The sequence below is a fragment of the Brachionichthys hirsutus genome, chromosome 10, assembly GCF_040956055.1.
Source record: "Brachionichthys hirsutus isolate HB-005 chromosome 10, CSIRO-AGI_Bhir_v1, whole genome shotgun sequence".
NCBI classification, from domain to species: Eukaryota; Metazoa; Chordata; class Actinopteri; order Lophiiformes; family Brachionichthyidae; genus Brachionichthys; species Brachionichthys hirsutus.
In genome coordinates this window covers 5,022,773-5,159,704 of record NC_090906.1, presented here as the reverse complement: position 1 = coordinate 5,159,704, position 136,932 = coordinate 5,022,773, and the positions used below count along the sequence as shown (strand labels likewise).

Here is a 136,932-nt window from a genome sequence, read left to right as displayed (position 1 = left end):
TGTATTACGTTATTATATTGTATCTGTATCAATATGCAGATTGATGTGGACACATTTCAAACTCCTGCTTTATTTTGTGTTCATCTCTGGGTAACTACTTAATTCAAATGATTCGTGTTCCAGAAGGCAACTTAGTGATTTTGCCCTGTGCTAAAAAATGAAGTCATAATAAGGTAAATATTGTGAGACTGACGTGAAGCTCATAAATATGGATGACGGACGGAGACATAAACATTTTATTTGTGGGCTGTTGTCTGAAACGTGTGTGTGTGTGTGTTTGCTCGAAGGAGGCGGAGGAATTGTGTCGAACCTTTTCACACACTCGGAGCTTGTTGCCAAAAAAAGCATGAAGTTGTGTCAGAAGAAATCCAACCTGAAGAGTGAATGTGTGGCTCGTCGACAGGCTGAATGTCAGAACACCTGAAACAAGTGAATCTTTGTAACCATGCCAAATTACAGCATCTGAATTTATTAAGTCCAAGAAAGGATTGGACAGAAAAGTACCGAAAGATAAATAAGAAGCAGATGAAGAACAGGCAAAATGAGAAGCACCCCCTGCCCCCCCCCCTCAGCATTGTGCTGCCAGTCTCTAACTAGTGACAGACACAGCCTTCATAATAAAGATTCATATATCCTAAAAGATGTCCATCCGTGGTGCCAACCTCCTTCTGAACAAGATGAACGTTATCCACAAACCCTTGCGTGTTTTATTCCAGCTGCGAGAGACGCACCAGTTGGCATCCCTGGAACCAATCAGTGTTTTTATTTTGACCGGTGGTATTTTTGGGGGGTTTTCTCCATGTTTGGGCCGGCTGGTTCTGTCCCAGCTCCTGAGGGTCGACGTTGGAGTCTGGCAAGATCCTGAAACATTTTTTTTTGTCTGGAGGTAATGGGCCAGGAAGCAGATGAAGTAAGTGGGCTACAGTAATGACACCTAAACACAGAGGTTGGGGAGAAACGCTTCTCTTCTGCTGCAGAGTGCATTACTTATTCTTTGGCAGAGGAATGGAGTTCCACAGTTGATAAGTGGATGTATGACTAATGTTGCTCACCGCTGGGAGGAATTGCAAGACTTGATTCTTCATTTGTTGACCTGCATTGCCCCGTGACTCTGAGGCTCACGAGTACCTACGCAAGAGAAACCTGCAGCAAATAAAAGTGATGCCACCGAGAAGCCCGTTTGCAATGCAGCTTTAAGTCTAGCATCAAAGGATGAATGGTTTTAGAGTCCAGAGTGATTTGCAGCAGGCTGGAATGTACCGAATGTTTCTGTGATGCAATCACGTAGGAAACCCTCAGCTCCAGTAGTATGTATGTTTTTATCTGTGCATGAATGTGCACTCACATGTGTGTGTGTGTGTGTGTGTGTGTGTGTGTGTGTGTGTGTTAGGCACAGACAGGGGCAGTCCTACCTGAGCGCCCATAATTGGTCTCAAAGTGGTGTAAAGCTCGGTTTTCAGACTGGATATGCTTTGTGTTCAGTTTTGATGGAGCTGCATAGCTATGCAGTGACATAATACTTTGCTTGGAGTCATATATATTCTCCAGTCTTGGTGTCATTGATACAGATGTGAAGTGGAGCGCAAACAAACCAGGTGAATTGTTAGCCACAGGGGGGGGATGTAATTCTGGGCAATTTGGATTTATGATCAACCCAAATTTATACTCGTGCCATTAACGCTCTTGTTATTATAGATAGGCTAAATGTCATCGTTGAGATATTATTGCCATAAATATGACACGAATCCCCTCCAGGCAACTTGCATAGATTGTGATTTTTCTGCTTCTTCTCCCTTGTGCCATTTCAGTCTGGCTCTCAGCTGTCGGAATAGTTAAAGGAAGAAAACGATTTCGCATCATTTCCTAAACCTGTAAAAATTAAAGCTACAATGGAAGTAGTCAGAGGCATGAGTTGCAAAGTTAGTTTGTCCAGGCAGAAAACGAGATGTGTTTATTTATTCTGAGTGTGCGTTTCCTCCACAATAATACCCGTAACGGTGACATAATTGCACCCACACTTGCACATGAGAACGCAGAGCGAAACATTAACAAACATTTGCATGCTTTCCCGGTGTTCACATGGATTTATTTTCAAAGTTCAGCAACATATGTCTGTTAAAATTCTGAAAATAAAACGCAAATGTGTAAACTAACCGTGTGTCCTCCCTCAAGCCGTGATTGCACGAAGAGAAGGAGACTGCACCTGACTTTCTGGAAGAACTAATACTTGCCATTTTAGAGGATTCTGTCTCTTCCAGATTAGTATGGAAGGAATGCTATTACATACTATTTTACCCTCTTTTGTTGTACTGTACTGTACTTACGAGCAGTGATGACATCATGTTGTCTGTGGGTAAAGTAAGATTCAAATACACTTAAACAGTCGCACAGTCTCTGCCATGCACCTGCTGCCTGTTTCCCACTTCCACACACGCAGACTGCGGCGCCGTGACCCTTCACGTTCCCCAGCTCAGAGGCAGATTGGTGTTACACATAAAGAAACTGACTGAGCGGTGCCTGTTTTGGGTTTATCTAACGTCTACCTCGCGTTTACCTAACGTCTGCTGCCTATATATGGGTGTGTGTGTGTGTAGCGAAGGACTGCTCACCCCCACCAGACCGGTAATTTTACCCCTCTTGGTGAGGGCCGCAGAAAAAGAAAACGATCAAGAGGAAAAAGGAGGTAAAAGAGGCAGTGGAAGAGGAGAGAGGGTGATGGAAAAACGCACGACCCAGACAGAGAGAGTTTTTTTTTTTTAACTTTGACATTTTTTATTACATATACACAACAACAGAACAAGACAGAGAGAGTTGATGGATATCAAGCTAGAAGTTTGGAAAGGAACAGCTTTTCAATTACATTTGCAAATTCCGAGGCTGTAAGTCAACCGAAACACGCAACTCTAAAAAACACGTTTCCGTGTAAATCGTTCATCCCTAACTTTAGTGGTGTGATGCATTCAGGTGCACCTAGCTGGCAGTCATTCCTCTCCTTGCAAAACTGTTGCATCTACAATCTGATCTGGAGCTCCCTAAAAAATCTACGGTAATCGCCTGCCCCCATTTCAAGAATCGCCTCTGTAAAATGTCATGGAAATCCATCAGAGTGTACAAACAGACAAGCAGAGAGCGGTGAAAACATCGTTCTTAGAAGAAGGACTGCAGACTGTCAGACTGACAAAGATGTCATATCCAATATCTGCATTGAGGAGCAAAAGAGGAATTACGCGTGAAGGAAATGTGAGGCATGTCCCAGATAGTAGTGGTGTAGAACACTGAAAATAAACTGAAGCCTTTACTAAAGTGGCCTCATCAAGTCATTGAAGTAGAATGTCACAATGGTAGGATGGGAACGATTACAAATCTCCAGAGGTAGTTTCTCCTCTCGTTTTCACAGAGGAAGGCAGAAAAGGGGGGAATTTATTCATCCATTTGTTAAACTGCTTACTTCTTATGCTTGTTTTTGGAAGGTGGGACAGTGGAGAACAGCCATGCTGACATGGGGAGAGCATGCATCCTACACACAGGTCTGGATTCAAACCCACAAGCTCACGACTGTGAGGGGACAGCTGTAACTACTGCACCGCGGCAGACAGGTAGATAATTAACTGTGTAGATTGTGCGTCTCAAAATGAAGTTTGTGGATGTGAGTTTTAATCCGCCACCAGCAGGCCTCTTCCCAGGACTCATGGACAGCCTCGTTGTGGAGTAGACCCAAATACTCGAGGGATGCACGGCAGAGATGGGTTAGGGCTCGGGTGAATGCAGGCCATGTGTTTTTGTGCATGTGGTACTTTGTCTATCAGCTCCACTCCTCTGAAATTCAGAGAATGCTAACATTCATCAAATAATATAAATCTCTACCAATTTGTCAAATACAGGCAATGCCTTCATGCAAAAGAGATCTACAATCATTTGTGCTCTAATTTAGATTTTTAAATGACAAAAAAAGATCTAAACCATTTCGGCAAGAAGTGGGAATCTACTGTAGGTAAGAAGCCAACAGGAAGTGACAGAAGACTCTTCTGGTTTATGGAAAATGCACTCTGAAGCACAAACACTCTACCACAGGACAGGAAGGAGACACACTGCAGGATTTGTTTTGTGAGTTTTGTGCAGACTTCCTGTTTGTGGCAGAGGAGAGCAATGAAGTCACCAGTGGAACCAGTCGCATCTCAAAGACTGACGCCCATAAACATCTGAATGCTGAATGTTAATTAAAATCTGGTACAATATACCTGACAGTCATACCTTCAGTAAATGTATTACTCCATCTTGAAAATGTTGTCAATAATGTTGATGCAGCTGAGTAACTGAATAAAATGTAATGCCAGACCTCTCTGCATCAGGAACCGACATCATTCAATGTGAGGTCACCCAGCTCCTCATCACGAGACCATCGCCCAACCGACAACCCCAGTGGATGAGTCTATCTCCATCATCGTCATAACAACGGGCTTGATGCCGCCAGATGGAGGCAGTTTGGTGGAGGAAATCATCTCGTTCACCTCCGGACGTCCTGAGGTGTTGTCATTACACTGCAAGCATTGTGTTAGCATATAGCGTGTTTAGGTTTGCATTAGTTTCTCTCTTGGCTCTCTGTCAATTTTTCACAGCAGCTGAAAATGTAGCTCCTGGTTCATCTCCAAGTGAAATGGATTTCATGAGCAGCGTGATCATAAATGCAATCGGCCCCGTTTTATAACCACGAAGAGGCAGATGCTTGACATCGGCTATTTCTCATTCTGGAAAGTTGAGAGGACTGATCCATGATGCTCATATACAACATGTTTTTACAAGATATAAACGTAGACGAGGGAAAATTATCATGACGTGGTCGTTCTGCAAGATGATGACTGGTCATTAGTGTTTTGGACAATGAGACTGCAAACTGCACACGGGGTTACACGTCGGGGAGCAGAGAAAACAAAGTGAGGCAAGGAAATGATCTCAGGTCCCTGCAGGAATGGCCTGATGTTGTTTCATTAGCAGAAAGACACGGATGGATGCTGGCAAGCCTGACGGAGAGTCGCTCTGAGCTGTCACTGCCTGCAGCATGAATGATGACTGCTTGTAGTAGGACGAAAGAACACACACACACACACCTGGCTGGGGTTCAGGTAAGAGCGGCAGAATCTAAAGACATAGTGGAGATTATATATTTGTTATGTTTTTTTAAATAATTGGGCCCATATGAAGCGAGAGGAGATGTTTTAACAGGAATTTATTGAAGAATGGATTAAACATGAATCCACATATGTAAATAGTGACCGTTTAACCTGGCAGAAAGCAGCCCGACTGTCTCTGACAGATGACCAACTCGCAGACAGCAGACTGATTACCTAGTTAAGATGAGCGTTGAGTGGATCTGGAGCACAAGAGACAAACGGTCAGGAACATGCAGATCAAAAAAGAAGGAGAATACAAATCCTGATGAGAGGCCGGAGCTGAAATACTGCAGGTAAGTCAGGACGGTAATTCCAGGCAATCAGCAGGTGTGTGGTGATGATGATGATGATGTTGATGACATCATCCCTGCAAAACATTGTCCAACAAATACATCAGAATATGACCGCTTACATTCTTTATTGAACTCGGAGCGCTTAATATTGGCTTCAATTTATACTACGGAGAAAATGAGCAAACTTTGAAGTCACTTCGAAACATCTTTCCATTGAAAACTCAAAATATAGGATTTGACTGATAATCCAAATATTAAGTTACTGTAAGCTAAAGCTACTTAGTATGGTTGAAGCTGGAATATGTAGTTTGTCACTGACAACAATACGGCATATGTGCTAAAGTTCAAACCAACAAAAGCCACAACAATGACAACATTTTGCATTAGTATCACCATCTCCTTGGTAACCAAATCCCACTGTCCAGAGGCCTACATTACACAGTGGCCCCCACCAGTGTCAGTTCTTTATCACCATGATTAATGTTATCTGTGCAGCAGACAGGTGGCACGGTTTGTGGGTCTGTTGTGCGACATTGCACAGGCTCACGGTCTCCCACCGTATCACAAGACCCAACACATTACTCACTAAACGGCGCACGCATCACTCATGAGCGACAACCTGCCATTTTGTTTGGCATTCCTGTTGGGAAAAAATGCAAGAAGACGTTAGCTTGGATAGCAACGCGTTAAAGAAAGACCGACATGGCTGAAGAGAGGAACTCTTGGTGGAAGCTGAACGCTCACATGGACAACTGTGAGCAATTTAATCCTGGGAGATTAAAATAAATATGTGGTTACAGAAATGGTAATGTAAAAATAATATGTAATCTATTATCTGTTTATTATGGCAAACCCCCCCAGTGGTAAACACGTGATTCCAAATAGCACGAGTAGATAGAGGGTTGAGCGGTGATGGACATTTTAAAAATGTCAACGGCAGTGATGGAGGTTTAAACTCTGAGCGGTGTCTAATTATGTACGAGCAAGGCAGCATGCAAGATGACGCAAACATTGAAGGAGTCATTGAGCGTGTCTTGACTTGACTGATGATGTCTGGCGAGTCAATCTTGAAATTAATGATGCAGAACGCACATCATCATCATCATCATCATCATCTCATAATATGGGAATATTGTGAAAGGACCACGTTTACATCATGAGCTGGACGAGCTCCCGTGATGGAGCCTGAACAGCTGCCAGCACATACTGCATCGCTGGATTGTGTGAACTCCTATAGAAGCTGGAAAAAAGAACGGCATCAGACCCTTTAATTCTCAAATATTTCTACACATTCAACAAGCTAATGTCAGAATGGATTCTCTGAGATGTTTGTTTCCACCTGGTTGGGTTTGCTCTTCATCTGCTGACTATGTGAAGGGAAAGGAAAAGGAGAGAAATCTAATTATATAAAAGAAACAAACACAAGTGAGTTTGAAGTAAATGAAGAACAATATTTTAATATGGACTCTTTTACAGAGAAGAAACTAATAAAACATACAGGAAGCAAAGAGGTCGGAATTTCAACATGAATTTGCTGCAAGGAAAAGAAACTCTTTAGGTTTAGTTTAAACGTGGAAATGTCTCACGGAAATGTGGATCAATAAGAACAGTTGCTTAGTTACTTTGTGTAAATATAATCAAATGAAAAACACAAACAGAAGTTGCAGTTATTATTCTGTTTATACATCATCTTAGTCTTAGACATTCTTCATCGATTCCAAGATGGGAATCTATTATTAAACAGCAAATTGAACATGTACATATATATACCGACACACACAAAAATACAAATAAATACTTGAAGTGTAAGTACAAAATCTTATAATTGTATAATTATCATCGTCAAGTGTTACAAAACACTTCATATTACTGTTTTTTTTTTATTATTATTCATGAATATACTGCTGTGTCCCTCAATGACATGTCAATAAAGGTCCATGTTATTGTATATTATCTTATGGTCGAGGAACAGACGCAGTGATGTAATTAATGATGCATTAAACTCATGGTTGCCGGACAAAAGTCAAAGCTTGTCGATGAAATGACCAGAAAACACATTGTCTTCCATACGTAGTTGTGAGTTCTGCAGTGTGTTAAATGTGTATGTGTTAGTGCACGCTACAGCCATGGCTGTGAATTATCACATCCAATCGCACCGACAGAAAGAAGGAACGCGGGAGAGAACGTGAAGAGAAAGTAGTGAGAAAGACACGAGACGTTTGGACTGAGCTGCCACTCAAGCCTTTGGCAACCAAAGTTAGGATTTCTGCTTGTGGCACATACCTGCAGCAGGTCCTCTCCACCTGACCATACATAGAATCAGGCACAATCAGGCAGCCAGCAAATACATATTGGATTGAGACACCTTTGGCAGCAGAAACTGTGACCTAAAGGCTGGAACTATGAGCAGTGCTGATGGCTGTTAGAGGCAAGAGAGAAAACAAAGCCAATGAAGTTACTGCAATCTTTTTATAGTCTATCTGAGCAGTCTGGTTAGCTATGCCGTTAATCACAGAGGGTGTCACGGTGCCTTCACTGGCTGGAAACACAGCCATGATGCACAATATTACAAGTACACATGGTTCTAATGGCCAATGGTGGCCAAGCAGATGTTCTGCTATTATTTGGATTTATCGTTCGGTTTCCTAGAAACACTTGACTAGAATTCTTGGATGGATTCAATAATAAGCTCCAATGATCTGTTCAGAATTTGTGAAGACATCTCAGCTGCAAACATCACGGATGAGAAAAGAGAGATTTACGAACAGCAACAGTCACAGTTCAAACATGCCAAACCAGAAAGAGTAAGGAGCTTTGCCTCAAAGGCAATCCCAGTCCCCGAGTTAGTCTGAGGTTCATTTACTATATCTTACTTATTTATGTTGTCTTACCTAATCTCGCTTTATCTGGAGCATGCAACTAGAATTAATGCACTCTAATAAACAGCACTCGCAATAAATCCCATCTTTACGGATACGTTCCATTTGGTTCAGAATCTTATAAAGAAGTGTTGACTCAGCTTAATGGTCCGTTTTGGCTAGAGGATCTAGTTTCCGGTGCTGTGGAGTTCCGTCCCATATTATTCTGTTGTTATCGGTATGAATGCGTTGGATGATTTATTCCCAAAAGCAATACTTCCAAGAAGTTATGAAAACATGAACAAAATGTCTGAAAGTGATTCAAAAGCAGCTCTAGGAACATCAACCATTTAGTGGAAACACAAGTTGTTTTAGGGTTTCAAAAAAAACCTGGTGTTCTCTGAAGGTTTTTATGTGAGCTTGCGGAGGATGTCCGATGAAGAAACTCAATTCAGTTTATTGGCATGACTTTGCTTTATGGTGCAATATGTCAGACTTTACTGATTAGATGGGATCCACTCATGATATTATGCACAGCATGGAATAAGTTAGTTCTTACTTAATATCAAATATCAAAACATAATCAAGCTCCAAAGCGCTTGATGATCATCCTTTAGCTTTTCCCCGTGATTCTTCTCTTTACTGTCGTCACAGTAAAATACATTTACGGTACTATTTGTTGTTTTGTTTAATATTGATTAAAAATGGTTTAAACTTGATGTTCCTGCGTGATTACGCTAGTTTACTGCTGCTAGTACACATCTGTGTATCCACTCCTGCTGCTGCTGATGTGTCTGTACTTGTATGTTTTTTGTATTTTGTCATTACTGTTACATGTAGCACGACTTCACCGAGAAACATTCCTAGTCTGTGAACCCTCACTGACAATGGCGATAAACTACTTCTGATTCTGATTCTGATTCTGATTCTGATTAGAGTCTGACTATCTTCATGATCTGGTTAGAGGGATTCAAAAGCGTTTGAGTCCACATCGCCTCGTGTTACATCATCAGATATTTGAGTATTTTGAGATTCTGGCCAAAAGATTCTTCACCAAAAAAAAAAAATTCAATCATTAATTAACAACATTCAAACTTCGGTTCAGCCTGAATGGTAGATTGATATAAAACCATAGTATGGAAACTCCTACACAACTCCATACATCGCATCTGTTGGCACTCTATTAAAATGCTTAAAGTTCTGAAGGGCAATCATTTCTCTTTGAGCGTAACGGGCTGACTGTTTGCTCCCTGAGTGCTGGCAGGAGTTTCCAACAGACAACCAGTGGAGACTGGAAGTTTTCATCATATGTTCAGAGATAGAGCTCAATTATCGGGGGGGTTGTCAGACTTGAGCCAAAAGCCTGACTCCATTGCACTGTGGGAAAAGTCCATGATGCTCTACCTTCAGCCTTGTTTAATTCAATTAAGTTTTCTCTGTTGCTGTAATGATAACAATTCAAATGAATGTTCTGGGATTCCCAGTGACTGTTAAAGGAGCACTCCTCTGAAAAGAAGTAAAATGTTTGGAGAAATATGCAACGTGTTTCTGCCACAGATATGTGTCCCAGTATGAAACCTCGATGGGGCAACTGTTTAATATTCCATTTAGAAGGAGTATTTGCTTACAGCATGCTCTGTACAAGGTCAAGGGTCTGTCAGCGGAGACGGGGAAAGAGATGATGTCACTGCCCAGGGAATATCTCTGAATCCCGTCTAACTTGGATATTTAATTTACAGCACATTCGTCAAAGTGATACCATATTGTTACTTATGACCTCCTTAAATGTTTAATATATGATTGTGGTGAACATTTGGCTCAGCATGACTCCAGTTCCTCGACATGCAGGGTGACATTCCTTGCTGCCTGGGTTAAACACATTCTACTAATGTTTGTTAGCTTTGTCGATGTACTTCACACGAAACATGTAATTACCTCGGCCAATGAGGTTATGTTTTGGATGGCAATTGACTGTCTGTCTGTCTGTCTGTCTTTTTGTTTTTTTAGCAGGATTACAAAAAAAAAAACTGCTGCATGAATCTTGATTTTAAAAAAACTGGATTTTCCCATTTACTTATAATGGAGGCTTTTTCAAAAAAGCATATCTTGTAAAACATGCATTTAGTTCACTCACCAAGAATCACAGTCATAAAGGGGTCCGATATGAACTATGATGAAAAATGTCTTCTGGATCTGATCCAGAATGACGTTCGGAAATGTTAACATTGAAAACTCCATTCATGCATTCAACTATCAGTTAAAAACCCACAAACTCTGATTCACTTTTACTTTTCATGGTTGGTGTATAAAGATACCAAGAACAATTTAGAACCTTTTGGTGATGATCCAGATCACCATGTGGACGGTGTAAATCTAATTAGGAGGGGTTACTTGTAATTGGATTGGAGAGGGACTTGTGTATTATTTTCTAGTCTGACTTACTATTCAAAACGCTCCCCAGCTGGAGGGCTGGGGATCGAACTATCAACCATCTGACAAGCAGACGACCACTCTACAGTTGAGAACTGCAGCTAGCTGGCGGACAGAGCGACTGCAGCATTAGTCGTGTCGGTATATGTGATCCAGTAAAGCTGGAAATGTTTTTGGCAGGTACAATGATTTATGCCCCTCTCCCTGAGGATCCAGAGCGCCCTGCTGATGTAATGGCTTTACGTCTGATGGAGCACAGAGAGAGGCCTATGCACACCGGCATGAACACATAACAGTGACACATTTATTCACCTGCATGAGGAGGGTGTGGCGTGAAAGCCAAGGAAAAGACAGGATGCGTGTTGTGACAGTGAGGGAGAGTAAAAACCTCCCCAACAACTCAACCAAATATTGAATACATTATGAGTCAACACAAAATAAAAGCAGGACACTGTGCAAGCACCATTTTCATTAAAACATTTCATGCTGTAAAGAATATAAGGGAATATTTGGTATAGTTTATAGAAATTAACTCTTTAATATGTAAATACATTCCCAGTGTATCCAAATAACCATTTCAGAAGCCACTGTAGGGTCTGGTTTCAAATAGCGTGCCACTATGTGAACAAAAGCAGCATGCTATAAGCCTAACCCTTCGCCTTCACTGTTGTGTGCCCTTCACTCTTTCATTTTGCAGACCAGATCTTTTCAGATCAAAATGACTCAATCATTTGAGGCGATTTACGAAATATTACGTGATTTCATGCAACAAGCAAAAACAGACTCAAACATCTTGGTGCATCCTGGATGCAATATTCTTTCTTACGCTTTGTTCTTGTTGGTTTTGTCGATCGGATTAAAAAAAAACATGACTTTCTGTCATTAGTCTATGAAAATCTGCTTTGAGCAGTTTAAGAGCACATTAGTCATAGAAACAGTTTACACAACTCTAATTGAGAGTGCAGCAATATTCAATACATCATGGTTCAGCCATGACCTCAGACGTTTGCGTAAACCTACAACAATAACAACGACCAGGAAAATAACTTCCAGCGATGCCGAGAGCAAGGCGTTAAAGTCACGAGCATCTCCTCAGACCGTTCTGTCTTCGCTCTTGGTGGTGTTCTAGTTTGTCTTTTGCAGCAGGCAGACTAACAATTTAGAACCTTTTGGTGATGATCCAGATCACCATGCGGACGGTTTAAATCCAATTAGGAGGGGAATGAGCTGCTTGGCGGAGGTCTGCGCTCTCCGGTTTCCAGCTTTTCTAGTTTCCGCTGTTATCAAAGAGTTTCAAGCAATGCCAAGCCTCAAATGCTACTTGAGTTTTCAGTGAGCTGTGATGGTCATAGAAATGTTTATGAGACCCCACTAGGACTTGTTGATTGAGGCCGTTTTGAAACTCCTCTAAATGGAGCTCATCACATATATTAAATACAGCTACAGGCCCATCGGTAGGAGATCAGATTATTCCTGAATCCAGACCAGTTGCCCTTGTGAATTGTGATTTATCGTTACAGTAGCTCACTATAATGCTTTATCATTTGCACATTTGTTTATCAGAAAGTCCAAATCAGTCATTTACAAAACATACCTTGACAATTTTGAGAAATGCAACTCCTACACGTAACTCATGTTGGATGACATAGAGAGCACAAAGGGTTCAGAGCAACACGCTCAATCCGGAACCACGAGCTCGGCGTCCACGCCACACTGCGTCACTCTGGCACCACTTGTTGTCTCCGAGATGAAGCATCAGTAGCTGAGGTTAAGCTAACACTTAAACTAAAGATGAGAGAAGTGCACAGATACTCAGAGACAGACATGGTCTTGAGGATGAGGGTTCCGTCTAGTCATAACCAGCTCTGTTTCAAAGGGGGGGGCATGTTCATCAACCCTACAGTCACTCCGCCGTGAAACCCCCCCCCCAAAAAAAATAAACCTCTCGTAAACAGTCTAATCTATTGAAAAATGTCTGAAGGCTAGTACACAGGATAGATAATAGGCCAACATTACTCTAGCATGTCAAATTGAAAATAAAAACTTGCTGATTAAGGGGTCGCGATGTTATCATAGAAAACATACATGTGTAATCGCACGGCCAACGTGCTATCAGGCCTGTGTTATGTCCCCACAGCAGTCGTGCATGCTTTCTCATGCTTCAGAGCTGATAGCCAAATATTCCAGCTCTCTCATAAACAAAAGCATTATTAATTAGATCTGTCTGTGGCAATCTTAAGGTAAATATTGCGATGTGGCCGTTGACACCCATGTAATAAGACAGACGTTTTAGTGGAGCTGTGATATTTAATTACACGTGTGCAATGAAATTTTGTTTACGTGTTTTATCTTCTTAACTGCAATCCTGATTCAATAAAATATGGGAAATGACTGCATAAAAAAAAAACATAACAGTCTGGGAATGTTTTGCATTTTGCACACCTGTTCAGAACACTTCACTGGGGAACCGGTTCTTTTGTTCTTCTTAACAGGATCATGATTGCATGGCTTAAAATCTTTTCCGTTTTTAGTGATATTTTAGAGAGTTTTTAGGAGTTGGGTTGTACGTCCGTGTGAAATGATTATGCGGTGCATGGTGGCAGCCGGTGTGTGCGGCAACAGCATGTTCAGCATCAGTCTAGCATTCCATTATTTGTACGACAACACTTTGAAAGCGGTTGGTATATGTGAATTGTCTCAGTGTTGTTGTATGGAGACAAAAGCTGGCCAATGTTGTAACTCTGGCAGAGGTATGCAAATGCTGCACTGCCTTAAATGGGAAACAGAGACCCAGGACTGCTTTACTACAACATGGCTCTGATTAAGACCAGATTGGTCTGCCTGTGGTTGCTTCTGAGCCACGGCCAAATCCCGATCAAGGACAAGACTGTTAACGCTGTGGTATGAATGAGTAAATCTCTCCTGCCTTTCAGCCACATATATCTGCTTTAGAGGAGATGGCGAGGAGCGCCCACCGCTTCCAAATGGTGTAATAGAATATGCATAACTTGTGATCATTTAACAGAAGTTTGTTTAAAGGAAATCCCTGTTAAAGGACAAATAACTGTTAAATCAATGATACCGTATGGATGTCAAGATGCAATTTTTCCATTCTGTTATATATTTTTCAAGACAACAAGATGATTGTCTTCTGAGTACTTGGATCTCCAGAGAAAGACATGATAATGCACTTCAGTGATCCGACTAACACATCTGTCTCAACTGCAGCTTTGGGTCGAGCTGCTGTGGACAAGAACAAGATGGAACGCTAGCGAGATACATTATGATGGTGAATAGCAGGTTGGCTCAGTCCAGGACTGGGGGGCCAGGGGGAGGCCGGTTCAAGAACCGCTCCAGACCAGGGCGTGACCAGTGGCCTGTCCATGACGATGGCCGGAGAGGTGCTAGTTCACCTCCTGAGTGTCGCTGCCGAGATGCCCTTGAGCAAGGCACTGCCACCAAAGGTTGCTACCTGGCCGCTACTCACTCTACCTCTATCTTCTCTCTCTCTCTCCTAAATTGCATTCTACAGGCCCTCTGTGTGTGTGTGTGCTTTATTATTCTTATTATAACAAGAAAATGTATCCATGACCTCAAGATAACAGGACTCACAATGTATTGCACCCTGGGCAGTTTCCTCTATTCTCCCATCCTCCCTTTGTTTATTTAAAAGCAGGGCCAGTGATAATAAATACTGATACGACTATGTCTTTAGACTCTTGGCCTTTCCTTTATTAACAAAGCGCATGAAAGTCTCCCATCTGTCCAGTTTTTGTTCCTGGCGTCAGTGCGGATGAGAGGTTTGGGTGTCGGTTTTAATTTGTAAGTGACGCGTCTCTGCTGCCATCTCCTGGCCACAAAGAAAACTTCCTTTATGAGAAAAGGCAAAAACTTGTCAAATCGACCTTATCAGCAGAATAAAGCAGATGTTAGAATAAACTACAATGCCTGACTTTGCTCATGAATGGTGAGCGAGGTTACGACTAAGCTAAACTAGTTTGTCATTATCTTGCATGATTTCTTATCATGCCCTGTCTGTCATGCCCTTCTGCTCTGCTTACATGTCTTGTAATAAAACTCCCTGCAGGGACATCGAAGCTCATCGTAATTCAACTGCAATGCTTGCAGATAGACTGATTATTTGTATCCACATTTTTTTTTACTTAAAACGTTTTTCCCAGCAGGTGTACTGGTAATTAAAGTGATCATATGAATCTTTAGATAGACACTTATCAGGCTATAATGTTTTGTGTTCCTGTAAAAATGCTACATAGTGACCAAACAAATACTTGAAAACTATAGTTGGGGATGTGTTTTGGCTAAAACTATAGAGAAACATTCTGACAATAGTTTACAAGCAGCACATTAATTTAATGGAATACACAGATCTAAGTATAGTCACATGTGCACTTGCCCTGATAGTATATAATATAATCCTTCTGTCTGCATTCGGCAGCAGCAACTCTGCTGCATTCATGCTGGATTATGCGTCGAACTTCTCTACGTTTGTCTCGAAATAAAGTTTGCTATTTAATTCTGATTATTAAACGGATAATAATTCGGAAGAACCTGGATTGGAACCTGGATTTGATCTGAAGATCAATGAACATACATGCGCAAAAAGGCACGCTGTGCAGATTTTGTCCCTTTTTCTTATCCGTAGTTTGCGTGACGTCATCAAAACAAGCCGACAAAAGCAGCATGGAGGCGCCTTCACGCGGGGGAGTATTTTGACCTTCTGTAGTCATTCCTTTCAAATAGCATTGGTGAGTTGTTTCTTTCAAAAAAAAAATATTGATAATGTAACAATCAATACTTCAAGCTATGCTAACTTAGACTACTACTTACTAATTTAGATGTCGTTATTAAATCGTGAAAGGTGGTTTGCTGCAGAAGAACTCTGCATGTTTCCTCTCTCATCTGCACGACAGGTTTTTGATCCAGTTTTCCAGAATGTCGGGAACGCGTGTATCAGTCCATGCGCAATGGGTCGTCGGCAGTGTGATCGGGACCAAGATGCGCAAAACTGCCAAAGTGCGGGTCACGAGGCTGGTTTTGGATCCTTACCTGCTCAAGGTGGTGATGTTTTTGCTCTTTCATTGTTAGTCTGTGCAGAAAAAAAAGTTACATAAGCCATTTGTTTTGCGACTGCCCAATAGTAAAACAGTCATTGTCCTTTAGGGAAAATAATTGCTGAACATCAGCAACCAGGTTATTGTAACACATGCACTAAATATTTTTGATATAAAAATATTTAGTGCATGTGTTACAATTAATTTATATATATATATAGTAATAAATACATTTGTCTTAATTTCAGACACATACTGAATATCTCGAGAAACAGTATAAATATATAGCATGTTTATTATTATCTGTATCTAGTTTCATGCTGCCACCTCTATACCTCCAGCTAATATCACTGTTAGTAAAACCACTGCTGCTCTTCATTTCATAGTTCTCTGTTCTACATACAAATGTACTTATTTTTGACAGAAAAGCACTGTCTGTTTCAATGATAACTTTATACTAATCAGAAGATGCCCTGTATACATTGCTAATGTGGTAAAACGACTATTCTAGCTGCAAATATCTGGTTTTTGGTGCAATATCTGCATCGGTGTATAGAGGCCCCTTTCCAGCAACTATCACTCCAGTGTTCTATTGGTACAATGTGTTTGCTAGATAATATTTTATGCATAATAATTACTCACAAAAATCAGTATCACCATTCAAAAAAGGCCAAAAGCAGTTTAACTGCCTACTTAACTTCATGCTTTTTAAAGTACAAGTATTATTTTCATACTAGTAACCACATATGTGTTGTCGAATGTTACACATATTGATGAATGATTGCTGTACTATGGATGTATGTTCAAGTAAAACTAATACTGGCATTTCTCCCCCCATAGTACTATAACAAGAGAAAGACGTATTTCGCCCATGATGCTTTGCGTCAGTGCACCGTCGGAGATATTGTCCTTCTCAAGGCTCTGCCTCTGGCAAGGTCCAAACATGTGAAGCATGAACTATCTGAGATCGTGCATAAAGTCGGCCGGGTGGTCGACCCGCTCACAGGAATGAGAGTTGCAGGAAGTGAGTTTGTGGATCCTGTTACGGACCTTGCGCTCAACGTGGAGGAGGATGCATCGTTATCTGAAAAACTGCAGAAGCTCAACATCTCTGCTGCACCTTGTGGATCTGATACTCCGCTGACATCAAGTCCCACTTCATAACAGAAGACTGCATCTTTTCATCTACCGATGATGCTCTCCATTCTGAAATTATGATTCTGACCAGATGTTTCGGTGTGAACGTAAATATTAAAATCACAATCAATATATAATTCCACAGTCCTTTGCTATTTGCTCAAGATTTGAATTGAAGGCATACATGTCTGTGAAATTTGAAATAAAATGACGAGAACAGTTTTTGCAGTTTGAATATTGACGCAGGCTCTTTAGTGTTTCATATGCAAAATTAGTCTGAAGCATTGCTCTTCTTTCTGGTACTGATGTAAGAGAACATATTAGAGTAATATTCATTGTGTTGTGCTATATGCTATTTGACAGTCTTCTGACTTGTTAAATCCATTCATGTAAACGACAGACAGCGTTCGTTTAGGCAGCCGGTCTGAGGATCGCGGAAGTTGTAGGGAATTAAAAAAGTTGGGAATATGTTTGAAGTGAAGCCTCAATATCAGCTTCTGCATATTTTTACACGGTAACTGTGAAGACAATAATTATCACAATGCACAGGTTAAAGGTCATCGCTGGGTCATGTTATTTATAAGTAACGTAAGAACCACGAGTAACGAGCCGGACTTGCGCGTGCCCCGAGACAACACGGGGAAAAGATGGCGGCCCGAGTCCTTCAGAGAGGGGGTAAAGGCCTGAAACAGGCCGCCGAGGGGCTTCGGAGGAGCGGACAGGTCACGTCCGCCTTAAGGTTAGAGTCATTTTGATAGAATTCCGCGGTGCGTGTGGAGTAAAGCCGCACACGGAGCGTGTCGCTACATCGAAGGTCAAAGAGGAAGTCTGGTGTGCTATGTGGCTAAGCTAAAGCTAAAGTTCAGGCTAACGTAACTAGCATTATTCCTCTGGCAACGAACTCGCCAAAGTTACCGCTAATGCTAATTGCTAATATTCCAAACAACGCAACTTGTTGACGGTGTCATTTATACGTGAGATTACTTTATGGCAGAAACCGTGTTTGCAGTGTTCTTAAATACTACAAATATCCAACGTGACTCCGCTGCCAGTCCTAAACTATTTAACTCCAAGGTCAAAATGCTTTAGCCTCGCCGTTCGCCCCGTGTCTCTCCGCGGGGGTGTAACGGAGGAAAAGCGCTTCTTGCTGCGGCGACGTGTCTCTCAAACCAAACAAAGAAACCGGGAATCGCAAATGAAAAGCTGCAGGTTAAACTCTGCGTAAAGTTTGATTTTAAATGTAACCGCTAAAATAATACTTACGAACACTTCCGATTAATAAACTGGAGCTCTCGCTGACATTTTTATTATTATTTTTATTTACTATGATTATTTTACGCGTACCTTTGTGTTATATAAGAGTACAAGACGAGGGTATTTTATTTACATTGCACATTAAATCACAAATAGTTTCCGTGTCTTACGGTAAAGCCTCTCCTGTGATATGTGAGTATAGCCTGCCCAACACTGAGATGAAAACCATCTTTTTACCGCACAGGAGTCTGTCAGCTTTCCGAGAAGACAGCTGGTTCAAGTCGGTGTTTGTGAGGAAGGTCGACCCCAGAAAGGATGCCCACTCTCATCTGCTCGCCAAGAAAGAAGATAGCAATCTGTACAAAATCCAATGTATGTGTTTGTCTTACTGTGGGTGTTGTGGTTGTACGATAAATAAGAGTCGGCTTTTATTTGTTTAAAGTCAATTTTAAAAGCTTTCTGTCCAGAAATAATCTAAAGAAATATGTTCTATGGAAATGTAACGTCTTGTTGTTTCCTTGCAGTTCATAACGTCAAGCCAGAGTGCCTCGATTCTTACAATGGGCTTTGGTAAGAAGTGTCTGTTCCTTCCTGTCAATGTGCTGGTGCTGCTTTTTAGTTTACTTTTTACTTTTTAAAACGCAACAGATTTGTTTCTATTTAAATAATTGTGTGTTTATTCTGCAGTGAGGATGTGTTGCCTTCCATTCATGCTGACCCTGAATACCCCTGTGAGCTCGTGGGCACCTGGAACACGTGGTACGGAGAGCAGGATCAAGCGGGTACGAGGATCGCCCACACCTGACATTAACCGTACACTGATTTGTTTTTGAGGTTTTTATCACACACGTGCTTCTACCAATTTAAGCGTGTGGCAGCATAAATTATTCCATTTTCTAAATGATATCATAGTCAGATTATTAGATTTTTATATTTGGTCATGGACTGGATCTCATTGTGTAAAATATCTAGTGAGATAAACCATCTTGTGAAGGAGAGACATGCTAAATACGTATTTTAGAGTAGCATTATTTTTGGCTCTTGTGCTCCTTCTATTCTAGTTCACCTGTGGAGATATCGGGGAGGATACCCAGCTCTCACTGAAGTCATGAACAAACTCAGGAAGAATAAGGTGGCGCATTATTTATTTTGATAATTAATGTTATTCTTATACACACACACACACACACATGCATATATATATATATATATATATGCATGGGACGGATTAAATTGTTTTCAGCTATTTCATATGGGAAAAATGTATTTGAGTTACGAGCTCGGTCCAGGAACGAATAATACTCGTATGTGAAGGTATTACTGTGTGTGTGTGTGTGTGTGTCAGATTATTTGACCGATGCATTGCTATTGTTTGTCATTGCTGTAGACCTTCATGGATTACAGGAATGAGAGGGGGAAGATGCTGCTGTCTCGTAGGAACCAGCTGCTGCTGGAGTTCAGCTTCTGGAATGAGCCTGTTCCTCGTCCGGGGCCCAACATCTATGAGCTCCGATCATACCAACTCAGAGTAACTCTTGCGTTGCAAATTCACTGGCTTCCTTTTACTAAGCAGAAGTCTGTTTTGTTCTATATTATTGAATGAGCAATCAAACAACTTGTTTATACATCTCCTTCCTCTTCACATTCTTATTCCAGCCAGGGACGATGATCGAGTGGGGAAACTATTGGTAACGCATAAGACTTTTCTCCTTTTATTTTTATTTTAAAGACGGTGATATTGAAAGTTATGAAATTCTATTATTTGTTGTATTCTGATTTACTGTGACTCTGCAGTGTTTCATAGTTTTCGAGTCAGCTGTGCATTTTGGCTGCACATCCATGAATGACTCCAAAGCATGACAACACTTATGACACGTAATCAGTAGACAAATGTGTCTTGTATTACACTGAAAAAATATATATCAAAATAACATGATAATAGAATGTGCTTGTTGATGTAATCCAACCTGCTGGGAGAGTTGCAGTACGTTACAGGACTGTAACATCAAAATGTCAAATATCATCATCGAATATTTGTTGAACTTAAAGGTCTACGGGTTTATGCTTGTGGTGCATTGATACAAGTCTTCAGAAAGGTGTCGTCGGGTTTTTTAATGCAATGCATCTCTTTGATGCTCTGCAGGGCGCGTGCGATTGATATTCGCCAGCAGAACCATGAGGCGGTGGGAGGCTTTTTCTCACAGATTGGGAGCCTCTACACTGTTCACCATCTATGGGGTGAGCAGTTTAAGGAACTGTGCAGCGTTGTGGTTTTTTTGGATAAAGTTAAATGTGCATCCATATTTAAATAGGAAGGACAATAACTATTCATCACTGGTGTTGTTAATATTCTTCTCCCACTATTAGTGTCACTATTCAGTAATGGTTTGTAATGTTAATAGATTTGTCCAACTATAACCACGTGTTTTCTTATTTAGTGACATTTCTAAGATTGATTATTTGTGGTATTTATTATGGTTGAATTTAAAGGAAAACAATGTCATAATCTTTTTCCCTCAGCTTATAAAGACCTTCAGTCCAGAGAAGACACCAGGAATGCAGCCTGGCAGCGTGATGGATGGGACGAAATCGTCTATTACACGGGTGTGTTTTTATAACGTCCGCAACTCTTAGTGCAATATTATCATGATGATCTTAATGTGTTAACATTTAATGACTCCAAGAAAACTGGAATCAAAACCTAACTTTACACAGTTTCTAGTCATAAAAATATAGCACGAGTATATCCACGGTCTTGTCCAGAAGAACATTCTTAACTTTATTGTTTGTGTGCATACTGCATGGCACATTAGCCAAGGCCTGATGTTTCTTTCTAAACCCACAGTTCCTCTTATTCAGCACATGGAATCTCGAATAATGATTCCCATGAAGACGTCACCCCTGAAGTAAACGCAGGCGTTGTGGCATCATCTCAAAGCCCCATCCTCTGAGCTGTAGCGTGCAGGAACCTGCAGGATACCTGCAAAGAAATCAAGATGATTTGTTCTTTTTTCCTTTGTTTTTTTGTTTGTTTATTTACTCCCGTTTTCTATGTCTGTCTGGAATCTCTCATTTCTATGAAGAGAATTTAAGGCCACGTGAAAAATGTTTTGGAATTTAATGTAATGTGAGAAGTTGACCTAATCATTCACAACTCTTACTTAAAAAGTGCGCACTACTATTTATTCACATATGGTCAATAATAGTACACATATTGAGTACCTTGTGTAATAGAACAGATTTCTGATTCAGCATCTGAATTCTTTCTAGGGATTAAGAATTGAGTGCTATTCCTCGTTATATACAGTATAACTGCAAAATATTTGTTATCATCTGCCCCTAATCCTCCTGTGTATGTTGCAGATGAGGTTAAACTGATCAACACCAAACTGTGTCTGTTACAGCAGCTACATCATTGTTTGTGTATGGGAACACCAGAAAGAAATGTCATTCAAATAATTTACTAATTATGTTTCTGGTCACGGGCTGAAAATGTAATGTTTTCCTGTTATAAGAGAAACTTCGTTTGACTCCGAAGCTCCGCTGAACCAACAAATCAACACAGTATGTGTCTCACTGTTCACTGACAGTATGAGAAAGGCTTCCTTAAATTTTACAGATTGGTTTTCGGTTTTGCTCAAGACAACATGCCGTTTAAAAGTTTCTGTATAATTAAAAGTGAAACTAGGTCACCGCCAAGGTCAGATTGTAGCTTCATGTTCAATACTTAACCTTGCATACACTCCATCAGAAAATCTGACTTCAAATTTCCCTGGTTCCTAGGAGCTCATCTGATGGTCTGTTTCAGAGATTTGTTCATATCAGATTGTTAGATTGGTTGGTTTTTTGTTTGATTGATTTATATTCCTGGCCACTCAGTTGAAAGTGGCATCCATTTATCTTGGTGAAAGTTTGCAGAACCCTCTGAAGAAGTCTCCCTGTGCATTTATCCCCTGATGACTTGAACCTTTTTATTAACGGTAACATCTCAACTCTTCTTTCTTTTCTAGCAGTGTCGAGGGAGAGAAGCTTATTCAAATAATTATGTGTTATTTTCGATGATTTTGGCCCAACTTTTCAGTATCTGCACACTGCTGTACGCTGACTGGTTTGGCCTATCCTGTACCATGAAATGAATGCCAATTAGGTGAATGTGTGTTCTGAGATTGTTTTAAAATTTAAATGATCAGATTGTGGGTATAGCAGGCTTATTGTCCAAGCCATAGATATGACTAATCCTGTTTCTGTAAATGAGTAGAGATGTTCTGATCTCATGTTGATGATCAAGTGGATGGGAGAAGAGTTCATCTCAGTGTGGTAAAATGTAAATTGCACTGCTTTAATAAATCTATTTGCAAATTCTGCATTGAATTTCCAATACAATTCTGGTCGACATTTTATTCGAACCAGGAAATGATGGGATTGAGGATTTGTCTCTTTTTGTAATTATTACACGTCAACCCTTAATGTTATTTTGAATTTGCAGTAAAACATTTTTTTAAGTGGAATCTGAAAGGATCTTTTCTGAACAGCACGTTCTAACTTCACCAAACTGGTCAGATATTACATAGTACTTTTTGAGGCTGCAGAAGCTCAGTCCACAAGGACTTGGTTTGTGCCTCTTGATATTGGGAATTTTAGAGCCATTTTATTTTGAGTGGCTGACTAGTTTTCCTTTAGTCCATGGGGATTTTCCCAAATTAAACCCATAGGACATTTATAACTATAAAGATTTACACGCTCAAGGCAGCACGTGACCAGCCCGTGCGTCGTTTTGGGTGTGACTTATGCTGCGTTCTTATTCCTGGAATTTTCAGCATCCTTAAATGCACATGAATGACATAATATGTTTATCAATTCAGAAATGATTCATTCTAATCCAACGATGAATCACGAAAGAAGACAACTGCTTGCGTGCTTGAACGTCAAAGTATTTGAAAACAAATCCCGATGTTGAAATTGTGATTTTAGAATGTCCGAGCCTCGACTAGTTACGTAAATGCAACACGAGAACACGTGTTGGAGCCTTCTCGAAACGACTTTCCTTTCTCGCCCGACCGCCGCTACGGATTCCCTGCCGGCTCTACTTTATACTTTAACTTCGCCGGTTGCGTCGCCTCGCCATGTCTGCAGTGAAAGCGTTGAACCCGAAAGCAGAGGTCGCCAGGGCCCAGGCTGCTCTGGCGGTTAACATCAGTGCCGCCCGGGGGCTCCAGGATGTGCTGAGAAGTAACCTGGGACCGAAGGGAACCATGAAAATGTGAGCGCAGACAACGCTTTGTGCAGCACGCGTGCTAAGCTAGCCATGCTAAGCTAGCCATGCTAACTAGCTATGCTAACTAGCTAACGATAGCTGCAATTCACCGGTAAAAGCCTCGCGGTGGAAGTACTCAGAGATACTCAGCCTCCACAGTATTTTACGTGTATTCGAAGACGGGAAGTCATTATCTAGTCGTGAGAAGTCAAGAGCACGAATTCAGTGTTTTATTTATTTGCTAAACGCGTAACGCACTTCGCTTAGCTCACGTTGTCCTGTCCAGTCATCGTCACAGTTTTGACAACAGCCTAGCTAACGTTAGCATGTTAGCATCAGGCGGCTAGCGGATTACACCCGATGGTAGAACCTTCCAACGAGTCTGTTAAGATTTACTATCACGAAGTTATGATAAATGTAGCTTTATCGTGAACTAGTGGAAGCAAGAAAAGGATGTGTATGTTATTAAATAGAAACGTTAACATAAGTTACAGTTTATTTGGATTACTTTCCGAAGTTAAAGCAGATTTCTATTTTTTTTTTTTTACTGTAGTCCCTTTCAACAAACCGGTAGTAGAGAACTAGCCTTTGATTAGTCAGCGATAACCCGTCTCCTGCTGTGAATCTGCAGGCTGGTGTCTGGTGCAGGAGACATAAAGCTGACCAAAGATGGGAATGTCTTGTTACATGAGATGGTAAGGAGGCGCCTTACTTTTTATTGTTCTCAAATAGCGACGGAATCTAGATTATGTGGATTCGTTTCGATTCACGTCCAGTCGCGTGTTCCTGAAAACATGTGCCACATGTATTACACGATGAGTCGTAATTTAGGAATGAAATTTATTGAAGGACAGAATATTGTAAGTATTGGGAACTGGCATTGAATACCTGAACAGAATGATAGTTTTCCTTTGATATTCATGTGTATAAATTTTTTCGTTATTGTAGCAAATTCAGCACCCGACGGCATCGCTCATTGCCAAGGTTGCCACGGCGCAGGATGACATCACAGGAGACGGAACCACGTCCAATGTCCTCATCATCGGAGAGCTGCTGAAGCAGGCTGACCTTTATGTGTCGGAGGTGAATCTCCTCAGGATGTATCAGAACCCGGTGTCTGGAGCCGGGCGAGCTAGCCGTCATTAACCCTTTGATTCTTGGTGCAGGGTCTTCATCCAAGAATCATTGCCGAGGGCTTCGAGGCGGCTAAAGTGAAAGCCCTGGCCGCTCTTGATGAGGTGAACGTGACTCGGGAAATGGACAGAGAGACCCTCATTAATGTGGCGCGTACCTCCCTCAGGACCAAGGTCCACAAAGAGCTCGCTGACCTGCTGACGGAGGTGAGACGGGAGGGAACCGAGTTTAGATGTCGCACAGCTGAGGCTCTGTTTTGTGACCGACGGCAAATGATTTTCTTTTTTAGTGTTTATCCTTGTTAACCCAGTTTTTTAGTTGGAGATGTAAACTGTCCTTCATGAGCCACCTTAGCCCAAAGTAATGTTGGTTAGCCAGTCGGCTAGCCACGGCTAATGCATGCTTTGCATGTGTGAATATGTTGCCAGTTTAAATACTCATTTCCTGCTCTGGTGAGACGTTTCAACACTGGAATTATTATTTCTATAAAGTGGCAGTCGATTTGACTCCCTGTGTTTCCCTATGAGGATGCTAGCCGGCTGTTGGGACTGCTCGCAAGTGGCCGTATATTTATCAGTGAGAGAATGTCACCGGCGTTTCTTTCTATGCTTAATGTGACACGCTTGTCTGCAGGCCGTCGTAGACGCCGTGTTAACCATCGCTAAACCCAACGAGCCCATTGACCTGTACATGGTGGAGATCATGGAGATGAGGCACAAGACCGACTGCGATACACAGTGAGTCCTCAGGCTCATTCTGACCGGGAGTATTTAGCGTAGCTGCATCCCAATTCTTGTTGATTCCGTTCAGCGTTTTGGTTCTTTAATGATTCTCCTGTCAATCTTCATTTGGGATGTGGGGGGGGGGGGCTTACCTGCCTCTGTGAAAGGAGATGCTAGTGGTAGATCGGAGCGAGTAGTACTGCCGTGCATAAGTTGGCGTTACTGCTGCTGCCTAGTCGCCATGACACCTGCTGGCTGCCTGAGTGAAGTCGCTACAAACTTTACGTAACTTATGAAAGGTGCGTAGCGATGGCATTTGCGCCCCCACTGCAATCGATGAGGGAAATGTTTGCAAAAAATGGCTTCCAAGGAAATTGAAACATTGAGGAACCGGCTTTTGATTCCCATCCCCCTCAATGTGCTGATAGTAACTGGAGGGAACCGGGGACCTGGAACTCTCTAAAAAAACCAAATTTTTCTCCTCAGGCTGATCAAAGGTTTGGTATTGGACCACGGTGCCCGACACCCGGACATGAAGAAGAGGGTGGAGGACGCCTACGTGCTGACGTGCAACGTTTCTTTGGAGTACGAAAAGACCGAGGTCAACTCCGGCTTCTTCTACAAGAGTGCCGACGAGAGGGAGAAGCTGGTGGCGGCAGAGAGGAAGTTCATCGAGGACCGTGTGCAGAAGATCATCGCTCTGAAGAACAACGTCTGTCCCAACGGGGAGAAGGGTTTTGTCGTCATTAACCAGAAGGTATGGCCGTCGAGGAGTAATGAGCCGTTGGTGCTCGGGCTCATCGTAACTCAGCTGGGAGTCGGCCATTTTAACGTCGGTTTAAACATAATTTAATTCAGTGTTTGTATAAAACCTGAGTGTGAAGTAGGTTTGCCGCCACTTGAATCCTGTCAGTCGATGCTACTGGTCATTGTCCGATCACGTTAACCCTCGAGTGCGCAGTGAACACCCAGGGATGCTAACGTAGCTGCCCCCGGCCTCCTGAATCTGTGCGACAGTAAATCTGATCAGTACCTCTGCATTAGGAGAGCACTTCCCTCATGCATTCAGCTCATCAGAATAAGTGTTCTAGTCCTAATTCCGAGCGGTGGATTATTGCTTTGCTTCATGATGATAAATATGTCTTTCTCTGTGCCGTGCAGGGCATTGACCCATTCTCCCTGGATGCCCTCGCTAAGGCAGGCATTGTGGCCCTGCGGAGAGCAAAGAGGAGGAACATGGAGAGGTGGGAACAAGCATTGTTTAGTTTTGTGTCTGGGAACAAGCATCCGGGTTAAATCAGAGGGCTTTAGGGTTCGATATCTAATCTGAACACTTTTAGATATTAAAATATACAACATTATATCGTTCGTACGCATCGCAGCGCTCCCGCTTCATGGATCCACTCACTGAAACTTGTTTATCCTTTTCATGTCATTTCTTTTAGTACTTGTTGAGGTTGTGAGCAGTGTTTCCCATTTGCACAGCGAACACCCAGGGACGCTAGCGTGGCTCTCCCTGGTCTCTCACGTCTGTGCTACAGTGAATCTGGTCTTTTCCTCTGCATTACGAGAGTTTCGGTCTCTCCTACATGCATTCAGCTGATCAGAACAAACTCCCCGGTGTGGGTTCATTAGTGCTGATCTTTAATTCTGTACGTGTGTTTGTAGCCTTAACGGGTTGAGACGTGCTCTTACTTCCTTTATGTTAGTCATTTTTGTATTACATTTCTTTTTTTGTACCGGACATCCATTTATTTATTGACAAGTTTGTTTAAACACTAAGCTAAAACACGGTGCGATGTCATAGTACTTTTTACTTATAAGTAATCCCTCAGGGAAATTTGAATGTTTGCTGTGATATTTTCTAATCTGTTTGTAGACGGTGTTCCATCACATTCCCTGAATGGGATGTAGGATTCATTATTATGATCAGTAGTTTGACGTAAAATATTTTTTTATCCTCTGATGATGATAAAATTGCTGTGGTGTGGAAGTTTTGTCAGTTCTTTTGTCTGCATTCTGACCTGGGATACATTTACCCATTTGAGGATTTTTATCCTTTGAAATGCAAAATAAAAATGAAATGTTTAGTTGGTTAGTGATGTAGAAGAGGAAGCGATTCATATTTCCAGGGCGCCGGTGAATCCCGTCCGAGCAGACGGCTGCATGTCGTATCGCAATGTTCATGAATCCCATTTAAAAACTAAACTCTACACGTTGCTCCCCTCTGCAGGCTCGGCCTCGCCTGTGGTGGCATCGCCATGAATTCAGTCGATGACCTCACTCCGGATTGCTTGGGAAATGCTGGGCTCGTTTATGAGCACACACTGGTGAGGATTTATTCATGCCATTTCTTGATGTAAGAAATTATGATAACTTCAATCTCTTACAGGCCTTGAGTCTGTCTGTATTTATGTTTAAAAGGCAGATGTAGAGTCGTTGATCTGTCGCGACCCCTCTTGCAGGGAGAGGAGAAGTACACTTTCATCGAGAAGTGTGGAAACCCTCGTTCAGTCACCCTGCTTGTGAAGGGACCCAACAAACACACCCTCACGCAGATCAAAGATGCTGTCAGGGATGGCTTGCGTGCTGTCAAGAACGCCATAGAAGATGGTAAGAACGTGACAATGATAACCACCCCAGTTGTGTTTATTGTGTAACTTTGGTTTATTGAAACAAGTTTGGTTCAGTTTTTCCACATGTGTGCAGATTGATATTTTGATTGCGGCATTCCTAATTGATATTCAGGAATTACATTTGTCTTCTATTAAGTATTAATTTGTTGTGCTTAAATTCATCTTGTGATTCATCGCACATTCACTGCAACAGTTAACATTTTCAGGACCCTACACATAATTCAGCAAACATCCCAGATTTTGAGGGGAAACTTATTTTGTTTTAAACATACTTTTCTTTTTAAACAGAGAGAATTCTCTTTTCAGAGCGTGTTCACCTTTGTCTCCTCAGGAAGCGTTGTGCCTGGTGCAGGGGCATGTGAGGTAGCCATGGCAGATGCTCTGGTGAACCACAAGCCCAACGTGAAAGGCCGATCTCAGTTGGGAGTCCAAGCGTTCGCAGACGCACTCCTCATCATTCCCAAGGTGAGGGCTTCACGGCCTTAAGTCGTTTTCACACCGGACCAAGCGGACTCCGGTTCGATTGTGGAGCTGAAAGTCTTTGCGTTTATTGCTTGTTTTGTTTCTGCTTTCACACTGTTTTCTAAAGTGAACCGAACTTTCTGAGCAGCATCACGGAGTGGAAAGGGCTGCTTGTTGTTTGGCCAAAGTAGGAGGGGAAATCCCTCCCTCTCCCATGTTTGTTTTGGTTTGGAGTGCGCGCTGTTCTTCCTCTATCCTAGATGCACTGCGTATAGCGTTACTATGTACATCTGGTCCTGCGTTTGGTCCGGTGAGCTTTCACACTGCATGTGAAACGAGACCCACGTTTTCAACTGGACAAGAGTTCGCTTGTGTGGTCCAGACCAGAGTTTGGATGAGCTTTCACACCTGCCCTAACGAAGCGGACTATCCGAGGAAACGAACTCTGGTCCGTTTAAAGCGGACCACACGGCTCTGGTGTGAAAGCGACTTTAATCTCCGTTGCTGTAGAAAAGCCCGTCTTAGTGCTTTTTATAATAGGTGTGGTCCTGTCGTTCAAATTCGTCTTTGGGGACTGGGAAACCTGTTGGTTTTAATCATACATCCTCCTTTGTAGGTTTTGGCCCAGAACTCGGGATATGACCCACAGGAGACGCTGTTGAAGCTGCAGACGGAGTACAGGGAGTCGGGTCAGCTCGTCGGAGTGGACCTCAGCACCGGTCAGGACCTCTGTTATGGTCCCTGTTAATAGGCACTGGTGTTATAAGTAACATAGTTCGACTAAAAGATGTCACAATGTTCACAAATCTTTAATTGATTTAATTTTAAAGAGAATTGAAGCACTTCTTCTAAAATCCTGTAGTACATGTTTGCTGTGCTACACGCCATGCAGTGACAAACTGGTGAAACACGGATCGGTCAGAACATTTGCAGAAGAAAATAGTTCATAGAAAAGAACTGACCTTTTTAAAATGAATTTGTTCCACCTAGTTGTGTTGGTGTTTTTGTTTCTTCTGTCTGAATCGGGTTGAGTTTGTTTTAACTTGCGTCGTTTGTATTTTTCAGGGGAACCTATGGTGGCAGGAGAAGCAGGTGTGTGGGATAACTACAGCGTTAAAAAGCAGCTCCTCCATTCATGGTGAGAACACATGTTCAAAATGAACCAGGCCAATTCAACAATGAAATGATCCTCATGCATTGCTTCTGGTGTGGCTTTTCGTTCCCCTGCAGCACGGTCATCGCCTGCAACATCTTGCTGGTGGATGAGATCATGCGAGCTGGAATGTCTTCTCTCAAAGGTTAAAGTTTAAATGAAGAATTGGAATCACAGGGATGGATTTAACGGTTCCTGCATTTGGTTCTCTAAAGCCCCCTGGTCTGGTGGGCAGCTCCATGTAAACGCCGCAGCATCCATCACAGCGTCTCGGATACCGTTGTCATACCGATTTTTCATTCTCTGATTGGTTTATTTATGAGGTTTTGTTCAAAGCGCTCACGTTTGCCATTCAACTTCATTTCTACCCATTAAAGTTTTCTTGCCATTGAAAAGTCTGGTTTGTTTTTGTTCTTTAGTTTTATACTTGATTCCAGAAATGTTGATCTCATTATGAAAGCTCCTAAAATATGCTGTTATTTATTCCTTCATGATTGCACCAATACTCAACGCTAGGATGGAAGCTTATGGCAGCTATGAAAAGACTTTTCTAATCGTGTGACTGTACAGGATTTGATGGTTAATTAAATTAATGTATAAGAATCATGGCAAAGAACAAATCAGGAAGAGAGCGTGATCGCTGGTTTTAAAATGAGAATAAGCGTGGCTGCTGTCGGTGGAGCAAATGTGTTTAGATGTGGGAATAAAGAAGATTGGGCATCGCTGAAAGGCTTCCAGCCCCCTCGGCACAGTGTGTGGTACTATTATAACCTCAGTTGGAAAATTGTGATCAACACACTCGAAACATGATGTCATTGTGATCTGGGCCTAGGATCAAAATTCTGTAATATTTGTAATTTCTGTTTTTAAAATTTAACAATTATTGTATGGCAAATTGTTCTCATGTCTTCTAGTCAGAGGGATGAAGGTGTGGAATGGAGGAACCGAACATTTGAAATAGATTGTCAAATTTGAGCATTTTTTAGTGCATTTTAAATCCAACGGGGGGCGGTAAATGCAACATTTAGGATGCAAAGAGGCTTTAAACACCAACGAAGAAGAAAGCAACCCGTCGACGCGGAAGCTGATCGTGTCTAAGAGAAACTTCCAAAATGTCAGCGTTAGATTTTAATTTGGCTTGTTTGGCCGCTAGAGAATTTTTAAACGAGTCTTTGTACAATTAAAAATTAGCAGAATATCACATTAAGTTTGGTAAAGTTATTATAAATAAACAAAAAAAAACATGAACGTCCAAGTAGCGTCCTGGATATCTGCTCTGTGTTTACTGGCAGCAGCGGGTAAGAAATATTGTCTTTTAATCTCTGAACATATCAAATCCAAATAAAATCTAACTTGTATCAATATATGATCAATGCATATTTCTTTCAGCGGCGGATGAGATGGTGAATATTCCAGGAGGGAAGATGTTAATGGGAACCAGTGCCCCTGATGGGAAAGATGGGGAGTCTCCCATTAAGGAGGTTAAGTTGCAACCTTTTAGAATAGACAAATATCCGGTCACAAATGCTGCTTTCAGGTGAGAAAATAAAAAGATCCTGATCTTTATTATCAATAGTCAGTTAAATTTAGTGATGCAACTGAGTCTGAGTTGCCCTTTGTTCATTTCAGAGAATATGTGAGAGCGCAGAAGTACAAGACCGAGGCTGAGACGTTTGGTTGGAGCTTCGTGTTCCAAGACTTTGTGTCAGAAGAGCTTAAGAGCAAAGTCACTCAGAGGATCGAGGTACTGGGATCTGAGTTTTGATAGTGAAAAAAATCAATATAGCCAATCACTTTTTACTGTGAGTATTTCTCTGTAATAGAATGATCACCAGGCAAAGAATAAAAGTAAATAAACCCATTTGTGGCTTTTTAATTGTCAGGATTTGCTGCTGTTCTTTTTGACTCTGTGGTGGAATATAATTCATTAAGCCTTGCAGTTCTGTCCAGATATCTTTATATATAATTTCTCCAGTACTAGTTACTCTGCTTTGTGCATAAAAGATTATAAAAAAACAAACAAATCTTTTCAGCTAAAGAAAACATTGCATGCATAATTACTTTTGCTTAAGTTAATGATCACTGGTTGTAAATCCTGATTACTTTCTTGGATTTTCACTCTCTTGAGTGGACGTAGTTTATTAATGGATAGTAGTTGCCATTTGTGCGTCTGTGTTGTGGATAACTTTTAATCTAAACCAATCTTTCCCCTTTAGTCCGCTCCGTGGTGGTTGCCTGTAGAACGAGTGTTTTGGAGACAGGTGAGGTCTTGTTCAGCGTTTCTTGCATATCTTCTGCCTTCATTTAGCCTGTTTTAGAGACGTCTTTTACCCTCCACTGCTCAGCCTGCAGGACCTGGATCTGGCATTCAGGAGCGCCTTGACTTTCCGGTGGTTCAGGTTAGCTGGAATGACGCTCAGGCTTTCTGCCGATGGAAAGGCAAAAGACTTCCTTCTGAGGAGGAGTGGGAGTTGGCTGCACGGGGGGGAGCCCAAGGTACACAGTTAGTGCAGTGAAAGCAGAGAACATATTCTTTAATGTGCTGCCATTACAGTGAAACCTTAAACCTTTTTGACTTTTATTTTTTACCCTCGACTGAAAATCGTTATTCATTTAAGGTTCCAACTGCTCATTTATTTTTGTCGATACTTCTGATCAGCCAGATTAACACTTCAGAATTGTATTTGTGTTCAGAGAAAGGTTGAGATTGCCTTGAGCTTCTTTTAGGTTATTTCAGACACACAAGTAAAACATGAAAGAGCATTAAATTGTTATTGCCATGATTGATTGAATTATTTGTTCTCGTCTTATCTTTGCCTGTTGTTTTCCAGGTCGGTCTTATCCCTGGGGAAACAAATTCCAAGTCAGCAGGAGTAACCTGTGGCAGGTCTGCGTACTACAATAAAGTATTGTAGAAACGATGGCGCAGCATATTGTTTGCTGTCCAAATCATTAACTATCAAGATATTATGTGAACATATACTTTGCTACCCTTCATATGAAAGCATTTGAATTGGTGAAAACCCACACGGTACTTCATTACTTGTACTTTATGTCTTAGGGATCGTTTCCAGATGCAGACTCCGCCGAGGACGGATACCATGGCGTCTCTCCTGTCAAAGCGTTTCCTCCACAGAATAGTTATGGTAGCCTGTCCCTTGTTACATTTAAAACTGCACAAAAGTAATAGACAGAAATGGATGCTACAGAAATCAATAAAACCAATCTGAGGTCATTTCCTGTGATGGTTTAGTCCTCATTAGACCAAAGCTGAACTGTGTGTGAAATACTACAGACTGATCCTTACTGTGCTTTGTTTGTAATACAACAACAACAATGATTCTTTCCATAGGACTCTATGACATGATGGGAAACGCATGGGAATGGACATCCACACTCTTTCCAGCAAAACAACCCATGTACGTCCTGCGCGGCGGGTCCTGGATCGACACGGTGGACGGTTCAGCCAATCATAAGGCACGAATCACAACCAGGTGAGTTATTTACAAACAAGATAAAGAAGAGAGAGCAGGTTATTGCAGCTCTAAAGTTCTGACTCGCGTTTCTGACTCTGTCTCCTGCAGGATGGGAAACACTCCTGACTCTGCATCCGATAACCTGGGATTCAGGTGTGCTGCTGACAGCGGGAAGAATAAAGGCAAAAATGAACTGTAGCAACAAAGTCAAAGGGATTAGATGGACACTCCATTTGAGCCAATCATGATCCAGGGATTAATAATAGATCTCATGTCTTTTAAGATTACAAAGCACAAGAAAAAAAGGGACCAAATTAATTAAATGTTCAAGAGAAGTAATGGATATCAATACCTGGGTGGATAAGGAAAGGTGTGTAACGAGACACAAACAGTTTCTCCTGTGGAGAATCTCATTTTTGCTCTTTATACCGAATTTGACAAGGATACATATCTTAACAACTAACATTCAAGAAATAAATGTATAATTTTTTTAAAAGAAGTTACTGTTCCATAATATGGACGTTGCCACCCTGAAACAACGATAACATCAAAGAGTTATTTTGCTGAGTCTCTGTTTAATAAACAGAAACAATGGAACAATGTATTTGCCATCGTCTTCATTTGAACTGATCGACATCGGTTAACAAGCCTTGCTTCTTTGTTTCTCTATTTTTCACTTTACCACAAGTGCTATATAACAAAAGGGTTTTAAGTATTTGAAATAGGAACTGGTTCTCTCTATATATATATATATATATATGTGTGTGTGTGTGTGTTACTTTAGTGTTCCCTTTATTTTTTGAGCAGCATATATAAACAATTTGGCTGAAGTAATAACTAATGTTTACTCATTAGTCTACATTAGTTTACTCTACAGCTGCGGGTCTCCGGTGTTGCTAGCGCGAGAGCCTATCCCAGCTTGCTACAGGCGAGAGATGGGGGTACACCCTGACTGTGTCGCCAGCGCAGAGACAGACAATCACTCACACACACCAAGTATGAGTCACTGACTGACTGATTTCTTTGTGTAGGTTTGTCATCAAAAAGCCTTAGTTTAACTATCAGGGAATTATTATTACAAAGTGTTGTGTTCCCCCCTCAAAAGCAGAAATAAATTGATGACCAGATAAATCCCTGCATGTGGATCTGACTCACTGAACCTTTTTGACCAAATACAGAAAGAGAAGTTCAAGTATATCGCTGACAGAGACGGAATGTAGTTACAAAAATAGAACCTTAATATACCTGATTATTTGTAACTTGTTCTTTCCGTAGCTCTTTTCTTGGGAAAGTACACGAGTGAATATCCATCTACCGTATATACCACTTGCTATACATTTATGCGCCGTTGTTATATTCTCTGTCACCACTGTGGATTCATCTGCCTTTAACGCTGTATTGCTTCTTATTTCATCTGCGATAAAAAGAGCAGTTTTGATCAGGCATCGCGTGACAAGTCGGAGTAATCTCATTGGGTCAAAGGCTTATGAAGCCCTCCCTTTGTTGCCAAGCAGCCGTGGTATGTTTGCACGTCACATGTTTTCGTAACGCCTGGAAAGGAGGAAGACAACGCAATGGGCCACATGAAGCCACAGCCTTCGATGACATCACAGCATGTCGTGTTCAGGAAAAACGAGTCTTGTAACATTCTGCCCCTCCTCGTTTTGTCTGTCTTTTAACACTAACATACAGCCTCTGAGAGTCTCTTCGGTTGGCTTGTTTGAGTGATTCTACTCCTGCCTGCGACTTCCACCGGCCTGAAAATGGACTTCTCTCAGTCCTTCTCGGTCCTCAATGAGAGGCTGAGACCTCGAGTCACCAGCAGTGACAAGCTCTACTGCTCTCTCAACAGGATGGAAAGGAGACCGTGGTACACGATCAGGACTTTCCCATCGTCTTACCGACCTACAATTCTACCAGCAAATCCAGAGCCAAAATTCTCTGCGACAGAAGGACTAGAAGATCCAAAGGAACTGGAATGTGCTGCAAAGCAGGCAGATTTGATTTCAGACGACCCCCGAGAAGAAGGCTGTGCTGATCCGCAGCCCTTTGACATCTCCTGTCTCGCCGAGTTGAGTTTAAAGGATGAAGGTGACGAAGACGAGGCTGATGAAGAGAGCAGAACCTCATCTTCAGAGGAGAAAGACATTGCCGGTGAGCTGACCTCGGAGAGAACAGGCAGTTCCACACCGCCGGCTGCCGGCGAAGGGGACGGCCCGTTTCAGAGGAGCTACATGGATGGGACTTTACCAGACCTGATCAAGAGCGGGAGGCCCCTGAGCAGACGGCGGACATTGGGACACGTCTCAGAGACGGTAGGACATCAGTCTTTGTGTTTGGAGTGAGAGCGATTGTTGCTAAAGCGGGCTTGTCAAACAATACATCCTGGTGTACCCGGGGGAGGGGGGGTGATTTGCTGCCCATAAATAAGTTAGTTTGAGTATGTCTGCAGAGACTTATGTCTTCTCAGATGGAGCAACTGGGCTTCTATTCCACAGTTTCGATCAGCGATCTAGATCAGCAGTTTCTATTTACACTGCGCGGCAATGCCACGAGGTTGCACTTTGTGTGAGCGGACCGACTGTGGCCGGCACAGCACAAATCAGCTCTGCTTTACAGCTTAAAGAAGTGCGCAGAGAGGTGGAGCTCTCCCGGAGACGGAGCATCAAACTGAAGGCCCAGGTGGACAAACTGCAGGAGAGCAGGGAGGGTCCGGGATGGAGCCAGCACAGAGAGACGGTAACGCCACCAGGACGCCGTTTACGGCTTCGAAGCTCTGCAGCATTATTCAGATGTATTTTCCAACCCAGGTCACAGAGGAGGTTCTTTCCATCCTGAGGCTGCTGCACCCTCTGACGGAGCCGGAGTGCGTCCTGCCCAAACCCCTTCCGGGGGGGAACCAGCTGGACGCGGCCCTGGCGCAGCTACAGAATGTGGCTCGCAATCTGGCGTTCAGCCACACCGCACAGGTGACGGCAACGCCTGCACTGTAATAACGCTTCTTGCCCTTATCGTATTCCTGCAATCTCCAGGTTAGTGTATTTTAGTGGGCATGTTTCCTTGAGGAACATTTGCTTTGCACACACACAGTGGGAAAAAAAGAGGAATGGTTGTTTACACATAGAAATAATTATTTCTATATAGAATTCCACTGTATCGACTAAATTCAAAGGATCTGCCTTCATCTCCAAACGGTAACAGACCCAATATATTTTATCTGATGCAGTAAGGAATTCATTTTTGTCACAAAGGTACTTGAAAACTACCCTTTGGCCTGTAACGTAGATGAACTGGCCCTCATCACGAATCATATCTCATCATATTGTGTCCCAGGCCAGTGGTTGGCTGTTGGAGCTCAGCTATGCAGCCTGACAAGTTAACGTTCTGCTGCGTCAGTGATCCGAGTCTTTTTGGTGTTTACTGTATGCTGGAGAAATGTACAAGTCGTGTGACTGTCTGGGACTAGAAGAGAATCACAGATAAGAGAGAGACTCAACAGTTGTGATAAAAACAAACAAAGTTAACCTGCCTCTCATTCTCTTCTGTCTTCTTTCAAAAGTCAAAATCTGGAAAAACAGCAGAGGACAATGCTGTTCTCCAGCAGGCGCTGTGCGACAGAGACGATGCCATGGAGAAGTGAGTACAGACCGATGACGTGAAAATCAAAAGTGACTCAAGATTTAATGGGAGGAAGGGAAGTCGAAAGATGTTGCTCCATTTCCAGGCATCGCTGATTCATGTCTCTGCTGTACAGGAAGAAGGCGATGGAGGCCGAGCTGCTGCGCAGTAAAACCGAGATGATGCTGCTGAACAACCAGCTGCTGGAGGCCGTGCAGAAACGTCTGGAAATGTCTCTGGAGCTTGAGGCCTGGAAGGTAAACGGGGACGGGAGACATTCCGAGTTACTGAAACGATGGGGGGGGAAAGTGTAGCCACAGAAAATTAGGACTCATATTGAGCAAAACGGAGCCACTGCTCAAAATCTAAATAGACTGGACAAACCAAAAACAAGCACACGTGATTTCATGCAATCTCAGGGCATCTGTCAGTGCGTCAGGACACTCAAAGAATGTTCTGGTATCCTGCCAGAACTCTCAACTACCTGCAGCTGGAATCTGTGTGTCTGTCTGAAACATTCCAAAACATAAGAAATCTAACTACATCCTGCACTGAAATGTTAAAAACCGGATTCATTTTGTTGAGATTTGTGTGCATTTAATGTTTGTTTTTTTAACAGTGTAACTTATCACCATCACTAACTGGAACGTTTGACGAGGTAACATTCAGTAATAAATTAGAAAATACATTTTAAAGATCTATAATAACTAGAAGTCTGGACCTGGACTTTAGTAAAGGTAAACTTTTTAATATTTCTTTGCAACCAAATCTGAAAGAAATACTGAGATTGATTATTGAGACTGCTGATAAATAACATTTAAACAACTTTAAATCATATTTGTTCACAATTTATTAAGCTCCATGACCTTCTAATTACTGAATATCGATCTTATTAGCTAGTTGAGTGAAAACATTAAGCTTGACACTGCTTTAAACAAATCCCCATCTACAGTATTTCTACATTTATTTCACAGTATATAGTTGAAAGATGCATTTGGGTAGAGTGAAAAGTAAGTGAATCCCTTCCTAATAACAAGCGTTCCGCTCTTATCCAGCTTTTACGCTCAAGGTATGAAAACAAATATATAAAGGATAATTGAGACTCACGTTTGTCTTTCATTTGTAGAACTTTCAAACGAGCATTTCTTGCTTCTGACTTACTTGTATTACTTGGTCTGGCCTCAGGAGGATCTTCAGCAGATCATCCAACAGCAGGTGCAGAGCCAGCAGCAGACCGAGCAGAAGAAGTCCTCCCGCCTGGGCCTCCTGAGGAGACAGAACAAGGCGCCGATACAGCGACCGTCCGCCATGTCTCCACCCACAGCAGCCGCTCCGACAGTCAACTCAAACCAAATCTTCATAAACAAATCTGCAGTTTCGACGGCTCCGACTCCAGGCACTCCTCCTCCAAACATCAATCGCACCTGGAGGGACCGGATGAAGAAGGGCAGGACCGGTCGCCAAGGCAACCAGCTAGCAGTGGAGCAGGCGTCAAGGTGGGGCAAGGATGAGAACGGCTTCCAGGTTGTGTGTCTTGATTGAAAACGCGATGACGAGAACAATCATTCTAATGAACAAAGGCTTAAAATTACTTTGATATCACTTGGATGTTTTACTTTAGCTGGGCAGGATGATTTTCTTTTCACAGAATTTGACACCAACAGCAGTTTTTAAGTTTATCTTTTCTGAGACAGCAGGTTTTGAACATACTGTCGCTCCTCTCATTGGATTAGCAGTTTCACTGAAATTAAAGATTGGTCGAGTGTCAGGAATTTTCAGTGAGGTTTTTTCAAAACGTTTTTTTATTTTTATGCTTAAAGATGAATCAAGACACTTTTAAAAAGTCACGACTGAGGGTATCCATGAATTATCATGGCTGAAATGTTTAACTTGAGGAAAAACTACTATAGATCAGACATGATTCCAAGTAGAGCAGCATCACGTCTTAAAACGTGTCTGAAATATAACTGATGACAACTGAGCCATGTGTTCAATTCTGTAAAGCCTTCACTGATTGTTACTTTGCATGTTGTAAATAAATAGTGTCATGCATTACTGGGTCAAACTGCAGTCTATTTTGAGATGAGGTCACTCCATGGTTTAAACCTTTCATTGATTTGCGAGATTCAAAAGAGAAAAAAACACAAACAGATTGTTTTTAATATTTTATTGGTTAATATTAGTTTGTACATTTCCAATAATATATAACTCACTTATGCATCTGGCACACATTTATAATTTATATATGGCATTAAATAGAATTAGTGTCACCACTGATGCATACAGCACAGCGAAGTTACTCCCGCCTCCAAGAGAAAAGACATGCTCATAGTGAAACATACAATCCTGAACAGATGATTACAATCATACATACAAGCCATTTCAACAGGGTCGAATAAATAGAACTTTCTATAGACTTTCTTTAATACAACCGGAGCTAAAGGAGAGCCTGCATTTAAATGGCAGCAATGCCCAACTCCCAAAAATATATTCGCATTGTGCAACAATATCAATCTGACCTTTGATCGCGGGGTGCTTCTCTGCCAACGTACAGAATAACATCCACGTCACTCGGCTGAATTCTTATACATTAAAGCCTTTCAAACAAGACAAAAAAAAAAAAAAAAAAGATTTTAGTAAACATCTAGCGCCAAGAAAGCAATACACTCATCTGCCGAGCTTCTTTGTGAGAAAATCCACGCAGAACTGGCGACCCAGCTGCCAATCCAAAGCCTGCTAGTTGTTACTTTAGAATAAAACCTTTGAACCAAGTCGTACAGAATTTGAAAAGGAGCTCTTAACGAAAGAGGCACATGTAAATTCACAACACCCTGCATATTTATGGAGATGGCAGTTTCACTATGGTGGACCGCCCTGTTCAAAACCATCACAACCGATGATACTACTGCTGTTAAAACTACATGTATAGCTGCAGCAGTTATTTGTGAGACAACCTGCACCTTAGTTGTAAAGATAAGTGAGATACAGATACAGAAACAGAAACATGTTTCATCAAAACACTGATCGGACCGACCCAAACACGAGGACAGAGAAACTCTACGACGGCTCACTGCCACGCACGGACACAAGAACAGTAAAGGTGTGTCATAAATAGCATATCCAGTTTGTAACACAAGATATTCAGAAAACGGATGCGAGTGCCGCATCTGAATGATTTAAACTGGTTTCGTAGCAGATTGCTGAAAACATGACCAAATGATCTTAGGTTGTAACACAGTCCTTCAGATGCAAATCATCCGAGAGAAATAACCTTCAGACCGAAACACTGAACATATCGCAATTATTCTCATCGTAACAAGTCCCCATGACAGACTATCTGTACACATAAAATACTCACTCCAGCCTTCTGACATTAAATTCCCCGTGTAAAAAAAAGAACTTTAGTGTTAAACAAGCACCACCTTCCTCTCAGATATACAACACTTTTTTAATACCTGCGATGTCAAAACTTTCTTTTCCACTATCAAGCAATCACTCGTTCTCCGTCACCACAATCCACCTCTGGATTATACCAAGCACGGCCGTTTCAACATAAACACAGCACTGTGCAAACGCTCCTTTGGGTTAGTGGAACACCTCCGAAACAAGGTCTGTTAAACCGGCGTTATCTTCTATCAATGAAAATCAGAAAAGGAGAGCTTCACCTACCCTACATCACACTAAGTGTAAGAGCTGACGGCTGTAATATAAGTTTGGTCCAGCGCGTCTTTTAGCATCATTAATGCCTCCCCTCACTCTTTGGAAGCGGTTGAGTTTTAATCTTCACTCTCAGGGGGGGGGGGGGGGGGTGCTAAACTTTAAAAGTGTTCTGAGGTGAAGGGGCAGGAGGCAGCTAGGACTGAAGGAAAGAGATGATGGAACTGATGAAATCTAAGGGTTTATCTGCGTGGATCCAGTGGCTCGCGTCTGGGATATACTGGATGTCAGCGTAGGGGAACAACCTCTGGATTTCTGGGTAATCATCAGAGCTGGATCGGGAGTAAAGGTACAGAGACAACAGGTCAGAAAATCAGGTTAGAGATGCGGCTGTGTGTCGGCAGAAGTCGGATTTTTTAGTTTCTTAATATTTACATATTCTATGAATGTTATCCTATTTATTTTTGTTACAGCTATCGTTTATGTCCCGCAATCAGACACGAGTTTCTCATAGAAAACAGAATCCTGTTTACTGCATATAGTAAAAGTGTAAATTTTGTTTCAATAGAATGTAAAATTGTCTCCAGACTTTACACGTCAAGACAGCGTTTGTCCACCTGTGTGTGTGTTATACCTGATGTAAGCAGAACTGGCTCCACCCAAAAACAAAGTAGGCCCCTCAAATACGGTGTCAAAGCTGGGGAATCGCATGATGTTGTCGAGGTGTGCCGAGATTGCTTCCAAATTGATCCTCCAGGCATAATGGCCGTTTTGCTCCACCAGGTTAGTCAGCAGGAACTGACGCACCGAGCGCTCCTGAGGGAGGGAAGGATCATGTATGACCAAACAGCTTTCTAAATAACATTTCATTTTAATATTTTACATTTTGCAAACAGCAGACATAAACAATATCCAACCAGCTGGTGGATAAAATCTGGCATTTAGCAGCTTAGCGTTCAGATATTTTTCTCGTGACTTGGTAAAGCCAAAAACAGAGCTAAAAGCGATACTGTGCATACCTTCATGAGATGAAAAGAAAAAACAAATAAATAAAGAATTTTAAATAAAAATCCAAATATATGCTACCATTTTAAGGTGATTAAATGAGCATCTGGTTGCTAATAAATGCTAATGTAAATTTTAATGTCACAACAGGTTTCTGCCAGCCCCAACTGACCCCGTGGATCAGTTACTGCAGGTTCATTCATCCTTTTAGGAAGCTCTTTGATGAAAAAAGAAAAAAACATATATAGTCAACACAGATGACATCCTATGTTATATTAACTCAAGCCCAGCTGACATGTCTCTAAATGATGAAAAGGAATCCTCACCTTTACCAAACCACGCAGCTGATCCTCAGCCATCCGCCTGGCAGTGGAACGCGGGATGTCACTGGAGATCTTTACCTCCTGCATGGCCTGAATGTAAGAGTGGAAGTTGGTGCGCGTCGATGACTGCGTCGGACTGATGTCCACCACCACCAACCTTTCCACTAAGCCCGGCTGAAAACAGACGGACATATTGGTATTAACGGGGACAAAACGAGTCACATTAAACGTTAAAACCAGCGACGAAATGTAAATAGAGCATGTAGGTGAGACCGGGGGGGGGGTTACGTTCACAGTGGACAGGAATGAGCCGTGAGAAACGTCGGGTGACGCCAGCGAAGACAGTGTGTCGTGCCTAAACAAACTCGAACCTGTGTCAGGGCAGTCATCATGGCCGTCTTCCCTCCCATGCTGTGGCCAATCAGGACGCACTTCTCAATACGCAGCTGGGCGAGAAGGTGTTTTAAATCATTGGACATCGCTTCATAGGTCAACGCTGGGGTGTGAGGGCTGCTGCCATGGTTACGGGCATCTACAGTCAGCACCTAACTAGACAAAGGACAGTTAGGACACTTGGGATTGGGGAAAACGATGCAATAGAGCTTCAATCATTGAGGTCAAATCCTTTTCTTAAAGCCCTTGTCTGACAGGTGACAGCACAAACTAAGATTATACCTCGCAACCGAAGTGTTGGGTTTCCCAAAGCAAGGCAAAGAAAAGATTATATATCAGAGAACCGACGGCTGAAGAGCCACACCGCATTACCGGGGCGTTCCTATGGCTGCTATCTGAGAACAAACCTCATGAAGATGGATTGTTTTTGGTGTGATGTCTTCATCAGTGCATTACCTTTCGGCCCGTACGCTGCACCAAGGACTTCGCTATCGAGTGGAAGTTAGATTTGCTGCCAAAAAGGCCATGGAGAAACACGAGGGGCGTGCTCCCCCCCTTCCCGTCGAAGACATCATAGGTCAAGGTGACTGGGCTGGAGACAAATGAGAGATACGTTACAATGTCCATTTAAAAAAAGAAATAATTACCGTCCCCCAAAGCTAATAAAGCAATCAGGGAGTGAAAAATTCGGACTGAATTACTTTACTTTAAATTATTAAACATTTGCTTTCTTAATTTGACCTACGTCCCACGCAGAGAGGATCACAAGGACGTTCAATGGTTTCTGAATGATCTGGCAGGAAGGGTTTTGCTTCCACCTACTGGACCATGCTAGGGAACTATTATTACCCCCGCCGAGGTCCGATCACATAACCCCCCAGCGTTTGTTTGTTCATTAATTATTAATTATCTAATTATGGGGGGGGGGGGTCTGCGGCCTGAGTGCCTTTCTAGTTATTATTATAATTTTGGTAATCTTCCAGATAAACACAAATTTTGCATTCCATTAAAACGTAAAAGTTGACATTTCACAATGACTTCAATGCGCTCCTCTGCCGCTGTAGACATCACTGTCAGTGAGAAGACATGAACACGTATAATATGGAATAAAGAAACATAATAGCTCACCCTCATTAAAAAAATCCTTGTGTAGCCTTAATCTCTTTTTAGTGTTGTTAATTAAGTCAGAAAGACTCAGTTCTACTGAAATAAACAAACTAAAAAAATCCTGTGAAAATATTTCCATTATCCATCAACGTGTTATTTAGCAGGGGGGAGGGGAGTGTCCCTGCATGATGAAAGCTTTCATAAGCTTCTTAAAACCTTCTCTGATGTAGTTTTTGGGGATTTTCTCTACAGTTGTGTTCAGTCTATGGAGGAAAAACTGTTTTTTAATGTTATTCGAGCTCCTTTAGAATAAAAAATAATTAAAGCTAACTTGTTTATTGTTCGTTTACGATACTGCGCCATAAGAACAACAGCATAATGACGCAGAAACAAACAATATGTAGTTAAATGATAAGTGTGCTAATGAGCAGAATTAAGCCAGAGTTGAAAATCTTTAGCTATGATCACGAGCCAATAGCTCCAGCTAGCCAGATGTTCGGGTCTCACTCCGTAAAGCACACAGTTAATAACGACGCAGAGATGCGATAAAGGTGACTCATTGTAAGTTGCTGCTTTGAAGGTGGAATAATAATAATAATAATAATAATAAAGAAGGTTATAGCCAATAAATTCAACTACGACGCGCGCAAACATCAGTTCGAGCCAAGCTAGCAGAGCTAGCAGAGCTAGCAGAGGTACCTGGATGAACTAGCTGCTCGGACCAGGGGAGCCTCACCACGCACATCCCGCCGCACGGGGACCGATCGACACGACGGCCGGCCGCTCGGGAGGCCTCTCCGGATCAAACGACACAAAACACTCATGGCAGCACCCAAAAACAGGCAGTCAAAAAAACCAGCATGGGCGTTTGAGGAGTCCCCAGGCAGCCAGAGGTTCGTGACTGTGCAATGCACGCACACAGACAGCGGCCCGGAGGTCAAGCTTGAAAGGAGACGTACGTTTGTCAACAGCTGATCGTGCGTCATGACGTTGACGTACAATGTGCGTGAGTGTAAAATTCTCCCTTTCGCCTGTCTGTCAGGAGAAGAGAGCCACCGGGGCGACGGGAACAGAACGTAATAAATGTCGTGAATGAGGGTGTGTGTAAAACATTTGTTGTTCAAAGACCGGTGCTTACCTGTTTAACTTCACATCAAAGCGTGTATCCGTTGTTTGATTTCGACTTCATTCACTGTGTATCGCCGTACAGGCATTCACTTCCCCCGCAGACACAGCGGAAGTAAAAGAATGACGGCGTTGAGCCGCAGGGTGACGCTGCAGTATCGCAGTGCTATTTTCCGCTCCCAGCAACATTATTTTTCATTCTGCATAAAAAAAAAAAAAAAAACCTGCTCTAACAACAGTTCACCTGTTAAAAATGTCAAATCATTAATTTGTTCAAGGCTTATCAAATGACTTATTAGAACACTTCTACTGCTTTCCTTGCTCTGGGTGGCCCGTCTTATCTTATAACAGTCATTTTATTAAATTCAATCTATCCTACAGTGCTTTCATTTCCTAACAGAGTTAAAGTGGTCTTTGACCGACATGTGGGGTCATTACGAGGTAAATGACCCCACATGTCTGATATTTGCTTAAGTGTGTTGCTATGGCTACTCAGTGATTTATTTTACAAATTATTACACAGCTGATTTTAGTTGTTTTCAGATTCGGTTAAATTAATTTCGATTATCTTCTCTTAGTCCTGAGACATACAGTCACCTGAACATAGATATATATTTATAACTAAATGAAGGTGACACACTCTTGAGTCTTACAGTTCCAAAGCAGCAGAGTTAGGTATTAAATTACCATTCATTTCCTGCTAGTGTTGTAATCAGTTTGCTGTCCTGTTTCACTCTTCTCTTGAGTTAATGTCCTCGTGTCTGTGGCTCTTGCGATACACGGGAATGTAATGAGCGAGAAACAACATCGATCTGTGGGCTTGGGGAACCTGGGTTCCATTGCTGTGTCTCCAAACATCCATTGCTATGGGAGACTGGTCTGCTGGGATAAACCATGCTGTGAGTTGTCTCCATGGTGATGGACAGACACACAGGCCTGCGGGGGGGAGTCGACACAGATCAACCTAAGACAACAAACGAGAATTGCTGGATGAGTGTGCGTTTTCTATTTATTTTTTATCCTGTTGAACGACAGTTTTCCTTAAATGCACAAAATAAATTCAAGCCCACAGTTTATTAAGTTACTTCACTTTTCTCTATGAAAGAAAAGCGTATGAGGAGAATCATTTGAGGATAATATACATCATGCCAAATGTTAGTAACAAGAGCAGAAGTTCGCTTACACAACTTTATTAAACCATTAGTGAATGACCAATAAGCATCATAATCCATTGAGAGTGAATAGAAAATGATAATCAAAACTCTGAAGTCACACTAGTTATATCAGGTCAAGCCAAGTCAGTTATTTTGTACACCACATGTAGAAATGACCGTAATGTTGAGTTTGGGCAGAGTGTTTTGACATGCATCATTACAAATCAAGCAAAAGAGAGGTGCATTATTGTACTTTTACTCCAATTACATAATACATTTAGCTAATATTAGCAATTTGTTATCTTGCAGATCCAAATCAGTAATCAAACTTATGATGTATTATCACATGTTAAGATAACATTTTAGTGATATCTTGAGATAACTTCATGACCCTACAACAGTTGTATGAAGTATGTAAAGTAATTAAAATACCAGTAAGCAATACTTACTTCATCTGCAACATTAAAGTATGCATGCATCAATATCTGTTGTTTTCATTGATGCTAATACTTTTGTACTTCTACTCTGTCAGTCCGATGAAGTTGATCATTGGATGTAGTTTTACACCAATCAGTGACATCTACGCTGAGTGCTGCAAAGGACGGGCCATGAGGATCATGGGAGGCTGCTCTCATCCCTCCAATAAACTGTTTGTGCCTCTTCCCTCAGTGAGAAGATTGCAGAGCATCAAGGCAAGAACCTCCTGGGACAGTTTCTTTCCCAAGACAGGGAGACAGTGAGAACAATAAACATTGATGCTTCTCAACGCCTGCTGCTCTTGTTTTCGCTGATCATCACTATGGCTATACGACGTATTTTGAATTGTTTTTTAGTATTTATTTATATTTATATTTTTAGGTTTTTACGATCACTGAGCCTCGGGAACAAATTCCGTTCTGTTGTGTTATTAACATGTTGGGATGACAAATAAATTGAACGTTGAACACTGACTTCACTTTAGGTTTTATAACTCACAATGAGACATAAAATATTAGAACAATTAAATCCAGTACTGAAGTGAATTCATACATAATGGAAATTGTATCATCAGAAAATGACACACTTTGGCATATGCTACTATCAAATTGGTCAAATTCCACTCGCTGACTCACGTTACAGTAATCACGGCTCTCTGAGATTATGGGAATACAGCAAGGTATATGTGTATGTGTGTGTGCGTGCGTGCGTGCGTGTGTATCCATAAACTATGAAAATGAGTTTAGTATACAGGCAGCAAGAAGGTTCTGGGTTCAATTCCTTTCTGTGTGGAGTTTGTATGTTCTCTCCTTGTCTGCATGGGTTCTTCCTGGACTCTCCGGTTTCCTCCCACATCCAAAAACGTGCATCGTAGGTGAACTGATCGATCCAAATTGTCCAGGGGAGTGAATATGAGTGGCTGTTTTTATTTTATGACGCTCTGCGATGAGCTGGGGTCTCATTAGGGGTGTACAACTCCTCTTGCCCATTGACTGCTGGGATAGGCTCCAGCACGACCCACGACCCGGTAACGGACTAAGCGGTTCGGAAGATCAATGAATGAATGAATGAATGGTGTGCATGCATGTCTCTGTGTGGACTCACAGGAGGCTGACTCTGGATGAGAACTGGGTTGCGTCACTGATTCATCACAATAATTATTTACGCTCACACCTAAAGTTCCGAGTTATAATGTCACGTAATCCAGAGATAACCCATGCAGACAGTTCTCAGGTAGATAGATAGATAGATAGATAGATAGATAGATAGATAGATAGATAGATAGATAGATAGATAGATAGATAGATAGATAGATAGATAGATAGATAGATAGATAGATAGATAGATAGATAGATAGATAGATAGATAGATAGATAGATAGAGATAGATAGATAGAGATTCCCTCTTTCATTTCTGTAGTAAGCAGGGAAGCTTTTTTTATTCCTAATTGACATACATGTTGCACCACACCAAACCCTTGTTTACTTCATGGCAATGAGATGAAACAACTTTGACGTCAGCAACACAAAGAAACTCAACTCCCTTGTCAAACCGATCCGACAGCTCTTTATTTGTTTTAGATCTCAGGTAGCACATGTCTACAGTTGAAGAGAGAGAAAACACCCGCATTCGTTCTGACAAAATGTTTATTAAATGTTCCATCTTGACACCTTTGCCATACAAGCACTGACATATCTATTTAGGAAAACATTTTAATGTACAACAATGTTATTTAAAAGAGACAAATTAGGGAAATGTTTTAGTTCTATGTACAAAACTAATCCTGTTGACCTGGAAACAAACATCCCAACAGCTGCAGTCATCCCTCAGGGTCTCTCACGCTCTCTCACGCTCTCTCTCTCTCTCTCTCTCTCTCTCTCTCTCACACACACACACACACACACACACACACACACACATACACATACTTACATAAAGAGGAACATACAGTCAATTGTATTTGATGTAAAAGATACACAAACAAACAAATTCACAATGCAAGGCTATTTGGAACACAGACATACAGTGGAATATGTAGATATATGCATTAAAATACATGACAAATATTTTTTTAAATCTTATAAATATGAAATAAAGTTGCATATAATCACATAAAGATCACATGAAAGAGCTTGCATAGTGAGTGAAACAGGCACTTCGGAGTCCTCAACATTGAAACTGTGGGGAGAAGGACAAAGTCATTGCTTGGGGCCATGTCATGGATCCATCTTCAGTTTCAGTCTCAGCAGAAACTCTTCTAAGCAAATATGACATGCAAAACACTCATGCAAAACACACAAACACACACACACACACACACACACACATGCACGCAAACACACTGAACAATGGCACAACCAAATCCCCACAAAACGAGAGCTGGCTCTTCCTCGTCATTGTCCTTGCTGGGACACACACCATTTCACCTGAACGTCTCGGTGAAACTCAACACCAGCAGCCCAACAGTTAATGACAGAGTAGAACACAAACAAGAAGCAGGTGCTTTCCTAAAGATAATCCCTCAGAGGCTATAATAGAAATACAACACATTTCTAAATATTTAAGCCGTTATTTAGGAGAAAACACGCCGTACAGTGTCGTAGCCAACTGACCACAACAGCCTCTGAAACAGATCAAAGCAGTTAAAGAGTTAAAATGATTAACAGGAAGCAGGAAAAACCAGTATCTGTACAAGCGTCTTCATTTCGGAGTCTTTCCACAAGGTTCGCCCTTCGGTTTCACGTAACAAAAATGAACACAGATGCACAAGAACACTCATTAACATTTAGATTTGACCCATTCCGACCTTTATCCCATCAAACATAGTCTCTCTTATCGTATCCTCCGCCTGCACTGACGCTGCGCGGGGCAGAGTAGGCCATCCGAGGTGGCTTGTACTTTTGCTCCTTTGGGGGGCAGCTGCTGCACAACATGGCCCCACCAATCAGTAACAGGGCAGCTGCTGCCCATCCAATGTAGAGCGATGCCCCGATCTCCCTCCGCTGAGAATTGCTCAGAATGGGGTTGTAGAAATCCCGGACAATGACACTGGCGGTCCAGGAGGCAGGGATGAGGACCAAGAGGCCTCCAAGGATGAAGAAGATTCCTGCAATGATCATCACTTTGGCCTTGGCTGTCTCCTCTTCAATGCAGTTTGTGCACTTGGCTCCGACAATGGAGATCATGACCCCCAGCACCCCGAGTATGATGGAGATGATCATCATCGCTCTGGAGGCCTGCAGCTCCTGTGGTAGAGCCAGCAGGGAGTCGTAGACCTTGCACTGCATCTGACCCGTACTCTGAGTGACGCAGTTCATCCACAGACCCTCCCAGATGGTTTGAGCCGTGATGATGTTGGCTCCAATGAAGGCCGACACCCTCCACATCGGCAGGGCGCACGTCACTATTGCAATGATGAATCCAAGCACTCCGAGGGCGATGCCCACGATCTCCATGCCCATCGACATGCTGGCTCCTTGAAGACAGGATAAGACTTGAAATAGTGCACGGATGTTGGGATTAGCAAAAACCCTCTTCGATAATAATAAGGTGTGTCCTCCTGTGTTGCGTTGGCGTCCTTTGGCAGGTGTGAGCGTCTGGAAGAGGGTGTGATGTAGCTTTGAGACGCTGTCACGGAAACGAGAGATCCTTTATAGCTCAGGGGAGCAAGGAGGAGTCCCTTGGTGATGATGTCAGCAAGAGGGTGTCTTCACACACACACACACACACAAAAAAAAAAAACTCACCACCTGTGCTCAAACAGCGGAGGAGGGGAGCTGGAGCCAGAGCAGAGGGATGTGATGGAGGGAAGGTGTGTCTGTCTGTGTGGTTGATGGGGGTTGGTCACTGGTAAGATGGCAGTCTGTTACTGGCTACCAAGAAACATCAACACAAAGTCAGCACAAATGTGTAAAAACATGACCCCTGCAAAGTTGTAGTTCTTTAAGTCTTGATTTTAATACTTTAATTAATGGAGATCAGAATGGAAGCTTCACCCTCTGACAATGGCAAACACACACACACCTACACACGCACACCCACACACACACACACGCGCGCACACACACGCCGGTATAAATACAAGCTCGGGTGATAAGGATACTGTTTTTTTGTTACTTCCTGTAGTGTGAGTTTCTTAAACAGTCAGGATTCAGTGTTAGGAAAACAATCCCAAAGCTAAGATGGAAACCGGAATAACTGCACCCAGAGTAAATACGAGCAGCGGGAAAATATAATGGGCCGATTCTGAAGCACCTTTAGCACACAGACAGCACCATCTTCTCAGTATCGGTTAAACACTACTCTGACCAAACAATACGGAGACATCACGGTTCAGGAGACTGTAAAAAAAGATTAGTTGGGAGGAAAAAGGTTCATATTTCACTGTTACATACGTTGCTGTTTGAATGCCTTTATGAGGATTGGTCAAATAATTCAGGAAATGGTTGATCTGGAGATTTAGAAGATGTCTGTGTTTTGTTTCTTTGCTTGTTTATTTATAACACTACAAATGAGGAGGGTTTGGATGTCACAGCAGTAATTTTAACAATTTTATCAGATTTTAAATGTTTTTAGAAACGTTTTTATGTATGGAAAAAAACAATCTTTTAATTATTGGCAATGCAATTTCTGGAATTAAAATTTAAGATTATGTGTAAATTATGTGTTCATTGAAAACTAATAGATCCAATAGCGAATAAATAGTACCGGTACAAATAAATATTTGTCTTCATGGTTATCAGCTTTATTCTACATGCATTTTATTTCCGAAATACTAATTTATTTATTTTTAACACTCGGTCTACCAGAATTCTGCAACTACTAGAATGACCATAGCAGTCATTTTGACTGCTCGGACATTATAATTTGGATTATTGTTATAATGATCGAAGAAAAAATAGGTGGAATCGGTAAAAAAAAAAAACCCCATCAGGCCACTAAATGAAAACTATAATGATTGAGTGTTTTATTTATTTCACTGACACAACATAACGTCTCTGCAATGACGCATGCCAACTCGAACTGCAACAATTATCTCTGTGGAAAACATGTATCCTGCTTTCAGAACAGGTTGGTGTCATCATTAGACCGTTAACAATGATAATTATTAACTATTATTCCAAAATGCTGTGAGGGGGCGGCCAGCCAGCTGAAGACACTCTGCTGTTGCGATGCCAATTTGCTTTGTTTATGGCTCACAATCACTCACAGTGAACGCAGGTAACCTGCACCCCCCATGTGCAGCTCCCACGCACCACCTTGTGACATTTGACACAAGTGTCCTTTTTCCTTCCAGTTCCTTCGTATTTTGCACTGACTTCTCTTCTCCATCTTCTGCTGTCATGTGTCCGGAGCGAAGCTCATTTGTGACTTGCGTTATGAAGTTCCTCCATGACAGCATCTCATTGGTGCATTTCGTGAACTGGATCGAAGCATTTATGTTAGCCAGGTCAAGAATATTATTGACCATCTTTGTGGTGCTTTCACTGAGTATTTCCTCGCCATTTGATCAAGCACATCTACTTCAAGCTTGGTTCTGTTGTAGTATAACAGTCTCCGGCTTAGCCTTGCGGTCACTTGTGAAGTTGACAGCTGTGTAGACAGTGCGTAGTATGGAGATATTTTTCCTTGGTTTTCATTGATAGACTGTTAGAGTTGCACAGTTCAGCACCTCTGTAGTGCAGAAATGTGGACCAAAAAGCTGTCTATCAGAAAATCATGCTGTTTTGTAAATTTGGAGACCCCCTGGAATACCTAAATAAAGGCTAAGAAGCTCACAAGATCCCAACAAACTAGCAAACTTGGTAGTTCTAGTGTTAAACGGTTTTCAGGAAATGTCTTGGAATTGGAACTCTTACAAAATATTTATATACCAACCACCTTTTTAGGGACAAACAATTCAAATACTGATATATATATATATATATATATACATATATATCACGGACAACAACACCTCATCACCCCCATTCGGTCATCACAAACAAGATTATGTCCTCCTGAATATTCTCACAAATGTTTGAGGAGCCGAAATGTCCCACAACCTTGCAGAAACAAAGTCAGAGAACAAATGGAGGCTTTTTTTTAATTTCAACATTGTCTGCATCTTTCACGTGCTCCGTGTTGACGAAACAACGGCAGTCGATCCATCGCGAGCGAGATAACCACCATGGCCGTCTGTTATCAGAACACGAGTCGACCAGCTGCTGTGTTATGGAAACAAGAACAGAAGTATCGGCCTGTTCTGGTGTTATGTGTTTAAACCGAGTGGAAATAACTAGCCACATTTATGCTGCTATATACTAATATTATAATACATAACAGCATAATAATTTGACCCCACTCTTTACTTGATTGATTAAATTGCTAGTCATTTGTCACAAAGGAGCTTAAAAAGCTTTCTCCTGGTCGCTGCACGTATTCTCCTCACTGCTGCTCAGATCTCGTCATTCATGTTCCCGGTTAGGGAGGAGGCTGGAGGAGGCTGCTGCGCCGCGCCTCAGGAGGACACCTGCTGCATCCATTTGTCTATTCAAAACAGGAAAAGGCAGGTCGGCTGCACGCGGGCCAGAAGTCAGACACTAAACCGAACGGCTTGCCCACCAGAAATCACATTTATTAATAGCGGTACATATTTACCAGCAAATGTATTGCTCATCACATGTAAAATACAATCGAAAGCTTCCGTCTTCATATATATATATATATATATATATATAAAACCCTTAGTGATCATTTTATTTTAAATGAAGCCCATATGATGTTTCACGATGCAAGTCTTTATTCATTTTTCATGCATTTTCACATCAGACACGTAATTTCAGTCAATCATAAACTGCATAAAGTCAAACACAAAACTAAACTTAACACAACAACAGACATTCTGTATGACACTTGTCTGAACACAGTGAAATGTGATACAGATGAAGCAACTCATTTTACCACTCTTTTTTCATCGCTTGTTCTCCTTACAGCCCAATCTGCCATGTTGACCGTGCGTTTAAACCCAAGATAAGCCCCATTTGGCTCGATTGTGGCGTATCTCACACACATGACTCTGTCACCGTCTGCATTTTGTAATAAAAAATAAATCTGTAATGTCCGTATTTGCTTTAGAACAGTGACAGTAAATAACTGATAGTGATGTATCCACGATGTACATATCATTCTCCACTAATAAATATATATATCGGCTGAACTGAAATGACTGCATAGATCCTGAATTAGATCTAATGTGACTTAGACGAATAGCGATTGTAAACATAATGATCAGGCATCTGTGTAGCATCAAAAAATTTCATATTCACAAAAATTTATGGCCCTTAATATTCACAAAACACATGGTTTGGCTCTTTGACTATTTCTTTCAGTACACAGTTGGTCCCAGTGAAACCATTGTGTTTACGTTTGCTGCATGTATGTACAGAATTCATTCAAAAGACATGAATAAGAAGAATGTACACGATTCTTCCCGGTCTCGCCGCCCGTCCCTCACACGTAGTCCCTCCTGTTGTAGGAGCTTTGGGCGGTTGACTTCGGCGCAACGGAGTACGCCGCACGACTCTGGGCTGGTATGGTGTACCTCAATGGTTTGTCCTTCTGGGGAGGGCAACTGCAGCAGAGGATGGACCCCCCAATCAGGAGCAGGGCTGACGCGGCCCAGCCGAGATACAGCGCTGCCCCGATCTCCATCTTCTGACCAGAGAGGATGATTGGACTGTAAAACTCAACTATGATGGTGTGTGCTGACCAGGAAACCGGCACCAGCTGGGCCAGCGCCGCTCCGATGAACGCCCCGCCAGAGGCGGCCATCACCCTGGCTTTAACCCCATCATCGTCGATGCAGTTGGTGCACTTTGCTCCCATCACAGCTATGAGAAGCGCTATTATCCCGATGATGATGGAGACAACGGTGAGTGCCCTGGCTGCCTGCAGATCCTGAGGTAAAGCCAGCATGGAGTCGTAGAACTTACACTGCATCTGGCCCGTGCTCTGGAACACGCAATTCATCCATAGGCCCTCCCAGAACACCTGAGCGGTGACGATGTTGGCGCCGATGAAGGCAGAGACTCTCCACATCGGCAACGCACAACTGATCACGCTCAGTATCCAGCCGAGCACTGACAGAGTGACACCCGCCACCTCAAGCCCAAACGACGCCATTGTGCGCTGAGACAGGAGCTCCTTTATTTGTCCGTTTGGTTACTCTTTAATCGCTTTTCTTTCCCTCCTTCCCTTCTCTGGCTTCTTTTCCCACCTTTTAATTTCCACAAGGTGTCTGAAGGTCTTCTTGATATTTTTACCTTTGTCGGCCGTCCTCTCCTTTCCCCTCGGCGTATCTCCTACTGCTGCCCCCAGCACCTGCTGCTTAATCCAGGGGTGTCGTTTATCGCAGCGTGCGTGCGTCCTCGTCAAACTCTGCTCCGTCTTTGTGCCCTGTCAGGCGTTGTAATCCTGTGTTCTGCTCATATATATTTATATATATGTATTGCTTTATTGCAAAACGGTCAGGCCCTCCGAAGCGATGATATCATTCACTGAACTGAGCCAATCAGATGAGTTCTGGGCATTGGCCTCATTTACCACCTGGGAGTGTTTGTGATCATTTGTGTACCCTGTCACATGAAGAGTATTTTTATGGTTTAACCTTTTGCCCATGGTAGCTGTGGGTGTGTTTTCTTTATTGCTGTTAGAGGTAATAAGTGGCCAAGGCTGAAGCGTTTATGTGGTTCATGGGAGACCACATGAGACTGCGTCTGTGCTTGTATCAAACCTTTTAGCAATAAATATAAATCTTTATGTGTGTTTCCTACTGTAGACACTCTGTCCTCATTCTTTTGGTACTAGGATGTGTAATGTCTTCACAGACTCGATGGCAACTGTTCACTTTTTAAAGCTAAACATTATACAATGTTTACTGGGTCAAGTCATAAAATACAATTTGGGTTACTGACAAACTAGATGTAATGTATTATTTTGTAGATCTTGCAACGCTCTATGAACAAACTTTACTCTTTTCAGCTTTGAAAAATTATGTAAACAGAGCTCTTCAATAGCCACAGTGAAATACGAGTCCAGTGTTAGAACCAAAACCAACATCCACAAATCCAAGCCTGTAAATCTTCCACAGGGAAACTTCACTTCACTTCACCTTTATTGAATTTGTCCCTCGGAGGGCAATTTGTTTTACAGCATATACACACATTTTCCACAACATATAACGGACACGCAAGACACAATTAAGGGACATATAAGGCACAAATGACAAATTAGAGCAGCATCGTTGTAAAGGTGTTAAATGTTGTACGTGAGGCCATTGGTAAAAGGCGATAGTATCATTGTGTCTAAAATACCCTGCTGGAAAGGCTCAATCATTCACAGAAACAGATTTGGAGACGACCACTTCTGAGTGGGCAAGTAGTCCAACAGTTCAAGAACAATGTTCCTCAATGCAAACGCACAGTATCATTCATTAATTCGATGAATATTAGCTTACCTGATTTCATAAATCCTATTTCTGAAAGAGGAACACCATGCTAAATCTTAAACATCTATAGGTCTTAAAAATTTAAAAGGCAGCGCTAATGTGAAAGTAAAGTTTGTATTGTTAGTTTTAGAACAATATATGCTGCTACTCAGATAAGGATGCTTTCAGGGAACTTCCTGTTTATTCTAGCAGAAACTTCCAAAGCACATTGTGTGTGGCGTAACTTCAGAGCTCAGGCGTTGTGGCACTCGGCAGGATATGGTGTGGATTCTGCACTGATAGCACAGCACCATCGTCACACTTGGCACATTTGTGAACTGTGACGCTGTAGGATTAGCCAAACACCTCTGCCGAATAACTGTTAACCCAGTGACCGCGATAAGATAAAAGCATTGAGGGTACTGAGATTATTTCTGGCAATAAGGAAGGAAACAAATAATATTCCAACATTTCTTATCACATTTGGCAGCCAGTTCTATCAAATGCTTTATTTGCCTGAGATATATGAGATTTGTGATGCTGGTTGACAACTGTTGGAGTGTGCTCTTCACAAACAGCTCTACTGAGCAAATGTTTATAGGCAACATTTGTATTTGGGCACAGCTCAATATTATCACTTCCTGCAGCTTTTATTTTATAGTATTTTTTTTTCACCAACTCCTGGTGATATCTGACTCCTTAGCTTCTAAATACCGTACTCTTTTCATTCACCTCCTCATTCCTAACTTCCTCTTTTGCACCCATTTTATTGATTTTTTGTTTTTTGCATTCAATTGGATTGGAATTATGCCACATTCAATAAAAAATACATTTAAAATGTATATTTGTTGTTTTTTATTTACCTACTTCAATGGCAGACTCACCAGCTTTAATCGCAACATTTTAAGTTCACATCACCCGAGTAAGTGACATGTGACCAGCCCATGAATCATACTGACATAACAGGTTGACATTTCTCTCAGCTGACCGACAACTGGCTCGCAGTGCGGTGCCACAGTGTTCTACGCTTGCTGCTGATTTCCGTCGCCATTTCTCTACCTCAGTGAGATGACATCGCCATTTTAAACTAGTTGTAAGGGAGACACGCTTGAAAACAGGCTCGACATCGTTATTATTAAAACACCTGCAAGTCTGAGTGAACGGCTGAACATGAGCTATTTCCATGTTAGTGAAAAAATATATTTCTCCTCAATACCGTAACAACTCTGCAGATATTTTCCAAAGAAGGAGATCCGTGACTTTAGGGGAGTTGCACTGGATGCTTCTATCTCTGTAATTGCTGATAAGTGAGTTTCAGTTAGCGCAGGGAGTATCTATTTCCCTGTGAAATTGTGTGGACTGAGATATTTTTGGACACTTGAACTTTCCCAACTGGAGAGAAAAACACACAAATGATCCATGATCAAATCCAGCTGGGTGCGTGGCGGTGATATTTCAGCATACTGCATTTATCTGTTTGGTCAGCCAAGGGAAGCTAAGATAGCATACGTGCATTGGGTCTGCAACTACTCCCAAGAGTAAATGCAGGGGGGGGGAGAAGGTTATAAAACATGCACTCATAATGGGAGTGCTGATACTGGGCTTGTCCTCTGGGAAGAGCTGTAAAAGGCTTAGGTGAATGTAGCCTACACTCATATCTGTAACGATATACCTCTTTCCCGTTCAGGGAGGCGCCATGTCGGGTGGCAGCAGGCCCATCACTTATTAAATCCCATATTTGCATTTTTATTCTGCAGAAATTCCCAAATATATTAATATAGAACACATAATGAGCCAAACCCGAAATATTTCTAAAATGCTTTCATTAATCTGAGTCGTTCATTTTATTTGTTTGTCATGTTTCAAACGTTTACTCTGACCAGAGATTGCACAACAGGCACGGTTAAACTTGTGCAGGACTATCATGGAAACTGAAACACCTCTTCTGTTGCAGCACGACGTGACAGACACTGGTGACCTGAACGGATGTGCTCCACACCCCATGTTTAAATAATCCAAACCATAACACGCTTTATACTGGTTGATACCAGACTGACATAGTTCCATTCCTCTTCCTTTAGACATCTCCAACCAATCACCGTTCTTCAATTCAAACTGCCACTTCAAATAAAGATAAGGGTTTCCACTGGGAGCATTTATTGGATCGTCAGTGGTGTATTTGTTCTATAAGTCTCAGTTTCTAAGTAATAAATCCTTTGACAGATGAAGAAAGCCTCGGACTTCATGGCTGCTGTGAGACTTCGGGACACATTCAGCCGAATAATTAAAAGCGCTTTGAACACTCGGTGGTGCCACTTTCACAACCTCCCAGACATCCTTCTTTCTCTCCGTGCACAGACAGAAAGCAAAACCCATAATAGTATGCCCTTTTCTCCTGCACTATGGGACTCGAAGTGAAATGTGAAAAGTTCACACCAAGTGCTGTGGAACTGACAATATAGAAGATAAAAAAGAAGATAAGAATTTAGAGGAAATTTGATTCTCTGAATCAGAGTGGAGCCTCTGAGAGACTTCCAGGAAGGTACTGACGCACACACACACACACCTACACGCACACACACACACACTGTAAGATGACAGACAGTAGAGGCCTGCCTCCCTTTGGCCGACATGGAGAACAGCAGAACAAAAACCTTCAGAGAGTTTCTTTTATGTCACAACATTTTGAACAAACACCCTACCCGTGAAATTCGTTATATATTTGCACTTATAGTGATCCGTCCTTTTTTAATGCTCTCCACCCACATTGGTTTCACATAGAGATCAAATACAAGGCCTTCTCTTCTGATCTCTCCTCAACAAAAACCTTTTATGTTCCGACTTACAATCATCCTTCAGTCTGATTCACAGAACAAAAACAAACCAAACAATACAGAGTTCAAAACCAGCTTCGGCCTTAACGTTAGACAGTTTCTTCATTTTTCACTTTTGCCATTAAATTCCAACAGATTTTTTTTGTTCTTCTTTTTTTTATTTTTTATAGAAATTCTACTTCTTTTGCAAGAGCCATCCATTAAATGACCTCATCCTGTGGGAGGACCAGTTCACATGCTTTACACATTATGTTTTTCTTTATCTCAAGGTTTCAGATCACAAGCACCGTACAATTTGCGAGTAACACTCAAGTGAACAACAGCAATGAACAGGGGAAAAGACCGAATACAGCCACACTGAATAACTGATCTTCATTTTATTCAGTAAAAGTAGAAATCATCAAAACCAGACTGTAGAGTGTGAGAATTAGAGAGAATAAATTACACACAGAGAAGTTCAGAGAATTAATAAAACACAATATGTGCGAGTGATTTTACTATTTTCCAAGGCAACATGGTGATATTTTTTAATTTTTTATATATATTCATTTGGTAGAATTTAAGTTCCATATAATGACAAAGCCTTAATGAAGATTCTGTCTCATTAGCTGTTCACATTTATTAAGTGTTGAGAACAAATCTAAAAATGAGTTTGTATGTGTGTATGAATGAGGCACAAGAACACAGCCATGATCATTTAGAGGTTGTACAATATCCAATATGTGAGGGTAAATAAATGTCCTTAAATTAATCAGGGGAAACTTCAGCCTGAGAATATTTCATGAAGCTATGTGATAAGTAGAATATTTAGATTTACAGAGAATAATTTTATAACTTTCTGTCCAAAGGTGAAAGAGGATGACCAGGAAGACAGGCAGTTTCAGGAGAGGTGGGTAAACCCATGAGTCACGATGGAGCATAACCTGATTACTCATATTCAGACAGCAGCTGCTCAGGAAGACAGACAGTAAAGCAAACTGAGCATGCAGAGCAGCACGTACAGTAGGTCAGGTTAGAAGAAAAGAAAATAGCATTTTTGATGTCACGTTTTTTGCTATAATTTGTACAAGAACTGTTTTGACCTTGTGTATATAAGATCTGGTCAGTGGCACCTTGTGGATTTGAGACTTACTGTACAAAACAATTCAGTTTAAGTTCCCAAAAGTACAGCCAGACACGTGGGCCTATAAAAGTCAGAGAACAAATGACACAACATTTCCATTAAAACGAAACAAATCACAGCTAGTTTATCATCTTCATTTTCAACTTTGGATATTACTGGCTTTTTAATTGGAAGGTTTATGGTTAGCTTCCTTCGCACCAGAAGGTTTGTACTATTCTATTATTGAACTCAGTCCGCCGTCTCCTCCTAATGCAGCGCAAAGTGCTTTTGATGTATCCAGACTCCAGCAGCAAGACGTCCAAAGTCATGTGAATGTACAATGCTGAAAAAGTCCCTGAGCACAACACCATATTTGGTCAGTCTGAGGTTTATGTCGGCAGTATCTTCATTCAAATCAGGCTGAGTCATGTTTCACCGAGAACGTCACACTTCCCTCCTGCTGCTTCAGGTGAAACCATGAGGGGCATGAAAAAAAAAACAATTTCAGTTTATGTGAGCTTCTTTTTCACAAGGTTTTTATATTGTATTAAAAAAGAAATCAGCTTATGTAAGCTACTTTTTCATAAGGTTTTTATATCGCATCAAATTTGAGTTTTTAACTCGTGCTAATAGTTCCATGGGCAAAGCAGTCTGACATTTTTGTCCTTTTGTTCAATGACTAGTTAATGGTGGGCAAACAGGTTTCAGGTTTGTGTAGTTTGGGGGTGGACCCGGAGAGCAGGGACTGACGGCTGTGACATGTTTTCACCTTATGCCACTCCTCTTTCGGGGAGGAAGTCATATGCACCTGCTCTTCTCTGAGTGTTCTTTCATTTAGCAATCACCTTTGTCAAACTAGGCACCTGTTTCGCCAGAGACAATCAAGGCTTACCTCGCAGGAGGTGAGGAACCACATTTACAAAGAGATCAGTCAAAGAGGCAGTGGAAGAGAAGATTTGCTGCCCACAATGGTGTCTGCTGGGTTACAAATGCTGGGGACAGCCCTGGGGGTCCTGGGCTGGATCGGTGCCATCGTTGTCTGCGCTCTACCAATGTGGAAGGTCAGTGCTTTCATCGGCAGCAACATCATCACCTCTCAGACAGTCTGGGAAGGCATTTGGATGAACTGTGTGGTCCAGAGCACAGGCCAGATGCAGTGTAAGGTCTACGACTCCTTGCTGGCCCTCAGCTCTGACCTCCAGGCTGCTCGGGCCCTGACCATCGTCTCCATCATTGTGGGTGTCCTGGCTATTCTGCTGGCTGTGGCCGGAGGCCAATGCACCAACTGTGTGGAGGATCCTCAAGCCAAGAGCAAGGTGGCCATCGCTGCTGGGGTCGCTTTCATCATCGCTGGGGTCCTCTGCCTCATCCCTGTCTGTTGGTCGGCCCACACCATCATTCGAGACTTCTACAACCCGTTGGTGGTCCAGGCCCAGAAGAAAGAGCTGGGCGCTTCTCTCTACATCGGCTGGGGGGCTGCGGCTTTGATGCTAATCGGAGGAGGGATTCTTTGCTTCAACTGCCCCCCTAAAGATCAAGGTTCCTACACTGCAAAGTACAAAGCTGCCGGATCCGAGGCCTCTTCAGCGCCAGCGTCTGGAAGAGGCTACGTTTGAAAGTAAATGTTTACTGGGGCGGATGAACTGGTGCGACTGGGTTGTGAGTGTCAAGATTTCGGGATGGTACTCGAGAAACGTTTTCAGAGTTTTACTTCTCATGAGTGCACCAGGAAGAAGAAAGAAGAAACAGCAAGAGAAGGAACCAGACCCAAAGCCAAACTTCAGTTTATTGCTGTTGATCCACCTACATGTATGTGTGTGGTTACTGATATGAATATTAGTCCTTTTGTATTTCTTTTCTTAACATTGCGTACTATAATATCAGTTTTCTTTTATATATAAAACTGCCGATAAACATTTTGTCAACTCTCACATGTTCAATAGAATCCATTCTGCACTTTGTTTCAGTAATGAAACAAAGCAATGAAATAACTTGATTCTATTTGCGTTTTTGAACATTCTGGGTGTGTCAGATTATCCCTGTATTCTAATTAGTGCAAAGTGCAAAGAACTTGTTTAGAAAAAAACCTGAATAGTCGTTGAGAAGAAACTATTGTCTGAGTTTCTGGTAGATCAGGTTTAGGTGTGGCCGTGGAGAAAGGCACGATGGCCGCTCACATTACGAATCAACTGACAGAGTGTCCTTTGTTTAACAATTCAAAGAAGCAATTTATATATCGGTGCTGTAAATATAAAAATTCCCAAAATACAAAAATGTCCTTGCTTTTTATTATGCTATGTTTTGAAATAAAAAGAAATAAATAAGCAGAACTTATTTCAGGGTCATTCAAACTCATTTTATTGTGTTTCTGAGATCATGTATGTTGTTGTGATCTGTATTGTAAATAAATAAATACAAATCAGGAATTAATTCTTTGTTGTTTGAGTGAACATTAAACGTTCTTGGTTACCTGAACACATTAACCCAGACTCTGGTGCTTGGGTTTGCTCAAGACTTGACCTGTGCGTGTGTGTGTGTGTGTGTGTGTGTGTGTGTGTGTGTATACGCACAGGTGGGATCCAGTCTTGAAGCCATTCTTGACGTAACAAAGCTTGTGTGTGGGAACGAGCACAGAGGGAGGACAATGGTTAATATTAGGTCTCAGCTTGCTCCTTTTGTCTGACAGCTCAAAAACTCCACCCAGAAAGTTTGGACTACGACGGGAGTCGGTTTTCCTTGGCAGTGGGACCCATCAGAGCACTGAAGACTCTTCCACAGGCAAGCGTAGAGGAGTATGCTGTGTGCTTTCTGTCTGACCTGCAAGACGTCAATCTTCCGGCAAAAACAACCTTTTCCTCTGTTCTTTTAGACATCCTGGTTGAATCCGTTTGAAATGGCATCTCAGGGTCTCCAGATCATGGGTGTGTTGCTGGCCTTCATCGGCTGGTTGGGCACCATCATCACCTGCGCTTTACCCATGTGGAGAGTCACTGCTTTTGTCGGGGCGAACATCGTCACCGCTCAGGTGATCTGGGAGGGCTTGTGGATGACCTGCGTGGTCCAGAGCACGGGTCAGATGCAGTGCAAGGTGTACGACTCCATGCTGGCGCTACCTCAAGACCTGCAGGCTGCCAGGGCCATGGTGATCATCGCTGTGATCGTCGGGCTGTTCGGCACCCTCATGGCCGTGGTGGGAGGGAAGTGCACAAACTGCATGGAGGATGAAGTGGCCAAAGCCAAAGCCTGCATCACATCTGGAGTGATCTTCATAATCGCCTCGTTGTTAATCATGATCCCAGTGTCCTGGTCCGCTCATGCAGTGATCCAGGACTTTTATAACCCCATGGTGATCGCAGCTCAGAGGAGGGAGCTCGGGGCGGCACTTTATATTGGCTGGGGTTCCGCCGGGCTGCTGTTACTGGGAGGGGGTCTGCTGTGCAACAACTGTCCCCCAAAAGACGGTCGACACGCTATACCAGCCAAGTTTGTCCCCGTTAGATCCGTAGCTTCAAATATGGATTACGTGTGAGTATAAATGCTATAAGAACTGCTTTATAAAAAATAAAAATAAAAATAATAAATAAAAAAGAACTGCTTTATGAGATTACAGCTTTTCATTAAAGCTGTAATCTCGGCTTTCATTTATTTTCTCATCAAAACGTTGCACACAATCTGTTCCTTAAAATGAATAAAAGCAAGAAAGCTGTGTTTTGTTTGATACGGGAAAAAACTCCCTCCTTTCAAACTCAATATACACTTGGGAACATTAAAGTAAGAACAGACAGCACGATAGTATGCAAATGAATGTTTGTTAGTCTCTAGCATAGGCTGTAATGTAATATTTCTCTGAAACAATATTTGCATCAAGAACAAGATCCCATTGAACAGCATGGATCAGTTTTTGCAGAGATTGTTGTCCTGAGAGGCAATGAAACTCAAACAAATCAGTTTCAAAAGCTCATTATATTGTTTGGCAATGTCTCAATATATATATATATATATATACACACAATTGTATTGATGTAACAATCACTGCCTGATTTATGTGAGAAATAAAGCTTCCTTGTTCCTCCCAACCGCTTCCCCCTTTTTTTTTGTATTCCGAAACTGTTGTGAAACTGAGCTTCTCACTGACAGCTTGTGATGCCTTTTTCAGGAATTCAGGGGAGTAGACTACAGGACATTTACTGTATCTGGCTGAGATGTTTGCCATGCTCCGCTGGGGTGGTAATAAGATGGTAATTTACTACATCTGCCTTCAGTGAAACGAGAATTACTCTCTGAGACAACAGAGCTCTGTGTATGCTTGGATTGATGTTGCTAAGGAACCGTTATAGAGCTCCAAAGAATGGATATTTACACTTGGCCCAATGACGGCACATTTGCCAAGTCTTGTCAGCTTGATAAACTCTCAACCTTTTTTAATGGTTTTCTTCTTGTTTACAGACGTTTTCAGCTGAAACCCGTCTGAGAAGCAGAAACATCGTTTTCTGTTTGGTTCTGTGTTACGTCCTGGTTTAGGAGTCAGAGGACGAAGCAAAACGATGAGACATGCCGCTCAAGTTACAAGAAGAACAAAACAACAATTTATTCTTTACAATTAGTGAACAGACATTCTGTTTTTCTACAGTTTCCATTTTGGCCACACAGATGAAGTGCTAGCAGAATTTCTTTTCTTTTTTTATTGCCACAAATAAAAAAATAAGTACTTGATTACTAAGTAAAGAGGAGGTGGGGGATTAATTCTATGAAGGTGGAGATAAAATGAATTAGATTCTGTATTTATGTTGCAAATATGATACATTTGGCCATAAATCCTACGGCACCCTCTGCTATCAGGGATGACTCTTAGGTAGTGATCTCTTTTATCGCTTCTATGTTTCGGGTAAAAATCTGAATGTTTAATGAATGTAATAAATTAGTAGATATAGATATAATTGAAGCAAAAACAAAAATGTAAATGCAGCACAGAATGATCTAATCATCTAATCAAAATGAATACATAAATGTGCTTTCATGAGTACAGCTTTCATACATTAATAATGGACAGCAATACTGTTTATACTGTATTTATACATATAATACTGAAAAAATTACAAATCAATGTTTCAGAATCAATACAATGTGAATGAAATCTGAATTGTATTCATAACATGAAAGGAAATGACATGAAATTCTAACATGTCACACACTGACTCTTGTATATTTCAAAGTTAGTCACAGATCTTAATACGCAACAGTAAAGTTGAAAGTTTGCATTTCAAAGCTCGATTCTGATTTACTGAAGAAAGTCAGACAAATTCCTTCCCTGGTGTTGTGGATTTAGCAGAAGAGTATTTTGCCCCGTTATAGCGGTCTCCTCCTGATGGGCACTGACAACAGAGAAGAGCCCCGCCGATGAGCAGGAGTCCTGAAGCCCCCCAGCCCATGTACAAACAAGCACCCAGCTCCCTCCTCTGGGCATCTGGAACCGTGGGGTTGTAGAAGTCCTTGATGATTGTGTTAGCAGGCAGAGAAACAGTCACCAGACACAAAGCCCCGCTCAGCACGAAGAAAACGCCCGCACAAACGGCCACTTTTGCTTTTGCCGTCTTGTTCCCAATGCAGGTGGTGCATTTCCCGCCGACCACCGACAGCAGCAGACCAAACAGAGAGAAGAGGATGGCGATGACCACCATGGCCCGCGCTGCTTGGAGGTCCGGCGGCAGGGCCAGCAGGGAGTCGTAGACTTTGCACTGCATCTGGCCAGTGCTCTGCACCACACAGGTCATCCATAGCCCTTCCCAGATGGTCTGAGCCACCACAATGTTGTTCCCAATGAAAGCAGACACTTTCCACGTGGGCAGCATACAGATAAGAATGTTTCCGATCCACCCAAGCACAGCCAGGCCGACGCCCAATATCTGCAGCCCTAAAGATGCCATTGTTGGTGCTTCTTATCTTTCTTGCTCTCTGGGCTCCAAATAATCCTTTCTGAAAGTCTTATACAGAAGTCTCCCAGAAGCCCCCTCCTATGGGTGGGCTTTGGCTTCATTGCTCAGATATGTCCACCCATCATGCTGCCTTTGAGTTTAGAAGTGTTTCTCTCAGACAAAGAAGCCCTCTGGTGCCTCTGGAGAGCTCTGAGAAATAAAAGAAGCCTGAATAGAGTGGTTCAGTGAAAGGCTACCTATAGTAAGTACTGAGAACCTGCAAAATGAAAATCAAACTTTATATACAGTATGGAGTTATTTTGTTTATATAGGCCAGATGTTTATTCATATTGTTTTGCAGCGTATGCGTGTCAATCAGCAGCCAGTTAACTAGAAAAGCACTCCGAGCTCAGACCTCCGCCAAGTAGCTCATTCCCTTCATAATTAGATTTATTACACCGTCCACACGGTGATCTGGATCATCATCAAAAGGTTCTAAATTCATCTTGGTATCTTTAAACACCAACCATGAAAAGTAAAAGTGAATCAGAGTTGATGTGTATTTTTAGCTGATTTTTGAATCCATAAATGGAGTTTTCAATGTTAGAATTTAAAACATTTTCCTGACCTCTTTCTGGATCAGATCCAGATGAACTTCGGTGGCGAGACAGACGCCCCCACGCTACATGACTGTGTTAAATTCCATAAACAGCGGTCAATAATCAAACGAGATATTGAGGAACAAATTTTGAAACTCCATTGACTGCAATGTTAATGAAAATTACAAACTTATCCAGAATCCGGGATCTCTTGCAGATCATCTGTTCCTGGTAAAATTCCCAACATTCCTGAAAATGTCATCAAGATCCGTCCGTAGCTTTTTGAGTTATCTTGCTGACAGACAGACAGACAGACAAACACTGGTGATTATATAACCCCCACATCGTCTGAGGTTATAAAACCTATTCAGATGGTTCAAAGGTTATAGGCACACCCTGTCTGATTAAGTAGAAGTTGGTTTGGTTAAAATGCATACCTTGCATATCTGGGTTAGACAAAATAAAATAGTGACATCACTATAATCTATCAATTTAAATTCTGTCCGCCAATATTCACACTCTATGGACTGTGCATCGAAAGCCCTCATGTCTCGTCTGAGAGCCGATGACATCATCAGCACAGGTGGAACCACTCTGCTTGATTGCTTCACTGATCACAGAACGTGTTACGAGACTCGGCGCTCAAACGCCCCATTCACGGACTTTTAGACATTTAACATAGTAAAATCTGTGAAAATGTTACAGAAATTCAATCAAATATTGTGGAAATGCTTCATTATGTGTCAACCCTTTGATGGTTTGGATGACGGTGGCACTGCTGTACCAATTCTTATATATATAAAAAAAATCAATTTATATTTTTATATTGAAGTTTTCTCAAATTGAGATATGAAAATGAAATAATTCTACGAAATCTATAAGCACACCTCTGGACTTTAATAAGATGAAGGCTGTGACATAATTTTAGTTATTTAAGAAGAAACGTATTAAATATACTGAATAAATGTCACATAAATATGAATTTGTTTGAAAATCCAATAGTATTTGAACAGTTTATTGTGGAAAGCTTCTAAAAAATAATTCCAGGCACTTAAGTGATCACAGCTGTTTTGAGTTTGATGAGTGACCAATCAGAAGCTGCTGCCACTGACGGTGTATAAAACCTGTGGGTGACGACCACACCCACAGCTGCTGGTGCTGGTGCAGGTGATTCTTTGCAGTACTCTCAACAACAATGGCTCCTGCAGGCGTTGAGCTCCTGGGAATCTTTCTGGCGACTGTTGGCTTCGTGGGAGACATTATCATCTGCTCCCTGCCCATGTGGAAGGTCTCTGCTTTCGTTGGGAACAACATTGTGACGGCGCAGATCTTCTGGGAGGGCCTGTGGATGAACTGCGTGAAGCAGAGCACTGGGCAAATGCAATGCAAGGTCTACGACTCGATGCTCGCTCTACCCCGGGACCTGCAGGCTGCCCGGGCCCTGATTGTGATCTCCATCCTGGTAGCCTTCATGGGAATCCTGCTTGCTGTTGCAGGTGGGAAATGCACAAACTGTATTGAAGAAGAGGAGACCAAGAACAAGGTGGCCATTGCTGCTGGGGTGTTCTTCATTGTTGGTGGCGTCCTATGCCTGATTCCTGTGTCCTGGACTGCTCACGAGATCATCAGGACCTTCTACAACGCCATTGTCAGCGACGCACAGAGGCGAGAGCTTGGAGCATCGCTGTTCATTGGCTGGGGGTCGGCTGCGCTCCTGATCATTGGTGGGGCTCTTCTCTGCTGTCAGTGCAACCGCCGTAGGAGCAGCGGATACGCCGTCAAGTACTCCGCCCCTCGTTCAGCAGCCAGCGGCGGAGCCTACGTTTGAAATGCCTGCAAGTAGTCTAACTGGACTCTTAAATAATTTTATTTAAATGTTAATTTTAATTGCTGTGTTGTAATAAATGAAGCCTCCCTTTGATCCATATTTTGTGCCTGTACTTGCTTTTCAAGGTAAAGGTTTAAGATGACAAACCTTAATTGGCAGATTGAGTCTGAGTTCCTTTATTCAGCTTCTTTGCAAGCCACAGGTACCAACGTTTCTTATTGGTGCTCTGAGGCTAGCTTCTTGCATTTGTGGTAGAATTGAGCAGTCTGATGCTTCTGAAATCTAGTTCCGCGTTACAACTACAGCAGGTCTTTGAGAAGCTGCAGGAAAGGTGTGCTGGTTAAGCCTGCCCCCTTTGAATCACCAGTAAACTAGAATGACCCTGCTCCCAGGTTACACTCTCTAAAGCGGCTTTAAAAGTTGAACTGAATGTGGTTGCCTATGAATAGGAAGGCGGAAGGGGATGTCAAAACTAGAGGAGAACTGGAGTAAAGCAAACTGTTCACTGGCTCTACGCCAATAGAAGTCTGACTACGGCAAAATACTGCATGCAGGTTAACGGGAATGGTCAAAAATGAAATGTTGAAAAGATCTTAATGGTTTGACATTAGAATGGCCATCTCATTAGACCATGAGTTGTTTAGATGGCTGGAATGCAAATCCTTCCACTGAGACAACATTTGCAATAAGGCACAATACCAGGCCCCCAAACTGAAGCAACTAACGGAAGAACGGGTAACGCCGCTCAAATTGAGTTCTCGTTCAGTCTGAGCTTTTTTTTTTTTTCAGTCTGAGCTCTTTAATTGTCAGTGGCAGTCCTAAGAGTTTTTAATTGGGGTAGCCAAAATGTCTTGGGAATGGCGCACATGTGAAACGCATTAATATAAATGCGGGCTAACATACTGTCATGGTCTGGGCTAGCACCGCCCTCACAAGTCCACTGGCCTGACTTGTCAGCAGGACTCTGCATGATCCTGATTAAGTGAAGCAGCCAATCACACGACTCGCGGATCCACTCCTAATCAGCCTCGGACTGACGTCTCTGGATTATTGCCTCTGGTTCAGGTCTTTCCCATTTGTGTTTTTATTTCTCTCTCTCTCTCTCTCTCTCTGTGGTCTGTACCTAGCTTGACCAGTCTATGCTTTTAAATGGTAATTAAACATCCTAACTATCATTAAGCTCCTGAATCACCTTCTGGGTCTACAATCTTTTCCGGCCTCGCCTGCCTTGGCATGTTCCTAAATTAATAAAAATACAATGTTAGAATTCAAATCTGGAAAAAAAGTCCATGAAGTGCTGTTTCACCCGCAGCCCTAAAACTTCTTTTCATTTTATATTTGAAACCAAAGCCTTTTCTTTTCAAACACGGCAACGCTTTTCACACATGGCCACTCCTACCTATTCACGCAGAGCAGGAATCAGGACGAGCTAGAAACCTGATCCACGAACTAGCAGAGTCCCCTCCCCATCTGTCCACCTTCACACACACACACACACACACACACCCTTACAACAACTGTTCTGAACACAGCCGGCAGGTTCGACAGGTGAGGGAAAGTCCGTGAGGAAAATGATCTTCAGCTCAACGGAAGGCAGACTTTGATATTTTGACGTTGTGCTTTGGATTTGCGTACGTCTGTGATCATGGCTCAGAAGACTCAGATTGCCGGTGTGTTCTTGGCAATCCTCGGCTTCCTTGGCACCATCCTGATCTGTGGACTGCCCCTGTGGGCGATGAGAGCCTTCATCGGGTCGAACATCATCACATCGCAGGTGTTCTGGGAAGGCCTGTGGATGAACTGCGTGATCCAGAGCACCGGCCAAGCTCAGTGTAAGGCTTTCGACTCTGTTCTCGCTTTGCCACAAGACCTGCAGATCTCCAGGGCGCTGGTCTGCGTCTCCATCGCCCTGAGTGTGGTGGCCATCGGGCTGACTGTGGTGGGGGCACGCTGTACCAATTTCTTCCGTCATGACATATTGACTAAATCTAATATTGGCGTGGCCGGTGGCGTGGTGTTTATAACAGCCGGAATCGCATGCCTCATTCCTGTCAGCTTGTCGGCTTACAGCATCGTCACAGGCTTCTTTAACCCCTTGAACACTGACGCGAGGAGGGGAGAGCTCGGGGCTTCCATATATGTGGGCTGGATATCTGGATCTCTGCTCATCATTGGAGGAGGGATGATATGTGGCACCTCCAGATACTGAGGATGAGCAGATGGAGGAGATGGACAACACAGTCGAAAATATACAGAAATGCATTGAACTGTTGATGTTTTTCATCCATAAAGAGAAGCTCTTTTTTTTTTATCTTAAGTTAAGTGCACTATATTTAGAGCAAATAATTTCAAATGCTGTGTAAATATTAAAATGCATTGCATTCTAAAGTTTTAGTTTGCTGTCACTATGAAGGCATGTTTTTGAAGTGAAGGATTTACAGTGAAGTCTCAGAAATCTGAGTTTATGTGAAGGGGTTTATGGTAGTATAAAATAGTTATTTTATTTTTAGTTCATTTTTGTTGTCAAAAACATTGGTATCACTTTGAATGTCTCTGAAATGTAATGAGAATTTTCGTTTTACAGCAGAACTGTTTTTATCTTTTTTGGAAATGTTTAAGAAATAAAAGTTGAAGTTGAACTGTATTGCAAATGATCAGTTTTATAATTTATTGTATTAAATACTGTGTGATTCAAATGTACTGTGCATTTGTTGCTCAGTTGTTGAGCATGCTCTGCACATGGAATGGAGGAAACTATTATTGTTTTTTTTTATCCTTGTATCCTTCTCGGCCAATACATTCACAAGAATCGCAGGGAAGTTGTATCGTCACTCATGTCTGTTTGTTTGGTTGTTTTCATTTTTAGCATCCAAAATAAATAATTACTGGAAACCTGGGAGGAGGACGTGCCATGAGTCGGGAAGAAACCCATTACATTTGGAGCAGATCCCAGTAAAGGAATAATTTTTCTGTTTTCACTTATCACTGTTTTCCCCCCTGACATTTTCCTTAATTATGTAAACATGTAGGGAAATGAAATGTTGGGGAGTGTGTGACGGGCTAGTCAAGCTAAACATCCATGCAGGATTGAATGGCTTTAGTGCAGGCATTCACTCTAGCGGTACAGTTTGTACAGCGTTTTTCTCTCTTACGAAATTAATACATTTTAATTAATTGCACGTTACGAGTCATTTGAGTTAAAACAGGAGTTTCCCCAAAATAATTCAGTACTGAGATTGTCAGTGCACTGCGTCAGCCGTTTGAAAGCGCTTGTCTCTCCAAATGTCAGAGAATGCAAATCCTTAAAAAAGCCACGGCACAAAAAACAGAGACCGAGACTAGACCTAATTCAGGGCTTCAAACAACCTGAACCTGTCTGTGTGCCTACAAGCTGGCTCTCTGGCACATTTCTGTTGATCTTTGAATCACCTGACTATTTAACATAACAGCAAAACACGACCCGATCCTTCTGTCTGTAGAGTCGAGGGAAGCGCTCAGCTCCTCTTCTGAAATCCTGCGACCAAAACATTTTCAGGACGGTGGATTTCTTTGCTGAATTAGCCAGTTTTGTGTAATAATACAGCAGCGTAGCGTATTTGTTTGAAATGGGGAGGCAGGGCAGGCAGATTGGGGGCCTGGTGCTGGTTATGATGGGTGTTTTTGGAGTTTGTTTGGCATGTGGTCTTCCAATGTGGCGCGAGACATCTTTTGTGGGAGCAAACATTGTGACAGCACAGTCGGTAAGTAAAATGCAAGTTACATTTAATAATCTACTGTTGTATTTTTTTTTTTAACAATTTATTGGCTGCATGATCAATCATGTGAGTCAGTAAAGGGCATTGATGAGAAGAAAATCTACATACAGTAATCTATATAATCTACATTGTCATGCACATTTGCCAAAATGTAATCCAAGATTAAGGTGTAATGGAAAATTCTGGATTTTGTCTTAAAAACACAACCCAAAGAAATAAAATATCAGATATATTTTCTTTTTAACTTTTCCTTCAAAATGGTGTCTAATGGATGATAAGCAGGAAGGTGATGAAACCTCTATCTTACATCATGATGATCATTCCTTGAATTTCACTGTGCCTCTGCAGGTTTGGGATGGTCTGTGGTTACACTGTATTTTCCAGGCCACAGGCCAGATGCAGTGCAAGAGACACACCACGTCCATCACTATGACCTCTGACATCCAGGCTGGGCGTGCCCTCACGCTGCTCTCCATCCTTGCTGGCCTATTGGGCTTCATTGTTGCCCTAATTGGCGGAGGCGTCGCCAACTGTAGTGGTGCTCCAGCTGACCCTTTAGCACCTCCCAGCACCTCGTCCTCAAGAAGGAAGGTGCTGCAGTCATGTTTGTAACTTAAAAGGACTGAAAGAAAGTGATGCAATTTCTATAACAAGGAAGAATTTATTTAAAAATTAAAAAATATATTTATCCTAAAAACAATGGCAGAGCTGGGTTTGGTTCCAAAATGAACTGTAGGATATTTATTGTCTTTCTAACAGGTTTTCTGAATATGCACCATGTGGGAATAATATCAAATAATCATAATAATAATAATGATGACAGAGTTTGGATTTTGACACATTGGTGCAAAGTCTGCAAACTGCTTGAGTCGTTTTTACCATTTCAGTTGACTTTGTCTTTTTGACAGTCATTGCCACACAGACTTGTTTATTCAAAATTCATATCGAAGGCTCACTTCTAAAAATGTCCTTTATTTGTCCAGGTGTCCTTGCTGGGTGGAGCTCTGTGCATCCTCGCTGGAGTCCTGTGTCTCATTTCAGCCAGCTGGTCAGCAGCAGCAACCATCTTGGTCTTCAACGATCCCCTGGTGACTGCAGCCCTGAGGAGGGAGGTGGGTTCCTCCATCTACATAGGCTGGGCCTCCTCCTTTTTGCTCCTGCTCGGTGGGATACTGTTGTGCTTAGTCTGCGGGGAGAAGAAGAGACTCCAACCTCTCTACAACATCAACATGCCATACAGCACCAACACTCCGTTGTTCAACAGTGCATCTCGTACGCCCACTCTGAGGTCCGAAACCATTAAATCAAACCACTCCAGTGTGTTTGATCATGACTCACCAAAGAGGATGGTGGAGCACGCCGCCCAAGTTCACGGCTATAACTACCCGAATACAGTTCGGAGCGGGAGCAGAATGTATGGTCAGCCTCATGGGACGCAACCCCGAGACTTCGGATAGTAATCTGTAAAATATATCGGGGACAAAAGAGAAAGGGAACGTATGTTGATGAAATATTACTAAATTCCATACCCTAAAACTGGATGCATCGCCCTTCACGAATTGTTATCCTGAATGAGACTGAAAACGTAATGTCTGAATCAGATTTCTCGTTCCAATACTTTTTTGGACAACATTTGACTTCACTTTTCAATATTTTTTACTCCGCCAAGGAGGTCATGTTTGTGCCGGAGTTTACCTGTCTGTCTGTCTGTCTGTCTGTCTGTCTGTCTGTCCATCTGTCTGTCTATTATTTTAGATATGTTATTCCTGACATGTGTTGTACGGTGTCCTTGAGTGCTGAGAAAGGCGCCTTTTTAATAAAATGTATTATTATTATTATTATTATTATTATTAGCAACATAACTCAAAAAGTTACAGACAGATCTTGATGAATCTTTAGGAGATTTTGGGAATGTTTCCAGGAACAGATGATTACATTTTGGTGATGACCGAGAATAGATTCTGGATTCAAAATTTCTTCCTCAATATCTCAGTTGATAATTGACCAATGTTTATGGAATTTGGCAGAGTCAAAGAGTGCTTTTTGTGAATATCTTCCAAACTAATAATGATATCGATGTGAATCCAATTGCTAAAGGTTCGTTTGCATGGTTAAGGAATCTAAAAATAAAGATAAAATAAATGTAGGACTATATTTTTTGGTGTAAATCACAATATGGGGGACTGAGGTGCTTGGCGGAGGTCTGTGCTCTCCGAGTGCAGAGTGTTGATATGTTGCTTTACAAGTTACCGGTCAATGTCATGCCATGTGGTTATTTTTATATTTATTTATTTTACTTCTCATTCTTTCCTTCCTTTTGCACATATAATTGTATTAGTGATATATTCCTCACTGTTACTGTTAGATTTCCTTCTATTTTCATCTCTGAAGATGTGAATGTTTTGTGTAATGTCGAAGGGTGAGATCTGTCGGCGTCCCGTTCGTGTGGACCGACAAGGAGGCAGAATTGCTCCTAAACGTAGTTTTGGAATATAAAGTCAACAAGTAAACAATAAGCGATAGGTTTGGAAGGCATCCGTGCTGTTTCTGAATGTAAACTTGGGTCGCACATGTGACGCCAGAGCAGTTTTTGTCGCGGAGTGACGTTTCCAAACCTAAAATGCGTAATCGAAGTTGTCAAAAACCATCGTTTTCAGTGACAGAAATACACGGTTTCGTGTGGCACTGGCTGATAGGCCAAACCGTAGAAACATATCTTGGTTTTAGAGATAACCGGCTACGTGTGGACATGCTCTAATTAATTCAGATTCGTGACTAAAGGTGAAGTGTGCATTCAAAAGGCCAATATGTTCTCAACAAGCAATGACCCCCCCCCCCCTGCAGGGGGCACTGTTTTTGTGCTCCCTCTGCTGGGGGAAGGATAAAAGGGACTTTTCTCTGCAGCCAAGTTGTCATGCGTGGATTCCAACGCCTACAGACGTAACCGCTGCTGGTATCGATGGACAGTGTGTCGTCACTCTGGAGGCGATGCGTCACTTTTCATTAATCCTTTCATAGTCTCAAGTGAATCCTGTGTTTGGAGCCACTGAGTACGAGTTTCAGGTGTTTCAGCGATACTGTAAGGCTGTAAGCATCACCACCTGACTAATCATTTATTACATTTTGTATTTTAAAAGTTGTATGAGCTATTGTACTGAATTTGTTGATCATAAATCGCAGCTGAATTGTCTGAGGGTTTGGAAAATCCACATCTGTGATGAGTTGCTGCCAATCATGTGCCAAACCCTTCTGCTAGTTTCACAAATATCTGTTGTGTATTGTTTGTATAATCTTGTGAACAGGCAACCTTATATTTGATTTTCATCGTCATTCTGTATTACTATTTTACAACATATTGTCTGTTGTGAAATGTTTACTTGTTTTACATAATTTCTATCACTATATTTATTAGTATTTTTAATCTATTTATTTCCTTCCTGTCAATCAATAATATGTATATATCAAAATAAAAGTGGACATAGAAAAACTTTGTGGGATTTTTGCAGTGTTGATCCTTCTTTGCATTATTCCTGCCTATCAGAGCAAATCCTGTCCTGATTAGTGATACGTTGTTTTAAAATCACTCTTTTATCCGCTTTGTGAGGATCAGTTTCTTATTGTACTGTGAATCAGGTCGGGTGAGATTTCTTCAGGGTAGAGTTTCATCATAGAGGCATGCTGAAAAACTCCTCCTCTGTTCGCTCTCTCAAGAACAGAAGAAGCAAGGGAGGAATCCACAATCAACGCCGTCACTGAGTGGGCTGTAAAATCACGACCTGCTCCTTTGTCTCGCTCACTGGTTATTCACTTTAACTCTCAGCAACCAACTACTGGATTGAGGAGCTCTCATCATGGCATCTGGTGGAAGACAGATGTTCGGTTTGATCCTGGCCTTCATTGGAGTTCTGGGGAGCATCATCATCTGTGCTCTCCCCACCTGGAAAGTGACCGCGTTCATCGGTTCCAACATCATCACCTCCCAGGTGACCTGGGAAGGCTTGTGGATGAACTGCGTTACCCAGAGTACGGGCCAGATGCAGTGCAAAGTCTACGACTCGCTCTTGATCCTTCCGCAAGATCTGCAGGCTGCCAGAGCACTCGTTGTCATAGCGATCATCGTCGGGGTCTTTGGGATCCTTCTTGGTGTGGTTGGGGGAAAGTGCACCAACTTTGTAGCGGATGACGTAAAAAAGAGCAAAGTGGGCATTGCTTCTGGCATCGTCTTCATCATCGCGGGCGTCCTGGTGCTCATACCCGTCTGCTGGACTGCCCACGCCATCATTCGTGATTTCTACAACCCTACCCTTGTCAGCGCTCAGAAGAGGGAGCTGGGGGCCTCGCTTTATATCGGTTGGGGTTCTGCAGCACTGCTATTCCTAGGCGGAGGGCTTCTCTGTAGCTCCTGCCCCCCCAAAGAGGAGAAAATCTACGATGTGAAGTATGCCAAGGCCCAGTCTGTGGACAGCAGCAGAGCCTATGTTTAGATATTAGATACAATGAGTTGGAGTTTTAATTGCTTAGAATAACATGTATGATCTAAGTGAAAAAAGAAAACATCTTTGACTGTACAACTGTGTATCTTTCAGCCCATTGTTTAAACTCTCTGTATGTAAGAAATATGTGTTTCACCATTTTGATGCCTTTCACACTTATATTCTCTGTTACTGTTGTTTATTAATCCAACACAAGCACACAGCACGATGTGTGTGATGTGTGAGATCCATGTGAGTCACATTAAACATGTTTATATTTATGACTAATCTGCCAATATAGTTCTTTCTTTACATTTCTGACTCGTTGAGTATTGATGATTACGTCACAGCTATTGTCATTATTTGATTCATTATCTCTTTTTCCATGATCAAATGCTATTTTGAGGCCACTCCTGAGAACTGACACAGGCTCACATTTGAGATGGGACTTAAAGTGAGTCACAGCATTTTTTAAACATTTTCAAAGGGAGCAGCCTTTACAGAGCTGAAGAATGTCAGAGTCTCACTGCATGGTGATCCGGTTTTACAAGAATCCTTAAGAACTGGTTATGTGACAATGAATGTCCTTCCTGTCAAAGAAACGAATAAATGGAGACAGCAATGACTATGCTTCAACATGTGTCTGTGTGTGTGTGTGTGTTCTGAATTCAAATCTATCTGGTGTTCCCTGGTCTGGAAATGCATGCACTAGATGAAGGACTTTCTATTTTAGACACAATTCTATTTTATTTATAACATTTCATTTGGTTTAATGCAAACAAAAAGTAAATCACCAAACTTTAAAATGACAGATGAAAGATTATGTTGAGCCAGATTATAAGGTTAAGAAGGACTGTGTGTGTGTGTGTGTGTGTGTGTGTGTGTGTGTTTGTGTGTGTAGTCGGAGTAGTTTTGCATGTTTCAAACAGGTTTCTCTGCACATTGGCCATTTTTCAATTGACTTTTCTCGTAGGAGATTTGCTTCATGTCATTTTCTCTCTGGTACATTGATACATTCTACATGTGTGTAATCAATCACTCACATGAACTAGAATGTTTTCACTTTTGAGTCAAATCATTCAAAGTAAGCGTTTATACAATTAGATGGTGCGCAACTGAATAAAGACAACAATACTTCTGCCAAACAAGCTTAAAGCTCATAATCGATCATTCTCTCTGCTTTATCCAAAATTTATTGTAGCTAGTTTCTTCCAAAATATCACCAAAATACTCTCGTCACACAAAGACAACGAGGGAGGGAATTGATGATGTCATGGTTTCACAGCTGCCTTTCGCTCTACCATTGTCATCCTCCTCCCCTCATTATTCCCAGTAGGATAGGCGTGGTGGATTTGCACACAGCCATTAGCACACAGGCAACCGCTCAGGTGACAATAGCGAAAATCCTCTTCGGTGGAAAGATACATAGGGAAGAATCTTGGAGAGAGAGCGGAATGAGAAATCATCAGTAATACAAAGGAAGAGGCAGACAAAGGGAAGGTCGTAAACAAATGAGCTGAATCGAGGCACACCTATATGCAGGTAAAAGCTGCTGGAGGCTGGACGGACAGCTTAAACAGCCAGCCAAGGCTCTGGGTTACTTCAAAAATGGCAACAGCGGTAAAAGAGAAATAAGAGAAGATAGACAAAAATGGAGGCGCATGAAAAGGGGAGCATCATATTGAGAAAGACCAGCAATTAAGATCTTCGGTGGGAAACACAAAAGAAGAGAAGCAAAAGAAGCTGCCCTGGGAAAGATACAAATATCCCAGCAGTGTTCAAGGACTTTCAGTACCGTGAGGATTTCTCAAGCTGCTGCAGAGATCGCTCCACCGGCACGTCATGGCGTCGCTTGGCATGCAGATGTTGGCCAGTGGTTTGTGCCTCTTTGGTTGGGCGGGTGTCATTGTCAGCTGCATGCTACCCATGTGGCGGGTCACGGCTTTTGTCGGCAGCACTATTGTCACCTCCCAGACAATTTGGGAAGGCATCTGGATGACCTGCGTGGTCCAAAGCACTGGCCAGATGCAGTGTAAGCCTTACGAGTCTCTCCTTGCTCTCAGCTCAGACCTGCAGGCTGCCAGAGCTCTGACTGTCCTTGCCATCGCTGTAGGTGGCGTGGGCCTCATCCTGGCCTTTGTCGGGGGGAAATGCACTCGCTTTTTGGACGAAGAGGGCGACAGCAAGGGCAAGGTTGCTATCGCAGCAGGGGCGGTGTTGATCGCCACCGGTCTGTTGTGCCTGATTCCCACGTCGTGGGCAGCTGGGGCCGTTGTGAGGAAGTTCTACAGCGCCTCTATTGATGCTCAGCGGCGGGAGATTGGAGCCTGTCTCTATATCGGCTGGGGAGCGTCCATTCTGCTAATACTGGGAGGGGGTTTGTTTATCAGCTCTGCGTGTCCCCTCAAAGGCCAGAATGTGGAAAAGGGACCCTCTATTCGCTACGTGGCGGTCCGCTCCTCCAGTGGGACAAGCCAGTTGGTCTCTCATCACGCTAGAGCAACAGCAGCAATGAGACCGGCTCTCGGAGCAGTGTCGCCCCAGCCTCAAAGCAATGAGGGGGCCTCAACGAAGTCTCAGCTTTACACAAGGCCACCATTGGAGGACGGGTCCGATCAAGGCTGGAGGAGGGAGTCAGAAAGATCATGGGCACCATCAACAAAGTCTCAGATGAAAAGACTCGACTCGGCAACATCTGAACACAGCGAGGCTCCATCTACAGCGTCTCAGATGAAGGCAGCGGGAAAGGAAGAGAATTTAACAATGGAGAGTGAAAATGAAGATAAATCTGCAATTCCAGTGAGGACATACCTGTAATGTGGGTACACACACATACACACACATACGGAAACACACACACGTTATTTAGAAGTGGCAGTTTTTCCATCTTGTGATTGTGTAGTGATAATAATAATTCCAGAGGTTGGCATTGTAGTTGAATTGTATTTTTAGTTGTGCTTTAATGTAAAAATGTCATCAAAATGCACGAGAATAGCAGCTTCATGAGGCAACAAGCACAAAAGCAGAACTGAAGAAGCGTAATGAACAACCCCCGGAAGCAAGTGAACTTGTACATCTTTATAAGTAAACTCCATTATTTGATCATTAACATTAATTTGGTATGTCAGGTTTGACACGTTGATGTTAATTGGCATTAACTGTCTATTGAAAAGCTCTGAATTAAAATGGAACCATCCTCGTGAAGACTTTTACCTCAGACTTTTCAGCTTGTTTGTTTCTGCTGAACACGCAGCTGTTTGAATTTGACAAAAGCAATGAAGGCGCTTTACGCGGTGTCATGTTTTAGCTTATATGTGATCATTTTGTACTTCAGGAAAGTGCTCATTTTTTACGTTTCTTTCCACGAAAACCTCAGCATGTTTTAAATGAATGCAAAACTATTTGTGACCATTGCTACAAAACTGTCAATAGGGATTTCTGAAGCGTTTTTGATTTGAGTGTTTTCTTCTTTGTAATGTGATTTTTATGTCTATTTCACTTGGATAATACTGAATGTTTGATTTTGAACTTTTCAATAAATGATCATGTGCGTCATCGCTTTTTGTCACGTACCTAAATGTATTTAACATGCTAGCATGTTTGACATGAGCTGAAACAAGCTCTTCTTTTGAAGCCAGTCGGGACATTCAATCCTCTTCCTAGCTATTTAAATCCACAGGACAAACCGGTTTGACAGAGACTGGATGCAGCGACAGAGTCAACTGTTTGAAGAAGGAGACAAAATGTCTGCGTTGATGATTCAAACTCGGTTTCAGTGAATCAAGTTGCTGGAACATAATGGTTCATTATTTCAAAAATAAAGTTAAAACTTAGCTAATGATTCATTAAAACAAACGATTTAAATTTAACTTCAGACAGTCACAACAAAAATAAATAACTGACAATAAAACTGGGTTTAAAACCTGCATTCCACCATGACTTGAGAATTCTATTCACAACAACATTTGTATCATAAATGACCATCAATAAAATGCATTTGTCATTTTCTGACACAAATCAAGTGTTTGGAACTCTCTTTGGAAATGTACACAGAAAGGATGTGATGGAAACAAAGATCCTATCATGTTGAGATGCTTGAGAAAATAAATGCCCATATTAAAGCTGCCCATATAGTGTAGAACTGGCAGTTCATAGCCGTGCACGACAACGTTTCATGTTTTAAAGAAGACATCATCAAAATATCTGGCTTGATTTCTTTTTATGCCTCCAGCCCCACAAGATTTATCTCTTAGTTGCTTTTTTCAACTTAATTAATGTCCTAACTCACGTTCGCTGAACGTAAAAATGTAATTTTAAAAATCCCATAGAAACTGGTTTAAAATCCAAACCAGTCAGAATATGTTGAGTTAATAGACATAGCGATAGGGGGCTGTCAACTTTTACAGTATACCCACACAACTGAGGTGTTGCGTTTTCATTTCCACACTGCCATCTGGTGATCAGGGTGGCACTTAAACACCTGCTGCCTGCTGTCCTTCCTTCCTGCCTTCCTCCCTCCCTTATCAAAAAGATGAATCAACCTGCAGCTCAAGTTGTGGGTGATACTGATCAAAAGCATTTTATTTATCCCAGACTTGGGAAAAGACGGGCTACACCCTGGATGAGATGCCAACTCATCGCTGGGCCACTTACCGGTAATGATATCCTATTTATTATAACAAGCAACATACCACTTTTTTTTAAAGATACCCTCTTTATTATAAACGGATAACATTTAGTGTTTAAATGAGTAAAGGTGCTGCTAATGTTATGTCACACCAGCCTAGTTCTGTCATGACAAGCATGGTTAGATAACCCTGTAGTTATAGCTAAACTTAATAGCACATATAGGATTCTAAAGCCAACGTGTCCCATAACGTCAAGACAAGACTCCTGAGAAGTGGTGTCAGTCCTTCGTTTCTTTTCTGCTCCAACAGAAGGTTTAGAACAGAAGAGGTGAAACATAAAACAAGGCCAGTTGATTATTTTTATTTTGCTCTTCTTGATTTACACCAACCTGGAGACAACAGGATCCAAAGTTGCAATACATCTTTTACATCTTTTGATCACACACATACACAAAAAAAACAGATTTAGAATCATTTTTAAAACACCCAGCACAATTATAGACATTTGTCTTGGAGTTTGGAAGATATTATTCTTCTTCTTGACTGTTTTTTTTTTTAAATGCTGCTTTGTTTACTTATATTTGTGTGACCGGATGATTGGAGTTAATTGGGCAGGCAGGTGTGGGAGGGAGCACCTGTGGCCCATTTACCACTGATTGGGGGGGGGGCGTATATAGGTGCTTCCCCTCCCTTGTTCCAGGGTCCTCATTTGTGTTTTCCCCGTCTCGAAGGCAGGTTGGTCGTAGACTGTCACTGTCGTGTCTCTCCTTTTCTTTTGCGTGTTTATAGTGCTTTTAACGCAAAGCTTGTTTTTGGAGTGTTAATAAATATTTTGAATTACTAATGCCGTGCCGGTCTTCAGTGCGAGCGGGCCTGTGCGTAAGTGCCGTCGGGAAACCCGCTAGAACGAGCTGGGCACCAAAAGGAAAAAAACGATCTTTAGGTTGGAAGTCCTAAAGTGGCATTGTTGGCAACCATCGTCTAGCCCCATATGCCCAACGCCACATCCTGCCGTTTGAATGTTGTTTCTGTGTGCTGTTCTGATGATCTCTGTCAATATAGTGTAATGAATATCATCTTCCTGAAATGTTAAGTTAGATGCCTCTGTGGGTGCAGTGTTACCACGACATTGTCAAGCTCTGCGCTTTAGCTATGGTTTCCTATAGAGGTACACAACGCCAGAATCATCGCCGTGCCCCTCCCCTGACGACAGCTTCAGCCATTCCTTCTCCTCAGTGACCGCCACACAAGTTATCAGGCCCTCTTCCACCATCTGCTTCAGCTCATGCTCCAGGGCAGACTTGACGTCTGAACTATCTTGCGCATTTCTGGCTGTCATGCACATGTAGCCACCTAGTGTGAAATAGGCAACAGTACAGTCGTGTCATTGAGTGATTAATACACAACAGCAATACAGATGTGAGATACAGACTCGCTGCATACAGACAGAAGACTTTGAGCCACCCTCCATGTAAAAGTTTCATTCTAAGAAAACAAACTTCATCGGAGAATAGGTGCCTGACATGTTTATGAATATTTATGCGCTTGGAAACTGGTGACTCAGTGAAGTGGCGACTATAAACCAGATTTTATAATGAGGCCCCTCCCACACTAAAAAAATATGATAGTGAGATTGAGATTGCTTATGTCTGTCTGACTGATTGATGTGCACACATTTTCACCGAGTTGATTCCAAAACTGAACATTATAAATAGTTATGCATGGATTCTATGCACCATTAAAAAAAAAAATGACACCCCAAAACTTCAGTTGAGACATCTTAAAATCAATAAAGATAATCTCACCTGGTTTGACAAAGTTGCAAAACTCCCTGACAACACTAACTGGGACATGACCAACAATCAGCGCTCCGACAATAGCAACCACATCAAACACACCTGTAGGAAAGGAAGAGGGGTGAGGAGGAGGAGTGGCTGCCACAATTACACGATAAAGAGAACTGACAGACATGCACTGCAACTGAAAAGAAAAACTATAAATGAGTAATGGCTATAATATCTACACTACCATTCAAGTGTTTGGGGTCACTTAGAAATGTCCTTATCTTTTTTTAAATAAAAGAAATACACTCTAATACACTCTTACGACTATTCTAGCAGCAAATGTCTGGTTTTTGGTGCAATATCTACATCGCTAATGGATGAGTAGAAAACTTTTGTGCAATCATGTTAGCGCAGCTGAAACCAGTTTAGCTGGTTAGAGAAGCTATGAAACTGACCTTCCTTTTTCTGGGTGACCCCAAAACCTTTGAACGGTAGTGTATATTTTACAGTAAGTTTGTACATTTGAGAAAACAACACTTCAATAAAACATGCTAAATCTTAACGTTATTATGATACGATCTGTTGTGAAAAAAGACTAAAGACTAATGACCATCAATCTAAATACTTATCTAATACTAAACTAAAAAAAGACACCCCACCTCAGGTTGAGTCAATGACTTGGGAAATGGAAAATCATGACAATTACCCCACTGGACAGGTAGTGGATCCTCTCCCAGCAGGCACTGCTTCAGATCCCGGTACAACCCAGTCTGTTTGGCAAGCTCCAACATTCCCTTGCTTCCATCAATGCCCACAAAATGTCTGAATCCTTTTGTTTTCAACTGTTCAACAGAAGCACATTTGATTGCTAATCAGTCACACCAGTCAAGGACATGGGAAGGACAAGCTCATTGGCTCGGCGATAAGGAAATGAAGGACGTTAAATAAAGGTCTCAAGACAAATAAGGGAATTATTCAAGGACAGAGTCAGACATTGGTTGAAATAACTTTTTCTTCTAAATTGAAACAACCATACATTAACATACTTAAAAAAAATTTTTTTATTGAAACAATGTTTTATTTGTGTAACTGACAAGACATAGTTGTTTTCCCTCTATTGTGTGGGTTTACCTCCTTGGCCAACAGTCCTGTACCACAGGCAACGTCCAACACAACAGCTGCTTCACGGTCGCCGCTGAAATGGGTGTTGATGCTTTTTGCTGCGTGAAGTGGTGGACGGTATTCTGCAGAAGCCATATCCTATTCAAACAAGTTTTAATAGACAACAATGGCTTTAGGCACTGAAGACAAAGACAAACATGAGAAGGTAAACAGGAATATTTTTTATATGTAGTATCATACTATACGGAGAACATTGCGGAATTTCCAGGAAGGGTGTGAAGTTACATGACATGAAATGAAAAGTAATGAGAAGTCCTTTTTATTTTATGAAACACACAAACACAAATTGACTTATTGTTAAATATGCATGTATGTTTGAACTGCCTTGTTTTTTCACCAAGGTGTGTTTTTACTATATTTATCTCATGATAATACCCCTAAAAGTGCATTATATTTTTTCTTTTATTTTGGGGGTATTCGGAAATTAACCGAGTCTGCCATCAGATCATGGAAATTGATCACCCATAAATCTTTTTTAACTAAGACAGGAATGTTTGCCTTCTTTAGCCACTTATGTTACATACTTTATAAGTTCTTTAAAACTTATCAACCAAAATATCTTGCTCAAAGGCAACAATCTCAACTAAATCACTTCTGCTTAAATAAAATAAAAACAAATACATAGGGGAGCCGGCCAGCACCCCTAAACCTAATGTATGTGGACATAGTTTAAACAAAGTGAAGAATTAATGGCAGATGATGATGCTAATGCTGATCTTGTTTAGTGGTTTGCAGCAAGAGTTCCAAGATTCAAACCACAGCTTGCAGCGATTTAGGGGGAAAGACTAAGAGGAATCCTTTCATCAGAAAACCAAACATGCAAACCAAATGTATCAGTTTGATAATCAATCAACTTCTGCCAGTCCTTAATAAATTCAACATTCCACACCTTGATCACAAATACAAATGCCACACTCATTGGAATGTCAAATACAAACCTCACACATTCAGGTTTAGTTGTATGGTTAAGAACGAACAAATGTATGGAATAAAAAAAAAAGAAATCCCCATTAAAATCCTTGAATACACAATCTTAGTTGTAAATTAAAAAAAAAACAATTTATGGGATCCTCAAATGATCTTAGACCTTTTCATTGTTATGAAATGGATACTGCAATTTAACCAGGATGGAAAAATCAAAGTTATTGTAATATACTTCAATGTTCTTACCGTATCATAGTTGTTGGCCCAGGAGTTGTAGAAGTCGACCTGTTCTCTTGGTGTACAGTTTGTAAGAACTGATGCAATTGTTTTCTTTGCATTTTCAGATTGTGTATTGGCAGATGACATGGTGGGCAAGCTCTGTTTTGGTCACAAAATATCCTGCCACACACTCAAAGTTGTTTTAAATTATTAAAAATGATCTCTTTGTATTTTTATGAAGGGGAGCGGTCCTCTTCAAAAGAGCTCCTCAAAAACGTTAAATTTCTCTTGGATAAAGGCGTGCTGCAGCTGAAGTCCTGAGAGCAGGTGAGATCTGTGATAATCTCACCACCACTTTATACAAGGTGTATTATTGGCTGCCCTTTGAGACCATGTGGATTGTTAAGAGAGAAGTTTTCTATCAGATATCTTGTTACATAAGTCAGTCTGGAAACAGGAGCAAAGTCCTAATTACATACTGATTATCTGATCAGATTAAGCAGCAGACTTTCATTCAAGAGGGTCTGTCACGGCTGTGCCGCTCTCCACGCCCACTTCGCCGCCTCCACGGCTCCGCTCTGCGATCAGCTGATCCCTGTCACCTGTGCTCCCGTCACCAGCTGCAGCGGATCAACAATCAACCCCAGCCATTACATAAGCCCAGCCCAGACGACACACCGATGCCGGATTGTAGTGTCGTGTACGTCCTCCTTCCAGCAACCTTCCAGCGCCTGCCTCCCCGTGTACTGACCTTGCCTGTCCCCGGAACCCCGTCTGCTCGCCTTCTGATCCGGACCTGTCTGCCCGACCTGCCTGGTCACCCGGTGCCTGACCTTCGCCTGCCCCTTGGACCTGTCTCTGTGCCTGCCCCTGACCTGCTCTGTCTGCTGCTCTGGACTGACTCCCTGGTATTGAACATTAAACCTGTTTTTGGGCTCCCGTTCAAACCGCCTCGCATTTGGGTTCTTACCTGCCTTAGGCCTGACGGGGTCGTTGATAGGAAACTCCCAGGGCACAGACTGTGTGTGAACTGGCCCAGTGCTGCTGACAAGAAGCTGTGGGAAACAGTGAATACTGACCTGACCTTGACTCTTGAGCAACTTTGAGGCACAATGGATAATGGAAAAATAATTGGGTTTGCCATAACTAATCACTACCATCTACTTCAAGACGAAGAATGCTTCAGACTCTGCATGTCCACGTCTCCTCCAACACTATTTTATATTTTTTTTAAAGCTTGAGAATGCAGCAGCCCGGTTTGAAATAAAAAGTTCACTGAGCTTGACTTGATCGTGATTCCTCCGCCCCCTTTTATTTGCGAGCATATAAACTCTACTTGATTTAACATAAACCCTCTAAACATTTTTACAGTATCAATTACCTCCCAGGGAAATAAATTATGTTCAGTTATTTTATTCTTGCCGACTGTTTAGCATACTGTGACAGTTAAAAGTACATCTATCTATCTGTAGATAAAAGTGTGTAGTGAGTATATTATATTATGGACTATCTTCTAGAAAGTTTTGGCTTTATGTGGGTGCAATGACACATATTGATGGGAATGCGTTGTGCTTTATTTAGATTTTTTTATAGAGGTATACAACACCACTCTTGTGGTTATGCTCCTGCCCTGGTATCGCTTTTATCCAGTCTTTCTCAGCGACCTCTGCACAAGTCCACAGGCCGTCTTCCTCCATCTTCTTCAGCTCATTCTCCAGGGAAGACTTGTATTCAGCATTATCACAGGTATCTCTGGTTGTCATGCAAATGTAGCCAGCTATGGAAAAATAGGAAACAGTACAGTAAAAAAAAAAAAAAAAAACAGGTGACTAGACTTTAAACGTATTTTAAAGACATAAAACAACAAAGAGGGTGAAATCTGAAATTTTCAGCGACTTAATACAGATAAAACTGAAGTCCTAAACTTCTCAGGAATATTATTGAAACAAGTGCTGGGGATGGCATTACATTGGCCTCCAGAACCACATAATTTGAGTGTTATATTTGATTAGAATATGTCCTTTAAGTCCCAAATAAAATAGATTTTGCGGACGGCCGTCTTGTACTTGTGTAGCATTTTAAAGGTGTACTCTGTGACAGGAGAGAGTCAGCGAGGCATGATATACGGCTTAGAGACAGTGGGTCTGGGGAAAAGACAAGAGGTGGAGATGACAATACTGAGGTTCTCCCTGGGAGTGACCAGGTTGGATTGGATTATAAATGAGACAATAAGAGGGACAGTGAAGGTTAGACGTTTTGGAGACAAGGTCAGAGAGACCAGACTTTGATGGTTTGGACATGTCCAGAGGAGAGACGGGGACTATATCAGTAAAAGGATGTCGAGGGTGGAACTACCAGGGAACAGGGCTAGAGGTCGACCCAGGAGAAGATACGTGGACGTAGTGAGAGAGGACATGAGAGTGGCTGGTGTTGGGGAGGACGATGCAAAGGACAGGGTGAAGTGGAGAAGGTTGATTTGATGTGGCGACCCTTGACGGGACAAGCCGGAAGTACAGCAGTAGTAGTAGATTTATTCATCTTCATGTTCGCTTTATCTGCCTTGTGAATCACAGGGGTTGCTGGAGCCTATCCCAGCTTTTCTATCGGCGAGAGGCAGGATACCACGGAAGCATCTCCAGCGCATCGGTATCTCGGTATCATGTTCACAAGTGAGGAAAAAATGGGATGGGTAATAGACAGGCAGATCAGTGAGGCGTCCACAATGATGGTCACTCTATGGTGGTAAAGAGACAGATGAGCCACAAAGTGAAGTTCTCCATTTGCGGCTCTGTCTACTTTCCAACACTCAGCTATAGTCATGAGCTCTGGGCGATGACCAAAAGTGTAAAATCCAGACTACAAGTGGCTGAAATGAGATTTCTCTGTAGGGTGGCTGGGCTCAGCCTTAGAGATAGGGTGAGGAGCTCAGTCATCGAGGCTCAGGGTGGTCTTGTCAGGATGCCCCCGAATGCCTTCCTAGAGAGGTGTTCGAGGCATGTCCATCTGGGAGAGTACCCAGATGAAGACCCAGAACTCGCTGGAGAAATTCTATCTATTGGTTGGCCTGGGAACTCTTTGGGAGCTGGTGGAACTAGACTGGGAGACGAGTGTCTGCTCTTCCCATTTCTGGCTTTCTATGGAGAGATTCAAAACTGGTATTAACTATATTTGAGAGAGTATGAAACCAAGAACATAGTCTTACCTGGTTTAGCAAAGTTGAACAACTCTCTAACCACGCTAATTGGGACATGACCAATACTCAGTGCTCCAACAATCACAACCACGTCAAACAGACCTGTGGGAAATGAAAGGCGTTAAGGTAGGAGAGTGAAGATACATAGGATTAATTTGGCAAATAAAAAAATCCAAAAGTAATGCATGAACTGATGTTATTTGTGATTGATGACACACACATCGATAGGCATAAGACTAAGTAACTATAATATAATCTCAAGTTGTCAAGAACGCTGAACAGATGGTATGGAGTCAAGATGCAGAGCCACAGACTGACAGCAGAGCAACAGAAGGGTTTAATCCAGAAAAAAGGTTCGGTATACAGAAAACAGCTCCACCATGGCAAAGGTATCCAGATTGTTAGGCAAAAGGCAAAGTCTAAAAATCAGGCGAAGGTTCAGGAACAAGACTATGGCATGGGAAAAAAAAAAGACTTGAACGCAACGCTGAGGTTCAACGAACCGGCAGACGACTGAATACAGAGGGAGGGACAGGGATCAGGAGCAGGTGTGACAAAGAGAGGGAAAGAACACAGGAAATAATGCAACACATAAAGGCAGGGCATGGAAACATAAAATAATAGAAGGGAAAAAACACAAACATGACACACATGTCTGGTGTGAAATAATGAACCATTGATTTACCCCACTGGACAGGCATTTGTTCCTCTCCAAGCAGGCACTGCTTCAGTTCCTGGTACAACCCAGTCTTTCTGGACAACTCCAACATTTCTTTGCTTCCATCAACACCCACAATTTGTTTAAAGCCATGTGTCACCAGCTACACAACAGACACACATTTGGTTGTTAATCAATCACATTGGTTAAATAAATGGGACACGGGATTTACAAGCTGATTGGGTTTTTGATGTTATTCCTCTTAACTTTTAAGATCCTGACATCCTATACATAAAAGTTTGATCTATATAAATAAAATACACAAAGATGAATTGATCTTTTGTTTTTTTGGTTATGTGATATTCTTTTCTTTCTCGTGAATTTACCTGCTTTGCCACCAGTCCTGTACCACAGGCCACATCCAACACAACAGCTGCTTCACGGTCACCGCTGAAATGGGAGGAGACGATGTTCGCGACTACACTTGGTCCACGGTAGTCTAACATAGTGGTAATCTATCCAAATAAGATTTAAGAAAGACCAATGAATCACCAATGAAGAAGACAAACATGAAGAGGTATCTGATTCTGAACATAATTCAATTATTCGATGGACACATTTATCAGACTATGGCGTGAGAAAAATCATACTGTTGAATTGAAAATATATATTCTAATTATTAAAGTAAAATAAAATGGGATATAAAGCAATATAATGCATTTTTATTTAATTAATATTGTAATACTTTCATTAGTTTAATTATTGAATTTCTGATGCTCAAATGGTCTCAAAATGTATCAATTTAACCAGAATAAAAACATCTAAAATACTACACTGCTCCTTGCTTTTCTTACCGTTTCGTAGACCTCAGCATTGGAGTTGTAGTAGTTAGTTTTTTCTCTTGGTGTGGAACTTGTAGACAAAGATACAAAATACGCTTCTGCACTTTCTGCTATTTTATTGACCGATGACATTATACCAAAGGAGTATTACGGAAGCACGTTTCTTTAACAGAAGGTAGTCCTGGGGTTTCTGTTCTAGAATGTAAGGTAATTTAAACTGTCTCTGCTGTACTTAATAAGTTAACCTGACTCCTCCCTCTTGCTGAGCCAGAAACAGGTTAAGGCTGAAATAAAAGCTGTATGTCAGGAGAGACCCAAATTGGATTTGGGTTGATTCCGTGAATACCTGGTTATAAAAGCTTCAATTTTTCTCATCTGAAGACATTCATTGCCAACATCGCAAGCAATTTCAAATATATTCATATGTGTTAGAAAGCCCATATTATTAGTTTGTCGTTGCACGGCTCATAGACGCGTTTCCAGCCGATAATTGTTTGTTCTGACGTAAATCGTCACATATCCCACGTTCATGAACGCACCATAGTTCTCCGACGCCTTTGAATGCACCATATCTCAGTGAACACAGTCTTTAATAATAATAATAAACACAGTCCTTTGTTCTAACCGTTGAGTTGTGTTGATAATTATAATGTCTGTTACTGTGTTATTACAGACAGCCAGTTCCAGCAGTTTTTGCTCATTTAGCCCTATTTTTGTGTACTATGACTTTGTAAACATCAAACCTATCAAATGAAAGATCAAAGTTCATTCATCTCGCAAGCCTGAGGTTTGCACCCTCAAGAGACCTTGCAGTACCTGCAAAGAACAACATCTGACGGTACTCTATGATGCAGCCCAGCAAACCCAAAGGAGTGTGCTCATGGTAAACACTCCTACCACAAAGGTGTACCTGGATAGACCAAATAGATCTCCCAAGGTCATGCTTAAGGTTGTGACAATTCTAATTCATAACCAAGACAGAGTACTGGAGACCTATGCAGTACTAGACGATGGCTCGGAGCGAAGCATCATCTTGCTACAGGCAGTGCAATGCCTGAAACTTCATGGACAGCCTGAAACACTTACTCTTCGAACTGTGCACCAAGACGTAGTGCAGCTCCATGGTGCTTCAGTTGCCTTTTCCGTGTCTTCCCCGCTCAAACCCGAAGAGAAGTACAACATATGTCAGGCATTCACGGCTGACAACCTAGGATTATCCAAACATTCCTATCCCGTGAGAACTCTACAGCAGAGGTATAAACACCTCCTCCACCTACCTTTGCCCCTCATAGACCATGCTCAACCCCTTCTGCTCATCGGGTCTGACATGCCTCACCTGCTGACACCCATAGAGCCGGTGAAGCTAGGCCCACCAGGAGGACACATTGCAGTCCACACTAGGCTAGGTTGGTCACTTCAAGGTCCCACCGGTATCGACCAAGCTTCTGCATCCGAACAGCAGTGCCTGTTCGCAGCGACAGTCTCACCCACCTGCGAACTCCTCAAGAACGTTGAGCGCCTCCGGCAGATCGATACACTGCCTTATACAAGTGAGAAGCAGGTGACCCGATCGAAACAGGATCAGCAAGCCTTAAACCGGCTCCAGACACCCACTTCCAGGGCCACGGTTGACGGAGTCCATAGATATGCCACACCACCGCTGCGCAGAGCCAACTCCATCACCCTCCAAGGTCCTGACTTTCTGCGTCACACGGAGGATCAATGGCCGAACAACCGATCAGTCTATCCAGAGCCTGAGATTAACGAACTGAGGAAACCCTCCCTTTGTGGACAGGTGACTGTTGACTCCTGTCCTCGACTCCCTGATGTGAGCATGTTCGCCACACGGAAGGAGCTCTTGCAAGCAGCAGCGCAGTCCCTACACGGGACGGCCTATCCAAGCTCTAGCTCGCCAAGCAAAGCGGCAGATTCCAGCAAAGCTGAGATTCTCCTCTTAAAACAGGCACAGCTAGAGACATTACCAGAAGAGGTGAAGGCGCTCATATCTGATCGACCCTTCTCAACCTCCAGTCGTTGGGGCTCCCTATCTCCAGAGCACGATAGGGACACAGGACTCCTCAGAGTCGGGGGAAGGTTACGAAGAGCGGAGCAGCTAGAGCCAGACACCATCCACCCAGTCCTACTAGATCCAAAGCATCCTCATACCAATCGTATCATCCAGGCCTGTGATGAGAACCTCCTGCCTCCTGGACCCGAAAGAGTCCTAGCAGAACTACATCGTCGGTCTTGGATTTTACGAGGGGCGGAAGTTAAGCGGCGTACCAATCCATCTATTCCTAAAATGGCAGACCTGCCGCCTTGTCGTCCACGTCTCTATAAGCCACCCTCTTATTCAACTGGAGTTGATTGTTTTGGCCCCTTCACTGTGAAGATTGGTCGCCGATGGCGACACAGCCAAGTTCTCGTCGACCACTTCTGGTCCAGATTTACTGGTTGCTACTTGCCTCGTCTACAGGAGAGACAGAAGTGGCAGAAGGATGGAAAACACCTCGAACCGAACCGAGTGGTGCTCATCGTGGATCCTCAGCGCCCACAAGGTTTATGGCCAGTTGGTAAAGTGACAGCTACTTACCCAGGAGCTGATGGACGTGTCTGGACTGCCGCCATTAAGGTGAAGGATCGGACATACATTCGACCAGTAGCTCGTCTGGTCCAGCTCCCTAAGCTTGAAGACACTGATGGTGATTCAACTGTCTGAATGGTCTTTCTATGTTAGATTCAACTGTCTATGTAGACAGTCGTGGGCGGCTGTGTTAGAAAGCCCATATTATTAGTTTGGCGTTGCACGGCTCATAGACGCCTTTGAATGCACCATATCTCCGTGTGCAGCGTCGAAGCTGGAAATAGTTTGCCCTTTTACCGTGGCTTGTCTGTCTTAACAGATAACGTCTACTTCCTTCAGTTCAGCGCTGTGCGTACATGCCAGAAGGTGAGTGTAATTACAGTTATTTACTAGAAGTTGAATGTGCACATTGTGCTAATGTGTGCTCGTCTAGCTGTGCATGCTAGTGTCGCCGAGTTACCTAATAGATAAATACAGTCCTTTGTTCTAACCGTTGAGTTGTGTTGATAATTATAATGTCTGTTACTGTGTTATTACAGACCACAGCAAAATAAAACGACCTTGAGTTGGACATCTGTATCCGTGTCCTTTAATGGGGACACTCCTCCATCACACCTTGCCACTCTACACCACCAGCATTCCCGGAAGACAACCCTCTCTTCCTTTTAATCTGTCTATTTGCAGAAGGAGAATATTCTAGCCCTAATATTTTTCCATTGTGTGTAATCATCTGAAATGTTGTGCGTTAATTCATTAAGAATGAGTCGTTTAGATCTGTATTTGGAATCTTATGGACTGCCACTATTACAGCACATAATATTTTGAGGCAAGACCCATATGTTTGTGATTATTAACTCATTCAATGCCAGCCATGTTCAGAACAGCCAGTTCCAGCAGTTTTTGCTCATTTAGCCCTATTTTTGTGTACTATGACTCTGTAAAAATCAAATCTATCAAATGAAAGATCAAAGTCTCATCTTTCATCAGAAACACAGAGTGTGTTTCCATTCTGGAGTTATTGGCTGTAGAAGAGAGGTAGAATTCACAAAGGTTTTCAACAAAAACATCAGAAAACAACCTTTTTGTGCAGAGAAACATTTCAAGCAGATCGCTGACTTTGAGCATTAAGCCCTGCAGTCGAATCAGTGTCATTCAGACTGTCATGAAAGAATCGGATACAGGTCGCATAGGGGCAAAAAAAAAAGAATCCGATTTGGGTCACTTCAGCCTGCAGTTTGAATGCAGCCTTGTTACCCTCGCCGAAGAGGAGACAAGGGTATTGCAATTGGGTGCGTTTGTATGTTTGTTTGTTTGTTTGTTTGTCTGTCCGAGCACATAAGTCAAAAACTAGTGACCCAATCGACTTGAACTTTTTACAGAAGCAAGGTTCTGTCCGTGGCTCGGTCCTCCCCAAGAATTGCGTTGATCCGGATCTGGATCCAGATTCTAGAATTATTTTTACATCTGGAATTATGCCTGTGCTGTAAACTGCCACTTTAAGAGGGAGGGACATGAATGGCATGATGGGAAAAAGAGTCCAGAAGCTGTCTTGTAGTACGTTCCGGAGCAGCAAGCTAGAGCAGGTTTGGCCCCTCTGATCCGGAAACCCTGTTTACTGTCTCACAAGATCCAATAGTCTTTTGGAGGCGAGGGTCTGCAATCTCTGATTGTCGTTTTCTAGGTTTTTATTTGAACCTTTTGCTACACACCTGTCAAATAAATTTCGTAATGATTAGCATGTGTGGGAATGGCAAAATGTGCTGTACCTGAATGAATGAATGAATATATTTATGAGATAGAATGTTAGAGTACAAGTACAGTCACACAGTAGCATGTATTACAGTACAAATAAAGTCGAACATCCTGTCTAAGAGGAGCATTTCAAAAAAGCCCTTGCGGTCTTGTTTCCGTTGAAAGTCCTTCGTACATAAATCATCCACAATTAACAATACAAATTTAACAGTGTGACTCTGAACTTTTACAGTCTCCAGTCCAATCTGGGGTTTTTTACAATTATGAATCTCATTACGCTCATAATTGTGATTTTGAATGCACACTTTTAGATTCCCATGTACATTCACAAATCTCCTCACATTTAGACATCTCACATATTTGCTGTATAATTACACAAATTGAGAAACAATTACACAACTTCAAGATTCAAGATTCTTTATTGTCATTATGCGAACATAATAAAATCGTGTGAAAGCCCACGGCTTAAGGCACTCATACTTGACATGGACATTAGCAGATATCTGTTGAAATAATGACCCTAGCTGTTAACGTAGGTAAACTGCTCATCATTCTGGCAAGACTTACCTCTGACAAATTGAAACACATCTACCATTTCACCTATTAAACAGGGCGTTGGTGTTGGTTGGTTGTTATACCACAGTAACATGCAATACAAAACACATTATCATGACTGACACAATGAACACAGACAACCACCATTGACTGTTAATTGGCTTTAATGTAATGCATTTGCGTATGACAGAAGTGATCTACTGGCGTTTGCAGTGTACTCTCTCATTTAACTGGTTCAACATGAAACTGAGCCAAACTGAGCCGTGCACAACTGCAGCTTCACTGACAGGAATCATTTTAAAGAAAATCTTGCTGATTGGTTTCCTATCTTCAGAAATAATTTCGTTCTGAGTGCTTCAATTATACTTTCTTATAGAGGTACACAGAACCGGATATGTAGCCAGACTCCTCCTCTAACACTCCCAGCTCAAATTCTTTCACTTGATTGATCTCAGCACAAGTTATCAGGCCCTCTTCCTCCATCTTCTTCAGCTCACGCTCCAGGGCAGCTTTGAACTCTTGATTGGCAGGTCCATCTCTGGTTGTCATGCAAATGTAGCCACCTGGTGTAAAATAGATTACAATGCTGTAATATCTTCGAGTGATTAAAACTAAATTTAGAAGTCAAATACTTGTTTACATCCAAAGAGCTTATTCAAAAAAGGACCTGAAAGAGACCAATTAGTGTTCATAGCATTTTTAGCTTCTTCAGTCAACTCACCTATAGATAATGTAAAATCTGGACAATAAGATAGTGGCAGCTTGGATACAGTCATTTTGTAATAATATGCAGGCTAAGTTCATTGTAACTAAACCTACTTAAATAACTAACCACATAGTGCTCAAGGATCAAACTCCCTTTTCAAAATGATATTGCTCTACAATAATGCAGGCAAGATTAGGTTTAACCATAAATGCATATTTGCTGTTGGAAATTACTTAGTTACTGAAAGAAATGTTTGGGAGACATTATTGGGAACCACCAATAAGATGGCAGACTTCTGTGCATCAATAATGCATTAGGTGACTTGGAAGAGAAGACTATGCAGTTGTGCATTTACCAAATAAAACTGATTGCTGTTTGTGATCATAAAGATTTTGACTTTTGCATTGTGCAAGTATAGCATAAATCCCAAAATAGAACCGGAGATGTGTGACGTATGCCTGCATAACTCTTACCTGGTTTGCCAGCCTTGCACATCTCTCTGACCACACTAACTGGGACTTTTGTGAAAGCACTCAATGCTCCAACAATCACAATCACATCAGCCGAATCTATAGGAAGTGAACATTTATATTTAGTAGCTACAATATCTAGAGAGTTTTAACATAAGTTTTCATGTTTAAACACACACACTTTAATGAAACTACCACAACTTGTAAAATTATTAAAATCCAATGTTAATATAAATTTGTCATAAATCTGTAACATATAACAGGATCCTAAAATAGAATGAAGAATTTAAATTTAAATAGAACTGAGCCAAGCACAGGTTTAATTGTTTAATTAGTCTACATTTATGTTATATTCTGTTATTCTAACTGCTTTGACTTCCAACCCCGTTAAATTAAACACGCCAGCAGTTCATTTACACCCATTGGTGGGCATTCTTTGCTTCGTCTGATTAATTACTGTATAACTAAGTACGAGCCCAGAGATTGGCGCTACTTTTATACTGCACTACAAAAATTATGAGTTTGATGAAATAGCGATCTGAGAAATATATGATGTGCCAGAATGTTATCAATACAATTCTCTGTGCATTTTGAGCCTTCTGCATACAAATATCTGTCCTGGTCATGGGGGTGAGCCCTCAAAGGTCTGACCCTAATATTAATCGTGTCCTTCTAATGGATCATGAAATTACCCAATTGAACAGGTAGTGGATAATCTCCCAGCATGCACTGCTTCAGCTCCTGGTACAACCCAGTCTCCCTAGCCAACGCCAACATTGCCTTGCTTGCATCAACACCCACAAATTTTCTAAATCCATGTGTCTTCAGCTGTAGAACAGACACATTTAGTCGTTAGTCACACAATCAGTTGTTTTCAGTTTAAAAACTTCATGGCACTCATCACAGCAAGTTCCTTTTTAATACCACAAACTCAACAATAGAAAACAACTAAATAAAGCAAGATTTATTATCATGTTGTTCCTTCAGAAATTAAAGTACGTTACTACAAATTTCATTGCTCTCATTATTAAAAGAGTTAAAAGAACAAATGCATGGAAAGATACCCAGAACAATTTATAACATTTTGGTGGTGATCCAGATCACCACGTTTAACCATGTGAGTTTACCTGCTTTGCCACCAGTCCTGTACCACAGGCCACGTCCAACACAACAGCTGCTTCACGGTCGCCGCTGAAATGGGAGGAGATGATGTTCGCTGCTAGACATGGTGCACGGTACTCCAGAGCAAGCACATCCTATTCAAAGGAGAATTAACAGTGACTTCAAGCACTGATGAAGGAAAGTCGGAGCAGGTGCTGGGCTTCATAGATAATTGGCGGACATTCTGGGGGGAACCTGGTCTGATTACGGGAGACGGTATCGATCCTGCTTTTGATGGTGCAGCTCTCATTTCTAGAAACCGGGCCGAGTTTGTTAGACAGCCAAATCCCTGACCATCCGGAGTCAGGACCAGGAGACAGAGAGGAGACATGTGGTAGCATTAGTCCCTCCCAAATAGACCATCTTGTGGTTGATTCTGGGTATTTGTCGTGCACATGGCTTGATTCCATTGCTCCCTTAGGAATTAAAAAAAACTAAACTAAAAAGGCAAGCTCCATGGTTTAATTCCCAAATTAGCTCAGTAAAGCAAACAGCCTGAAGCCTAGAGATAATTTGCACTCAAATAAATTGGAGATGTCTTGTTTAATCTGACAAGACAGCCTCACAACATATAGGAAGGACCTCTGCAAGGCCAGAGTAACATATTGTTCATCTCTAATAGAGGAGAACAAGAGCGATCCAAGGTTTCTCTCATGACACCTGCCATAACTTGAGTTTTTTTTTTATTCTATTCATTTTTGGTGTTTTCCTGCAATAGAATCTCCTCTCATTCCAGCGCCTTCTGCACCTCCCTGCTTTTAATCAAGTTCATCCCCTTCACCTGTGCTTCCTGAATCACCTGTAACCCATCTCTCAGTCAGTCTCCACCCTACATATACGCTGCTCAGCCCTCAGTTCTCCACCACATTGTTGGCATTTGTCCCAGTTTCTACCTTCCTGTTATCTCCCTGATCCCCGGATTCTGCCTGCTGCTCATCCCTTGTTGGATCTGTTTGACCAGACTACCTGTTTGTTTATTTGTTTTAAACTGCTTGTTTAATTAAATCTGAACTTTGATTCCTTATCTGCCTTCAACTGCCTCTATCTGCCGTCTTTTGGGTTCCGGCTGCCTGTTTTGTCACAGCTTGATAGGTTCCTCATTGATCCTGTAGATAGGCTAACACGAAGCTCCAGCTCTACTGGTCCTTCTATTCCCACAGGTCTCAGTAGTGATGATTTCATGCGCTTCTTTAATTCATTAACAAGATCAAACCTTTTAGTAGTGATGGATAAATGAAGCATTAACCAATATTGAACCGCTTCATCAATTGTATTGAAAATGGATTTATGCATTCAAAGGATCGTTTGAATGACATCTAGTGGTGAAATGGGAGACGGCAAACGTTTTCTTTCTAATTTAAGTGTCACTCAGGCTTGTTTGAATGACATTTTCAATGACATTGATCAATTGTGCACGCGATTCAATAAATGTAGTATTAGTAGTTAGGATATGGAAAGAGGAAAATTTGGGAAATTGAATGATTGATGGGGTGTGCTCGTGTAACTGGGACTTTGTGGAAAGGGGATTCAGAGGTTTTTATTCAGCAGCAATAGTTTTTCTACTGTTTTTAGACGGTTACCTTTTTTTGCAAAGAACTTATCCAGTTTTGGAAGAAAAAAAATCCTTTCACAGGGGACGGTCAATGCTGGGATGCATTTTATATAGTGCCAAACCACTCAAACCTGTCAAGCAATCATTGGTTCAGAACGCACAGAAAGACTATGAGCCAATGCAATGCTTGGAAACATTTTGAAGCAATGATAGCCGAAGTGAAGCAGCGATGACGTTCGAAGCGTCAAACTTCTTTGGTTATGTGGGATTGGTGTGTTGCTCCGACACGATGTTTCGAGTCACTCCACTTCAGGAAGAGGGACACGAGCTCGGAAGCCTTGGGATTATCTGCCCATCCCATTAGTGATGACATTTATCAGCTTCTCCCCCATCAGCCTGCAGCAATTAAACTATTGCCTCATCTAAACCATGCACTTGTCTCTCCGACCCAGGCCCAACAAAACTACTGAAAGAGGTCTTTCCCTCGATTAACATACCTCTGCTAATCATACTTAATCTTTCCTTACTTACATGCTATCTACCCCAGTCTTTTAAAACAGCAGTCATTAAACCTCTTCTCAAGCCAACAATGGATCCTGATGTTTGCTAAGTATAGGCCCATTTCAAACCTTCCCTTTCTGTAAGAGATCTTAGAGAAAGCAGTCGCCAGTCAGCTGCCTGAGGTTTTCCCAAACAGTTTCAGGTTTTCCAGTCAGGATTCAAAGTTAATTAGTACAGATCACATTAGTGAAAACCACAAATTACCTTCTAACACCATCTGATAACAGATTTACTGTGTTTATTCAATCTCAGTGCAGCCGACCTTTACTCAGTTTTAGTGTTTTTTGTGTATTCTGAATAAGTGGCTAAAGTTAACACATACAATTGTAGATTACTTAATTGTTTTTACCATGAATGGAATGGAAAAAGGATTACTCTTTAACGTGAGACTGCAGATCATTGTACCAAAAGAGGGAACAATGATTCACACACTTTCATGTAAGACCCACTGCATGCCGTGCCGCTGGATTCCTGTAGCCAAGCTTGTGATATTCACCCATTCTATTGGATAAAGGGAAAGCTGTCATTCCAAGGTCGGAGTGCAGGCAAACTGTTTCAAACTGTCAATCATACTTTTCTGATTAATTGGAGGTGAAAGAAGTACGATTGAACAGTTGAATTGATGAGGTGAAGTGCAGATTGCAGCCAAATATCACTCCCAGGTTTTTGGCAGTTGGTTTGAGGTTGCATGATAGTGGATCAAGCACTAAATGACTGAAGGGATCCGAAGGGTTAAACAGAATGATTTCTGATTTGGAGTTATTCAATTGAAGAATGTTTTGTGCCATCCAACAGTTAATATCATCAAGACAATTAAAAACAGCAGCTAGGCTTACTGGGTCACCAGGTCTCAGGAGAAATTATATTTGTGTGTCGTCTCCATAGCAATGAAAGGAGATGGATGATCTGGTCCAGTAGAAGCATATAAATAGAAAATTAAATGGGCCCTAAAATCAAACCTTGTGGTACACCACCGGTGCTGTTGAAGAAAAAAGTTGTCTTTGGTGACCGCAAAAGTTCTTTCAAAGATATATGATTTAAACCAGCCTTGTCTGTGATCCCATGTTTTTAAACGGTCGATTAAAATGGCATGGTCCACTGTGTCAAAAGCTTTAAATCTAAAAGAATTAAGATGGTACTTGATAATCAAATATCAGGTTTTAATGTACTTCCGTTTTCTTACCTCCTCATAGGTCTTCGCCCAGGTGTTGTAGTAGTCCACCTTTTCTCCTGCTGTGCAGTCTTTCAAGGCTGGTATAAGATTTCCTTTCGCATTTTCAAAGGCTTTATTGATAGCTGACATTATATACACCTGTTCCACAGAAGAAAGAACCAGAGCAAAATGTTGTCAAATGAATGATTACAGCAGATGCATATTGTATGCTGAACATTCATCAATGCAAAAATAGAACATAATAATTAAATTTTCCTTTGTGTAAAATCACCTGAAATCTGTGTGTTAATTACCTTAGAGTGAGCTCTTTAAATCAGAGTGGTCCTCTTGAACTTGTCTCTCAAGAGATGCAGGCTTCTGTAAGCTCTGTGGTGACACACATGGAATTTGTACTTGTTATGGCATGGCGGCTCACAGTTATACATTATCTAATTTGAGTCAAAATTCACTTTAGGTTTATGTTTACCTCAGGCTTCTCTCAGAAAGTAAAAGAAAGCACCCAAAGCTTTAATTGCATCTTGGATCTTGTTCTCAATATGGTGTTGTTATCGATCAATTAATTGTATTTCCAATTAACCCTTTTATATCCCTTGCTAAACATAATTAATCTATCCTTACTGACAGGTTATGTACCCAAGTCTTTTAAAGCAGCAGTCATTAAACCTCTTCTCAAAAAAACAACAATAAAGACTGACGTGTATAGGCCAATTTCAAACCTTCCATTTCTGTCTAAGATTTTAGAGAAAGCAGTTGCCTATCAGCCGTGTGACTTTTGGACCATATGAGCCTTAATTATTAACCTTTCATCATTTATAATGGGACAGTTTGTAGTCAGGATTACATTTCCCTCAGAAAGGTTTGTGCTTATTATTCTTATCTTGTTTAATATGTAACTTACAGTATCTTTTGGAGATACTGAATGGAAAATTGTATCAGGCCCCCACAGGCTATAAACGCAGCCATTCATGCATGTGGTCCAAAAGTCATTTGTTTGCCAATTGCATTTTCCTCTCCATCCAGAAAGTCAACTTTTTTTATTCAAATTGTGGGGTTAAACATGAACATGCTGTCTTCAGGGACATGCACAATTTTCCTCTGTTTTATAACAGTGCAGTGTGAGATAACCCGAAAAGTCTGATTTTGATATTAAGGAGCTCCTTTTCCCAGCATCACTGTTTGCTGGATTATGTTGGCAAATCCAGTGTAGCTCCAAACACCAAATGATCAGTTGCAAGCAACAGGTATTCCCAGCAGTACAATTTGCATGAATTAGCCAACCGAGGTACCACTGTATTTAACTAAAAGTAAAAAAGAATCTGTGTAAATATCCAGGTCCTTCTCCTTGCGGCCACAGTTTTCAAATATCGATCCCTAGTACTACCCTATCTCACCTACTGTGTTGAAGTGTGGGGGAACACTTATCAGTGTTCATTACATTCATTATTCATTCTACAAAAATGAGCAGTAAGAACTATACACAAGGCTGAATTAGTAGCACAGAGTAATAATATTTTTATTCAATGAACTTTATTAAAAATGAATGATCTTGTGAAATAAGATACTGCTCTAACATGCTGGACATCCTTCCCATCTGTGTCTCTGTCTGGCCAGCCTGTACAGATCCTTCTCTCCCTCTTTACTATCTAACCTGGCATACAGGTGATTGTATGCCCTCTGTTTGGCCTTTGCCACCTCTGCCTTTGCCTTGTATCTCATGTCCCCGTACTGCCGTTTACTCTCTTCTGTCAATGTTCCACTTCTTCTTAGCTAACCTATTTTCCTATATATACTTCCGCACTTCCTGAAGACACACCCAGTAGTCTCTTACCTGTCTCCCTGACCCTGATCACCTTAGCTGTTGAGTTCCAGTCTTTTGGAAGCCTCTCTTGCCCACCCAAAGCCTGTCTCAATTCTTCCCTGAAAGTCACACAACACACTTCATTCTTTAGCCTCCACCATGTTGTCCTCTACTCTGCCCTAGTCCTCTTCCTCACCACTAGAGTCATCTTACACCCCACCAGTCTATGTTGGCTGGCGACACTACCACAACCTTATAGTCACCAACCTCCTTTAATTAACTGCCCTCCTTTGCCATCAACAACATTTTGACATGGCAGAGGTATTCTCTAAGATTTAGAACCACTGATTACGTGCATCACTTAAAGGTAAAACAGTAAAAGAAATACTAGCTCCAATATCTGATACATGTGTAACTCAAGATGACACAAATAAACCTACTGTCCCACATTATATGTAAGAAGGTTCCCACTTTATTACATTTACAGTATAACTCTGGAAAAAAAAAAGTTCTCATTTGTTAAAAATTCCAGACTTCCTAAATTTAGTCACCTGCTTCCATTCCCCATCATCATTTGTCCTTGATGACGGTCCCAGCATCTAGGCCAACCCATTCCCATCCATCCATTTTCTTGCCACTTTTCCGCTTTGTGGGTCACAGGAGTTGCTGGAGTATATCCCAGCTTGCTATATGGGTGAGAGGGCAGGTACACCCCGAATGCATCGCGGGGCCACGCAGAGGCGAACAATTACGTACTCACGCACACACTCATACGCAACAAACAATTTGGAGGAATTAATTCACATAAATTGCATGTTTTTTTGAGGTGGGAGGAAAGCGGAGAACCTGGAGAAAACCCACGCGGACACGAGGGGGAACATACAAACTCTCCACAGATAGGTTTCGGTACCTTCTTGCTAACCACTACACCACTTTGCCCCCACCCCCCTATAAATAATAACCCAGTCTTATAAAAAAAAAAATCCCTAAAAATTGAATTAATTGGCTACCTTTAGAATTCTTTGTAAAGAAAAATGTATCCTTGTTAAACAAATATTATCCAAAATGTTACTTATGTTTCTTTAGGACAATTCAAAAGCTTTCCCCAATTGCCATGGTACTCTGTCAAGGAGAATAAAGTTTCTGTAGCAGCCCTCGGCATCGAACAGAAGTGCAGGGAGTCACCAAACCGCTGTAGTTGCTTTCGTTACTTTTTATTCAAGCACCTATAAATCATCAAATAGAAGTATAACCACTTGTAAGTGTACTGCATCTCCTCATAATGAACTGTAGCACATTGTCCGTGAAGTCCGTACATACCTGTGGAGGAAATGATATTATGCAAAGATGATCACAGTTTAAGTAAGAGACTAGCAATTGAATAAAGATTAAATATTATTTCACAGGCTAATGTTGGGTTTACATTTGATTCACACAGAGCTTTCCTACTCTCTCTTTTTTTTGTTTTACATGTAATAACGTTTGCAGAATGGTCACCGATAACTAAATCTGCTGAGCAGTACTTTGCTTTAATCTTGAACAGTGAGAACAGGCACTTACACCTACATTTACATCTCACATAAATTAACCACTGGTCTCTGCTGAGGTATTTGCAATGCCTTTATTTAATTTAATTTTTTTTTTTTTTTTTTTACTGAAATATACTGTTATGAAATTTAAAGTCCATTTACAGCTTCACTGACAGAAATAGACTTTTTTTTTAAACATGGTCATGCATTACACCATTTATAGTTTCTTATAGATGTACACAGCACCAGAGATGTAGCCATGCTCGTGCTCTGACACCGCTCTCTCCCAGTCCTTCTCCACAGTGACTTCTACACAGGTCCACAATTCCTCTTCCTCCATCTGCTTCAGCTCATTCTCCAGGGCAACTTTGTAATCAGCATTATCACGGTTCCCTCTGGTTGTCATGCAAATGTAGCCACCTAGTGTGTAGCAGGGGACAGGGCAATGGTGTCACTATGCGATTAAAAACATAAAAAGGCAGGAAAGACATTTACAACCAAAGTGCTGGGGACTTATTTATAACAGTTGCATGATTTGTACTTCTACTTTCAGTGAATAATAAGCCCTTAAATATGATATGAAATTGACATTTTTAAACATAATATATAATATAGAAATCCAAACCCAATGAAATATTTACAAGTTACAAACAAGCATTGCATAATCCCACTGAGAACAAGAAAACGTTCCTGTGATTAGCATTTTTACCGGACTAGCATTTATCGCACTGAAAGACGATGGACCCGGGACAGCAGTTTTAACTGGTGACTTTATCCGACGTACAGTATTTATGTTTTTCACAGAGAAAAGTGCTCGGAAATGCCTTTGCGTTGTGATGCGGGATTTTATTCAAATACCCACAAGGACGGTGTCAGTTTATTTAGGTTTCCTACAGATCCGGAGTTCAAAGTGGGTGAAACCGATCAGACGCAAAGGTGAGGGTGGCTCCCTCCTCCACCTCTCGTCGGATCATTTTAAAACAATAAAAGGACTATGTAAAAACAACTATCTTGACAAATAAAAGTGCCCGGGTCTCCAATACAAATAATAAACCATGAGCAAAATTTTATTTTGCAATGGATGATGTGCATGTGGATCCGTGCTTCTGAACCTGCACTTCTGTATCTGCTGCTTCCATATTGTCAACCACAGCCTCTACACCATTCTTGCCATCAGATATATGCACAAGTCCCCATAAAAATCCGTCAGGTTCATGTAAGTTATACCTTAAGTTAAATCAAATTATAGAACTACATCACAATATTTCTATTTATCTAAATCATCAATACTATAAGCAAAGAGTGAATGAAAAACAATTTTTTTTATTCTAAAGAGAACCAATTTTATTTTATTTAAAACTAAAATCCATCTTGTCATTGACAACATCTGACACTGACTCCCTGGATTCATCTATCCAGGTCTCTTGTCCTGGTGCTGGACAGTCTTTAAAAGCAAAAGATATAATACGATGTTGTTTGCCCTGGAAAAGTAGAGCGAGAGAAGAGAGGGGTGGGATGGGCAGGGGGGGGTTGTCGCGAGTGCTTTCACACTGCACCAAGAGGACTCGGTTCGATTGGGAGCAAATTGTTGCATTTATAATTAGTTGAAAGGTCTGCTTTCACGCTGTGATTTCTTTGCGGAGCGAACTTTTGGAGCAGCGTCATGTGGCTGAAAGAGGCGCTCGTCGTTTGGACAAAGTAGGGTTAGGGTAAGTCCCTCCCTCTCCCATGTTTGTTTTGGTTTGGAGGGGGCCAGTGGTCATTCAATGAGAGAAGCTCATTGAATGACCACTGGCCTACACTGGTTCTGGCCTAAATCATAAATGTTACAAAACGCTAGTCATTTCTAACAGACAAAGTCGTTGGGGATCGTTAAAGTTCCCAGGTCAGTTCAGAACAATGTCATGAAAAACTTAATTTTTATGCTTCAAGATTTTTATGCTTCAAGATCGCTGACAGACAATCATCCAATCATCATGTCCCAGACACTGATGGGCGGGACAAAGCCCAGCATTCATCCAATGACCGTCCTGTTTCGATCGATGCTCATGCTAAGCGCCTGTGCTCCGTGGCGCTGCAGAGAGAAGTCGTGTCAGTTACCGGTGATAAGTAGCTGATTCTGAACAAAGGATGAAAGTATTATAACGCATTATAAGTTATTATAATGCATAAGTATTATAATACTTTCATCCTTTGTTCAGAATCAGCTACTTATCACCGGTAACTGACACGACTTCTCTCTGCAGCGCCACGGAGCACAGGCGCTTAGCATGAGCATCGATCGAAACAGGACGGTCATTGGATAAATGCTGGGCTTTGTCCCGCCCATCAGCGTCTGGGACATGATGATTGGATGATTGTCTGTCAGCGATTTTGAAGCATAAAAATCTTTACATTTTTTATTCCGTTGTTCCGAACTGACCTGGGAACTTTAACAATCAGAACAACAGTTACCCGCCATAAGGTAACCCCTTACCCTAACCCCCTTCTACTTTGTCCAAACGACCAGCGCCTCTTTCAGCCCACATGACGCTGCTCCGAAAGTTTATTTCGTGAAGCAACCACAGTGTGAACGCAGACCTTTCGACTATATAAATGCAAGGAGAGAGGTGGGAGGGTTGTCCCTAAAATCAGGGACTTAAAGTTGCACTAAAGTCTCTGATTCTAGACGGACGGACAAACGATCACGATCACATAACCCCCGCCCCCCTCGGCGGAAGTAATTAAGGCAATGAAAACATTCTGATTCTGAACATCACCCGTTCAGGCAGATGCATTGCTTCAGATAAATTTGTGGGCGTAATTCATGGTGACAAACAGGCATGCTATGTTCAGCTTCTCGCCTCTCTCAAATAATTTGATGTCATATTCTAGGTCTTTGATGGCTGCCTGTAGTTTATACCTCAGGGCCTGATTTGACCTGCTCTCTCTGAACCTTAGGAGCATACGTAACTCATCATTTTTCTTGGCCCGCTCTTTCCACAGTTGCTGAAGAATTTCATTCTGTCTCTCCTCTGTCAGGAATTGCTCCTTCACCAGGGTCTCCTCCTTCTCCTTTCGCTTCACTTTCTTCTGCTTCAGAAGGTACTGAGGTACTTCCCCGTAATCCTTCTTCTCCACGTATTTGATATCGGTAACTGCTGGCTTCACCGTGACAAACACTTTTTTCCTGGCTTCTTTCACAAAGTCTCTGGCCAGATGAATTATCAGAGGAACGGATTTGGAAATCGTCGTAACAGCAGTATGAGACTTTCTTGGACGTGCTATAGGTAACATTCTGGATGCTCCAGAATATTTTTTGAGGTAGTTGGCTGGGGAGGGCTTCTCTTCCATAAATGGCCCTATTGTCCTCATTTTATGCTTTATCGGCTGGTCAATTGGTGGGAGGCGGACTGGTCGCACATTGGTGGGTGGGATGCTTCTGCGTGGGCTCTTAGTGCTAATTGGGCACACAACTTTCACCTGGGAGACTCGTTGAAGGCCATTTGGAAGCTTTTTGTTGGGCAGCACTACATTGATGGGCTTTGCTGGCATCTGCACCATGCAGAGTTGACTAACTTGACTAGTGGGTTCATGTTCCATGGGTTGATTTGTTGTTTTTGCCTGAACTGGCTCAATGAGCTGGACTATTGATGCAAATTTCACTTATACAGGAACCTGACATGTCAACATCAAAGGATCACTCTTTGATGTTGGGATAGGGTTAAACAGCATTTAAAGCCAAATATGCTTTATACCAATCTTTTCTTTGAAGATCATTGTTGCCTTTGATGGAGAGAACACTGATGACAACTGGCTTCTTCCAGAAAGTAATCAGCTTCTACCTTCATGTAAGGTTTAGCAATTAGTATTCCATTGCTAAATATAAGCAATTTCCACCTTGAAATCAATAAAGTACAGATGGTCCTCACTTAACGGACTTGGAGTTACGACGGGTTTTCAGAAATTTAAAAGTACAGGTATATGTTTAGCGACAATGAATCGCTGTTACAACAAGCTGAATGCACTGGCTGTGGAGTTGTGACTGAGTATGTACAGTACATATGCACAGTATGAAATATAATTTTTTTTTGACCACACAATGTCAGCCAACTTGTTGGTCAATGGGGGGTTTCATTTAACAAACGTATATACGCCGTTAAATGAGGATCAGTTGTATTCTGCTTCTGATAATCTCTCCCTACTGACAGACTATGGACCTCAGTCTTTTAAAACAGTTCTTCTTCTTTCTCTTTCGGCTTGTCCCCCATCACGGGTCACCATAGCAAATCAACCTTCAAGTCAATGGAATGCTTAATTCTGGAAACGTTTTACCCTGGGTGCCATTCCTGATGCAATTCTCTCTCAATGTGAGGGAGAATAGCCAGTATTACCTCTTCCAAGGCGAGAGTTATGTGTTATAATCCTGGATTATGGATCACTTTGAAACTTTTGGTAACATTGCAGTCAATGGAGCTTCAAAAAGTGTTCCTCAATATCTCAATAGACTGATGTTTATGGAATTTGACAGTCATGTAGAGTGGATCTGGATCTGCAATCTGGATCCGGATTGGATCCAGATTGCATGTAAAGATACTTTTTTGCTCCCCTTCATTTAATGGTCCATAACTAGTTAGTCAAAAAAGTTTCACAATTGTACCAAATTCAAGATTAAGTGATGGAAGACATGGAAGACAAGCCTGTCCTGGAAGACTGAATAACTGTCCTTTTCCTTCTCTTTCTCTTTTGCTCAGAATTCTTAAGAAAAGTCAAAATCATTGATTTCTCCATACCGGACTGCGCAGCAAGATCCCAAAATCGAACGCTATTTTCGATTGGCCTTTTGGATCCATGATTAACAGCTAAAGAGAGCAAAGCGGAAGAACCCGCACAAGAAGCGAAACATTTGCACAGTCTTTCTCCTTTGGCAGGTCGACTTAAACTGAACCTACACGGCTAGACTCCGCCTTCGTTCGTGTGTCTTTGGTTCGCCGTGGCTCCACTCATGTGTTTGAATTCTGAAAATCTGTTCAACTTCCGAGGTATTTTAAACTGGGTTTTTTTGTTTGAGAGCTGACGTTCCACTGTAAGTGGTATTGCACAGAAGTTAAAAGTCTTCCCTCCTGGCATGTACATGCACATGCAGGCCTTCAAATCTGAAATGCATAAAACTGCATTTAACTCTATTTATATGTGACACAGGTAATGTCCTTTTAACTTATTGGAATGAGATCCTGCTTCCTTACACTGTGCATTTGGTATAAACCCTCATTTTGAAAACCAGATTTCGTCTGTTGCCAAGCATTTACTGTAAACCCAAAATACATACCGTACATTATTTATTATAGAGGATGGGATGCGAAGCTGATCCACATCACACATTTCCAAGTGGACTGATTCAAGAAAACATTATGTATAGTTGTGCACGTCAACCATTTTATATTTGTACACATATACAATTTTAATATGGATACCATGCACTGTTCAATAAATGACACCCAAAAATTAAATTTGCGACACCATTACAAACAACAAACATTGTCTCACCTGCTTTGGCAGCCTTGCACAACTCTCTGACCACATGAACCGGGACCTGCCCGACACTCAGCGCTCCAACAATCACAACCACATCAAACAAACCTGCAGGAAATGAAGTGGGGTGAGGTGGAGGAGTGACAAAGATAAACAAGCTTCATCAATTAATGAACCCTAAAATTACCCCACTGGACAGGTATTGGATCCTCTCCCAGCAGGCACTGCTTCAACTCCTGGTACAACCCACCCTCTTTGGCCAACTCCAACATTCTCTCACTTCCATCAACACCCACAAAATGTCTGAATCCATGTGTCTCCAACTGTTTCAGAGACAAGTGGTTTTCAATTAGTCATATTGGTCCAATAAATTAGACAAGCTAATTAAGATGCCACAAGGTCTGTGATGTCCTAAATGATAGTTCTAAGAAGGATCTTCAATAAAACTTGTAATTCAAAGAAACGTGTAATCCCTGTCACTTGTGAACAATTAAAAAGAAAAGAAAAGTCAAAAGTTGTTGAAATTATTTTATATTTTCAGTTGAATAACGCTAATATCCCGAGTCGAGGTCAGCCGCTCCCCTCCCCCACTGTAATCAACGCTTTCCTCTCCTGAGGAGCCGAACGGTTTGCAAGAATTTGTTTTGAGGCCGACCGATAATCCTCCTCCATGGCCTCTCCGAAAATAAATGATTTTCCTTTTCATGAAAGGAAAATTTATATTCAAAAAAGGTTTTATGAATTACTTGATTCGACAGATAATTCAGTTTTCGTTTGTCCAGATTCTTAGTGATATGGAGTCTGACCTCTATCGTGTGAGTTTACCTGCTTTGCCACCAGTCCTGTACCACAGGCCAAATCCAAGACAACAGCTGCTTCATGGTCACCGCTGAAATGGGTGGAGATGGTCCTTGCTGCCAGACCTGGTGCCCGGTAGTCCAGCGCAGCCACATCCTGTTGAAATAGGTTTTAAGAAGGGACAATGTCTTCAGCCACTGATGAAGAAAACGAACACAAGGAGGTATCTGAACATTTTCATTCATAAAAACATCTATTAGAAACATCCGGGATCTTGTCCTTTCGGTCAAGACGAAAGGAGAGAGTTGGAACGTAGATTGACTGGTAAATCGAGAGCTTTGCCTTCTGGCTCAGCTCCTTCTTCACCAGGACAGACGGATGCCCCGTTCCATCTGTCAATCTCACTCTCCATCCTTCCCTCACTTGTGAACAAGACCCCAAGATACTTAAACTCCGCCATATCAGATATCAGAAAAGGCATGAATGCTGCAATAAAACCACGATGGAAAGGCCAAAGACATGATTTTATTGTACAGTAAATCAGCTTTCTTACCGCATCGTAGTTCTCAGCCCAGGAGTCGTAGAAGTTGACCTTTTCTCCTAATGATGAGCTTTTATGACTTGATAAGATATTTGCTCTCACATTTGCAAATGTTTTGTCAGCTGACATTGTTTATAATCTATTCCAAGATGGAGAAGATTAAGAAATAAGATTAGAGCATTGACTTCATTCAGGTGCACAAAAGGAATAAAGTCCAGATTCAGCGGCATACAGTACTTTAAGGTACTAAAAGGTTCAAACAAAACACATCTACCCAAAAGAGTTGTGTTTTTACCCCTTCATTAAGCTTTGTGGACTAATATTTTTGACTTAATGAATTTATTGTTTTCACAGAATCAAACAACAGTGATCACATAATTGCTTCTCAAATACGCTGGCGGAGATGATGACGCTCCTCGGAGCCGCTAAACTGAATGCTATTTTCAGTTGGACTTTCTTTACTGAATTCTTATTTGTTATAACTAATTTACAGGAAACATTCTACACAATAAAAACAACAACCAAATACTAGTATTTTTATGTTATTTAAAGACTTTATCATTACACCCACCAAAGAGGAAATGTGATTTTTGGTGCTGCAGGAACAACATGTCGAGGATTATTTGACCTTGGTGGAGTTTGCTATCTGAGTGCAAGGTTTATTTATGGGGAATGACTCAAACAATTTTAATACTTCAATAATTGCATTCTGACTGTCTTCAATAAAATGCAAATGAAGATGAGGAACTTGAGCATCTTAATGCATGTTGGTATAATGACTTAAGGATATTTGAAACTTTGAATTACGCTGTTTGAAGCCTGCGGTTGCCTGACCTCCTCTATGGTTATAAAATATGTAACTAGCATTTTTCTTTTTACTTTACAGATTTGCATGAAATAAACCTTGCGCCTTCTATACTCTTCTGGCTGTTCACCAGAAGTCCACATTTTGTTGCCCCAACTGTACACCATGTTTTTATGGAACATGCAACAGCATGCTTTGCGTAAGAGCACAGGATCTACTGTACACTCGCACTTTAGCATTAATAGCAATGGCTCCCTTCCCACGGTAAGAGTCGTCACGTCTTATTTGGTTTTTGAGTTCCTATGAAGAGTTGTTGATTCAGTTTCTATCACACGAATCTCGATTCCCTACCTCTCTCTGCGTTTTCCCGAAACACACAAACACACACGCACACACACGGACGGACAATTTCGCTTTAAATCGAAGGAGGCGTGCCTTGGTCCAAAAATCTCTGCGCATGCGCAGTGGCGTCATTTCAAGCTGCTATTCGCGCTCCCACCTGTAGAGTGGGTAGGAGTCATAACAAAAAAAAAAAAGTATTCTGGATAGTCTTCCTAAAGCTACGAAAGTTATCACCGAGCGATAGTAGTAATACTTATAGTTCTTTGAAAGCCACATACTTCGATGCGACGCGTGTTACCATGGAGATATCTCGAGAGTTTCACGGTTTCCGCGACTTGTTTTGGTCCGTTTTCGTGGCATAGCTGTTAGCTTAGCATCGGTGTTCCTAGCAAAAAAAAAAAAAAAGACAGCTCGTCCGCCTCCGAGCCCTGTCGGACGGCAGGCGCCCGGGACTTCTGCTGCTGGTAATGGGCCGCGTCCGTTCTGCTTTCCAGCTGTGCGGTGTGTTCGATAAGTAATGTTCACGTCCAGTTATCCAGCTTAGCGGTAGCTTGGCACTTCCCAAAATGAGGAATGTAGTTCCTGCGTGCATCCTCGTGTACCTTGGAATGTTTCGTCATGAAAGCAGCGTTATTTTTAAAGTGAATATCCTTGATTTTTCTTTTCTTTAGGGTTCTCTGACCTTTGAATCAACCCTCAACATGTCTATCCTCGGATTAAAGAAGAAACAGCCGAAGACTTTCAAAGTCAAAGTTGTTACGATGGATGCCGAAATGGAGTTCAGTTGTGAGGTATCGATTTATTTCCTTAACCCTACAACTTAAAAGGAAATGCATCAGTGAGTGGAAGATGACCCTTTTTCACGACACAACTGTGTTTGAAGAGCGTGTAAAGGTTTCTCAGGAAGGGGTTAAGCGGATGTTCATTAGCAGCTACGTTCTTTTTGCATCCAGTCAACATTTCTCCTCGTCAAAAGCCTCTTGGATGAGGAGAAATGGCTTCAAGCTTGATGATGATGAATATATTTATTAGATAGAATGTTAGAGTACAAGTACAGTCACACAGTAGCATGTATTACAGTACAAATAAAGTCAAACATCCTGTCTAAGAGGAGCATTTCAAAAAAGCCCTTGCGGTCTTGTTTCCGTTGAAAGTCCTTCGTACATAAATCATCCACAATTAACAATACAAATTTAACAGTACAAATAAAAATAAAACCAATATTAAATTACTCAATTGAGTGATTGAGCTTCTCCTACAAGTCCAGTTAACTTTATTCAACACAGACATGATATGGATGAATCTCCGAAGACACGTCAGTAAATGACTTGCATTCGGATTTTAGTCCTAAAGTTTCAAGTGGTATCCTTCATATATAAAAAAAAATCCAGAGTTAATATTTTGTGAGCTTGTAATATTTTCAGGAAATGGATACTGAAGAACATATTAATAACCTGTCTCTCTTTTTTTTATTTATTATTATTGGCTTTCTCAGGTGAAATGGAAAGGCAAGGACTTGTTTGATTTGGTGTGTCGCACGGTTGGTTTGAGGGAGACCTGGTTCTTTGGGCTCAGGTACACCGTGAAGGACACCCATGCCTGGCTGAAGCCTGAGAAACGGGTGAGAGAAGGAACAAACCGGCTAAAAGACCGTTCAGGAACACCTCCTCTTTAGAATCATGTGATTTAAACATTTGTACAATGCAGACGATTTGAAACATTTTCAAAATTAAATAAATTGATGAACAGTCGAACAGTCAAATTTTAGAACCCAATGTTGTCCGCGAGTCAAAAACTTTGCCCACCCCTGTTATAAACCATCCGAAATTTAGTAAATCCTCATATCTGAGAGGCCTTAAAGAGTTACCGTAAGTATTTTTTGCTTAATAAATTCATCAGTTAATTGAGAAATGAAATTGTCACGTAAATTTGTATTAAACTTAAACTGGGAGACTGGTCGAACCAACAAAATCTTATACATGTGCGCTTCTGACTTTTTTCCTACCTTTTATTTGGACTTTAAGGTTTTGGACCAGGAGGTTCCCAAGGACTCTCCCATCACATTTCATTTCCTGGCGAAATTCTTCCCAGAAAAAGTAGAAGAAGAACTTGTACAAGAAATAACGCAACACCTCTTCTTCTTACAGGTATTGTTGATTTTTTTATTGTTGCATTTAGATAGAAAGCTGAAAGAAACTTAAGTTCACTTGTTAATAAATATATGTCTTCAAACTTTTATAGGTGAAAAAACAGATTTTAGATGAAGAGATATTCTGCTCCCCTGAAGCTTCTGTTCTGCTGGCATCGTATGCTGTCCAAGCCAAGGTAATTATCTAAAGTTTGTGGTTTGGAGATTTTAAAAACTTTACCTGTATCTGTTTTCCATTTGTACACCTGAAATTCACTGAAATTAACCCTAACCCTAACCCTAACCCATTCATGAAGAAAAAAAAAAAAAGATTAATGTAAAAAGGCTTAAAAATAAAATGCTTTGATCAACTTGACATGAAGAAGCTCCGTGAGACCAACACATATTTTTTTTAAATGAGTCTTTTGTTTTTATGTAGGGTAACCTTTCATCACAGTGAAGTCTGTGGTTTTATTTCTTCCCCAGTTTGTTTCCTGTGTAATACCTGCCTTTCTCTGTCCGCCCTGCAATCTCAATTACAGTATGGAGACTATGACCCAAACTTTCACAAGCCGGGCTTCCTGGCACAAGATGAGCTTTTGCCAAAAAGAGTAAGTATTCAGTACTATAAGCACCTCTGATCTAAAGCCTGCTATGAGACTGTCTTTGTGTTTGTGTTACTGTATGTGAGTTTTCTGTGCTTATATTCCAGGTTTTAATGCAATACCAAATGACAGCTGACATGTGGGAGGAGAAGATCACAGCTTGGTATGCCGAACACAGAGGCATTGCTAGGTAGGACCGACACGCCTTCTGACATCCGGCGTGTAAAGACAATTTAACACAGGATTGTCTTGATGCATTACATTTCTTTTCCTTGTTTTTATATTGTCCGTGCAGGGATGAGGCTGAGATGGAATACCTGAAAATTGCTCAGGACCTTGAGATGTACGGCGTCAGCTATTTTGCAATTACTGTGAGTCTCGTTTTATTTTAGGAGGAGGTTTTATCATAAAGACTGGAAAAGCAAACATTTAGAACTTCTCCTAGCTGTCTCATGTCCGTTAATTGGATTCATTCTTTCAAAAATACTTGCACTTGTCAACTGCTCTTTAAGAAATACTACTGGTACATCATGTTCTCCAGCTAATGCTAGTTCCTCACGTGGCTCTGATGGTTTATCTTCCTGTTTCACATGTCCGCAGCAAAATAAGAGGGATACAGACTTGTTACTCGGAGTGGATGCTCAGGGGCTTCATATCTACAGCCCAAACAGCAAACTCAATCCGAACAAATCCTTTCCTTGGAGTGGCATCCGCAACATTTCTTACAGCGAGAAGGAGGTAACTGCAAGCAGCGACCTGTCAAACACCAAAGCTATCGATCCTTGTTTAGATAATATTAATTTGTCAGTTTCTTTTCACTTTGAAAGAACAGGAAAAGTAATGAAAAAACATAGATTGAATTTTATTTTTTATTTTTTTGCTCTCAAAGCTGTCCCACTGTCTTATAGACTTGAAGGGCATCACTGATCTCCAGTCTGTCAAGACTAAGCAAATAAAACAACAAATAGTCAACAGTGCAGAAGAGCTGACCTCTGTTATGTTACCATGTTGCAGTTCACAATCAAACCCCTGGACAAGAAGAAAGATGTCTTCAAGTTCTACTCATCTCAGCTGCGTGTTAACAAGCTGGTTGGTTTGCCTATTTGGTCACACAAAGGTTAAATTCCAGCCAATCAGAGTTCTTTGAATTAAGACGTTCCTGGTCTGTGTGTGAAGATCCTGCAGTTGTGCATCGGTAACCATGATCTCTTCATGAGGAGGAGGAAGGTGGACTCCATTGAAGTGCAGCAGATGAAGGCTCAAGCTAAAGAGGAGAAGGCCAGAAAAAAGGTCAGTCATGTCTCTGAGATTAATACTCCAGACTATTCCAACCGGAGGCAACAGACTGAGCAGGGATTCCCAGACTTCTGTCTCCTCAGACACTTCCTCCAACTCTTCCGGGGGGGGAGGGGGGGGGTCCTGATGTGTTCCCAGGCCAGCCGAGAGACATAGTCTATCCAGCGTCAACGGGATTGAGGAGATCCCCGAAGCATTCTCTCCACCGCCCAACGATATCCCCACATACTTCAGGCTAGAGATATTTATTTGATGGTGGTTGATAATATGAAATGACTTTCTTGTCCCTCGTCTAGATGGAGCGCCAAATCTTGGCGCGGGAAAAACAGATGAGGGAGGAAGCAGAGCGGGCAAAGGAAGAGATGGAACGGAGGCTTTTCCAGCTGCAGGATGAGGCACGGCTGGCCAACGAGGCGCTGGCAAGTTGTTGAATCTTTCAGGCCGTTTACGCAAACATTCCTGTTATTGATTGCATGACCGGAAATGGGAGAAAATTATCAGTAGGAAACTTCCAAAATGATCAAATTAGTTGTTGTTGTTTTTGACAATATGGTTGAGCTTGACCAGGTTACAAGAAAATTGAAATGCAATTTTATAATTTGGTGTTTTATTTCGGCGTTTCAGCTTCTCTAGATTTCAATGACATACAACAATAAAGATGTGAGATTAACCAGACCCATAATAACAGTTAAGAGAATATATAACCGCAAAACAATCATTTGCTAGAAATATGATGTAACATCTATCGATACGTGCTCTGATAAGAAGAATGTAAGAATTAAACTTGGTAACACCCTGAGGTTTGGGTAGTTAAATTCTAATTAGGACTAAACAGGGTTCTTTGATTTCTAGTTGGCCAGCTTGCCCAGACATTTAATCTCAAGAGACTTCCTGGTTGAGGAAACGTTGAATTAAAAAATGGAATTTTATCAACCGTTAAGGAAAATTAAAAAGCCTTTCAATCTCATAATAATTTGCAAAACAAAGAATTGGTGTAAATCTGTCACAATGCATTTTGTCCAGCTGCGGTCTGAGGAAACGGCTGATCTGCTGGCAGAGAAGGCCCAGATCGCTGAGGAGGAGGCCAAGCTGTTGGCCCACAAGGCTGCCGAAGCTGAGCAGGAGAGACAGCGGTTAGAAGTCACTGCGATGAAGACCAAGGAGGAGAAACGGCTGATGGAACAGAAGATGAGGGAGGCGGAGCAGCTGGCCGTCAAACTGGTGGAGCAGTCCGAGAGGAGGTCTGGAATCGCCTTGGTTACTGCTGTGCTGCTTAATGATTGCTTCACCTCGAGCACTTCTTGGAGTGGAGATGGTTTCACCGATGAAGTGCTAGTATGATACCGTAGTCAGATTCATGACCTGCCAACATTCAGCACTGCAGCTGTTTAAAAACACGGTTTCTACCGATTTTAAATTAAAATTCATTTGTTTTTCAACGTCTTATTCACAGTGGAGATGTAGAACGTCACATATTTTTTCCTGCTCTGGCACAAAAACGTCACAATTTGCCTTCAGCGACAGATTCTTAAGTTTGGCCACCTTGTACAATGCGAGTTATTGGTTTCTTTATATGAAACCGATAACTTGCATTATTTGAAGTCTGTTCATTTTCATATGGGATAATGTCACTTCACTGTTCACATGATGCCCTTTGAATGGTTGTTGTTAATTGTTGCGTCCCTATAAACAGAAAAGCACACTCTATCCTGATTATAGTCTGCATTGATGCTGCTTCTGTCTCCCGGCCGTCTTGACCTGATTAAACGTGCGGGTCCAGGTTGAAAGAGGCCGATCACCTGAAGCAGGACCTGACCGAGGCGAAGGACGCTGAGCGCAGAGCCAAGCAGAAGCTGCTGGAGATCACGAAGACGACATACCCTGTACGGTGATGATGGGTCTTTTGGCAAAAGGGGGCATATAGGGGATGCCCTCGTCTGTCTGTAGGCATCAGGCCTGCTCTATCTCCCCCAGGAGCTGATAGGATTTAGTGAAATCTCAAAAATATTTTCGAGCTCCGGCATGTTAGAGTTCAGGCCTGTTTGCTTACAATCGACCTGTGATGGGACAAAGAACACAAAGTAGTCGTTGGGATCTGAGTCTGGAAACGCGTTTGTAGACGTTCTTAAAGGTTTTGAGTCGATATCTGAGAAGAGGCTTTCCAGCGAGCCTGATCGGTGGCGCTTGGTGTGTAATCTTACTTTGCCTGCGCTTTTAGCATCATGAGTTTAATAATGAACACGACCTCCTTTCCCCCCCCTTCCAGCTCATAGCAGCCTACTCTACTCCTCCTCCCCCTCCTCCCCCTGCTCCCCCTGAAGCACCAGACTTCGCCTATGAATCGACATCTACGCGTCTCGACTTCAAGGACTCCGACATGAAAAGGCTGTCCATGGAGATTGAGAGGGAGAGGTGATTTAAAAACGCTTTATTGATGCTATTTTTTAGGAAGGTCTGCCCGATTGAATGCTGCTGTGCGTAAATTCAGGCTGGAGTACATGGAGAAGAGCAAACACCTGCAGGACCAGCTGAAGGAGCTGAAGACGGAGATCGAGTCTCTGAAGCTGGAGGAGCAGCAGCAACAGGCCGGCCTCTACAACCCGCGCAGCGAGGCGAGGGGATACGTCCAGGAGACCGTCTACGAGCCTCACAGCAACGTACGTACGCCCCACGCTCTTATTCCTCTTATTCCGTGAACCCCGTTCGTCTGGTGGTCAGCCATTGTTCTTCAGGGGCTCTCGGAGAGGCTATAAACCAGTAAATGTAGTTGATGGGTAATAACATTTTAATAAGAGGCTTGTATAGACCTTAACTGACTTGGATTATATTAATCCAAGTCAGTTAAGTCAATCAATATCCCATTCAATTCTACTATTTAATATACCGGCAGTAGATATAAAAACTCACTTTAATACCCGGTTGTGATCTTCACAGCATCTAATGGAAGCTTGCTTTGCAGAGAAACTCTGCATACATGTCTCAGATGGCCTATTTTGAAGAAGTGTGATCCAGCGGATTGAGACGAGGATGGAGGACATGGACGGGCTGGACGGGCTGGACGGGCTGCTCTCTTTCATGCTTGTTTGTTTTTTTATTGTTATTATTTTACTTGGCTGATACTAACAGACTTGCCTTCATTTTGGCTGTGGCGCTTCTGAAAGACGGCCGCTTCAGGGTTGCTGGCGCATCGGCCACTCTGCAGCCCCTTCAGCGTCTTTGTGTGTACTGAACACATTAACATGTGTAACACTGATTCAGGATGTGATGCTGATGATGGATGCGTGAATGGGTTTTGGTTTCCTGACTCTTTTTGTGGTTTTAAGTGAGGCTTGGCTGTAAGATGTGGAAGAACGGCTTAATGAAACATTACGCATTAAATACTCCAAGATTTGGGACAGAGATTTAATATTAATTTGTCACAAATCTGTTTCAGCAACATTTCTGTGTCACGCAGCTAATCCATGCTTTTCAGGCTGTGGGAAATTCTGAAAAGTAAATGTTAAAATTTTGTAAATATGGATGCTTTCGGTCCTTTTCTTTCAAACGAGCAGTTTCTCAAAGTTGGCTTTTAAAAACAGTTGAACCCTAACGCAAACATTACAAAAATATATTGTTAAATGTAGCTTTGAACCCTAAAGCTGTTATTATGTGAGAAAGAATGTCATGATCTTTCTCTCAGAAATAATCTATTAAAGTACAACTAGCCATTTGAAGGGCGGCGGCGATGAGATGACGCTCCACAAAACGTTAAGCCGTTGTTCAGCGTTTGTGCTCTTTCATGTTTGTTGTCTGTTAGTTGGTTCATTTTTGACTGTCAACAGCAAATGTGCCTTTACTGTTCATAGTGCCTCAAGGTTAGTTAATAGAAATGTATTATACAGCTACAGACTTGAGCGTTGTCATTTCAAATGTTTTATTTTGTGCTATAAACTCTTGATGTGCCTTGAACTTTATTTTGTATGACCTCCGCTTCCTTTGATGCCTTTGTACTCGTGTTTTAGGCTTAGGGCGACCTTGTTTGGGGTTGTCGTATGGATTTGTGGCTTTTCTTTTTTCTTTTGTGTTCCTCCTCAGATCAGCTTCTCGGGATGAGTGTTGGACACAGTCATTGCATTTAGATCCTGATTTTGCCCCTGGGATGTTTGGAATAATATTCATTGACCTTTTCAAACACTAATTTCATTTAGTTTTAATAAGTGATAGAGGCTGGTGACCTGAGTGAACTTTATTCTACCACATCCCTCTAGAGGGGAGCGATTCCTTGCCGGATGTATTTGTTTTATTCGGAGTGGCCTGCTAGACTGACTTGATTGTGGTGAAAATTAACCTCCGCATGACTGTTACAAAATTTGAAGTGTGTGAATGGTAGCGTCTGACATCCAGTCAGTGTTTCATCAGCCCTTTGCTGAAGTTTTCAGTTTTCGTGTGTAACCTAATTTATTTATGCCATACATTATTAAATGACATTAACATACCCGATGTGCAATTTATCTATGCACAAAATAACTTGTCTCTTCAATGTGCGACATATTAAAGGTTTTACTGACATCTGCCGTCCTTCCAGCGTTGGGGATTGTGAAATTATATTAATTGGAGCATTTCGCATTATGAATTGAAACTAAATCTTTGTATGAACTGTTTTAGCATTTAGAACAAACGTATACGAGGTGTCTTAATGGTTTTTCTTTCTCATCTTTTGACAATTTATATTTCGTGAGTGTTTTATGATGTGACCTGACGCTCATTTTAAATATTTGATAAATAAGAACCAGGATGTGACGTCACAGCGTGCTGAAGGCCACAACGATCCTGGACCTGGTCTGGGAGGTAGAAAATAAACACTCGTTCTATTTGAATCAAATAAAATACAACACACTTCCAGTCTCAACTTTAGTAATTCAATATCATGAACACGTGACTGTACACCAACTGAAAATAGTGGGAGGCTGTAGATTACCAATGTGTTACAGACAGGATCAATCGCAATGTAATCCAAAATAATAAAAGGTTACATAAACTAATCATTTTATTTTTCTACATTACAAAACAATTCAAGCCTCGCCCTCACGCTCAAAATGTTGTTGTAGTTCATCTTGAAGACTCTTAATTTGGTTGCCATGGGGACCAAATGATGTGCATTCATTTCTAGGCTTCCTCGTCCTCGCTTCCCTCAAGGCTGCTGTCTGTGGAGTCCACTTCCTGTTCCTGCGCTTGTGTTTTTTCTGCGTGCTGCTCAGGCTCTGCAGCGCTGCAGGGCACGGTGGAGTCGGTCGTTTTAGCGCCCTCTACTGGCTTGGCGGAGTTCTGCTCGCCCTCTTTGCCTCCATCCAGGAAAGCAGACCAACCTTTGACCCGCTCCTCCCGCTCGCGTGTCGTCTCTTCCACCTGGTGCAAAGAGGATCCACGTGAAGGATGCAAACTCTACGGCTGAAGGGACTCGTGGCGGAGTCGCACTCACACGCTTGCCTTTTAAGTGTTTCGATGTATTTGGTTTACCTGATAGTCGGTCGTTCCATCCCACAGCTGAGCAGACAGCTGCCTTCCTCCAAACCAGCGGCCATTGAACGACAGAATGCACGCATCAGCCTGCTCGGGCTCCTTAAAGGACACCGATGCCACACCATCCGGGTGTCTCTGCGCACGCACACACACACACACACACACACCAGCGCTTTACACATCTCTGCTAACACAAAAATAAAGCCAAGCGCAAATGAGCCTGAACTCACGTCAAAGAGGATGACCTTCTTGACATCCCCAAACTTCTCACACTCTGTCCTCAGATCGTCGCGATACTCATTCAGCACCAGTGGGTCTTCCTATGGATGCCATGATGGATCAGAGATGAACACTCTCAATAAGCAGTGTGTGAGTCGGTGTGTGTGTGTGTGTGTGTGTGTCCCCGCACCTCAAAGTCACTGGGATGAAACATGTTCCTAATGATGACAACTTTCTCATTCCTCTTCCTCACTTCTCCTTGCTTTTCAGGCCTCCAATCCAGCTGTCTACAGGTAAACAGAGAATCAATAGAAACACACGTGGTGTGTTTAAAAACAAAGGTTTTACTATTTGCCTTTTCTTCATTCCAGCAGGGATTATGATTTATCCCTAGAGACGCAGCGGGATTTGTGGAAGATTCCATGGAAAGAAGAGCAGCTAGGATTTACTTCTGTTGCTGCTGCATCCGCTTCCTGTAATCTTTGTTTTTCTTCTTCTTCTTGCTGGCATCGTACTGGCCCTTCAGCTCAAATCGTGCTGCTTCCACGTGGATTCTGTAACCTCTGACCTCTGACTCATCAATCAGACGCATAGCCAATGGCACCGACTCCTTCTGCAGAGAATGACAAAAATATATCGCTTGACTGGAGCACTTTATTACTTTGTAACGATGGTATATTCAGTACGATGCATCCGTCATCTAGTTTTGGCGTTTGCCTGCCCTCTAGTAAGATTTTTGTGCTGCGTTTAAATTTACAGCTTTATTTTCCCGTCAAAAACACTTATTTTTTTCTTTCAACCTTATGAAAAGTGCAGGATGCAAATTTTGCAAGGAATGTGGAAACTATAAATAAAACCTTCGGTAAACAGAAGACTCAGATTTACTTTGAGATAGCAGCAGAGGCCATCTCCCTTCAGATTTCCGTCTTTGTCCTTGTAGAGTTTGACCTTGTACTCTTCAGAGACGGGGTCCCGCATCACAATGCCACATCTGGACATCATCTCCACAAACTCCTCTGTGCTGATATCGGGAGGTAAGCCTGGCAGAAGGTGGCAACAATAAGAAGTGAGTAAGAAATAGGCTGAAGAATCCAATATTTATTACTTCATAAGAAGCAACTGTCGTTGGCACCAACCTGACACGTAGACATTCGTGTTTTTATTCTCGTCAATATCAAACCATCCTGTGGAAACAAAAGAGAAAGCATCTATTTACAAATGTGGTGTACAAACCTGAAGTTTGGACCTTTTATATATCGGTCTGTGTGAACAGAGACGATGATCTCTATTATAGATGGTGAAAAAAAAGAATCACCATTAGTCACTTGCACGTTCCTGACTGCAGGAACACTACGCTCTCTCTCCTCTCTGACATTGAACTTCAGCTTACCTGGATCTGGTTTCCTCTTCTCCCCTTTCTGTTTAGCGTCTTTAGCCGGGGTCTCATGCTGTTCTGGGGTCAGCTTCTGGGTTGCATCTCCCGGTACCTTCATTTCTGGAGGTTTGCTGTCTGGGTCGGTGCTGCTCACTGCAGCATTGTTTGCCTCTGGCTCTCCGTCCTGTTTGAAACCATAGTTGGCCTGGTAGGCTGCAATGAAGTCTTCTGTTATCTAAAGAAACGAAAACAACCTACTTAACATTAACACGGACAATGCTGTGACCCGTTTTTACATACCTCATTGACGTTCTTGTTCAAATATCCTCCTGAGACCCAGACAGTTGGCATGTCCTCTGCAGTGGACACTTGTCCACTACAGAGGACATGCTAACTGGTGGGCTGGGTCCCAGGAGGATATAGCTAGCTAGTGTCTCTGCAAAAAAGAAATAAGTTTGCATTTAAGTCACCATTGATTTTTTTTTTTTTTTGCTGGCAGGTTAAAGTTTTGGAATGAAAGAATCGTCGATTTTAAGACATTATTGTTGCTATGCCAGTGCTCCTTCAGTCTGAAAATAATTACCAGTAGCAAAATTATTTTTTCTTTCAGTATATTATAATTACTCGATGAGAAAATTGTTTGGGATTTTAACATTGTAGTTTTCTGATTTTATTATCCTTATGAATTAATTTGTTTTGTGTCTAACCTAATTATTATAATGTTATTGTGTTTGTCAAACCTATTTATTCAAGTTATTATAATGTTATTAATGTTAGATCGCCTGAAGCAGCTCAACTTGTATCTGGATACATGTGACGGTCCGCTGGAAATAAAGAACCAAAGATATTAAGTCGTAATGTAGGGAAATAAAAAGCAGAAAGATCAAGAAATAGTCTTACTTTTGGGAACCAGGCCTTCTTTTCAAAGTCCCAGTCGTACACAGTCCCGTCCTCGGGGTCGGTGTAGGTGTTGCCGTCAGAGCCACCTTCACGTCTCTGGCCATACAGTTCCTGCATCTGCAGCTGCTCCACAAACTCTTTGTTTCCATCTTTTCCAGCACTCATCTCCAACAGAGAGCGAGATATTTTCAATATCACACAACTAATCAATATTTCGAACTTTTAGCATTAGGAACCTTTCTATCTCTATGGTGATGTGATTTTTGTGATATATTCTATTTGTTGCCAGAAAATGAAAATATAAATTAGCACCTTGACTCAATCTAGGTTAACTAATTCAGCCATTAAAAAATCAATCGTTTCCACATGAATATTGTGTCTCATGTTGCATCAGTTTAATTTACTGATGAATATTTAGTAAGTATTTGCACGTCGGCGCTTGATGGATAACAATAGCTCATATTAGCCAAACCAGCTAGCAACAACCGATGTTACCTTTTACAGCGACAGTTCTGGCAAATTCAGATCCGATGAGTTCGGTGCGAAGGTTAACGAACCCCCTCCCTCTTTAGGCCCATTCACATAAAACACGAGACTTCTGTATTTATATATAGTTACTGTTGGACAGATTATTAAATAAATTTTACTTAAAAACGATTCTCAACCCGCAGCACACTAGAGTTGACCAGCAACTACTTCCGGTGTCAAATTCCCACTGCGCATGCGCGGCAACTGTTGAAGACGCGCTTGGTTTGTACAACAGCGCTTTCTTCACGATGCTATTGCTAGCTGCCATAATGCAGAGACACACGACACCGAGCTATAACTCCGCCCTCTGTCTTATCGTAAAGCAAGCGCACTTATCGCAGCCAGAGAATATGAACGGAAACAGTTGTTTTTTTCTTTTTCCCCTGCATTATTTATTTAGACGCTACAGTCTTGTAAGATTTATATCAGAACTTAGTGTTAATTGTTTTTATTTATTTATTTTCCTTCTCATTCTTTCTTTCCTTTTGCGCATACAATTTTTATTAGTGATTTTATATTCCTCACTGTTAGCGTTCCTTCTATTTTGTTCTCTGAAGATGTGTATGTGTTGTGTAACGTCTGTACAGTGAGTTTGTACTGTGTCAATAAAAGAAATAAAAACAAAAAAACAAAAAAAACAAACTTCAGTCTGGTAAGGGAGTTGAGCGAAGGAGTCTGGTCCACACCCCGGATCACTAGGTGGCGGTATTTCCCCTTCCCAAAGGTGGCCAGCCGCCATTTAACACCAGAAGAAGACGTAAACGAGGAAGAAGACGAAGTAGCTAGCATTTAATGTTGCTATTAATAGCTAAGTCTGAGTCATTTAACTAACATTTGAACCCTTGGCATGGCAGATGGTAGTAATATTAACGCCGGGGCCCCCAGCCTCCCCCCGGGAGACCCGCAGCTGATCGCTATGATTGTGGAACATCTGAAGAGCCGCGGCCTTTTTGACGAGTTCCGTAGAGACTGTCTGGCCGACGTGGACACGAAGGTAAACACCGCAAGCTAGTAGCTACACTGCCTTCAGAAGTGACTGCTACTATTGATCCGTCCCGATCAAGCCTCCGATTGACATAATTTGTGTTTGATGTCCCATTAAATTTTGAATAAATGTCACTTATGTCTACGTTCAGGTGCAGCTACTGTACGTTTTCCATGTACGTAACGCTTTTGGCGGTTATGTAACTGTGTCTACGTCACTCTGTTCGTTGCCAGCCCGCTTTTCAGAACCTGCGACAGAAAGTTGACAACTTCGTCACGTCGCAGCTGAGCACGCAAGACTGGAACCCGTCCATCAACAAGAACCAAATGAGGAACAGCCTGAGGCAGAGCGTTGTCCAGTGAGTCCTACCTCAACTTCGGTTTGTAAATTAATTAAAAAAAGCAGACGCAGTGGAGTTCTCAAACCTAAGCTACTAAACCTCATCAAGTCAGGCTTCAGCTCCGTTTCACCATGTATGAAATGTCTATCAGAATATTAGCACTTATGCTATAGCAGCCTTTTCGTTATAGTTATGTTTTGTGTTTTAGATCGGGTATGCTTGAGTCCGGGGTGGACAGGATCATCACGCAGGTCGTGGACCCCAAGATGAACCACACCTTCCGGCCACACATAGAAACTGCCATCCATGATTTCTTGTCCGGCGACAGCAAGGAGGAGAACACTTTGAGTAACTCTGCGCTGGCCGAGCAGGCAGAAACACAGGAGGCCCCGTCTGCCTCTGGCCCCAAAAGCCCTTGAAGTACAGTTAGAGGATGTGGATGTTTCTCTCTTGCTGCAGGCACACGCCGTGGACGATCGCTGCGAGTCGGCACGTAATGTCCGGCTGTCTTTGCCCTTTGAGAGGAGCCCTGTCAGACAAAAACGGGGACAAAGATGCAGCGAATGTCCAGAATGTTTCACCACGAGACGTTTAATGTCTGGACCGTTCTGGACAAAGCTACTGCTGGAGATGTCGGACAATGGCGAGTGGAGCACTCTAAGACGGCCTTTTTCTATAAACCTGATTATTTTTTACTTTTGTGTCTGATGTCAGGCGAATCTGTGCATTTTGCAACATGGATTTCCTCCTGAGTAGTTTTTTGTATACGACTACGCATCGAGCTTTAATCTCTGTCGACACCGTTTCTGAATGAAGTTTATGTTTGTCTGCAGGTTTTTAGGAAGTATCTCAGTTGGTTAAGACATATCCAGTATGTATGTTGAAGTCTTTTTTTTTTTTACACCTTTTGGTGCATTTTTTCAGTGTAGAATTGATTTGATACATTGATTGATCTGGATCAGTAAACATCATGACTTCGTGATCCTCTTTGTCTTTCTTTTCCCTCTACCAGTGATAGGAGGAGGTTAAGGGGAATTGTTTCATCCCGAACTGGTGGGGGTCGAAGGAAGGAGGTCTCTAATGTGCGTCGAGTCTATCGCTGGAGCTCCCCATACAAGCCACTGAGACTGTTGTTGTTGTTGATTATCCAATAGGCCGTCAGGGTGCCGTCTGCCGGAAGCAGACGGCACTCGTTGGGTACAGTTTTTAGTTAACTTAAGCAGCCATATTTCATACAAACTCCAGATTCCAAGCTATGTTTTGTACGTTTTTATTGAAACAAATAAAGTAAATAAAGCAGGATGTCCCTGGACAGAGAGAAGAGTGTGAATTAAATCACTTCTGTCCCATAAAATCATTCTTTACACAAATTCTTAGTGCTCTGATGGTGAATTGATACTGATTGCTTTGCCAGCTACTCAAATATCCACCAATATAATAACTAAACTAACTAAAAACAGACTTCCTGTACCAACATTCACAGTCAGACTTTATTTGGTTAGGAAGCAAAGGTTTCCAGCTCAGTAGCCCTGATTGGAAGTGCAATAGAGGGTGGACTCGGCGACGACGGCATCTTTGGAAAAGGCCACAAAAAAAACACAAACACACATTCTGACTGGAACACACTTACTTTCACCTGCAGCCGGCCGGGATCTGGGGGGCCTCATTATGCTCATCAAGACAGTGGGAAAGTCAGAGGGTCTTTACAAGCCTTCTCACAAGGTTTGTAAAGCTGCTCCTCCCCTCCCGACAAATGATTCGTTGCAGCAAAACTGCAAAGTCGCTCACGTGTTCAACAGGAGGCTCCCGCTGCAGGCTTTTTAACCGCACCTGTTTGAACAGCACTTTGGTTTGTTTGAAGCAGGCCGAAGCTTTAAAGTCACCGGCGCTGTTGCATAAAACCTTCACAAGGAGTTCTTTCCATTTTTGTCAGGAGAAGGTGATTTTACAAAAGCCTTCATACCATTTTATAAACCCACATTTAATATACAGTGTAAAGCTAAAAGAAAGGTGCTAAACAAGAATGTTTTCGTCAAACATGTGCAATAAGTCTGGTCACAGTTCTGCTTCTACTCCCTGCGGCAACATTCTTCCCAGAGATCGGACGAGCGCCTGGTCAAAGGGCACCGGAGCCGGCTAAATGAAAGGGAAGAGGCGTTTCTTGAGGATATAGAGGACGGTGGCGAGGAAGAGGGCCACCGCCAGGAAGACGAGCAGCTTGTCCGTCAGCTCCCGCCGGTTGTACTTGAGGATCAGCTTCCTCCCCAGGTGGATGGTCCACGTCATGTTTTTAAACTCCTCGCTGGTTTCCTGCACCGTCCTGGAGGAGGTGGCTGCAGTGAGGAGGAGTAGGAGGAGCAGGGGGGGGGGGGTTAAAGGGTGAAGAAGAAACCGTGTGGGGTCGCAAACCTTTTCTACACAAACTGCAACCAGGACAAAGACAATCCTGTTTACCCAGCATGCCGATGGTGTCCTCCGTCTGCTTCACCTGCTCAGACATCATCCTGCTGATGGACATCAGACTCTCTGTGATGTCGCTGCTGCTTTCCACCAGGCTTTCTTTAGTCACTTTCCTGAGACAAATAAAGCAGACCAGACACCCTCCGGTTATCAGTAGTAAATATATATATTATATATAACATGAGCTTTCTATCATATTTTGTACACAAGTGGGAGTTTGTTTTCCCCAGCAGAGCAAAGCAGCACCTAACAATTAATGGTTTGTCTTTTCAATGAATTATTTACTGATGGGTTTTATATTACATTGCATTTTACCTTTATTTACTCTGACATTTTACCTGCCATCAACAGTTGATTAAACCATATTCATCACTAAGTCTACTTATATCATTTAGTCTGTTTTGACTGTGAAACAGAGACTGGAATCGTGTGAATGACAATGAAGACACTACATAAAGATGCCGTTGTTAATACGAAAGGTAGAACGGTCAGAATCACCCGTCTGCCGAGTTACAATCTTGGTCTGAAACTATCTTGAGTTTTCCCATCATTGTTTGCGCCGACTGATGTTAAGGGGTGATCCCATAACATCCCTTTATTACAGGAAGTTCTAATGGCTAGAGACGCTTTAATGCAGGTAATATTCAATGTCGATTTTCATCCACCTTTAGGCTGACTGACTCTTCGTTTTTGGCATGAAGTAGAGCCTCAGCAGAATTGTACTAACCTCTGTCTGGTGCTCTGGGTTTCTCCTCCACACAGCAGCTCATCCTTCTCCGCATTGTCTATGGCTAGTTTACAAGCTAGGTTAGCTTTTCTCCATACCGTCTGGTTGCTGGAACCCACAGAAAAAAGAAAAAAAAAGCTCTCTTGCGTCTGTATCTCATGCGAGTACATTCCGTTTAACCGCATCAGTTTTAATTTGCTGCTTGCATCTTGCGAGCTTCACATATGGATGTGCTGCACATGCTCTCGTACAGGATGAAAAACTGTCTGTAGGTAAAGGTAAAGAACCTCAAACCATAACCAAAGTGCTGATTTTGATAGAGTCTGATTCACTCACTGAAAATATTGGACTGAATTCTGGCATTTCAATGGGATTGATAATGTTGATATGATCAATGGTTCAAGGGAGTATTAACGCAAATGTTTTCAAACAGGCTATTTGCTCAGATCTGTGTGTGTTAACACACACACACACCTCAGCATTTGCTTTCGCTGACTCTCTCCTTCTGCCTGAATGGCAAGTCTATCAGTTTCTCCGTCCTGTTCTCTGGCCATTTGCTCCAAATCCTGACAACAAACAAACAAACAACAACAACAACCACCTATTAAAACGGGTCGCAATTGAAAACAAGAACCGTTTCAGGTGCAAATCCACATGCATGGATTGTGACGCCTGACCTGTATCCTCAGCCTGAGTTTACTGAACTTCTGTTTGACCTGGGAGTTGAGCTCCAAGAGAGTCGACTGAGGTCCATGACAATCCCTGATGTCCTGCAGGTAAAGTGCGCACACACACACACACAAACACAATATATATATATATATATACATAAACAGTCACTGATATTGTATTTGTGTTTAGAGGTGATGGACGGATAGATACTTTCTTTATCCCACAGGAAATTGTCTATTGTTTTTATTTGTACACATGTTGTTTAAACAATATTAAGACATTCACACAACCAAACAGTTCTAAAAGGGATTTGTCATTGTATTTTGTGTTACTTTAAAAAATAAATTTGTGTAGAAAATGAGTTTGGTACATAACACACACAATCGAGCTTCTCCACCAATTTTTAGCTAATAGTGATATCAACATAATGAACACAACACCAACAAATTTACTACACTGAAGTTTAATCAAGAGATAAATTTCCCGAAAACTATTTCACACAACTTCATTTAACTGTACTAAAAAAAAAAAAAAAAAAAAAATCTTAGCTCGCGTTAGCTTCACATCGAGCAGCTTGCTCTGCCTTAATTAACGGACACCTCTCTGTACTCAAACCGATACCGGCGTCAACTAAAAATAAATCAATAGACAAAGATAAACCATGTTTCAGATCTTACCTGAATTAGAGCCTTGATTTCTAGGTCGTATTTTATGATTTCTTGTCCACAAATTCGGACATGTACATCAGCGGAAGACGCCATATTTGTTTTTGTACGGCAAGCCTGGAGGCCCAATCAGCGTCGACGAACGAGGAGGAGGCGAACATTGGGGATATGGTTTACTGGGAAAAAAAATAATTTGGTGAATTGAAACGGCCATAAAGTATAAATTATTATATTACAGGATATAAATATCGTGCTGGAACATCACAAACTGTATGTCGATCTTCCGATGGTAAGTGCTGACTGAAGAGTGCTTGTTTTATTTGAAAAGGTTGTCGTGTCTTCTCACTGAAATACCATCAAGTTAAAACTTCAGGTTTTACAATGGATTTGGAATCTCACAAACACTGACTGCGTTTTAAATATGCCCTTTATAAACATTGCCCCGCAAAGGACTTTCTGTATGTTATGCTTAGTAAATTGCAATGACTGAAACACATCTTATTATTTATTTTACAAATTTTTATATACATTAAATATATCAGGAAGTAGGAACGATGTAAAATGGTTCACTAAGTATTCATTTTCATCGCAAAACACTCTAATGCCGAACTTCACGTCAAAATTTCTAAAGGTAATTTTCAGAGCTCATTAGTTCCATACCCTGCAAAATACAGATTCTTTCTCTCCTAATTTTTACAAGTACATGCAGTCTGTTGGTGTAGTTTGTGCTACTTCATTGCAATTCTATAATCCATATTTTAAGCATTTCCAGGTCGACATGTCGGCCCGTTTTAAACTAGGAACCAATCATCATGATGCATTTTGTTTCTGTCTTGACACAGGTCTCCACCCATTTCCATTAATGACATTTTCATATGCACTTCCCATTATTCATATCAAAAAGTTTGTATTAATGCAAATCACTTTTATCATTCCAAAACTCATTCAAACAGAAATTGACATCAGTCGGTGTCAGGTTCTAATGGTTTTATTATTTGATATTAAAATCAATAAACATAATCAGACTATTTTTGTGGTTACAAGCAAAACTGTGGTACCAACTCCTGGCTGATACAGAGAAATAATGATTTGAAAAACATAATAAAGAAAAAGAAAGAGGCACAGTAACACGAGAGAGAGAGAGAGAGAGCGAGAGAGTCGGGGCAGGTGTTGCCAGGATGTCGAGCAGCCAGAGACTAAATCTGTCAGAAGCTCTAAAACAGAGTTGAGTCGCTATAAAACAAACCAAAAAAGAAAACTCTTAGATTTCCACGCCTGTGCATAAAGTCACTCACTGTGCCTCCATGGAAAAACAAAAACCCCAAAAAAACAATGTGAAACAAAAACAATAAGATAAAACAAAAGTACAAACCCAGCACGACATTTATTACACAACATAAATATAACAACTGTCAATATATTGTATTTGAACAGGCATATATGTGAACTACAAATATAGACGTCATTGCTAAAGAGAGGATCAAGTTAGTTTCAGCAGGATACACGTTCTGCAGGTTTTTGCTTCTTTATGAAATTGTAATCCGTCAAAAGATCTATTATAGAGCACTTAGCAATGAAGTATAGCCTTCCTACTAAGAATGGGGAGAGGAACACACACAGGACTAACTACAGAAAGATCCCATGCTGTTGATCTAATCATAGAGGTTACCATACAATACCAGAAGCATCATAACAATGGCATGTAGCTGTGGAGCTCTGGATGGCCGATTCCGTCCACATCCTCTACATGTTTGGACTTGCATGGATTTCCTATAAAAAGTCTTCTTGCTGCGTGTTTTTTAACAAAACATATAAAAAAAAAACAGAAGAGATTTTGAGTTTATGTTAAACATCTCCAGGTGTTTTGGAAAATCTGGAGGATGGGTTGAAATCATTGCATTCTTGAATGCAGATACGTGTGGTTATGGAAAGAGGGGCGTTGTTCTTTGTTTTTTGTCCTTTGCTTAAAAAAGATCAGTCTGCAGAACAGGAAATGAACGCCACACCCCCATCTTTCATTGCAAGGGGGGGTGAGTGGTCTCTGCCCACCAGCCTGGCTAATCTCAGCACTGACGAGACAACTGTGAACCAAAGCCCTCTGGAGAAAAACAAATATCTCGTGCAGTGAACCCTTCCCAGAGAACTGATCAGATTTGACAAATTTACCCCCCCCCCCCCCCCCACCAAAGAACAGGTGAGCTGATTCCTAAGCTGAGCTCCAAGGCCGCGGAGCACCTGATCCTCCGTCCAGAGCCGTGACAAAAGAAGAGTTGCGTCACAGTGAGGGTTTCTTTGAAAGCCTGGCTTGAGGGCTCTGACCGCGACATCATGCTTCAATGGCTTCACAGACAATGATTAATCAAGTCACAATGAAAAGCTGCTTTCTTTTGACTGCCATTAAACATAAAGCAGAGAAAATAAAGTTACCGGATGGCAACGACTGGAGCTACTTCTTGTTGTATTCTTATGTGATTATACTTTATTTTTTAATTATTCTGACATACAATAAAAAAAATGAATAAATTATAAACTTGTTTATTTTATGTTGTCTAAGACGTAAGATATTGACCATTTGACTTAAATTGTGGAGGTCAGAGGATGATTTTGCTTTGTGACTTTTGATTCATGCCTGTGAAGTCTTTGATTCTCAATTAAGCCTGCTTCAGTCGAAAAAGCTACATAAAGCTATTTCCTTGCGTGCCCATTCACAGGAGGAAATAAATATCAAATAAATGGTGTGAACACTGGAGTCAGGGAAAAAGCAAAACATAATTTAGAAAATAAATAAATAAAGGTGCAACTTCTGACAGAGCAAAAATATCATTCCACAAAATTTATAATAATAATAATAATAATATAAAAAAAAGGATTTAGAAGAATAATCTTGGTCTTTCTTTCTGGATCCTGACAACAAAATTCTCTCAGTGTCCCAAACAAACTCCAACAGGAAGCAGAGCAGGAAACGCTCCGCCAGACACTTACATCTGTCTGTAAATGATCCTGCTGAGGAAGACTAGGGTACATTCATCAGCAAAGCAGCAGCAGCAGCAGCGTTGTACCTTGCTATGTCAGCATACAGTAGTGAAGCAGTCAGAAACACGAGATCAACAGAAGGGATAATATGGCTAATACAGCTTTCAACGCAGCCATGTTAGCACCCAGCCACAGGCAGATTAGCACCACAAGTTTACCTCCATGCTCAGTTTGTCTCGTCGTTCGCGTCCTGCGACTTAGTGCCAACACTGGCTACAAGGAGGGTCTGGCACTTCATAATAGTAAAGTTAAGAAATGGAAAGTTCTGTTTTCTTATGGTTGTTGTTTTTTTTTTCTTCTTTCTTTCTCAAAAAAGGTCAAAGCGGCAGCAGCATGGATCTCCACGTCCAATCCACAGACAAAAAAGACAAACACATTTCTCCTGACAAGGTAAAAAGTAGGCCCGATTCTCCTCTGCATCAGACACAGTGAAAGTTTGCTCTTCTCTACGCAGACGCACCAACAGTGGTTAGAAGCAGCAGCCAATACAGGAAACACAATAAAGTGGCGTAGTGGGCAGAGAAAGAGTGACAACGGGACCAGGTTTCCCCAAACATCGCTTCATCTGTCATTTATGCTTTGACTTTTTCTATCCACACATGACAAATGAGTTGTAGCTGCATATTATAGAAAAATGCTTTCATTAAATTTTTCTTCAGTTTCAAGTTTTGGGAAACTTGGTCCCGCGTTTCTGTCGGGAAATCCCCTCCAGACTGACAGAAGGTGCAGATTTGTGTTCTCATATATTTGATTAAGGCACCTGGTTCAGCAGGCATCATATTCAAAGTTTAGTTTAGTTTTCTTTGTATATGTAAAAACCAAATGTACAACGATTAAAAACTGGGTTGTTGTATTTTTGACTGTCATAAAAAAAAAAGATGGGGGGGGGGGGAAATCAGGGCTATGTGGTAAGAATGTAATGTATTTGGACACTGAAAACCAAAATCAAAATATCTTTGTGCTCATTGTAGCAAGTGTGAAATCATTCAACACAAAGAACAGTGAGTCACACCTTGTGAAAACGGTAGACTCTGACGATTGGCCAAAATGATTTCCCAATGTTCAAAGAACTCCAGACAGCACCTGGGTTCATTCATCATTCCCACTGAATTGTTTTTCACTGAATGCATCTATGAAATGTGGGTTGTGGGTAGTAAAAGCATTCAGTGGAGGTGCTTTTCACATAAGGGCAGAGCAAAACAAGACAGGAAACATTTGAAAAGCCTCAAAGGAGGCTTGAAGCCAGACTCTATGAAGCGATACCACACCTAGAAGGGGGCCAGAGCATTTGTACTCTTTAATTACAACTTAAGTTTATGCAGTGCATGTGGATTACCATACGCTACCAGCATATAGACGATCCGTCGAAGGCATATATATTAATGATTGACGCTTTAACACAAAATAATTCAACCTGACTGGAGAATAAATGTTTCAAACCAGTAATAAATGAATATATATACACACATGTTGACCCTTTTCCCTCAGTAACAGCCCGATTGATCAAATCTATATTCCGCCTGATTGTCAAAATGCAAAGTTCCTTTGAGGAACCAGGCAGATGGCCACCAAATTAGAGTTTGGGTCTGCACAGAGGTTTCTGCCTGTTAAAAGGGAGTTCTTTTCTAACTTTCGGTCCTTGTAAAGTGCAATGACCAGTGAACAAGTGCAATGTGTCATTAGATACATTCTGTTGTGGTATAGTAGGTTTATATATTTTTAAAAAAAGAAAAAAAACTTGGCTTGAAACTTTTTGGAAAATAAATAAATATATATTTCCTCCTGGGTTCGTTCTTGAACAAACAACTTTAAGCATAGACAACAAAATGCAAAATTTGTATGAAATAATTTTTTCATGTATAACATTGTAAGTAAAATTCCATGTGGTAATTAACGAAATGAACACCAGAGTGTGCCTGATGATGTCTCAGGTCTGGTGACTCGCGTTCCCTCCCAAATGGGGCAAATGCATTTTTATTTAGTTTGGGCGCTGGTATAAATTCAAAGAGTCTGACTTTTACAAAATAGAAATTGTATGCAAAATAATATTGTTCACAGAGGTCAATAATACTGAAAACAGTCAGAGTTGAATCTTCCTGATTGGTCCAAAGGGATGACTGGTTTAATGCCAGTTATTGAGAACAATGATATTTGTGAGTGGGTGCGAATGGTGGGGGTCCCATTTTAATTCTTCATTATCTCTGGGACGGTGAAAAGCAAATCAGCACCATGAGACAAATCCAAGTTTGGACTGAAATCAGAGTCAAATCATTTTGTGACAAGAGGATGTTGTAGGCTTGTTCTTTGTTTGAATACCGGCATGGAGAGATTAACTTGATTTCTTGTTTGCTTTTTTCGGTTTGTGCACAGAGCATTGCAGTATATATTGATTGACATTGATAATTCGTGACACACACACACACACACACACACACACACCCACACACACACACGCAGCTCACACAAAATATTTTGTACAGAGTAAAGAATGATGACAATAATTGGAATACATAAATATATTTTCTTTTGATTTTATACGTCATCACATACGTCAGATAGAACGACAATACCCTGATTAGCTGAAGAAGAGCTTTATGGATCCACTTAGCTTTTATTGGACAAGAGTAGCACAAAGTCACACACTCTATTAGCTTAATAGTTGAGTGTATAGGATCTATGTCAACAGAAATAAAAAGAATAAGGAATAGTTTGACTGGATTTCCACTCACTCCTTGACTGTTTAAAATGCCACAGAGTCTCCTGGTTTCAATGTAAAGATGCACAGCTTCGCTCGCATCCTGTTGAATCTAAACCTGCGAGGACTCTCTCTCAAACCAGCCTCGTGATCGACAACAAAACAGACACCCTTCTATTGGCCAACTTCCCGTCAACCAGCGGCCCTTAAACCACCGTACCCCCCCACCCCCACCCCCCCCGACAGACCTGGCCAAATTTGTAGCTGAAAAAATGCACCTGCAGTCACCTAGAAGAACACAGCGGAGCACAAACCATTCAAGGATGATTCGTCGTTCAGGTATATTGCACCATGTCTGCTACTTCAGTCAACGTTGCTTTGAGTGGATTTGTTGTGATTGACCGTTTATTGGAAGAACAATGCCATTAACCTCAGGCGCACCCCTCGGAAACAAGACACGTCTGCCATATTGTTATTTTTGTTTGTTTGTATGTGAAGAGTTATTTACGAAGGCAATAAGTGTCCCGATTGAGTCTCCATGTGTAATTGGCTTGCCATACAGTACAGTGATATAGTAACTTCCCCCCCCCCCCCCCCAAGGCAGCCCGGAACATTTTTCAAACTGGCTCTTCCCGGCCGCCCCAGGCTAACCCCCTCCTCATTAAGTCACAAGTAGAAATCAGTTTACAAATGATAACAATATATCTCTCTGGAGAAATGTGTCTACACTGTACATCACCCTGAAGAGGAAGCCAAAGCAGAATCAGTTTTTCCATAGGAAACCTCTACTGAAGGCAAATGAATCAAGACACCAAGGGAGGGGGGTCAGCATCAGGATTAATGTAGGGGCCCTGGAATCAAAACCCTCTTTTTTTGTTTTTGTTTTAAGACCACAAACAATTTATTCCCCGTCTAGGAAATCGACAATTCCTGTCAACACACTTGGGCTTCCCAAAGCCAAGGAACGATACGCTCTCAAGCAGCAACACATATCATCACCTGGCTCCAGAAACATGTGGATCTAACCCTCACTGGGGCCATACACACCCAATCCTTGCTAGTGTATAGATGTATCCGAGTCAGGCAGTACACCTACTCTAGCAAGTACTCGTCAGTTTTACTTGCAGCATTCACACCAGGCCTATTAGCAGCAAATGGAAGGAAAAAAATGCTTCTCTTTTCTTTCAGCTTTTTTTGGGGTTTTTTTCCTTTTATGGACAAAGTGCTTTCGTTTTCAAACATAGAAGGTAATCTATACACATATATATATATCTAACATTTAGGAGGTACATATGAGCGTAAAGTCTATTTACAAAAAAATGAATCTCCTACTAAGAGACTAGCTGTGGACGGTAGGCGAGTACAAGTCCGTCAGGCTACAACGAGACTACGAAGTCGAATCATGGCTGCTCGACGTTGCAGCGTCAGGAAATAAAAAAAGAAAAAGAAAAAGCACCATTTCTCCCTTTTTTTGGACGACAGAAAATGATTTCATATATTCTGGCCGAGTTTTAGAATTCCTGGAAATGGCAGCATTTTCCAAGCATGCAGACCATCATGCATTTCTTAGTTTCGGAAACACTGCCAGTATTTGTTTGCCTTGACGTTGCAGATCTGTTTGACGAACAAGGTTATCGTTTGCAGCGACGACCAGTTAGGA

General features: G+C 41.7%; 21 protein-coding genes across 22 annotated transcripts; 13 read left to right on the top strand and 8 right to left on the bottom strand.

Annotated features, from left to right (window-relative positions):
- Nucleotides 1-15,429: 15,429 nt before the first annotated feature.
- mrps17 (mitochondrial ribosomal protein S17) lies at nucleotides 15,430-17,179 on the top strand. The gene is made up of 3 exons (XM_068744940.1): nucleotides 15,430-15,515; nucleotides 15,681-15,825; nucleotides 16,662-17,179. Exons 2-3 carry the CDS (start codon nucleotides 15,703-15,705, stop codon nucleotides 16,983-16,985), a joined length of 447 nt encoding a protein of 148 aa, XP_068601041.1. The 5' UTR covers nucleotides 15,430-15,515; nucleotides 15,681-15,702; the 3' UTR covers nucleotides 16,986-17,179.
- Nucleotides 17,180-17,599: 420 nt separating this feature from the next.
- Nucleotides 17,600-22,574, top strand: LOC137900034 (protein NipSnap homolog 2-like). Its single transcript, XM_068744075.1, has 10 exons — nucleotides 17,600-17,697; nucleotides 18,457-18,584; nucleotides 18,737-18,782; nucleotides 18,900-18,994; nucleotides 19,274-19,344; nucleotides 19,600-19,740; nucleotides 19,869-19,900; nucleotides 20,356-20,450; nucleotides 20,733-20,816; nucleotides 21,058-22,574. The coding sequence occupies exons 1-10, from the start codon at nucleotides 17,606-17,608 to the stop codon at nucleotides 21,120-21,122; spliced, it is 849 nt and encodes a 282-aa protein (XP_068600176.1). The 5' UTR covers nucleotides 17,600-17,605; the 3' UTR covers nucleotides 21,123-22,574.
- A 703-nt stretch (nucleotides 22,575-23,277) lies between these two features.
- Nucleotides 23,278-29,968, top strand: cct6a (chaperonin containing TCP1, subunit 6A (zeta 1)). Its single transcript, XM_068744074.1, has 13 exons — nucleotides 23,278-23,472; nucleotides 24,098-24,161; nucleotides 24,415-24,549; nucleotides 24,633-24,806; nucleotides 25,234-25,337; nucleotides 25,809-26,079; nucleotides 26,484-26,566; nucleotides 27,556-27,652; nucleotides 27,788-27,935; nucleotides 28,290-28,423; nucleotides 29,037-29,139; nucleotides 29,486-29,558; nucleotides 29,651-29,968. Exons 1-13 carry the CDS (start codon nucleotides 23,336-23,338, stop codon nucleotides 29,721-29,723), a joined length of 1,596 nt encoding a protein of 531 aa, XP_068600175.1. The 5' UTR covers nucleotides 23,278-23,335; the 3' UTR covers nucleotides 29,724-29,968.
- Nucleotides 29,969-30,674: 706 nt separating this feature from the next.
- Nucleotides 30,675-33,640, top strand: sumf2 (sulfatase modifying factor 2). Its single transcript, XM_068744652.1, has 9 exons — nucleotides 30,675-30,871; nucleotides 30,963-31,110; nucleotides 31,203-31,317; nucleotides 31,790-31,834; nucleotides 31,919-32,069; nucleotides 32,405-32,460; nucleotides 32,635-32,719; nucleotides 32,926-33,067; nucleotides 33,158-33,640. The coding sequence occupies exons 1-9, from the start codon at nucleotides 30,817-30,819 to the stop codon at nucleotides 33,246-33,248; spliced, it is 888 nt and encodes a 295-aa protein (XP_068600753.1). The 5' UTR covers nucleotides 30,675-30,816; the 3' UTR covers nucleotides 33,249-33,640.
- Nucleotides 33,641-34,801: 1,161 nt separating this feature from the next.
- On the top strand, nucleotides 34,802-38,689 carry bicdl2l (bicaudal-D-related protein 2-like). Its single transcript, XM_068744888.1, has 6 exons — nucleotides 34,802-35,364; nucleotides 35,669-35,788; nucleotides 35,860-36,018; nucleotides 36,609-36,685; nucleotides 36,804-36,924; nucleotides 37,853-38,689. The coding sequence occupies exons 1-6, from the start codon at nucleotides 34,813-34,815 to the stop codon at nucleotides 38,207-38,209; spliced, it is 1,386 nt and encodes a 461-aa protein (XP_068600989.1). The 5' UTR covers nucleotides 34,802-34,812; the 3' UTR covers nucleotides 38,210-38,689.
- Nucleotides 38,690-40,520: 1,831 nt separating this feature from the next.
- Nucleotides 40,521-44,022, bottom strand: LOC137900667 (sn-1-specific diacylglycerol lipase ABHD11-like). Its single transcript, XM_068744791.1, has 6 exons — nucleotides 43,852-44,022; nucleotides 42,502-42,637; nucleotides 42,024-42,197; nucleotides 41,656-41,826; nucleotides 40,959-41,140; nucleotides 40,521-40,656 (listed from the first exon to the last, which is right to left on the bottom strand). The coding sequence occupies exons 1-6, from the start codon at nucleotides 43,974-43,976 to the stop codon at nucleotides 40,521-40,523; spliced, it is 924 nt and encodes a 307-aa protein (XP_068600892.1). The 5' UTR covers nucleotides 43,977-44,022.
- A 3,520-nt stretch (nucleotides 44,023-47,542) lies between these two features.
- LOC137900008 (claudin-4-like) lies at nucleotides 47,543-54,071 on the bottom strand. The gene is made up of 2 exons (XM_068744047.1): nucleotides 53,584-54,071; nucleotides 47,543-49,376 (listed from the first exon to the last, which is right to left on the bottom strand). The coding sequence occupies exons 1-2, from the start codon at nucleotides 54,069-54,071 to the stop codon at nucleotides 48,725-48,727; spliced, it is 1,140 nt and encodes a 379-aa protein (XP_068600148.1). The 3' UTR covers nucleotides 47,543-48,724.
- A 6,085-nt stretch (nucleotides 54,072-60,156) lies between these two features.
- Nucleotides 60,157-62,839, top strand: LOC137900009 (claudin-4-like). The gene is made up of 2 exons (XM_068744048.1): nucleotides 60,157-60,757; nucleotides 62,197-62,839. Exons 1-2 carry the CDS (start codon nucleotides 60,279-60,281, stop codon nucleotides 62,837-62,839), a joined length of 1,122 nt encoding a protein of 373 aa, XP_068600149.1. The 5' UTR covers nucleotides 60,157-60,278.
- A 1,762-nt stretch (nucleotides 62,840-64,601) lies between these two features.
- LOC137900015 (claudin-4-like) lies at nucleotides 64,602-65,234 on the bottom strand. The gene has a single exon (XM_068744052.1). The coding sequence runs from the start codon at nucleotides 65,232-65,234 to the stop codon at nucleotides 64,602-64,604; it is 633 nt and encodes a 210-aa protein (XP_068600153.1).
- A 637-nt stretch (nucleotides 65,235-65,871) lies between these two features.
- Nucleotides 65,872-67,649, top strand: LOC137900014 (claudin-like protein ZF-A89). Its single transcript, XM_068744051.1, has 2 exons — nucleotides 65,872-65,881; nucleotides 67,030-67,649. Exons 1-2 carry the CDS (start codon nucleotides 65,872-65,874, stop codon nucleotides 67,647-67,649), a joined length of 630 nt encoding a protein of 209 aa, XP_068600152.1.
- A 1,645-nt stretch (nucleotides 67,650-69,294) lies between these two features.
- LOC137900016 (claudin-like protein ZF-A89) lies at nucleotides 69,295-70,469 on the top strand. Its single transcript, XM_068744053.1, has one exon. The coding sequence runs from the start codon at nucleotides 69,295-69,297 to the stop codon at nucleotides 69,856-69,858; it is 564 nt and encodes a 187-aa protein (XP_068600154.1). The 3' UTR covers nucleotides 69,859-70,469.
- A 785-nt stretch (nucleotides 70,470-71,254) lies between these two features.
- Nucleotides 71,255-72,861, top strand: LOC137900214 (claudin-4-like). The gene is made up of 3 exons (XM_068744276.1): nucleotides 71,255-71,389; nucleotides 71,753-71,995; nucleotides 72,388-72,861. Exons 1-3 carry the CDS (start codon nucleotides 71,255-71,257, stop codon nucleotides 72,859-72,861), a joined length of 852 nt encoding a protein of 283 aa, XP_068600377.1.
- Nucleotides 72,862-75,038: 2,177 nt separating this feature from the next.
- Nucleotides 75,039-76,501, top strand: LOC137900011 (claudin-4-like). The gene has a single exon (XM_068744050.1). It carries the CDS (start codon nucleotides 75,256-75,258, stop codon nucleotides 75,886-75,888), a length of 633 nt encoding a protein of 210 aa, XP_068600151.1. The 5' UTR covers nucleotides 75,039-75,255; the 3' UTR covers nucleotides 75,889-76,501.
- Nucleotides 76,502-77,565: 1,064 nt separating this feature from the next.
- On the top strand, nucleotides 77,566-79,509 carry LOC137900010 (claudin-4-like). Its single transcript, XM_068744049.1, has one exon. The coding sequence runs from the start codon at nucleotides 77,719-77,721 to the stop codon at nucleotides 78,691-78,693; it is 975 nt and encodes a 324-aa protein (XP_068600150.1). The 5' UTR covers nucleotides 77,566-77,718; the 3' UTR covers nucleotides 78,694-79,509.
- Nucleotides 79,510-81,654: 2,145 nt separating this feature from the next.
- On the bottom strand, nucleotides 81,655-84,760 carry LOC137900213 (methyltransferase-like protein 27). Its single transcript, XM_068744275.1, has 5 exons — nucleotides 84,641-84,760; nucleotides 83,420-83,548; nucleotides 82,995-83,130; nucleotides 82,310-82,402; nucleotides 81,655-81,857 (listed from the first exon to the last, which is right to left on the bottom strand). Exons 1-5 carry the CDS (start codon nucleotides 84,758-84,760, stop codon nucleotides 81,655-81,657), a joined length of 681 nt encoding a protein of 226 aa, XP_068600376.1.
- A 1,430-nt stretch (nucleotides 84,761-86,190) lies between these two features.
- On the bottom strand, nucleotides 86,191-89,438 carry LOC137900300 (methyltransferase-like protein 27). The gene is made up of 5 exons (XM_068744365.1): nucleotides 89,319-89,438; nucleotides 88,851-88,979; nucleotides 88,492-88,627; nucleotides 87,816-87,908; nucleotides 86,191-86,390 (listed from the first exon to the last, which is right to left on the bottom strand). Exons 1-5 carry the CDS (start codon nucleotides 89,436-89,438, stop codon nucleotides 86,191-86,193), a joined length of 678 nt encoding a protein of 225 aa, XP_068600466.1.
- A 5,119-nt stretch (nucleotides 89,439-94,557) lies between these two features.
- Nucleotides 94,558-111,182, bottom strand: LOC137900299 (methyltransferase-like protein 27). Of its 2 annotated transcripts, XM_068744363.1 has the most exons (7): nucleotides 109,485-109,503; nucleotides 100,115-100,187; nucleotides 99,831-99,959; nucleotides 96,501-96,629; nucleotides 96,066-96,201; nucleotides 95,377-95,472; nucleotides 94,558-94,760 (listed from the first exon to the last, which is right to left on the bottom strand). In XM_068744363.1, exons 3-7 carry the CDS (start codon nucleotides 99,948-99,950, stop codon nucleotides 94,558-94,560), a joined length of 684 nt encoding a protein of 227 aa, XP_068600464.1. In that variant the 5' UTR covers nucleotides 99,951-99,959; nucleotides 100,115-100,187; nucleotides 109,485-109,503. The 2 variants fall into 2 exon arrangements, with proteins under 2 accessions (XP_068600464.1, XP_068600465.1); XM_068744364.1 differs by lacking the exons at nucleotides 94,558-94,760; nucleotides 95,377-95,472; nucleotides 96,066-96,201; ... (1 more) ...; nucleotides 99,831-99,959; nucleotides 100,115-100,187 and adding exons at nucleotides 102,826-103,568; nucleotides 108,675-108,767; nucleotides 108,847-108,982; nucleotides 110,011-110,137; nucleotides 111,155-111,182 and having other exon boundaries at nucleotides 109,485-109,613.
- Nucleotides 111,183-111,316: 134 nt separating this feature from the next.
- Nucleotides 111,317-118,250, top strand: LOC137900446 (merlin-like). Its single transcript, XM_068744530.1, has 17 exons — nucleotides 111,317-111,609; nucleotides 111,817-111,936; nucleotides 112,641-112,766; nucleotides 113,170-113,292; nucleotides 113,387-113,470; nucleotides 113,816-113,884; nucleotides 113,986-114,068; nucleotides 114,174-114,249; nucleotides 114,479-114,616; nucleotides 114,893-114,967; nucleotides 115,055-115,168; nucleotides 115,471-115,593; nucleotides 116,198-116,415; nucleotides 116,955-117,057; nucleotides 117,441-117,586; nucleotides 117,663-117,831; nucleotides 118,134-118,250. The coding sequence occupies exons 2-17, from the start codon at nucleotides 111,847-111,849 to the stop codon at nucleotides 118,179-118,181; spliced, it is 1,785 nt and encodes a 594-aa protein (XP_068600631.1). The 5' UTR covers nucleotides 111,317-111,609; nucleotides 111,817-111,846; the 3' UTR covers nucleotides 118,182-118,250.
- Nucleotides 118,251-120,316: 2,066 nt separating this feature from the next.
- Nucleotides 120,317-123,728, bottom strand: LOC137900876 (17S U2 SnRNP complex component HTATSF1-like). Its single transcript, XM_068745022.1, has 10 exons — nucleotides 123,663-123,728; nucleotides 123,168-123,332; nucleotides 122,283-122,502; nucleotides 122,029-122,076; nucleotides 121,778-121,932; nucleotides 121,342-121,505; nucleotides 121,083-121,179; nucleotides 120,904-120,993; nucleotides 120,671-120,808; nucleotides 120,317-120,559 (listed from the first exon to the last, which is right to left on the bottom strand). Exons 2-10 carry the CDS (start codon nucleotides 123,330-123,332, stop codon nucleotides 120,320-120,322), a joined length of 1,317 nt encoding a protein of 438 aa, XP_068601123.1. The 5' UTR covers nucleotides 123,663-123,728; the 3' UTR covers nucleotides 120,317-120,319.
- Nucleotides 123,729-124,463: 735 nt separating this feature from the next.
- Nucleotides 124,464-127,104, top strand: bod1 (biorientation of chromosomes in cell division 1). Its single transcript, XM_068744722.1, has 3 exons — nucleotides 124,464-124,689; nucleotides 124,914-125,038; nucleotides 125,229-127,104. The coding sequence occupies exons 1-3, from the start codon at nucleotides 124,543-124,545 to the stop codon at nucleotides 125,437-125,439; spliced, it is 483 nt and encodes a 160-aa protein (XP_068600823.1). The 5' UTR covers nucleotides 124,464-124,542; the 3' UTR covers nucleotides 125,440-127,104.
- Nucleotides 127,105-127,156: 52 nt separating this feature from the next.
- bnip1b (BCL2 interacting protein 1b) lies at nucleotides 127,157-129,640 on the bottom strand. Its single transcript, XM_068744819.1, has 6 exons — nucleotides 129,557-129,640; nucleotides 128,885-128,977; nucleotides 128,682-128,773; nucleotides 128,208-128,315; nucleotides 127,475-127,593; nucleotides 127,157-127,353 (listed from the first exon to the last, which is right to left on the bottom strand). Exons 1-6 carry the CDS (start codon nucleotides 129,638-129,640, stop codon nucleotides 127,157-127,159), a joined length of 693 nt encoding a protein of 230 aa, XP_068600920.1.
- Nucleotides 129,641-136,932: the final 7,292 nt, after the last annotated feature.

Bases quoted from the DNA above. Each gene is read 5' to 3' on its own strand.
- mrps17 (XM_068744940.1), top strand. From the start codon at position 15,703: ATGTCGGGAACGCGTGTATCAGTCCATGCGCAATGGGTCGTCGGCAGT. The intron at 15,826-16,661 runs GTGGTGATGTTT...CTCCCCCCATAG, and splicing joins TGGATCCTTACCTGCTCAAG to TACTATAACAAGAGAAAGAC.
- LOC137900034 (XM_068744075.1), top strand. From the start codon at position 17,606: ATGGCGGCCCGAGTCCTTCAGAGAGGGGGTAAAGGCCTGAAACAGGCC. The intron at 18,585-18,736 runs GTATGTGTTTGT...GTTTCCTTGCAG, and splicing joins CAATCTGTACAAAATCCAAT to TTCATAACGTCAAGCCAGAG. The intron at 20,451-20,732 runs GTGAGCAGTTTA...TTTTTCCCTCAG, and splicing joins CACTGTTCACCATCTATGGG to CTTATAAAGACCTTCAGTCC.
- cct6a (XM_068744074.1), top strand. From the start codon at position 23,336: ATGTCTGCAGTGAAAGCGTTGAACCCGAAAGCAGAGGTCGCCAGGGCC. The intron at 29,140-29,485 runs GTCAGGACCTCT...TGTATTTTTCAG, and splicing joins CGGAGTGGACCTCAGCACCG to GGGAACCTATGGTGGCAGGA. The intron at 29,559-29,650 runs GTGAGAACACAT...GTTCCCCTGCAG, and splicing joins AAGCAGCTCCTCCATTCATG to CACGGTCATCGCCTGCAACA.
- sumf2 (XM_068744652.1), top strand. From the start codon at position 30,817: ATGAACGTCCAAGTAGCGTCCTGGATATCTGCTCTGTGTTTACTGGCA. The intron at 32,070-32,404 runs GTACACAGTTAG...GTTGTTTTCCAG, and splicing joins TGCACGGGGGGGAGCCCAAG to GTCGGTCTTATCCCTGGGGA. The intron at 33,068-33,157 runs GTGAGTTATTTA...TGTCTCCTGCAG, and splicing joins AAGGCACGAATCACAACCAG to GATGGGAAACACTCCTGACT.
- bicdl2l (XM_068744888.1), top strand. From the start codon at position 34,813: ATGGACTTCTCTCAGTCCTTCTCGGTCCTCAATGAGAGGCTGAGACCT. The intron at 35,789-35,859 runs GTAACGCCACCA...TTTCCAACCCAG, and splicing joins GGAGCCAGCACAGAGAGACG to GTCACAGAGGAGGTTCTTTC. The intron at 36,925-37,852 runs GTAAACGGGGAC...GTCTGGCCTCAG, and splicing joins TGGAGCTTGAGGCCTGGAAG to GAGGATCTTCAGCAGATCAT.
- LOC137900667 (XM_068744791.1), bottom strand. From the start codon at position 43,976: ATGAGTGTTTTGTGTCGTTTGATCCGGAGAGGCCTCCCGAGCGGCCGG. The intron at 42,638-43,851 runs GTACCTCTGCTA...ATTTGTCTCCAG, and splicing joins CGAGCAGCTAGTTCATCCAG to CCCAGTCACCTTGACCTATG. The intron at 42,198-42,501 runs GTAATGCACTGA...TTGTCTAGTTAG, and splicing joins TGCAGCGTACGGGCCGAAAG to GTGCTGACTGTAGATGCCCG.
- LOC137900008 (XM_068744047.1), bottom strand. From the start codon at position 54,071: ATGGCGTCGTTTGGGCTTGAGGTGGCGGGTGTCACTCTGTCAGTGCTC. The intron at 49,377-53,583 runs GCTGTATCTCGG...TCAAGGAGCCAG, and splicing joins AAGATGGAGATCGGGGCAGC to CATGTCGATGGGCATGGAGA.
- LOC137900009 (XM_068744048.1), top strand. From the start codon at position 60,279: ATGGTGTCTGCTGGGTTACAAATGCTGGGGACAGCCCTGGGGGTCCTG. The intron at 60,758-62,196 runs GGGCGCTTCTCT...CTGGTTGAATCC, and splicing joins CAGGCCCAGAAGAAAGAGCT to GTTTGAAATGGCATCTCAGG.
- LOC137900015 (XM_068744052.1), bottom strand. From the start codon at position 65,234: ATGGCATCTTTAGGGCTGCAGATATTGGGCGTCGGCCTGGCTGTGCTT.
- LOC137900016 (XM_068744053.1), top strand. From the start codon at position 69,295: ATGGCTCAGAAGACTCAGATTGCCGGTGTGTTCTTGGCAATCCTCGGC.
- LOC137900214 (XM_068744276.1), top strand. From the start codon at position 71,255: ATGGGGAGGCAGGGCAGGCAGATTGGGGGCCTGGTGCTGGTTATGATG. The intron at 71,390-71,752 runs GTAAGTAAAATG...GTGCCTCTGCAG, and splicing joins ACATTGTGACAGCACAGTCG to GTTTGGGATGGTCTGTGGTT. The intron at 71,996-72,387 runs GTGCTGCAGTCA...TTATTTGTCCAG, and splicing joins CCTCGTCCTCAAGAAGGAAG to GTGTCCTTGCTGGGTGGAGC.
- LOC137900011 (XM_068744050.1), top strand. From the start codon at position 75,256: ATGGCATCTGGTGGAAGACAGATGTTCGGTTTGATCCTGGCCTTCATT.
- LOC137900010 (XM_068744049.1), top strand. From the start codon at position 77,719: ATGGCGTCGCTTGGCATGCAGATGTTGGCCAGTGGTTTGTGCCTCTTT.
- LOC137900213 (XM_068744275.1), bottom strand. From the start codon at position 84,760: ATGTCATCTGCCAATACACAATCTGAAAATGCAAAGAAAACAATTGCA. The intron at 83,131-83,419 runs GTAAACCCACAC...TCTGTTGAACAG, and splicing joins CAGGACTGTTGGCCAAGGAG to TTGAAAACAAAAGGATTCAG. The intron at 82,403-82,994 runs GTAATTGTCATG...CCTTTCCTACAG, and splicing joins TCCACTACCTGTCCAGTGGG to GTGTGTTTGATGTGGTTGCT.
- LOC137900300 (XM_068744365.1), bottom strand. From the start codon at position 89,438: ATGTCATCGGTCAATAAAATAGCAGAAAGTGCAGAAGCGTATTTTGTA. The intron at 88,980-89,318 runs GTAAGAAAAGCA...TTATTTGGATAG, and splicing joins ATGCTGAGGTCTACGAAACG to ATTACCACTATGTTAGACTA. The intron at 86,391-87,815 runs GTAAGACTATGT...ATTTTTCCATAG, and splicing joins GTTCAACTTTGCTAAACCAG to CTGGCTACATTTGCATGACA.
- LOC137900299 (XM_068744363.1), bottom strand. From the start codon at position 99,950: ATGTCAGCTATCAATAAAGCCTTTGAAAATGCGAAAGGAAATCTTATA. The intron at 96,202-96,500 runs GTAAACTCACAT...TCTGTTCTACAG, and splicing joins CAGGACTGGTGGCAAAGCAG to CTGAAGACACATGGATTTAG. The intron at 95,473-96,065 runs GTAATTTCATGA...CACTTCCTATAG, and splicing joins TCCACTACCTGTTCAATTGG to ATTCGGCTGATGTGATTGTG.
- LOC137900446 (XM_068744530.1), top strand. From the start codon at position 111,847: ATGTCTATCCTCGGATTAAAGAAGAAACAGCCGAAGACTTTCAAAGTC. The intron at 113,293-113,386 runs GTATTGTTGATT...AAACTTTTATAG, and splicing joins AACACCTCTTCTTCTTACAG to GTGAAAAAACAGATTTTAGA. The intron at 115,169-115,470 runs GTCAGTCATGTC...TCCCTCGTCTAG, and splicing joins AGGAGAAGGCCAGAAAAAAG to ATGGAGCGCCAAATCTTGGC.
- LOC137900876 (XM_068745022.1), bottom strand. From the start codon at position 123,332: ATGAGTGCTGGAAAAGATGGAAACAAAGAGTTTGTGGAGCAGCTGCAG. The intron at 122,503-123,167 runs GTAAGACTATTT...TCGTTTCTTTAG, and splicing joins AGAAGGCCTGGTTCCCAAAA to ATAACAGAAGACTTCATTGC. The intron at 120,560-120,670 runs GTAAACCAAATA...TCTTTGCACCAG, and splicing joins ATGGAACGACCGACTATCAG to GTGGAAGAGACGACACGCGA.
- bod1 (XM_068744722.1), top strand. From the start codon at position 124,543: ATGGCAGATGGTAGTAATATTAACGCCGGGGCCCCCAGCCTCCCCCCG. The intron at 124,690-124,913 runs GTAAACACCGCA...GTTCGTTGCCAG, and splicing joins TGGCCGACGTGGACACGAAG to CCCGCTTTTCAGAACCTGCG. The intron at 125,039-125,228 runs GTGAGTCCTACC...TTTGTGTTTTAG, and splicing joins CTGAGGCAGAGCGTTGTCCA to ATCGGGTATGCTTGAGTCCG.
- bnip1b (XM_068744819.1), bottom strand. From the start codon at position 129,640: ATGGCGTCTTCCGCTGATGTACATGTCCGAATTTGTGGACAAGAAATC. The intron at 128,316-128,681 runs GTGTGTGTGTGT...TGTGGGTTCCAG, and splicing joins CAGCGAAAGCAAATGCTGAG to CAACCAGACGGTATGGAGAA. The intron at 127,594-128,207 runs GTTAGTACAATT...TATTTGTCTCAG, and splicing joins ACCCAGAGCACCAGACAGAG to GAAAGTGACTAAAGAAAGCC.